This window comes from Drosophila takahashii, chromosome 2L (assembly GCF_030179915.1).
Source record: "Drosophila takahashii strain IR98-3 E-12201 chromosome 2L, DtakHiC1v2, whole genome shotgun sequence".
Classification (NCBI taxonomy): domain Eukaryota; kingdom Metazoa; phylum Arthropoda; class Insecta; order Diptera; family Drosophilidae; genus Drosophila; species Drosophila takahashii.
The window spans coordinates 11,909,871-12,033,630 of NC_091678.1; the positions used below are offsets into that span (position 1 = coordinate 11,909,871).

The window sequence follows — 123,760 nt, forward strand, 5'->3', positions numbered from 1 at the left end:
GGAAGGTAGCTTCTCCTGCAGCTCCTCGGTTCCACGACGACCAGGATGAAGAAGTCCGTCTGCCGGACACACACACATACACAAATATTTAAGCCATTCCTACATATAGGGCAGATAATCGCTTTACAATCAGGCAGGAAACTATTGCAAGCATGATTGTTTCCGCGAAACGTGTTTGCACCCGAGCAGTTTCCACCAAATGCCAAGGAATAAGGAAAACAACTTTTATGAAAGCAAGTCGACTTTGCCTTTTTCTATGAGGACCTCAATAAATAATAATAAATGCATTTTCTCTGGGAAAAAACTTAACACAGCATCAGGTCGCAAACACCTTGATACTATTATTTATTTATTTATTATGTAGGTATAATAAACCTACAGCTCACCAACTTATATTTGTAAATAATACAGAAATGTATTAATTTAATTTGCTTTAATAATAATTTTATTATCATCCAGGTACTTTGAATTTCACGAAATGTAATATTTATTTAATTTAAAAACCAGTTATTACAGTTAACTTACCCTAAATGTTGAGTACGACCTTTTCCACCTGCGAAATAAACTATAATTACTGACTAACAAATCAGACCCACTGACCTAACCAACCGCAGAGACCGAAACTCAATTTCAAATGTCAGTCAAATAAGAAAAAGGGCCGCTGGTGAAAATTTCGCCTGACGAACGGACAGCCGACCGGGCCAAAACCGCAAATAAATTACTGGGCCACGTTAAAGATTTGTTAATAAAGATAAATTTACTTATCGTTTATCTTGATTATGCAAAAAGCCTAAGTGAAAACTCAAAGACCCCGGAATGGAGGTGGAGCACAAAAGCCAGAGAGACGCCTGTGGCAATTGAATGAGGAGTGGCGGAGTGGAGGAGGCCAAGAAAGCAGCAGCAGATGGGCCTAAAACTTTTTCATTTCCTTCGGGCCAGGCCCATAGAATGGCCAACAAGAGTGATGAGGATGAGAGGATGAGTTCGGCTGGCTACGCTTTATATGGGCCATGAATAAACATAATACATATTGCACTGTTTTATACTAAATTAAATAACTTGCCGCTCGATCTCGAAGAGCCTGAGCCTGAGCAGCTATTCTGGACTTAGCATATTTGCCCCGAGGCCAGGGAATCTTTTTTAAGAAGGCCAGACCTGGCTGTGTCAACAGCTCCTGATTAAGTTCTCAACGGGTCCTTGTGCCAAGGAGTTTTTCAAGGAAAGAATTCAGCTTTTGTGTACGCAAAATCTTGGTGAGCAGGCTCACAAAGAATGTTTGCACTTTGGCACGAAATTAATGGGGTGGACATATGATGCAGGAAATTGCTTATATATTATTTCTAAGCCTTTGCTGTTCGTATTGTCATTTTTTTGATATCAGTAAACTAAGGAAAGATTTTTACAAATACTTATATTTAATTTTTATCATTTTAATATTATGTTAAAATTGTATAAATTAACTCAAGGCGTTCTAAATCGCTTTGCTGCTATTTACTCTTGTAAAAAACTTATTTTGCTATTTTTCATTTGCAAAAATTCACAGATATCAAATAGTTTTCCACTCGAGAATACCAAGCTATACAACCAATCTATTTCACTTGTCTGAAGTGGATAAAATAAAACTTTCCAACATTCAAATCTCCAGCGCTGGCAGCCACAAATTTTAAAAATAATCCCTGGCCAGGAGCAGGAATTTGAGATACATTTATTATGCAATTTAATAGCCCAAACCAAGTGCAAATAGTTTGCTGACAGGGTGGTGGTAAGAAGGGGTGGAGACCCCACCCAAAGCCAACGGCTCAATCAAGAGGGAACTTGGCCGGAGCAGAGTTCAACAACTAACAATTTGTTTGCCCGAGTGTGGGTCATTTGGAGATGACCAGGCTCCTTGATTGGTGGGTCCTTTTGGTTACAGTTTGCTGAGCACCGAGACGGACACACTTTAAAATGTGTTGTGTTGTTTTGGGCTAGAGAAAACGCCAGGGCAAAGGTTTTTATTTATTGGCATATAAACCACAAATAGCAAACATGCCAAGATGGCAACGCACCCACAAAACTTTCGGGGAAACCCACAATACATAAATATTTCATGTCTTGACTTTCAATTTCAGTTTTTTTCTCATCTACTCCGGTTTTGTCCTTTCTCGTTTCTCACTGGTTTGTTTATTTGTTTCGTTTCGTTTCGTTTCGAATGCGAAGGGGATTTTCAAGGGGCAACCACTTGATTTCAAAATGTTTTATTTATGCGCACGATTATTATTTTGGGTTCTTCGAGAATATCCTTCGTGGATATTCCCCCCACTTTTGCATGCTGTGGTCACCTAAAGGCATTTTATCATAATCGAATAGAGAAGCCGGGTTTCGTGTGGTTCTGAGTTTTTTGGGTGGCGGAATGCAGTAACTGTGGTCATGGACTGCCTGATTGCTTCAATGGTTTCCTTTTCTTGATGCGGGTCCATTGTGCACATTCACATATACGTACCATATATATCCGCATATCTGCACGCATATATAAATATCCTTTTCCTTTCCCGGGGGAGCTTTTTGTGTTATAGTTGTGTTTTCCTCAAAAACACACATTTTATTATCGTATTTATTGACCATCATATTTACGACCATTTTATGGCATGTTAAATCGCTTAAAAAGCTTGCCAAATTTTCAATTCCTTTATTTTATTGATCCTTCCCACATCAGTTTGTGATTGTCCGTAAATGGGGCACAATTAAAGTTGGAATATTTCCATTTGATATTTCGGCTTTGGTTAATTAAATGTTTCCAACTGAGCTGATGCTGAGCTTAAAGTATGAACTAATCAATTACATTACAAAAGTACCCACATTCCTGGTTATCAAATTAAGTGAACTGCCTTTTGAACTTGCATAAATTCCATTATAAATATTTACAAATTCTCAACGTCATTTGGAGTGGATTAAGTCCGCTTAGATTGAGATTCATCACTAATTGGTCACCGAATAATTGACCTTACGTCGAGCTTTACGCGCTTGAATAAGGGATAATTTGGTTTTATTAAAATGCAGCGTTGATTTTAATAAATATTATGCATTTTCGCTTAATCCGTTAATTCTGAAATGAGTTGTCAAACGAATTATTCTAATAATTTTAATAAATTATTGGCTAGCTTACATATAAGTCAATCCAATGTCTTAATAAAATATTTGACAAAAAATTATATTTACGCTTTAATAGTTTTAAATAGTTTGACAAACAAATTGAAATTTGATAAAAGTAACAAAACCCATTTTCAAATCCTTTAAGTGTCAGATAAAATTATTTAAATACTGTTCAGACGACAATAGCAGTTCGTGTGAAGCAAAAAACAATTTCAAAGCCATCAAAATTAGGTCAATTGATTTTTACAGCACAATGGACGGAAAACAAATGGCCACCCAAGCTATACAAATTTAAAAGCAATTTAAATTAAAATATATACTAATAGATAACCGAATGCCGTTTTTCACGTGAATATGGCAAGTGTCTGGCTCGATTGTTCAACAGTTGGATAAACGTTCCAAGAACTCAATTTTTTTCGCTTGACAGTCTCATTAAAACTAATAACTCTTTTATGACTTTTTGGACTGAACGTGGAATGTGTGAAGTTTTGTTGGCCAACGGCCGACATATGGCCAAGTTTGGTAGGGGGTTAAAGGAGTGGGTAGATAAGACCCAGGATTACCGACCAGCACATGCCCGAAGGCCATTAAACCTAATGACTTTGGCTAGACAAACTTAATGGGTTGACTTTAGCCCATCATGCGACAATCACTTTTTCCCTCAGTGCAATTTTTATATGTTTTAACAAATAAATAAATATAAAATTTTTTTTTGAGTAATCAAGAGATTTTATTGCAAAGTTTCAATTAAAAAGTTTTGGCAAACATTTCAGTTTTGGCTTTTTATTTTATCAGATTTTAGTTTGCATAATTCTCTGCTAACAAACATCAGGCGCTTATTTGCTAAAATTGTATTTGATTTTCCTCGTTTCCCTTCTGATGTAATCTGTGCAATGCTGGATTATTTATGAATTTACTGAGCAACAGCCATGCATTTAAGTTTAATTATGCAAATTGAATTCCATTCATGCATAAATAGAATGAGCGACTCGTGCCCTGACAGTTTGACTTTGTTCTTTCTGACTGCCACTCACGGTTTTGCATTTACTTTTGAATTTTTATTAGGGAATTATGCCCTTATGTTAATTTTTTCAAACATTATGTTTGCTGTTTGGCAAGCCAATGAGAGATGAATATTAAAAAAGATAAAGTTTTGCAGCGTCAAGTCCACAAGAAAATGTGTGAAACGCATCAAAGCATTTCCACATGAATAAGAAATTTTTAAATTACTCATAGGGAATAAGGTTCTATACATATAAATATTTTCTCAAGTTTTAATTTCCTGTAAATTGTTGAAGGAATGTCTCGATTTTTTCAGTTAATTACTTTGAGGTCAGAAATAAAGAGACGGAGAAATAATTTTGTAAGTCCATTTAAATAATGGAAAACAATTATGTTGACTTTGTCAACGTGAAAATTTTACTGCTTTCCAATTAGGAATTTTCTGCCAGATTTTAATAATTATTAAATTGCTCGAAATGTAATGATGCATTTAAATGCATTATCCCGACTCGAATGGCGTGCAGAAAATTCGTTAATTAAAGCCGAGCAATTTTTGGCTTGTTTATTTACTGGCATTACAGGTATTTATATTCATTCGTGTGTTTATTTCGTTATCGATTTTATCATAGCCCATTGACCAAATTAACATTGCGCGAGTGTTTAAGTGCACTTGTGGGTATTCGTTTTATTTTTTTGGTTTAGTTAGAAATTTAGTGCGTCTAATTCAATGGAATAATCAGAGAGCCTATGCTCCTTGATTAATGATGCAGATTAAATGACTCGCTTAGCACTAGATGTTGTTTTCATTTTTGTATTGTTTAGTTTGCTTATTTGGAATTTCGTTTATCGCTTTTTATATTAGCTTAATTGCCATTGGGCTTTCCATTGACTAAGCATAATTTGCATGAATTAATAATGAATTGGCCATAACTCTGGCTTGAATTATGGTAAACTCGTGAAATATTGAGGGATGCAAGCGTATAAATGAATTCAACTACCTATCATTATAAATAAATTATATTTCTTAATTTTTTAAATTTTTTATTGAATTAAAAATAGTTAAAAAAATGTAAGGGTATGTAATTTTATGTAAAAATAATCTTTTGCTAGTTTAACATTTTCTTATACTTCTTTGATATTTTTCAGCACATTCCTTCACATTTTGTCAAAACATTTAGGCATTCTTTCATCCACATTTCAGGCAAATGTCTAGCTGTCAACACAAAAGACGCCAGGACACCTCTTATCAGGAAAAATGGTGTCACAGCTGCTGGTTAAATCCAGCCTAAATGGAAACGAAAGCAAGTCAGGCTTTAATTTATTTAGCTCGCCAATAAGTTGCTAAAATACAACACTCTCGGCCAGCAACCTATTTGGCTTAACTTTTGATCAAATTAGTCTGGCCAATTCAATTCATCCACTAAATTTCTTGGGTTAAACTTAGCCAAATGCAATTAGTCTTTGTGCTAAGAGGTGGTTGGTGCGAGGGGTGGGTGGTGGGTGGTTTTAGGCTGATTCGGTTTCGGCTTTTCGGTGCGGCCGTGCATAAATCATGAAACCAAAAACAGAAATTTACAAACGGACAGCGGAGACGTGGCAGTAGTGGTGCATATATAATGGCTTAGAAATTGCTTGACACAGCGCACAAAACGCTCATTGTGTGTGCGCCTGGTGAAACTGCAACGCATAAATCTCGGAGATTTGAAATCTCATTGACAATTGGAAATGTGACCAAAATCATGCATTTCCGTCGCCATCTCTTGACCAAAATTCTACCCCATTCCCGTCTGCCGGCTGCCTCTGTTGGCCTGGCCTGCCTCTGGGCCAATTGAAAATACATTTTACACAATTACAAATTGCAATGAAATTGATTTATCACGCACAACTGCACGAAGGTCACGCAATCCTCATAAATTTTGACACACCAGAAGAGAAGTAGAGATGGAGGATGGTCTGGTCTGGTTTGGTTTGGTTTTAGCCCTGCCGGCAATTTGCCACAGTTTTTGGCCCTCGCCGTCCACAATTTACATACATATTAGGCTTATTACTGGACGGCCATATCAGTCCCCGATTTTCCCCCCTTGCTCCCTGGCATTCTATTTAACGCTTTTAAGTACATGAATTATGCGCATTGCACTTTGGCACAAACATCACTCCCCGTCTGAGTCCCTCCGCCGGGTGCACATTTTATTATCAGCGGCATTAAATTTTATAAAATATGTATGTGTTGTGCAGAAAGTTTTCATCGTCCGTAGACTACTGGTTGATGCCCATAAAGTATGTGGAGTAATTGAGAAGCGCCCCAGCCTACGTGATGCTCCAACGAAAATCGCCCAAAAGTAAAGGGAAAATGGGGAAAACTGTGTGAGCTGACCACTGAAGAATTCGAATTTAAATTCTTGCCTCGCATGGTTGACATACAAATTACATTTTTAAACATTTTAGGTAAAGCTCTCCGTTATTTTCTATTGGCAAGCGAAATTGTAATACTCATAAGAAAATAATACACCAATACACAATTTTAATATTTAATTTGCTGTTTAAAGCACCATTATAAATTAGAGTTCTTAAGTATATACAAATGCACTTCAAAAAATTTATTCATATTTGAATGATAAGTGATCTTAAAAATAAGATTCTTTTATCATGTAGTAATCTTAAATAATCACACATGATAATTAATAATCAAAAATCAACAAAAAAAAACTTTAAAATACTTTACTAACCTTTTTCGTAAAGAAACCCCATTTAATGACTTCCCTCCTAATTTAATGAAATTAAGTTCTTCTCCCACTCAAACCCTCAAGTTGAGTTTGCCCAGCTGCCATTTTCCGGATTTCTTGCCAAGTCGCTCACATCAGGGGAAAACACGAGCGAATGACCAGCAGCAGTGAGTGAGTGTTGTTGTGAATAAATGATAATACCGGTATTTGTCCGCTCCCATAAATCGCATGCATTCAGGGACTCAGACTGACTTTCTGTCAGTTTCCCGACTCTGGCTGCTGAACTACTTTGGCGAATCCGAGAATGGTTGGACCAGCACTGGTAATGTCCTTTGACCTCCTCCTCTGTTTCCCCATCCTCCATTTTATTTTTACTACGTGTTGCTGCATACTTGCAGAAATATGCTATTTATTATTGTAAAATATTTTGTAGGGCTTGCCCAGGAATTTATGATGAATATGAATGGAAATTCTTCAGCGCTGATGACAATGTTGGCTAAGGGCTGAATTATGCGCCATATTTAAAACAGATTTCTTTTAATTACGGACAACTAGTTTTACATTATAAATATATAATCTGAGAGCATTAATAGCTATTAAAATTATTTTTAAATGTTTATTTCTAAATTATCTTTTAAGAAATGGGGCCTGTTTAAAAATTTGTCTTGCAAATCTTTTTGTTTGAAGTTTTAGGCGTAAATGAAAATAGTGTCCTTTTATTTTGCGGCAGAACTTATAAAATTCAATTTAATTACGCATGCCAGAATTGCATTTATATCAATGATGCTGCTTTAATGGAAAATAATTGAATATTTGTCATGCATTTCACCTGCAAACACATGGCCTTCAACACATGCATCGTGCACTTACACACACGCATCGCTGGACTTCCTGAAAACAATCAAATTGAGGTCATTTTTGTAAATTGTTGTTCCTGCAAGTGATTGTGTTGTTTTTGGATCTGCTAGCGCTTTTGTGTTGCTGTTTTTGCTTAAATATGCTCGATTGGTTTTCATTAAGCATTCCATGGTGATAATAACTTTAATTTGTGCTTTTTAATTGTAATTAATCGAATTAGTTAAAGCCGTATTCGGCAGTTGATTATCGAAAACGTTTCTGAAATCAATACATTCTTTTGTTCGTCGATCTCATTGAAATTGTTTTCACAACTTCTGTCTCATCCTATCCATACCTCCTTTTTTCCTCTTTTTCTGAAATTTAAAAAAAGTGCAATATTTTTTTAGCTTTTGAATTAAGAGCCAAATTTTTCTCGTCCTTGGGATGTATTTCTATGAACTATCGCTCCCTCTAGCGTTTTTTGGCAGGACTAAATTTACTGTAAGTAAGAACTTTCATTAAGCCTTTAGATCACTTATTTTTGTTCTAAGGATTGAGTGAAAGTTTTTGAGCTTTTATCCTGGACTCCTTAATAAGAGCTTTTAATAAAAAGTGTGACCATCTGGTGGGTTATTTTAGCGAGGAGATTTGAAATATTGGGCGGAAAATTGTAAAATATTTATTTTTTCAAAAAGGTCCTTATATTTTTAAATTATTTGTAAATAATTAAAAAAAAATGTTATCTGTATAATTCGTTTAAATTATTGTTTTTAAAAAGTAAGGGCAATAAAATAAATGTATGGTTTAAATTACACCACCATGATTAAAAGAACCCTGTGATTAAAGGCAACAGTGCGTATGGGTAATCAACTAAAACCACTAAAAAACCTTAAAACGCGTTAAAAAAATATTTTTGTACCTTATGGGTGAATGAGAGTTGGTCCTTAAAATTGTCTTTATGAAATGCTCACAAATATATTTATGTATTTTCTATCAATCTTTTAGTTTATTTGCATTTACATTTATAACCCCAAGAAATGCAATGCAATTCATTGTTTACTCTTTCCTTCTTACGAAGGAAAACCTTTTACGGTACTTTCTTTTTATTGCCCATTTCAATATTCAACTATGCCTGGGACCGATTCAACGCAGGCACCCACTCTTTTACACCAGAGGCTCACTTTCAGTGCCATTTCGAAATTGCAATGCCAACTTTTTTTCCATTTATTTCAGTGCTAGTTAAGCTCGTCAAAGCCAGCATCATTTTCATTGTTGTCACTGCTGCCATTGAGATGACGATGATGACGATGCCTGCGATTGCATAATGCATGAGTGACGAGATTCCGACTAGCACATTGGCCTATGAATATTCAGAGCGGAATTCGCATACCGACAGGGCAAACTGTTTGGTCAAGTGTTGACAATGGTGCCAATCTTCTCCACAAAAGCGGATGTCTTTATGAGCACTTAGTTCCCATGCGGATTGCCTGTCGATATGGATAAGATAAGGAAAGTACACAAAACAAAAAGTTTGAGTAGACAGACAATCGATATTTGAAGTATTAAAGCTCAAGGTTTTTTTAAATATTGCATTTTTACTTTAACAATTAAAATAGCTGCAAGGGAAAGTTCTCAAAAATTCTGTAGGTAGTAAAAAATCGGTTATTAAAAAATGATCAAACTTATAATATTTTTCTGGTTACATTTCTCTGGCAATAGATAAAAAAATATTTTTCACCGACAACAAAAATCAATTTCTAAACATTTTAATAAGTAATCTTAGTAATCCACCATTTATTCCTGTGTATGTTTGTACGGCAATCCAGGCCGAGTTCTGACCGCAAATGTAATTGGACTCAACGGAGCAGAGCTGGTGAAAGGATCCCCCGCCATGCAATGTCACTTGCAACTAAAGGATGCATGTCCTTTGCCCACCTCGACTGCATCCCTTCATTGTTTGCTCTTTAATTAGGCGCACAATGACGAAGGAATCTTGACACTTGTCAACTCTCTGCCTTCCCATGCCTTTTTCGTCCTTATCGGAATGTTGTGCAAATTTCAAGTGTCGTATTTCTATCGGCTTTTCTTGTTCGTTATTAGTGTACCCAGATAATGTTGGGTAACAATGGAAAAACTTTGGCTAACCTTGGTTATTTTATTTTATATTCTTTGCTTTTAGGCTAAATATATCTTAAACTTTAACATAATAATTTAAAGCATCCTTTTTGACTAGGCCCACATACCTTTCCATTTATTCTAATCCAACCTTAACCAAATGTTCCCGGCTTTAGGGAAACCCAACAGACCTGATCAAACATTCCATCAATATCCGCTAGTGTTTTCAGCATGGCAAAGATAGTTTTGAGGACATTGGTGACCCAAATACGGTAAAAAAGGGTCCCATTTTTCTCATCGTTTATAAGCCAACTGCAGTTAACGTTTTTCCGATGTCAACGAAAAAATTGGTAGAAAAAAAGAAACAGAATGGATTCTTCGCATGTCGTGTTGGCAACGAAGCCCATAAATCATACTCCGCCCATCATCAGTCAGCGGGACAATGGACGTGAGTCCTCCCGAAAACGTGGCCAAGTGTTAGTGATACGCACACCCCCCGAATGTGAGGGTAGAGGGGGGTGTGGACGTAGAGGGGTCCTTTCTCCGAGCCTGTCCATCAACGTTACGAGCAACAAGGTTAAACGATGCTCGGAATTCCTCCAGGAGATGTCAACTTCGCTCGTCCCATGGATGCCGGCTGTTGTGTCACAGAGAATTAATTAAAGATATTGCGAAATCGGCTGACAATGATGAAGCTTTGTGTCAGTCCCCACACAGCAAAAAAAAGAATATTAAGATCAATTTGATATTCACAATTAGTTAATGCGAGAAAAAAATTTTTAAACTAAAACTGTGGAAATATATTTGTTTTGATTTTTTAACATATTTAAATGATATTATTAAAAATTCAAATTTAATACGTAAGTTTATCAAAAGTAGTGTACTTAATTTAATTTTCTGTGCATTTGGTCCCCAAAGCAACATTTTAAGATCGAGCTCAACATAGATTTGTGGGACTAATGTGCGGTTCATTGAATTTAATTTTCCCGTAATTGAGCTTGTGAATCTCGGGTTTAACCAAAGCAATTATCGATTTGCTTTGAAAGGCGCATCTATTCATAGTCCCGAGGCGTTGAAGCGGTTTGCCATAAAGTTCCTGAAACATGAAGCCGAAAACAATTTCTCATTAATCGTGAGATGTTCAAGGGGTCGGTGTTTTTGGGGTCATGAGCTTTCTCATTTTCAGCTTCTTTGTTTCTTGAAAATGGGTCAAATTAATTGAACATGGCCGAGCCAAGGGGTCCCATTGAAAAGATAAATTAGGCAAAGTGCTTGGCCGATGGGCTTAAAAGAAAATCTGGCCGAAAGCTCTTTCGCCTAATTAAAACGGAAGTGCAGAAAAAATTCGCCTAGAGTACGGACCATTTCCAGCAAAACAAATCAGACAAAGTAAGCTTAAGCTGCGACATAAACAATGTCACAAACAACTTTTCGTGCTTATCTGCTCAAATCCAATTAACGCTGCTTGGGTAAGCTTTTGTTGATAAGAATTTTGTCAATTTTTTCACACTTCCGATTGAGACATTAAAAGTGACCTGAATATAGTTCAAATTTTAATTTTATTGTACAATATGACATTGACATAACATGTTTTTTTGCCCCCTAACTTTTTATATAAAAATCAAAAAATAATTGTTATTTTGTAATTTTTATTTTAAACTTACGATCCCTGCCTGAAACACCTAAAATAAAAATAAACCAATAAAACTTCAAAATATAAATTAGTCATTAAAAACGTGTGCTTTTACTTAAAAATCAATTTAAATTTATTCCACAAAGGATTTAAGCAAGTTACAAATGCTGAATCAATTTCAATGTTAAACATTTATAATTAAAAGTTTATTACATATTTTTAAATGGGTTTTCAACATTATATTACATAATAATAAACGGAATTCTACCCTTAAACTCGCAAATGAATCGAGCCAGAGATGAGCAGGTCCAGTCAATCATAAGACCATTAATCAGCCTTACGCAATCAAGATGCGCTCCTAAGAGAAAATTGGATTGTCCTGGATGCCATTTTAAAACCTTTGCCGGTTGTCCAGAAGCTACAGAAAGAAATTGTCCTTCCACCTGTAGATCATTGATTCCCAGCCAGTAATGTTCTCCTTTTTCGAGCGACGATGCGACTTTATCGAATTCCTCTTCGGTATCGAACGCTGCCAAATGGCCGCCGTGGTAACGACAGAATTCTTCAGCATCAGTCCAATTCATTCTTGAAAAGGTTTCAACGTAAAAATCTCGTCTCCCGACGGTTACAACGTAAGGGTGAACCTCATATGCACCATCTGAATATGAATCCTCCTGGGATTCAGCTGCGCCATACAGACTAATTGCCACAAAGGCAAACAAGGAAAAAAAGTTTAATCTTAGCATACTGAGAGCTTGTAACCGCAAAAGTCGAATGATTCCAAAAGACTGATCTTAGATTTATTCGCAGAAACTAAGTTGGGTTGATAAGAGCAATTGTTTTCTATTTTTGGTTGCCGAGGGCTATGTGATAACCCACATAACCTACAAGGTCTGGAAAAAAATAAAATCCAAGCTTTTAAGTGAAATTTAATAAGCATACATACCTACAACTAACCTTATAGGAATAGATTTCATAATTATTTAGCATAATGGCTGAAAACAAAAGATTATTCTGTAGATATTTGTATCATTTTATTTCAATTACAATAAATAGATAGACGTAATTTTATAAAAAAAAGGTTTAAAGGTTTTGAGGGTTCCTAATTTGTAATCAATTTTATACGTACAAAGATAGGTAGTATGAGTAAATCGTGATTTTCCCCAAAAAAAATAATCACACCAGTATGATATATGTAACCAAAAAATGTAGACAAATTCTAGAGTACAAAATAAATGTACAGTATATTTCAACATGTATAGACGCAATCAAAATTCACCTCATTGCGAAATCATGCAACTAATTAGCGGTTTTAATATTGCAAAGCCAACCGCAGAATCGACACAATTCGACAATACCAAAAGCCAACAATTTGGCATGGCTATTTCATTCGATGGCATATAATAGCGGCAATTACTAATTAGCAGAGTTGGCTCCCATATAAATTAATTCAATTCCGACAGCAGGCTAATAAGAGCCATTTTGCTTTTGAAACATTATGGATGCTGACATTAAAGCGACAAATGGGGGAAAAGGAAAAACAAGCAAATGTGTCAGTGTCATTGTCAGTTGCAGAGAAAATACACAAGGACACAAGAGGACACGTACGGGGCCATAATTTACCGGAAAACAAGAGCCCATGAAATGGGCGCCAGTCCACACCCAGAAAAAAATATGGACTTAAAACCCAAAAAATGGACTTAAACTAAGGTAATATGGACTAATTTTGGACCTAAGGAATCTTAGACTTGTTTTAAGTCCTAACACACTGACTTGTTTTAAGGCCATGATGGTCTTAAAAAAAGCCCATATTACCCAAAAATTTAAGCATTTAGATATTCATCTAAACTTACAAAAGCAGTTAGCCACTCGAAAATTTAATAAGGGCGTAGCCCAGAGGAAACTATGCCAGTTCCCGGTTATTTTGAACCGGGTTCGAGTCCAGTACAAGACATGTTTTATTTTTTTTTTTACATTTATTTTTTAATTTTATTGTTGTATTTATTTTTTATTGTTATTAGTAAATGAATTTTACAACTGAAAAAAACTTTCAACTCATTTGCACCAGTGGGATTCGAACCGGGGTCCTCTCGCTTCAGGGGCAGACACCTTACCAGTCACACCATCAGACACTGTTAAGTACATGTGTCTAAGCGACACATAAAGTCATTTTTAAAATTTTTTATTAGATAAAAATTATTAAAATATTATGTGTACGCCGCACTCTCTTACTAAGCTAACATCTCATATGGATAAGATAAACATTGTTAATTTAACAGCATAGCTAACATATTTATGACTATTTTTTATATACAGTTGTGATAGATGAAAATATACTGATATATACTGTTGAGAATACTCTTACAAAAATTCAGAACGATCGGAGCATTAGAACCGAAGTTGTAGCTATTTATAGCGCACTACCACTACCTGCACATCGGCCGTTACAAACTTGAAACTTTAAACGCGATTATCTCAGAATCTTGTTTTTTCGAAATTACCTTTGCGGTGGACACGATTACTATAAAACTATTAATCCGATCGACACAAAATTGACCACTTATTTATTATAACAATAGCTAGTCCTTGAACGAAGGATTTAGAGCGTCTTTAATTGCATATTATTTTCCTTTTAGGGATACTTTTCCTAAAAATACATTGAAGCCAAATCATCAAACTTGTGGCTGTCCATACATTAAGTAATTAGCAAATGATTACTGTATGGCAAAAAAAAACTAAATGTATAGTTTTATACGTTTTCGCTATATAAAAAATCAACACAATAAAATTAATTAAACATTTTCTTGAAAATATAAAAACAAATACATTAATTATTGTTTATAGACTATTTTTTTTAAATATACTCATATATGGGTAAAATTTTGATAAGTACCAAGATCGTAATTTCCTTCCGAATAATAAAAAATTATTTGTTTTTATTTTTCGTTAAAAAAAAAGTTTTTTTGTGTTGTTTATGGGCATGTGCTATTTTTTAGGTAGTGGACTATATTTCACGATTTTAATTCCTTAAAATCTATGGCCTAAAATTGAACATTTATGGCCATTTTTACTATTTTTAAGTCCACAATGGCCTTAAATCACCATTTTAGGCAATGTAGTCCATGTTTCCTTAAATCTAGGAATTTTTTTTTTCTGAGTGCATAAATTATGGCACTTCCCCGGCCAAAATGGCTCTGACACTCGATTCCCAGTTAACTGCTGGCCTTTAGGCTTTGGCCAGATCTGACATAATTAATGAGCAGACTTGTTTATCTTTATTTTCCGCTTTGGCATTTGAACACGATCTGCGAAATTGATATGCAATTAGAGACAAATGCAAAGCTAAAACTCTAATTAAATCACAGCCGAAAATCCAATAAGCCCTGAAGAAACTGTCAACAATTTGTTAGGAAATAAAAAATAAATATATTAAATCTAAAAGCAGTGACAAAGACATGCACATTTTAGATTATTCGAAACATGTTAACTTGTTCAAACTTTTTGCACGCTCTGGGTTATTCACGTTATTCAAGCTCACTGGGCAACAGGACACAGGATGAAAATTTCGGGCAAAGGGCTTGTAGACAAAATGAAATGAAGCCGATGTGCTGCTGGACCATAAAACGTAGCTAGCCAACTGTGAAAAACAAGGAAGCGCCGGCAGATGAACTCATCGAATGAAAAACACTTTAAGCCAGACGCTGCTTTTTTTAAAGCATTTAATTTATAAAAGTCATTATAAACATACTTTTGATGGCAAGATAACAAATTAAAATTAACAATTACTGTTTTTAATCTGTGTTAACATTCAAAAATCGTCCTGAATTTTAAAAATTTAAAGACCAAGGCAGTTTGCCTCAAAGTTTAAAAATAATATTTCTTAAAAAACAGAAACAAATGTCATAAATTCAGGCTAATTTTGTTTGGATGTGAGTGGGAATTTTTAATTTGGCTAAGAACATTTTATCAAATAAAAACACCTCTTAACGAGGTAAAAAACTAGTGACGACCGCACCTTCAACATACAAAAGTTCTGATATCAACATTTGTGACGAAAAATTATTACACTCGTCATTAAATAGACTTTCTAATATTTTCTCATTCGGCCCGCCCTAGCAAACTATTCCAGCCTTTTTCTCTTTACAGGCATTTTCTATTGCAGCGTGACGAATGAGAAAAGATTAGAAAGTCTATTTAATGACGAGTGTAATAATTTTTCGTCACAAATGTTGATATCAGAACTTTTGTATGTTGAAGGTGCGGTCGTCACTAGTTTTTTACCTCGTTAAGAGGTGTTTTTATTTGATATCAGAAGTTTTTGTTTGTTTACATTTGCTCTCATAGGAGCTAATATATACATTTAAATTTAAATTGGTCAATCATAATTTTTAAACAATTGTATTTTAACAAATTAAGTTAAAAAGGCGTTGAAGTATTTCAAAATACCTTTTAAACGAGGTATAGCACATGTCTGTACCTTTAGTAGTGTAGAACTTACAAACTAACGAAATTTAGCTATTTTTAGCTTTTTCCCGCTAAAGTAGCGGCTTTTTCCAAAAGTCGTAGAACAAAAGATTCCTATATGGAACTCTTAAGTGCAAATTTACTGATTCCATGACCCTAAAATACAGTTCGGATACCCTCCCACAAAATTCAATATTTAGGAAGCTTTAGTTGTTCGAGCTGGCAAAAGTGGCTATTTTCGTATAAAAATAACTTTTAAACGTGACTTTTTACAGTAATGTGTTATATACCAAAATTTAAGGAATCTCAAGGGCTATACAGTTTAAGGTTTTAAAGAAAATCGTTAGAGCCGTTTTTGAGAAAAATAAAAAAAAGCTAAAAAAAAAGTTTTAAAAAATTGTTTTTTGTTCATATTTTTTTAATTATTACATTTACACAAATTGCATATAGAAGGCGTTTATAGCATTTAAAAATACCTTTCAAACGAGATGCAGCACAAGTCTGTAGCTTTAGTAGTATATAAGTTACGGATTTCCGAATTTTAGCTATTTATAGCTGTTTTCCCGCTAAACTAGCGAGTTTTTCCAAAAGTGGTAGAACAAAAGTTTTTCATATCGATGTGATGAACGTCATATCAAATTTTCAAAACTTAAAAAACATGTTTTGGACAAACTGACAAACTGACAAACTGACAAACAGAATTAAATTTTCATTTTGGGAAGACGAAGGAAATCTTATTTTGGCTATAACTTTTGAACGGAGCGTCGGATTTTGACAAATGACCCCTTATTCGACGGGTATTTTCAAAAGGAATACAACTAAAACATTTCGAGGGGGCATTTATCCCCACCGGCCCCAACAGCTCCAAATTTCGAAATTTTCACTTTTTCACTTTCACCGCTCTCTCTCCCAAGCCAATTAATTTTCTTAGAGTCTTGGTATGCAATCCTGTTAGTTTTCGCAATACCTTTCGATAGGTGTATCATTCATTATGATCGGACCATCACAGTAGATTTTCATTTCTTCGTGTATATATAGTAGTCGCCTTCGCACACTCTCCTGGTGCGCTTCGTCACTACATGGACTGCCGTCCATAGTGATGTGATTATATCTTGTTTTTAGGTCTTGTTTCAAAGTATGTTTAAAAAAGTTTAACCAAAAAAAATTCATAAACTATAAACTAAACTAAAACTTCAAAGTTAATACTTATGTCAATTTTATTTTCGAACTCCCTGTACAGTAAACAATGCCATAAACATATAAAAGATTCACGAGGACGCTGCCAAAAATTGTGTGCGCAAAATTGACATAAAGGATAAAACTAAACGACCGAGGGGAAAATGTTCGCGCAATTGGCACCAATCCAAAAAGTAAAATGGAAATGGCAACTGACACTCGATGTCAACCTATTTTTTCCGTATTTATTTTTTTCTTCTTCCTTGTCTTTGTTGGTGTTGCAATGGTGACCGTAGTCAACAGCAGCGGGAGGTGAAAGGTCGAACTCAAATAGGTTTTCCTCTTAGGAAATTTATGGTCACAGGGTTCTGTCAAAACCAATTATGTATATCGTCTGTATTTTTTATTAAAATTTAAATATATGTTTTTGAGAATATATGTAAATTAATTATATGCGTTTTGTAGCTGCAAAAAATGTTAAAGAATTTTAAGAAAATTATTAAAAACAGAAATTGTACTTAAAGTTTTTAAAGTAATGTTTTTGCAAACCAAAGTCCTAAAATAATTGTTTTTTTTTAATTATTTAATTGTACTACATATAACGTTTCACCTGAGTACCCTGTATTGACCGAATGGAAAAGAAAACAAAAGTTGATGTTGCGAAATATGGCCGAAGGAATTGCCCTCAGGGGTCTTTGGATGGCAGAAAAGTTTCGAATTGCCAAAAGTTGATTATATGCTTCAAGGCGTTCGACTCGATTGGAATTTTTTCTGGTCTATCTGTCTGTAATTGTGTTCTCATGAGTTATCTGAAGTTTGTTTGGCAGACTCTTCCACGTGCTTATCGAAGAAGAGTCGGCAGCGGAAAATATGCCACAATTTTGGGCTGCTCATAATTTCATGCAAATGAAATGCGCGCAGCCAACATTTTGCGGTTTTTCTCGGCCTCACTTTCCGCCCACTTGAGTCGTACTAAAAGAGGAGGGGCCGTGAAACGTGACGGAATAGACTTTACACGGCTGAAAAAGCATAACTAAATTGTTAGAACATTATTTTAGAAATTTGAATTTGCCAAAATGTTTTAAAAAATGCAGCGCCAAAAAAACATCTTCTAAAATCTATAAATGTGAATTCCCCATCCCAAGATAACTATCGATTTTTATGGGAAACCATTTTGTGTCTTTTTTTCAGTGCACGACTAACCACACACGAGTTTCCCTGCTTCTCATCCGGCAGATACGTGTTCTACAGCTGCCACAATTACGAGAACATTATCATGGAGGTTGCGGAGGATGGGTGCCCTCGAAAGTATGCTCATAATTTAGCCAACTTGCAGTGGCTAGAGCCCGGGAAAGATACCTGAAATGCCACTACTGAACAATTTTTCCTTTCGTTTTTTTTCATTCCTCCCTTTGTCAGTGCAAACTGCAGGCAACTGCACTCCAAAAGGGCCCTCCATCATACGCTTCTCTAGTTGTTGTTTTTACACCTGCTGTTTTTAATGGTAAGCGGGTATATTACTATGTAAACACGTATGTAAAGTTGGGTTTTTTGCAGAGTAGAAGCCAAAGATATTTTAATTTTTGGTTTCCACATAATTTTAGTTGAGTTTGTGCATAGTTTTGAATTACGTTGCCAAGTACAAGTTTAACTTTACAAATTATAAGCTTATTTCTATTCCATTTTAATGGGAATTTTGGATTTCAGTTTTTAAATCCTTATTAGAAATATGTGGGTGCATGTCATAACGCCCGGTGTCATAACGCCCGTGGGCGTTATGACACACTCAAAAGTGTCATAGGGCCCGTGGGCCTTATGACACACTTCAAAGTGTCATAACGCCCGCAGGCGCTATGTCACTTTTTTTGAGGGCCTTATGACACACAGGAAAGTGTCATAACGCCCTCAGGAAAAAAATATATTTAACTAATACTTTAGTAATTAATGTGATTTTTTTTAGATTTTTATGTCCGTTTTGGGTGAAATTTTCTGCTGACCGTTTTTTAGAGTTCCAATTTTATATTAGTTTAGATTATTTATATAAGTAAAAAAGTCGTATTCAGGCTGAGCGCGCGCAGTAAACAATAATGCGGCTTGCACTTTTATTCAAACAAATTTTTGTCTGCGCCCTTTATAACATTTTATTGAAATTCTTGTAAGTGCGAGTAACATAGAGGCAATGTAGTAATCAGTTGTGTTTAATAATTCAGCGATGAGTAATGTGGTAGAAGTCAAGTATTTGTAGTGAGGAAAAGCGCCGCAGGCAAAATTTTTTTTTCAAAAAAATCGCGCGATTTTTTAGAAAAAAAATTTTTGTCTGCGGTCTATTTAACAATTTATTGAAATACTTGTAAATGATTTTCAACTATCTGGCTGCAGTTCGGGCAGAGCATTAGAGAGTTTTTTGAACGCTGTTCCAGATTTTTGAAGCACTCAAAGCATATTTTGAAGTGCCAACATGGAAGGAAAACTACGTCCTGCGGCCTATCAATGCAAATAATACATTTTAGCACGTCAGCCATTTGGCTGAACTGCAAAGTATTTTCCACATCTTCTGAATCAGAACCGGAACATAACTCCTGAAATGTTTAACTGACTAAAATATGAAAAAGCATGAAAGGTATCATAACAAACGGTACTCTCTTCTCGGTAATCTCATTGATTCGAATGGGCTTTACAACAAAAAGTAATTCTCTTATCGGTATTCTCATTAACTCAAAATGCATTTTAGAATTTTTTAGAAGTTGCGGGCGTTATGACACTTTTTAAAGTGTCATAACGCCCGGGGGCACCATGACATTTTTTGAAAGGGCGTTATGACACTCGTAAAAGTGTCATAAGGCCCACGGGTCTTATGACACTTTTTAGTGTGTCATAGCGCCCGCGGGCGCTATGACACCGGGCGTTATGACACGCACCCTAGAAATATGTGTTGAACTTGTAAATATAATTTTATAAAAGCATCATTTAAAATGTACATATTTAAAAAAAACATACCAATTTTACATCAAAATTTTTACTCAATTGAAGAAGCTGTTTCTGATTATTAGGCATTTTTGTTTTACTACCGGGTATCTTTAAGTCTATAAACCAAAACTCCGCGTTGCTACTGGCGTTCTGTGTAAAAGTAAAACGCTGTTGAGTTCATTAAAAATTTGACTAAGTGCGTTGTCATCGTCATCATGGCAACCTCTGACCCCTGTCTCTCCATGTCTGTGCACTGGTGCTTGGCATCCTGCACGTCCTTGTCAGAAGTCCTGTATGCGAATACATGTATACGGATATTTCGGTGAGGGTTCGCTGCTGATGTGCGGTAGGCGCCCCTTAACTTTCTCGTTTCTCATGTGTGTCTGTGCTTTTTCGGTTTTTGCGCTAACCGAAATTGGATTTGGTTGCTAAACGCAGGCAGAATGGTTGATCCGGAATTATGGCACGATGATGGTCCCCCAAAGTCTTATTTGAGGCTCATGAAATATGCAGGCGGCATATGATTGTGACTCAACAATTAATACCACCACAGGACTCCAGCGACAGGAGATAGGACTAACGTGGGAATTTTAATGAAGCCAGGAGTCATTTTAATTTATTATACAAGTTCAGATACAAAAGTAGAACACTTGAAAACTTTATTAACATTATATAATATTATTTATATATATTATTTACTTCTCAGCTTTTGATTTTGGATAATAAGTTAAGTCGATGCAATTTAACGATTTTGGAAAGCTGTAAAGCTCACACTGAAATTATAATAAAATCATAAATTTTTTACGACAGGATCCTAAAATATTTATCATCTCGTTCACCAAGAATAGCTATCATATAACAATTGAATTTCCAACATCTTGCCTAAAAACTCTTAATAAACCTCTATAAATAAACGGTTCCCAAACAAAAACCGAATCTCTTGAGTCAACAAAGCTATGAATAATATCCACGGACATCGAAAATCATTTCAAAAACTCTTGTAGTGTGAGAATCTCGAAAATTCTCTTCTCGAGAACTCTTAGAAAATTGCAGAAACGGAAATCCCGCCTCTCTGTTGTGAATATGCGGCATAAAGGAGAGGCGCGTGGGAAAATTCAACGGATTCCCTCGTGACAAAATCAATAGATAAAGGAAAACCGCCGAGAACAGCTGTTTGCGACATTCAAAATGTAAACAACGAGAGAGACTCCAAAAATAGGACTCTCTCTTTGAAGAGCGAGCACAGCAGCGAAGAGAAATAGAAAGCATTTTGAGGTTGCCAGAAATCCGATTAAGTTTTCCCCATTTTTCAGTTGTTCGCAGCTCTTCGACGTCGGCGGCTCGTGGCACGGAAAATAGGAAAACCCGCGGAAAATTCTACATCGCCCCGTCCACATACACATACACAGTGAGGAACGACAGTGTGTTCCATATGTGTAATCAAATCGTTCGGAGCCCCGCCGTTTATATATAGAAAATTTCAACGCACGCAGCTCTGAGGGAAAACTTAAATACGAAAATAAATTACGAAAATCGTGGCAACTTTTCTAGAGGCAAACCGAAAATGAATAGAATCGCATTTTCCACGGGCTCGCTTTAATCGCAGTTATTATCGTTATTATTATTCGCATTACGCATACGCCCCGTGTGCGGTTCGTTGTGTTTGTGTGTGTGTGGTGAAGAGCGAAAAGAAAATCTCTGCTTGCGTCGCAGTCAACGTTGCGACTCCACCCTAAATTGTATATCAATTTTGAAGGGGTTTTTCGGGTTTTTTGACCAGAAACCAGAAACGGGGCCAAATGCCGCAATATAGTCCTTACAAGCGATACCCGTGAGAATCGAATCGAATCGACAACAAAAACCAAGCAAAAAAACACAAGGAAAATGCGAGAAAAATGTTTGGTTTATGCGAAAAGTTGATGACACATTTCGCTGTCATTTTGACCGCATTTTTCCTCTCCCAGCCGCTGTTGTTGTTGCTGATTTGTGGTCCGCATGGCGGCACCTTCCCCTCGACCTCCACCCACTGGGCGGCGGAGGCCTCGGCGGCGGACGAAAAGTAAGTCTAGCAGCCCCTTTCTACTTTCTACTTGCAGGTGAAAATTGGTCAGCAACGATATTTACATTTAATGGGCACGCAAGGATCCCGAAATGGGTGGGCCTTTTTTTTTGAAAACCAGTCAATTAGGGGGCTTGCCCACCGCCTTCATCTCGTTGTCAACGTCGCTCGTTAATTTTTCGTACATTTTATGCTAATTTCGTTGGCAGCTTTTTTCTTCTACACAATATTCCCCGTGGGCATTAGATGGGCTTATTCGGCTGCGTGCTTTGAATAAGCTTATATTAACGTAGCGTGTTTAGGTGTTTATATTATAAATATTTAAAAAAATTGCATTTAACCAACGATAAAATATCAGCGCATAACAATAACCATTAAGAAAGTCAAAACAAATATATTTATAAATTTTTGTAGCCTTACAGTTTTTAATGGTACAATGAGCCATTATTTAGCCTCCGAAGTTAAACGTTTTTTTTATCCTTATTTTAATAACTAATGAGAGCCATTTCAGTTATGCTCACTTGTTTTGATTTATAATTCAATTTCAAGTTGGAATCATCTCCTATCATTTCGAATCTCTAATTGTATTTTTGACCGAACATGAGATTCAAGTCGGTTCATTTCCTGGCTTTCATCCTAACCATTCTGTTTACTAATGAGAGTCAGATTACCATGCTATTGAACTAAGCATGTGCATATAATATTTCACATCTACATGTGCATATTTTGATTTGGGGGGAAAATGTTAAAGCCAAATAAAGCCAAAGGCACTTAATTAATCTTCCGCAATCAAAATCTCTTAGGAATTTGCATATATAAATTTAATCTGGGTAAATCAACAGAATTCATTACATTCCAAGCAGAGGTTTTATGTTAAGATAGAAATTTATTGCATAGAAGTACGTGATTTTGCTTAATTGAAAAGGAAGTTTGCAATTAAAATAGATTGGCACTAAAAAGTAATTTATGAGGCAACCCAACGATCATAAGTATTTACATTTTATGGTTTTTTAAATAAAGAATATATATTTTTATTTTGAGGTATTCTAAAGGTCGTAACCCTATTTTTCCTGCAATTTTCCATTGCGTGTTTAAGCGTCTTGTCTTTTGTTTCGAACATTTTTATTCCACTTTGTGCGTCAGCATTTTTACCCGCAGTTACTCATTCCGCTCCTCTAGATTTTTCTCTCCCTGATATTTTTCCCTTGCTCGAGGGTCGCCGCGCTTGGCAATTTTTGTTTTGTGCCCCAAGTTCTCATAAAGTCACATCAAAATTATTTGTCTGACATGCTGACTTTGGGAATGACGCGAACAGGTAGAGCCGGTAGAAACTCAGACGCCTATTTACGCTAAATGAATATTTTATGGGACATTTTGTTTGGGCCTGCCAAACATAATGCCAAAAGTTGTACAATTAATTAAATAAATAGGAGAGCTGAGGAGCCAAATTAAGTTCTTGTTTGCTTTGTAAACGTGTTGGTAAATAATAGCGACCTAAATGAGTAATTACATAAAATTAAGGAAATTAAATATCGGGTTTCTTGTTTGTCAAGATTGTTTTAAATACCTAAGTATTTTCCAGAAATATGTTTCTTATTTTAATTTTATTTTGAAAAACATAGAAAGATTATAAATAAATTCATCGATAATTTTTTATACACAATCCCTATGGGAAATACGCCTTATTCAATAGCATCCCCAGCGGAGCAAACAAATCTAAATGACTCATAAAAAGTTTAGCAAGGCCACATAAATTATAATAAAGTAAATGTCCAATTAGCCAACTACATCATGGGATGATAAATAATCAAATATTAACGACCAAAAACCCCCATAATAAAATATCCCAAACCAAATTAGCGCTACTAAATAGCCACAAAATTGTGGCCTGGAAAAGAGCAGAGACCGAAAATAGTTTAATGTCCATTCGCATTACAAAGAATATTAAATGGGGAACTGTGTCTTTTGGCGCATTGCAGCATGGCATTAATAGAATATGGCTATTTAAGTCTGAGGGAGCCGTAATAAAAATACAATCTTAAATTTAAAACACTTTTGAAATTAAGTTTGGCAAGAATCCTGAAAAATTTGGCCTATTACTTTTCGACATGCAACAAACAGATATAGTTATAAAAAAAATATATTATAAACCTTAAATTAATATAAATAATAAATAAGTATGTTAAAAAAATATAGTTTTTTCGTTAGTAATACTAACTTAGTATACAAATTTTTAAATAAATCTAATTTTATGTATAGAAAAAATATTCTTGATTTTCTTTCGAATTAAAAATGAGACGGAAGAAAAATTAATTAGTTCTGCGTCGAAATCAAGTGTTAAGTGTTTTGTCAAAGTTTCTGTGGTACCGAGATTTCCTTTTGGGATGGTAGAGAACTCTGTGACCCCCGTAAATATTACATTTCCCCCGAGTGCTTGTGGCTTTCCCATTTTCCGTGGTCGGGGCTAACAAGGGCCATCTAAAACAATGACGGACGAGATACGACAAAGCAATGTGGCCAAATTAATAGAACAACTCCAGAACGTAATAAAAGCCAGAGAGAGGCATCATTCATTTCCAACTACCAACCAGCAGAAGAAAACAATTTTACCGAGCGCCGACCGGGCCAAAACCACTTGAGGGTGTCTATGGGGGCATGGCGGGGTATATGGGGGGAACACACATCGGGGGTATTTCGGGCTGCTTCGGGGCTAGCGGAATAACTGTGTCAAAGGCAACGTCGGCGACAGAAGTGAAATGAAAATGGCCGAAACAGCGCCGCCGGCAGCGTCGGCGACATCAAAAGCCACGTCAAGAGATTCCCGCACTGAAAACAAGAGCCAAAGAGCACGATGAAATAGTGCGGTCATGCGCAGGCATATAATGCCTTTAAATGTTTATAGTAAATGCCAAACTCTCACGCGACCGATTGTCAGGCCAGTGCATTTGGCTAGGCGCTACTAACTAAATTATTAATGGGTTTTCTAAAATACACTGAGGCGATACCCTTGAATTCCTTGTGGAAAGCGTTAAATCATTACTAAAAATACTAATGATGCTCAATTATATGTTTTGCCTAACAATAGAATGGAAATATTGCTGAGTAAAAACATTTCCTCGTTCCTATTTATATTTATCAATTTCCAAATAAGATCAGTAATGATACTTAATGATTTAAAGATTTTTATACCTTTACCTCATAATAATAATTTCGAATATCAAGAACAACCTGTTTAGAAACTACTTATTAGAGCTGCACAGCATTCAATTCTAAAATTGTAATAGTTTTTGCATGCTAGTATTCTATATTTTCAATCTGTCCCCGGACATTAGTTAGTATTTCGACAATTTAGCTTGATTTAATGAAAATAGGTTGTAGCTTTAAATATAGTTTAGAAATATTCCTCTTTTTTATTTACCTAATACTTATATTTTGTACATGTACCGAAAGAAAAAAATTTTACTTATTTCCATTTCTGCTTACTTTTAAAAGAGTGTAGAATAATTATTCTAAGATGGCCGTCCTTAAAATTGAATCAAACATTTTTAATTAATTTCCCTGTGTGATGCAAAAGTATTTTGGGAACTCAACCCTTGAACTTTTACAATCCATCGTTTGACATGCTGGTCGCATGCATTAACTAATGGAATCGTCCCGAAAACATGCTATATTTTTAAGAGAAGTTGATTTTGTAAGAGAAAGTATTTCTTGAAGAGAAAGTTTTTAAAGAGAGACATAAAAGAAAGAGAATGAAGCGGCGCGCGCAGGCACTTGTTGATTTCTCAACCTCGAACAGCTGTTCGTGGTGAAACGCCGACTGCGCTGCCAGGAATACGGCGATGTCACCTCTTCGTGGTCGGGTGTAAGGCGTAAGGAGGTGCGAAAACCACCCGTCAACCACCCAACCTCCCCAGAACGCCCGTTACACGCCACTGGCAAACATGTGCGCTAATTGAATTAGTGGAACTCGGACAGGTGGTTGACATCTCGCTGGCGCAATTTTGACGTCGACAAAGTTTTGTTTACTGTTTTCCCCTTTTTATGGTTGGATACTTTACAAGAGAAGATTTTAATTGGACTGTGTTTTTTGTTGACAATAAAGAACAAAGTTATTAAAAACGAACTAAAACGATCCTTTATATTAATCTTTTAAAAAATTACGAAAATTCACTTTATATGAGTATTTTTACCTTAAATGACGTTCTATATTTATAAATGCAGTTTTTCGGGTGATACATAGAATTAAATATTGGTGAATAAGGGTTGTCATACCTTGTTAAGTTCGTAATGAAACTTTTTGGTACTTTTTTGAAAAAAAAATAAAAATTTAGCTAAAAAATTATTTTATTATTTATATTTATTTATTTAAAAAAAATTTGAAGAGCAATTATAAATTATTAACCAAGGACTCTCCGCTTTCTTGCAGCGTCGGCAAGTGGGCCACCCAATTTGGCGACGAGCTGTTCGCGCTGGCGCAGAAGATCACCAAGTCGCAGGAGATCAAGGAGAAGTACAAGGAGTACAATGCCCGCGTGGAGCTGAAGAACGGCACCGAGCTGATCAAGTCGATAACGAAAAATGTGGGCAGGATGCTGGCCAGAAAGATGGATGCGGTGCGGTGCATCCAGGAGCGGGCCGAATACGTTTACGAGAACTTTGAGTTCAATCGCACCTACGCGCTGCAGAACTTCACCTATATGTCGAGCAAGTATTCGAAGTACAATGGCAACAGTTCCGAGGAACTGGAGCCGAACGAGAAGGAGTTCGAGTGGATGTACCAGGACATGGAGCTAAATCCGGACACACACTTCTACAATACGCCAGTGGACACGGAGCACAGTTCGGTGCATGTGCCCTCGAATATTTGGGATCGTGCGGATCGGGTGCTGAAGACCATAATGTGGTCCGAGCAGCTGGACGAGGTCTTCAGGCAGAACTACCAATCCGATCCGGCCCTATCGTGGCAGTACTTTGGCTCCGACACGGGTATCCTACGGCACTATCCGGCTGGCCAATGGACGGATGCCCGAGCGAATCGCGATGATGCCGATACCTACGATTGCCGGAAGAGATCCTGGTACATTGAGACGGCCACCTGCTCCAAGGACATTGTCATCCTGTTGGATCATTCTGGTTCAATGACGGGTTTCCGGCATCACGTAGCCAAGTTCACCATCCGCAGTATCCTGGAGACCTTTTCCAACAATGATTTCTTTACCATTTTACGGTACTCGAATGAGGTTACGGACATCATACCCTGTTTCAATGGAGCCCTCGTCCAGGCGACACCCGAAAATATCGAGGTCTTTAATCAGGCCATCGAGGAGCTGGAAGAAGATCCCGAGGGCTATGCCAATCTCACGTTGGCATACGACACGGCCTTCCAGCTGTTGCGAAAGTACTACGACAGTCGCCACTGTAGCACCAACTCCACCTGCAACCAGGCCATAATGCTGGTAACCGACGGAGTGGCGGGCAATACCACCGAAGTTTTTCAGAAGTACAACCACGGCAATGGCGAGAACGGCACTTCGCGGATGAACACTCGGATATTCACCTATCTGCTGGGCAAGGAGGTCACCAAGGTGCGCGAAATCCAGTGGATGGCCTGTCTGAATCGGGGATACTACTCGCATGTCCAGACATTGGATGAGGTCCAAGAGGAGGTGCTCAAGTACGTGGACGTTATTGCCACGCCCCTGGTGCTGCAGAATGAACAACACCCGCCCACCTGGACGCACGCCTTTACGGACAAGACGGTTAGTGGTTACTTTAGGAAAATACTCACTCTAATAAACTCAAAAGAATTTATTTAAAATTGAATTCATTTTTTATCCCAACTCAAAAAAAACTTATTTAAAATTAAATTAATTTTTTATCCTAAATTGTTTTGGAGTAGTCAACTATTTTTAAATTTTCGATTGATATGAATCTTGCTATGTGAATTAAAATTTGAAAAGTAAAGATTTTCTCTTCAGATTATAAATCGCTGCCTTTTAAACTGTGACTGATCTTTCGTAATTGGTTAAGTACAATAAACTGTATTATTTTGTCTTTCCTCAAACAGTACGATCCAAAAACCTCAAATGAGCGACGACCTCGACTGATGATATCTGTGGGAGTTCCAGCCTTCGATCGATCCTATCGTCACGTTAACAGCACCAATCCGAGGGCACGTTTGTTGGGAGTCGCTGGAACAGACGTGCCCGTGGAAGATATAGACAAGCTGACACTGCCCTACAAGGTGGGTAAAGAGAATTAAACACTAAACTCTGGGTATTCATGGTATATTTTTCTTTAGCTGGGTGTTAACGGCTACTCTTTTGTGGTGTCCAATAATGGTTATGTTCTGCTGCATCCCGATCTGCGGCCCATTGGGGTAAGTTTATGCCATGTTTATATAATAATTTAATTTTTTTAATATTTATTTTATAATTTCCTCCATCCCAGACCAATGGCAAAATGAATCCGAACTACAACAGCATAGACTTCACCGAGGTAGAGCATCTTTTCGAGGACCAAAGTCCTCGGGAGCCGGGCGAATCGATTCTGAATATTCGCAATGCAATGGTGCGACACGAAAGCAATGAGTTTAAGAGCATATCCGTGAAGTTCCACTACGACAAGATGCGCCGCGTTTCTGAGGAGAAACAGGACTACTTCTTTGCCCCCCTGCCCAATACTCCGTTCACCTTGGGCATTGTTATGCCCACCGAATATGGCAAGACTTGGATTAAGGTCGGCGAGGAGGTGGACAAGAACAAGCACATGAAGATAAATATATCGGATTTCTTTATCGGCGACAACTGGAAGGTCCATCCCGATTGGTGCGTTAAGGGACATCTCTCATAGATATTGCAAATATACTTAACTGTCGTAATTTCATAGGGTTTACTGCAAGTATCACTATCTGGAGGGTCATGAGTTCAAAACACCCGAGGATGAGTTGCGCGAATTCCTGGGCAAAATGATGAAAAACGATTGGAAGTGGCCAGAGCAATATGCCGAGGATGAATCCGATTGGGATGACAAAGATGATTGTAAGTATTGGAACTCAAATCAAAATCCAAACATTAGAAATTAGAGAATGAAAAAATCGATATTTTCGATAATTTAACAATATTGTTTCGATAATATCGATTATTTCTAAAATTTCCTAATTTTCCAGTGAACTGCGGCCGCAAAACGCTGGGTGATGATGCCTACTATTGCAACAAGGAGCTGGTTCACCTGCTCATCTTCGATGCCAAGGTGACAAACTCCAGTTATGGCGTTTGGCGGTTCGAGAGCGAGGAGGAGTTACAGTTGATTAAGCTTTTCGGTGCCGATCTTCGATTTGTGGCCACCATGAGCGGCCTGACCCGCTGGCAGTTCATCTTCGGGGAGGTTGAGGTTGATACGGATCGGGAGTTCGGGGACTACCACACCACGGCCATCGACGAGACCTGGTACAAGAGTGCCATCCTGCAGCACCACGAGGACCGATCGGAGAGTTTCGTGTACTCGGTGAAGTACTACGACGATCCCATGGAAAACAACGAGGTCAAGGTCACCGCCTCGCACGCCATCTTCCCAAGGGACGGCGGCAAGGAGGCGCCCGCCTGTGTGGTGGGCTTCCAGTTTAACCACTCTAATATGCTTGAACGCTTCCTCAGCATCACCGCAGTGGATCATGTGAGTTGAAGTATATTTTAAGATATTATTATAGATAGTATCAATTCTGATACATTATCTTGCATAAAATATTCATTAGTAGTACAAAATATGATAATTTCTTATTCCATTTGTAGTGCAATAATTGCATGCCCACCTGCTTGGCCGACGATGTGGATTGTGTGGTGATTGACAATAACGCGTACATAGTGATTGGCCAGAATGTCAACACCACTGGCAAGTTCTTCGGCGAGTTCCACGGCGACGTGATGGCCGCGATGGTGGAAAAGGGGATCTTTCTGAGCATTGAGGTCTACGATTACCAGGAACAGTGCAAGGAAGAGCCGAAGGCGGGCAGCGATGGCCACGGCCTGTTGCATGTAAGCTATGTGCTATATCTATATCCAAAGTTTAACTAAATTATATCCCATTACCCATTCAAGCCCCTGCGACTATTGAGTTTTGGCTGGAAGTGGCTGGTGGGCCGGCTCTTCTTTCAGTACCAGAGGATTCAGTGGTGGGCTGATGGAGCACCATGTAAGTATAAGTTACATTAAATTAAATAGTTTTGAATTAAAATATTTTATATTAATATTTTACATGACTATGTGACCCTTTCAGTTATGGAATATACTGACGAGATCGAGGACGAGTACGTGGCCGTGGGCGATGGAGGAAAGGCCTCGGCTTCCAAGCCAAAAGACGATAGCGACGACGAGAACGCCATGTTCGACGAACCCGAGCCAGATCCCATCTATAAGGCCTGTGACATGCGATCCACTCTCTACGCCCTGCAGCCCGCTGCCCTGACGGGCATCAATGATGTCGTGGAGGTGCCTTCAACAAGACCCTTTTGGATCAAGAAGATCCCCAACTCCAATCTGGTCCTGGTGGTGGTCAATGTCCTGTATGCGTCGCGCAGCGTTCGCCTGACCACCGAACCGCAACGGATGGAATACGATAAGGAGTTTCCCTGCTATAAGCTCAACATGAGCTTCTACGAACGGCGACGCATCGAAGAGTGCTTCACAGAGCACGAGGATGTGAGTATTGGGGTAAAATTTAGTAAAATAATATAGTTTTATAATTATATTTTTTATCTCCTTTTTTAGGAGGAACTCTACACCTATTGCGGCAATGCCTCGCGGCTGGGTCTAACGCTTCAGCTGCTGCCGCTGACCATAATTTTAATGTTTTACCTGACGCACAGCTTTATGCGTTAGGAATTATGTACACACAACTATATATTATACAGAACAGATATATTATGTACTATACGCGACTACGATCGGTTTGTTGTTTATACATAAGTATATATATTTTTGTTTTCTATAGATTGTAAACTATGCCGTAGTCCAATACTTGTCGAATGTTTAACAACAGCGCAAACCAAACCAAAACTGGCACAATCTTCGGTACTAAAAACCACTAAGCAAGAACAATTTCAACTCTTAGACTTACAAACTGCGCCAAAAGTTATGAAACTGGTCTTACTTTATTTTATAAATGTAGTGAATCGACGAAGGCTGCTGCTAAAAAGGAGAAGGCAACTTAAAGACCAACCATTTAAAGTTGAAACCCCTTTTCACACGATGAGTTTCATTGTCCCCCAAGCTGCTCCTTCAAGTTTCCTAGAATATTAAAAAAAGCAACGTTTTTTTATAAACATACCGCCTATAGACAAAAAAAAAACAAACGTTTCACTGACTATTTTGATAGATTAATATGGTGCAACCAATGCCAAATATTAAATGAATACCTTAGTAAAAATTAGTAAGTGCGAACAAAAATAATTCGAATGACAATTATTTTTGTAATTTTATAAAACTTAGTTGATTTTTTACAACAATGAAAACGTATAATTACGAAAATACGATAAAACGATGAAAGAACAAAAACAAGACACAAATCACTTATTTTTATTAGGAATATTTTTTCCCAGCCGAAAATGAAGAATATGGTTTTTTTTTAACACAACGCAAAACGGTTTACAACAGATAATATTTATTGTTAATATGGCAACATTTTGTTAATGTTTCCTTCCTGTTTTGTAAAATGTATTTTATTAAATATAGTGTTTTTAAAACGGCAAAGTTAACGCACAGATTTATAAAAACCAATTATAGGACCACCTGTAAAGTATGCAATACTTGTTAAATGCTGAGTTTGAAAACCCATCTATAATTTCCTGCTCTCTTCAGGCCTTACACTTAGTCGAAAAACTTTAGCAAGATTTACACAGAAGATGGAACGGAAAACCAAACCTAATATGAATAACAAAACCTAATTGCCTTTGTATCGTATTTCGAATGTGGAAACAATTTATGAACTTTATGAATTTATGCATAGAAACCAAAAACAAAAAAAAATTAATATTATAATAAAGACAAGTTAAATTAAGATTATTTTCAAGGAAATGAAATCAAAATGAAGACGGCGTTTTTAAAGCTGAGCTAAGATGCTAGGATGAATGGAAAAATGGAATGAAACCAGTTAACTATTAAATGTAATTTTTTAAACAAACTGAATTACTAATACAACATTTATTTTTTGGAGTGTTTAAACGTTGTAAAATGTATAAAAAATATTACATAACTAAATCTAGTCATAATGGTATACGTGGATTTGCAAGTTCATCATCCATTTAATGTTCATCTCTATGAGTTTACGACTCTTTTTAATCACATTTTATTAAATTTCGACACGTATACACAATGTATATGACATGTCCACTGAAACCAAAAAGAAACGATAAACATTTTAAATTTCCTTAGCAGAATAAATGAACTAATCGTCGACAAATATTAAAAAGGATTTTTAATTTTATTTCGGTTTCTAGTTACGGTAAGTGTGATCAGAAACAGTCTGTTGAAGGAGGGCAACGTATAAATAATTTCTCCATTCGAAATTATTTATTTTCACTGCTCTAATCCATTATCACCGGAAGTAGTACATTGCCGGTTTTTAGATTTGGACAAGACTCAAGCATATTGTGTATAATCACGAATTTCTGATGAATTATAGCCAGTGAAGCAAGGCCAAAATATTGCTGTAAGTAAGATACATTACTCAAGTTTAAGAACTGATAATAAATATAATCATAATGACTTACTGTATGATAAAAGTCTACAAAAAAAAGGCAAATTAGTTCAATTATGTTCTAGTGATATATATTTTCAAAACCAACCTTTTAAATCCTTTGAGCTAAAAATAGGCAAAACAAATTTTTTTATTCTTTTTTTATAATTTAGCTTTTTTACAGACCTATTAGGACATAATTGCCTTCGAGCGTATAGCGTTTGATGTTCCTTTTCAAGTTTCGGCAGAAGATCAGTGATTGCAGCATAAATTATTGAAATAGGCTTTGACTTTAAGAAGAGCTGGGTCAAGAATACGTTTAGTAAATGGATTTGGAGACGATCTTACATTTTTCTCTATGCAGTGGCTTCGTGGCACCAAGAAAATAAAAAAAAGGACAAACTTCCATTTCGACATTTCGTGTGTTTTTCTTAGCTATAATGAACGGACTAACTCAACGGACAACAATAACTTTATGGGAATTGCAATAGTAAATAATAAATAGTAATTTACCAACTCTCATTGGAACGAATGAATTATCAGTTGCTCTTTTATTTTCCACAGTTCGCTTCAATTCTCAGTTGCTAGTGAGAAAATAATGCAATACGAGAATTTTAAAATATTTCCATTCAATAAAAACGTAAGTAATAAATGACATTGTTTAATTTTAATATAGATCATTTTTATTTCCTTGTAATGACTAACATTTTAAAAAATTACAATTCAATATTTTGGATAAATTATTTTGTAAGCATTATATTTGTTTTTATTTTCGGCTTGTGTTTTTTCTTCGTGCTTTTTTATCGCCTCCTTCTCACACACTATAATTTGTTAATTTGTTGTTTACAATAAGGTTTAATTTTTTTTCATGTTCATTTTCTCAATTTTTATTTTATTTTTTTTTTGCTGCTGCTGGTTTGAAGTTTTCCTTTTATTTGCTCGTTTACTGCATGCAATTTTTGAGTTTAAATGTATGTAGTCTTTAATGTAAAACTTTGTAGTTCTATAATACATATATATATTTAATTATATATATAGATATATATATCTTTGAGTCACACACACATGCGTAAGAACTTATGCATATATGTGCGAGGCTGATTGGTATTGTATTGTTCAAATAAGCAATGTGTTTAGCATATAAAAAGAAGGCTCTAATATAAACAAATGTGTTTTTAAAATGTAAGTTAAAAACAAATATCTAAATAGATTATGCCTTGCTTTGTTGATAGCTAAATTATGTGCACAGTGCAAAAAAAGTAAACAGTAAAACATACATAAAGCAAATTTTCGGGGGGTAAGCTCCAAACTAATATGCGATTAAGTACATTTTCCCGTTTTTAGAATATGACTGTTAAGTAGATATTTTTTCTTCACCATACACCTTTCCTCTAGTTCGCTATTTGACATTTTTGTTTAATAATTTCCTTTGCTGCTTTTACATTTAGATTTTGTGTTTATTCCAGAATAGTTTAATCCAGAAAAACAGGTTCAAACTACTTTGACGAGCCTTCTACAACCATTTAATGGGGTATACGGGCTATTCATAATTAACATATGCGTATAAGTCTGTTTATATATGCTGAGGGCGTAAAATTAAACTCTTTTTTTTAGCTTGGTGTGGGATGGCTGAATCGAATCGTAAAATAACAATAAATTACATTAATTAATACATACAAATTACACAATTGTTGCCAATACATTTCAATTTGAGATTTGAGGTTTAATAATTACTGGGGCTGTGGTTCAATTTTCCGTCTATTCTTTTGGGTTCACTGTGGTACTTGATTATTTCCATTTCTCGCTTTGTTGCCTATCAATTTATATTTCTTCACTTGCTTTTCTATCCGCTTGCTTTTTTTTGTTTTTGAAAAAATGAACACTTTTTATCTGGTGGGAATATACATATGGTTTTGGAAATCTATTGCACACAACATGAATTCTTATGGCCATTTTTGTGCTTTAGTCGCGCCTTTGGCTTGTATTTCTCCAAAAAGGATAGCTGCTTGGCATTGATGGCCCCACGTCGTTTACTGGGAAATGTAATGTAATTATTAAATAATGTCTACTCCGTTTGTATAAAGTGCTACTCACTCTCTAATCATTTCCACAGCTGCCTCGTATTTTAAGCCCAATTCAATCAGTGCCAAGGCAACCAGAACGGGAGCTCGTCCCAGACCAGCCACACAATGAACAGCGACGCAAGCCTCCGGATTCTGTTGATATCTGAAAGTTGCAAAAGAGCATTTAATATTTCATCGTAAAATAAAAACCTGATCTTACTTTTATTGTTATGAACTAAAATTGCTTTAGGCTAGGCCTATAGATCTACGCTTACCGACAAGTTTCATTATCAACAAATGCAGTATTATTATAAATTGCTGAGGCTGCCTCGCCAGTATCATTGAGATTATCATTGGCTGTTAGGGGAATTGTATCTGTGGCCCGACCTGTGGCTGCGGATAGACTGGCTCTGGTTGCTGAAGTTCTTATTGCAGTTGCAGTTGCTGTTGTTGGTGGAACTGTTTTTGGTATGTGTCTGAGCGAGAATCGCTTATGTTTGTAGTAGGATAGTGTGGCGCTTGTGGACTTTCTAAAACTAGGGCACAGCAGCAGCGGTATCATAAAATAGCACACGAAACGAATCATATAGGAAGGTAAGGTAAGTTCTCGTTGATCAAGTTTGATAGCTTACAGGTAATACAAGTTGTTTATGGTGAGTGGAATTCGAAATTTTTACAAACCGAAAACATTGAGAGAGTATGAGAGAAGGAATGTGCAGAAGTTTTGATTTAACTAAATTCTGTACAGCAACTTATAACTGATGAGCATTGGAAATTATACAAAGTTAGCAGCTAAGGCGATAGCGGGGTCTACAAGCGGGGTTCTATACATCTTCTGAATGTGGTTCTCTTTAGATGTGTGGATCACTTTTTGTAACAGCTCATTGGATATGTGGCTAGCGCAGCATATTGATTTTCGTTGGCTTTTATTTTGAGTTGAATGTAGTAATATTTTGTTATCATTCGATTGAGTGGCATAAAGCAATAAATAATACTGAATAAATTGATCAAAATCACTTGAGGTTACTTTTTGTATATTCGCGTATACTTCGAATATGGTTAATGATAACTTGGAAATTATATTTTAAATAAAATAATACAATATATTTTTATATGGCTAAACTATGATTAGTAATGTAACTATTAGGACTGGAGCTGTGATTTCATTAAACTAGTTTGTTAAAAAATAAAGTTGATTAGTTAAATTTAAAATAACTCAAAGATGCTTCTTAATTAATATTACTAATTTAAGTAATGACCAATTCTACACACAGCTCCAGTTTTATTGTGAAATCTAGACCAATGTCTTACGCTTAATGTAAGAAATGAGATTCAAAAGATAGAATTAAGTAAATAATAATAATCTACTCGAATACAAGAGCGTTATCATTTTACTTACTTATCCTTTAAGACCTCAAACCACTCGTCAACGACCTGTTGAGGCGGGAAGGTGCCGTCCTCAAAGGCCAGGTCCTTGACAGAAATGCCTTGTGTCTCGAGCTCGTCGGTATTATAGCTGGGCTCGCATACGCGCACCACAGTGTTGACATTGTTCTTTTTCAGCTCCTACATATGAACGATATAAAAAATGAGTGGGGTTTTTGTATGAAAATTATAATTGCTTTAGCTTACCGTAATGTAATGGTTAATTGTTATGTCTGATGGTCGATCGGTGATTAGGAACTTCATGCCCTTGTACTCAATTAGAGCGGGGGCTGGGCGCAGATCTTTTTGACGCATGGTGATGCTCATAAACAATTACAAAAGCAGTTCTGAAGGAGTTTCTCGGACTCGTGTGTGCACTTATGTTAAGTCTCTTACTTTCTTACAATCTTGAGGTGTGGTTTTTGTTTGGTTTTCACAAAGATTTGATTGGTTTGTTAACGGAAGTAGTTTGATTTCTAGATTAAAAATTCAGCGTGTTAGAGGCTTACAATTGAATTTCGTTTAGGGTTGAGTTATGTATAAAAAATAAATATAAATATAATTAACTCTGATTTCGTATCGTACGCTTAAATGTTTTACACCGAAACACAAACCTAAATTATCGTTTAAGTAAAAACTTGTTATTTCTTTTCTTTAAATAAGTACAATTTTGGATTTTTCTTCTATCACAAAGAAAATCAATCAATTTTCTGTGACCGAAAAATGATTCCCTGTTAAGTGTCACACGTATTTTAAGCTAACAAAAATGATTTGGGCTCAGTTTTAGTTTTGTTTTCTTGCAAATATTACAACTTTTTCTCAGTTTCGTTGTTAAAAATTAAAATATCTCCTTGCTGTGATATGATCTGCGATCACCGCGATGCTAAAAATTTAGTTTTTTGCTTTCTCTCCCATAGATTGACAGACTTTGTCTAATTGGGGCCGCTGCTGCCGCTACATCAGCTGATCCCTTGACGGTATTTAGCTGATCTGCTCCACACCACTTATCGACGTCGACTTCCGAAGAGGTGACCGTGTTCACTCAGGCTATCACCGCCTTGTTTGAGGATTGCTTACCTGCAAGGAATAAGACTTGAATTAGTTGAGTTCCCGACAAATCTGGCGTCAGTCGGTTTGAGCTTCTTTGTTGGATTTCTCTTTGTTCATTCAATTGAAAACAATTCGTGGGAAACTAAAAAACAATTTAGCTCAATTACACGCAATGAAATAATTGAGACTTTCGCCATTTTCGTCTCACACTGTGCTCGCTTTTTCACTAAGTTCTTGGTTCTTAAGGGCGGGCCAAGGAGGCAATTGTCCAGAAAGGTCACAGTACGTCAAGTGACCTTTCCATCGCTACCCACTCGCCCGCCCGCACAACTTGAGCCAATTAATTAAACAAAAAGTCCAGATCCGCGGCGAAAATAACCCATACTCACTTTTTATTTGTGCTGTGCCTGGCAGTATTCTGCACTGTCTAGATGAAACTCCATAGATGTGGGAACAGGTCTAACCAACTGTAAGTACAAACAAAATAATATTTATAAATTATAATTGAAGCTTCAATATATTGGAAAAAATCAGCTTAAAGCTTAAAGTTTACAAAGAAATTCGGATTGTAAAAAAAAAGCAAAGAGGCACTCCCAAAAGTCACATGCAAATAGAAACCATGGAACAGAAGAGAAACGGCAAAAAAAAGGCCATTCAAATGCCGTAAGGGCTAAGGTCCATAAGCGAAATGAGTAAACTATGTATATTATTGATATCCGTATATTACAAAGCCGTAAGGGAAAATGCTATCAAAGAAAAATCGACTAAAAATATTGCTCTAATGTATTGATTTAAGAAATATAGTCATTTCCTAAAAAGTAATAAATCTCAAAAATAGACAAAAACTTTCATCAACTATTGTAAAGAAAAGAAAACAAAAAATATAGGAAATCTTTCAAGTGGATATTTTAAAATCTTGTAGACACATTTGAAGTGTGTCGGTCGTCTGCTCTCTGAACGAAAACATTAAATTTTGTTCCCCAAAAGCGATCCAAGATAATTTCTGCTCATTTCCAAGAACATTTACATTATTTATATTCCGTTGTTGATCGTGAAAAACATATGTATAAAATGAGTTCTCAAATAAAGACAGAACCAGAACAATGATTGTATAATATGTATTCCGCATATAAGTATACAACGTGCATATCTACACAAATGCGATAACTCTTTAAGCAAATATTCCATTTTTTATGGGCACAGTGCGACCTGTGTTTATTTTTGCATTTTTGGCCTAAAGTAGGCGAGCAGTTCTATTGAAACTTTGCCCAACGATTGTTACCAGGAAAAGGCATTCGGATCGTAGGGGAATCCATAATGGAATACCGTATGATATAGAAACGCGTGGAACTAATTAAGAAGCGGGTGCAAAAAAAAAAAAAGAGAAGCAAATTTTTGTTGATAGAAGTGAGAACTTTCACTTGTTGTTTGTATGCACCTAGTACATACTAGTACATACTAGATTGGCCTGTCTGTGTGTTTACCTCATGACATGTTAAGCAACAACACTTTTTGTTGATGCTATTTCCCAGTCGGTTTTTACTTGTGACTTATGCAATATATTTTTTGTGTTTTGCGTCTTGGCGAAATTCAACAGTCACACAGGCGAATATATAAATATATTAGTGCCAATATATATATTTCAACGTTGTAATCAAAGAGCAATGATTATTTGCTGATTACGATAGGCTTGTAATGCGGCTATATGAAATCACGATTAGATATCGACCGGTGTGTCGTTGCCAAGACACTAATCGCTTTTATGAGCGGATCGGAAAGCACTATCTTCTCTCAGTTTTTGGGGACTACTGAGAATGGTCCTTCTCATCTGGCAAGCGGATAAATTCAAATTACCTATCGTTAATCGCCTGTGATGCGGCGGGATAGGATCTCGATTAAATATCGACAAGTGTCGATTCTGAGACGTTGATCGATTACGATTACCACACTAAGCAGACGCGTATTGCTGCGCGATGAGCACTCTCTCATGTTTTGCAATCGACTGGCGATTGTCAACTCATCGCCGCCCATTTGTATGGGGGCCACGGCCCCCTCTCCGGCAGTAAGTCTCCATTGCCGGAGAGAGCTGAGAGAGTCCCATGACGCACATCTCTCCAATCGCTCATGCGAAGAGATTGCTCTCTGCCCCCTCACCGCCCCCACTTCGCCACCCAGAAAAAATATTCTACAGTCTGCTGCATATTTAAAGCGCTTTAAAAGGTTTGCTGTGCAAATACTATGAGGGAATAATTACTAGTACTTTTAGTTAAATATTTGTAATTAAAAAAAAATTCCTTTTAATTTAGCTTAGTTTATAACATCTTAACCGAAATTTGATTTGTTTTGTATTCTTTCCAGCCTTTAAAAAAAAGTGTATCACTATGTCAACACTATTATTTTAAACATTGCTGTATTTTAGAGTGCAATAAAACAAAACCAAAACAAAAATGGTGTTGACATCGCATAACAAACACTTGAATTTATGGCCAATACAAACCATAAATTCATGTAATTGTTCAATAATTTAAAGAGCTATAAATGGACAAAGTCATAAAAGCATTGGATGTGGAATGGCATGGGAATATTATATTTTAACTGGGTGAAAAACTATAATTCGAAACAACCCAAATAAATAATGCCTTGAAAAAATCTAAAAGCTTTGGGGACGCAAAATAAAAAGTTTGTGTCAACATTTGTAATATATTTATTTAAGATAACCAATTAAACAACTTTTTAAGTGCACTGGCTCAGTTAAAGAAAGTTTTGCGGGCAGATACAACTTTTGCGGGATCCCAAGGTCAGTCGTTATTTAAGGGCAATAAACAAAGCTAAATGCGGTTTATTATATGCACAGTTAATGAAGGCTAAGTCGCACGAAAACATGTAACTTAATATGAAAATAGTCGCACATTTAAACCAGTTGAATCCAATCAAGATGTAGGCAAATGGCATAGCGGGAGACTAATTCACAATTGTGGCTATATAGTTACTTAACATATGTATGTATACTAAGTACATAGTTGTCACACTTGGCTGCCCATCGATACACACACATTTTCACAACATTGAATTTTACACATTTTTTTAATGACATTTGGAAATACCTTTTTTTAAGAATTCCTATAAATACCCCTTTTTTTAGATTTAAGCTTCGATAAATAGTTTATAATAGTTCATTTATACTTTGCGATTAAGGCAAAACCAATGTTGTAAATGTGCCTTAATGCAATTTTTCTTTTTTTAATGCTTTTCAGGTAGCAGATGTGCTCTGTCTGAAAGCCAAGTTGATTGGACTTTTCCGAGACCAGGACCAGACAACATAGACAGCGTGGCAGACAATGGAGAAACAAAGAAGGGCTCAAGTTGGATCCGAAGAAATCTAGAGGTAAAAAAAACCAAATGGGATAAATAAAAAAGTCATTGAATGCCGGTGTGTCTGCGTTTGGATTTGGGGTTCAAAGTACTTCAATTCAATTCCCTTTTTTTTTCTTTGGCAGCTTTCAGGTTTTGTTTAGACTTTAACTTCAATCCTGAAAAGGCAGACAGCCATATTTTCGCGACCAATCGTTTTTTCACAAACGATGTAAACAAATTGAAAATGAGTAGCAAGAAATGTGATGAGGGTAACTGCCATTCAAGCCTCAGCTTACTAAACTAATATCTGTCTACAGGTAGGTGTCAACAAAACCCAGACGGCAAAGCCAGACATAATGCAGACCACACTATACACCAAAATCAAACTGATTGGGCACTTTTTCACACACTTTTTATTATTAACAACTCACAGCAATTCAACTCAGCAGGAACTCGGTAGACTAAACAATGTTTTAATAACTTACGAAAGCATAAACAATTCTGGGGGAATACTTGATTTATGAATAATTAATTCGGAAATGATATACTCGACACGACACACTCGATTTGGGCATTCAATAATTTATAGAGCACTGAAATAAAATTCAGAGCCAACTTTAATTTTAACTGATTTTATAATAGAGCTGAAAAATTATCGATAATATCGATGTTTTCAAAGGAAAAAATATTTCGAAATCATGGTATATTTTCAAGCTCTATTGTAAAATTCGTTAGCTTTAAAGAAACTCTCGGAACTTTTATTTACTAACGCAATATATCTCTTAATATTCCGAGAACCCATCAATTAGGCTTGGTTAACATTAGTTCACCTTAGTTAATCAAACATGAGGCACGCACATTCCCAGATTTGCAAAGTATAGGTATTAGGAACCCAGGAAGGACGAATAATTCGCTTCGTGCACCGCAAGCTACTCAAACTGGGACTGAGTCCAAGTTACGAGTTATTGATTTTGCGACTACTAATGGAGGATGGGGCATGTGACCATGCCCAGTCCCCACCACAACCTCCTGCCATCCTTAATTTCGTTATTTCGCCATAATGGAAATTTTGAATTTGCCCAGAAGCTTTTCTGTGTGCATCCTGGCCAACGAAGAGGAGATGAGCAGGAAATGGAAGCTATGGGGGAACTAAAAGTCCAACCGTCTTTCAGTTGCCAAGTGGTCGACGATGTTTTTTTTCGTGACGCACCACAGGCGTCTTCTTATGCGTCATCGTCTTTTTATCGTGAAACAGCTGTTGTTGTTTGGTTCTGATAAAATGAATAAACAATAACAATAAATAATAATGAACAATCTTGTCTTGTTATTGCAATTATCAAATGCATGTCGCTGCCACAAATTGCATGTCCTTCAAGGTTGATTTAGAGACAGGGAGTAGAGTACAGAGTACTGGGTACTGGGTACACTAGCAAAATGTCGTTTTAGTTGTTAGTTTTGGGTATTTTGCCTTAACCAAGGGCAGGGCAAAACTATTGAGGACAAACCGCGCTCTATATATAGAATAATGGGCATGGTGGTCGTCGGTGGGCGGTGGGTGGTGGCATTTCCCCCAATGTCCCCCTATCTACCACCCTTCATCGCCCACTGACGTTTGTAAATCGTATTGCATGCTTTGTTGTTTGTTTTTTTGTTCTATTTTCGGATATGACATGTATTGGTGAAATTCTGCACACAAGCTGCCAAAACGTGACAGCAGTAAAAATACAGCCCGATGATATATAACCAGGAAAAGTTGTTTGAAAGTTCCCAACAACTCTCATTCCATTTCGCAAGTTCTAATTAGCGAGTGCTTACAACAAATGTAAGAGCGTATCTAATTAGTTCGCAGTTGAATTTCAGCATGGAGTAGTAGTTAAGAAGCTTACTTCAAGATGCTCAGAGAACCAATAAATTTCACTAAATCAAAATGACCTCAAACTAATTGGTGGCAACAGTTTAATGATCATAAATTCTTCCATATATTTCGAAGAACTCAATTGATATTTGTATGTGTAGGAATATAGAACATTTAAGAACTGGTGGAAAGCAGATAAACGCAGAAAACAGACAACAAAATGCAAACGGCTGGAATCAAATAAAAAAGAAGAAACTGTATACACAGGCGTATACGTAATCTCTATCATTCGGGCCACTCAGGAATATTTTTGATAAGAAAATCGAATTTAATAAAATGTTAGATACGACTATTTCCGACTATTTACTTAAAAACGTGATTTTAAAGGGTTCTAATGACTTCTAATACTCTTCTATGAATAACAATTCATAGTGAGGAGAAAATAGTCTTGATGGACGCGACTTAATTATCGGGAATTAGTAAGTAATGTGTTAACTGATCTTTTATATTTTACAAATTCGTTGGGAAAGTTTTTTGATAAAACCAAACCGGATTTTAAAATGATTCTCCCTGTTTGAAACGCTTATCTTTTCGCTCTTGTTTTTTATCACGAATAAACAATAAAAGAAAATCAACACACAACTGAATGAGATTTTTGTTTGTACATATGGACGGGGTAATATCATTGAACTTGTTCAAGGACAAGAGACCCCAAACGGAAATAAAGCGGAGAGAAGAAGAAATCTGACAAGAGAATTGATTTAAAAAATGGATCTCTGTGTGATTTTCAACCACCAGTTGGGAAATAAATGAACTCCTGTGGCTATATGCCATTAAGTATTTGTTGCCGGGTTGTTTTTTTTACCGCTCGTTCAATTCCAATTGACGCAATTTACTGATATCGATTAGCAAACACTGCGATCGAGATAAACACAGTCGCAAAAATGCGACAACTGGAGATAACAGCAAATCAAAGCCAAACCTTGTTGAATAACTGATTGTGAAAATTAAAAAGTTATGGCCGAATGAGGAAATCTTTCCACTAGAATTTTTCTACGTCCACATTTGCTCAGTATAAAGTGCCAACTGATTTGCGTATTTCGCTCAAAAGACGAATCTCTTGGCCGTGTCTTTTGTTTACTGTTTGCTCTCGCTTTGATATGATAAATCTGCTTAAAATGTCTTCGTAGATTAGATATTAGATATCGCTCAGTGTATGTACATACACTGCAAATGACGTATGAAGGCAAAGAAAACCTGCCAAAAAAGCTGTGTTTTATGTTCCTGGCCTGTCCTAGTTCCATTCGGATGATAAACTGGGTCAACTGACATTTACTTTCAACTGGCGACAGCAGTTAACCAGGTAACTGGGTCGAATGAAAGTAAAATGCGTGAATTTACCTATTAAAGTTGGTGATTGCTATGCACTTTTTTAATATTTGATGTAAACAGAAAAAAGGCATGGACCTTTAATTTCTCTTTATTAAGTTTAATGTCATTAAAGGTAAAAAAAAGTTGGTTTTATTCGGTTCATAAATAAATAAATTTTTTAAATTATAAAATTATATTTGATATTTTTATTTTTATTTATACATTAAATATTTTAGAGTACTAAAGAATATTTATAGGATTTGGTAAAAAGAATAGTGTTTGGATCGGATGCAATTTTAGGTAAAAGGCAACATAAGGTATTGCAGATTTTCAAGACTTAATAAATATGAAAAAAATAATTAAAAAGATAATAAAAACCCATTACTCCATTTATAGCCCAAAATTCTTAGAGACTTCAAACAGATAAAATGTTGGTAATAGGGGGAAAAAAAAGAAGAATGTAAACGCACACAAACACACCCTTTTCGTGGCTTTCAGTGTGTGGGTGCTCATTGTCGTTTGGCACAATTTTGAACAATGAAAATGTATTATTTGAAAATACTTGGTTTTAACGGATCCCCGCCCACACTTACCACAATTGCCATACACATTTGAGTATAACTTTTGAAGCTTTTTTGTTGCTTTTCGTGCACGAGAAAATTGAATTCACGTCCACACGCACACACAGACGCACCGCTCGACTCTCACAGACACAAAATCCACGAATGCAATTTCCTTGTGTGTGTGTCTTTGTACGACCACAACTATTGCTCTTTTTTGACAATTGTAATTGACTGTCTCTTCAGTTGAACTGTTTTATAAGTGTTTTATATTGAGAATAATAGAAAATAGTTGGTTTTTGGGCGACATTAACGCGAAATCCGTCTGCTGCCTAACCTCAAATTTCTTTGTCGCACAGTCTCTCTCGCACACACGCAAACACACACAGTCAGCGCGGGGCGGAACCAATGGGTTAAAATCAATAAGCTTCACTTTGTTTTCTGGGGAAAAGGATCTGTGTAGTTTGTAGCACAAGATTGCACAATTTTCCACTGATTTCCAGGTGTATTTTACTTGCAATCGAAGTAGACGTTGCTCTCGAAAAAATTTGTGATTTCTAATAGGACCATGTGTGGATCGGGTGGAAATACCTAGGCAAAAAAATACCAAAATGACTGCTAGTAGATATGGTCTCACCAAAATGTACGCAGGGTACGGTTCGTGTCTCGGCTAAGCGAATACGGTCACACTAAGAGTGACGCGGCGGAATGGTTTGCGTCTCGGCTGGGCGAATGCGGTCACACTAGAAGTGACGTGGCTAAATGGTTCGTGTCTCGGCTAGCCCGGCGTACATTTTAGTGAGACCATATTTTACTGCCAATAAAGAGTTACCCTACTATTTACACACCGATATATTTACACCTCCAAAAGCAAGCGTTGATCATACGAATTAGTCATCTTGCCGACAACAGTGACAATATTTCCCAACAATTCTAAATACATTACTGCGTAGAGCTATAAATCGCCGAATAATCCTTAGGGGCATGTCCAAGCGAAAGGCCGAGGAGACACAGACCGACAAAATGGCAACGGCGGAAAAAGTTCCACAGGTAAGTGAAACCCAAACAAACTATTTGCATATAAACAAAACTATTATCTCTGCAGAACGATTACACTATTGGTCTAGAGGATCCTGTAAAGGATTACCAGAAGCTCATCGAGACCCGTGTGCAGGTGGACGAAATCGTGGACGATGATGTCACCAAGGAGAATTTCGATCGGACGGCTGCATCGGCGCGTGACGTCATCTGGCGGCTCTTGTTCGACTCGGAAGCCGCTACCACCACCCAGCCATCGAATGTGGAGAAGGCCACCCAGCTGCTGGAGGAATACCGTGGCGATGCCTGCTTCTACGACCCAACGCCCTACAACGAATGGATTGTCAAGCTGCGGGACGAGGTCCTCAGGAAGGAGCTCCTCGACTTTTGGCGCGAAGTGCTGGTGAAGAAGCAATTGGGACCCTGCTGGTCACGTGACTGTGATCTCTTCGATAGCGACGACACGCCACCCTTGGAGTTCTACGCCCATGCCGGTTGTACGGCCCCGTTTGCCGCCAGCCTGAAAGTGCGGGCTGAACAGGATGCACAAAGTGAGGTGCCCGAAGTGCCCACCACGCCGGGCGAACTGAGTGCCGATGATACCGCCGCGCTGTCCGGTGATTTTGAGGCAGTACTTACCAAGGAAAAGCCGCTCGAAGAGTATCGTTCGCTAATGAAGCGCTTCGTCCTGACCAAAATCATTGTTCCCGACAACGTTCACCAGGCCAGCGTGAAGAAAATGGCCGCCGCCGCCAGGGAGATCATCTGGAAGCTGCTCTTCGACGGCACTCCCTCGCCGGAGGATCAGGACAAGGCCGCCGAGCTGCTGCAGGAGTACAAGGGTGATGCGGGCTTCTATGGGCCAGATGACTTCAACGAGTGGATTGTCAAGCTGAGGGACGAGGTTTTGCAGCGGGAGCTGCTCGACTTTTGGCGCGATAAGATGGTGAAAATGGAACTGGGACCCAGTTGTGCACGTGACTCTGACTATTACGATAACGAGGATCCGCTGCCGTTGGAGTTTTACGAGAGGGCTGGCTGCAAGGCTCCCTTCGAAGCCACCACCGAAGATGATTAGATGATTATCATCCTGGATGCAAGATGGCAGCTTATCTGAGATATCAGTGGGCGAAGAAAAATTGTATACGGAGCCGCACTTGAAAATTATATAAGTTTGGTAAACCCTTAATTTATTTGTAAGGTCTCCATCCAAATGACCAAGTTACTTTGTTAAAAAGAGTGTTTCCTTACTTTTCAAAATTGTTGTTCAGAACAGAATCTCTCGAATTACAAATTGTAAAGCATTTGACATTATTTTGTAGATCAACATGTCAGATTTGTTAAAAACAAGATTGAATAAAATTTTAAGCTTTGTATTAATTTTGGATTTTGGTGTTTCGTAGATTGATTGGCAGGTTACTCGATGAATGCACTTAGGTGAACATATAAATCAATCGTGGGGATCCTGTTTTTAGTTTTTTCCTTTTATTAAAAAAAAGTTGGTTAGAAATGGATTACAAATTTTAGGCGTTTTTTAAGGATGACCTAATATTTTTAAAATTATTATTCATGTGATTCTGTATATTCAAATTATATGCAAATTCTCGCAAACTTTAACCTCGAAATATTATTTATACTTTTTTTTTTACTTTTCGTAGCACAAAAATGAAATTAGAGTAACTTATAGAACATTCTACTTAAGAGATCCATTAATTATTTTTCTTTGGGTTTTTTAAATATAAAAATATATAATGGCAATTTCTATTTTATCGTATCACAAATTTTTCGTTTTAAAAATACGTTTCTCTTCGGGTTTTCCTTAAACCTTATTCACAAAAAAATCCGTTTTTTGGCTTAGAGTTCTAAAACAATCTTTTTGTACTTTAATATAAATAATGACTGATATAATCGAATTAAAATAAATAATTTCAGCACAGTTTTCCTTTTCGAGTTCATATACTTACAGCTAAATATTAATTTATGATGCTTAAATATTGGAGACCTTTTCGTTACATATTCAAATCAATTTGGTTTATTTAAATTATAACTAAACACGAAATTCCTTGTAAACTTTAAACTATTAAATACCGAACACAAAAAGTAAACTAAAATCAATTTCGAAACTTTCACTGACTAGAGAACATTTATCCATTGTTCCTGTTCTTGTTCCCGTTTTCACACAAACGCTTAACTAAAAGCCATAATCCATAATCCGGAATTCGAATAGGAATTGGAAATGGCAATAAACATGTACAAATAACTCTAAAGGGCTTTCACAACATTGGGACAACGCAACGAGAAATAAACCTAAAAATTTGCGAACGAAAAGAAATCATGGTTTTCGGGCTTGAGATCTTGGCAGATCAGTTTGGAATTCATATTTTGAGCCTCCCTCCTTTGTTACTCGGCGTAGAGCAGGCGGGATCGTGACTTCCGGAGGCCTCGAGAGCCTCCTCCTCCGCCGATGCCACTGTCGCCACCCTCGCCGCACTGCCAGGATTTAGTTTTGGCCCGAAAGTATCGGAACTCATCGTTGTGCGCCGGCGCCAGCATGGGCACATATTGGCTGGGATCGCACAGCTGGGCATACAGGCCGTAAAACTCCTTGTACCCGTTGTGCAGGATGTACAGCTCCGGATAGTCCAGTGCCGGGTAGTTGTGGGCATGCTGGCTTCTGTCGTTGCTGCGCAGGAAGCGCAGCAGTTTGGGACCGCGTTCCGAGGAGAACTCGCAGTGGAACACGAAGATGCGACGATCCTCCTGGTTTTCTGTGAGGCAGGGAAATGCCTCCTGTATCTGGCCGCGTGTGTACAGATTGCGGGCTCCCTGTATGTGCCCGCCCAGGAACTCGTAGGGATATCGACAGTCGATGATCTCGTAGCCACCGTGGCCGCCCAATTGCTCTGCAAACTCCCCGCGAATCAGCCTGGCCAGCGTTTCGCTGGAGATGGTCTTCAAATCACGATGTCTGATGCCTGTAACCAAACAGGGCAGCGCGCAGGGCTTGCTGAGATCGCCTATCAGCTCGGGTTCATCGCCCAGGGCGCTCATGATTTCGGCATCGTTCATGGAGAGCGTCCTTGTCTGCAGCTTTTTGGTGGACAAGTTGTTGTTGACTTGACCCGACTGATTGTCATCCTCTTCCTGCTGATTACTGGGAAACAAACTCATGCAGCGGCGTAGGCTCCGTGGTTTTCCAGAGGATTCCTTCTCGGGATGCCCTTCCGATTTAAGCTGCCCGCTGAGGAGAACTTCCAGGTCATCGGGTAGCTCTAAATGTTGATCCTCCGCCGAATCCAGCTCAAACATGGCCATGTACTCATCGTCCAGGGAGTTTCCCGAATCGTAGCTGGAGCAGGAACTGCTGAAGCTGCTCAGCGTGCGCGAGGAGAGGCTATTGAAGGAGTTCAGGGTCCTGGCGCCCGCCTGGCTCCTCTGCGTGGACTTGGGAGTGCCCTCCAGTCGCGCTCCACGCATATTTTGCGACAATTCGGTGATGGGCGAAAGGATGCCGCCGGCGGGAATGTGCCGCTTGAGCATCCTTTGCAGCGGAGTCTCCTGCTTGCGCTTTTTGGCCTGGCTCACTATATCCACATCCTGGGGATCTTGGTTCTCCTGGCCACATGCCCCCGCCCCCGCCCCGTCACCCTCCTCCTCCTCCACATCGAGCATCAGCCGCTTGCTGGCCATCTGGGAAAATAATCAAAAAAGAGACAACAAAGTTTGGAAGTCAGCTGTAAGCGCGGCAAAATCAGCTGGAAATCGCTTATCCCGAATCTTACCTTGATCTGTTTGCAGCTTGATTGATTGCAGCTACCTATTAAGTCCAATTATTGGTTTGCAGGCATGCGTAGTGTTTTTTTGCCAAACTTCTTGGCGTTTCTCTTGCTTCTTTTGCCGGTCAACTTTATTGGCGCCTTTGGCAACTCCCCATTCTACGGCTTCGATGAATTCACCACACCACCAAACTTACCACGGCGGCATATGTAAACTGGCGCGCTCTCAATGTTTGAATTTCGATTTGTTTATTTTGTTTTTTATTTGTGTGGTCGTTTAAATATTTCATGTCAAGGATCAGTTAAGTTTTGTTCAGTTCTAAAATTTTAAATTCCCAGCAATCTACATGATTTCGAATATTCCTGATCAGTTGGTTTCGCTTTCTCTATGCCATATTTATATTTCGATGCTTATAAAAAATTAAAAATTTAAGATGATCTACAAAATAGATGAACAACGTGAATTTACGTTTATTTTCAGTCCCTTTATATGGGGAATACAAAATATTTAAAAAACATCGATAATACCCCGCCAAATATCGATGTTACCGATGTTTTGAAACATAGTTGCTTTATCATCTCTAACCGCTATTTTGTTTACCTTTTTTTTTTTTGAAGAATTTATATTGCTAATATTTATGAAATAAAATATGCCCGAATTCGAAAACTTTAATGTTAAAACAACAATAGACTGCAAGCAAGGAGCAGTTCGCGCTGTGCGCTATAATGGTGAGTCCTTCTATATTTAATTAAAACAATATTTAACCCAAAATGATTTATTATTAGTTGATGGAACCTATTGCTTGAGCTGTGGATCTGACAAGAAGATAAAACTGTGGAATCCTAATTCCGGACTGCTCCTCAAGACTTATGGAGGTCATGCAGACGAAGTGACGGATGCGGCTGTAATACATATATTTATAAAATATTTATGTTTTTAAACTGAAATATTATTATTATACAGGGAAGCTGTGAAAGCAGCTATATTGTCTCCGCCAGCTTGGACAAGAGCATTATCTACTGGGATGTGTCAACTGGTGATGTCTAGACACCTGACTTCTTAAATTATAATATTAATAAAAATCTATACTTAATTCTAGGAGCTCCTGTGAGACGTCTGCGTGGTCACGCCGGTGGAGTTCGGTGCGTTTGCTTCAACGAGGACTCCTCCGTGGCCATTTCCGGGGGCCGGGACAATGCGGTGATGTGCTGGGACATTCGAACGCGTCGCCTGGATCCCGTCCAGGTGATGAAGGAGGCCCGCGACTGCATCACCACGGTGGCAACGAACGAGAATCGGATCTACGCCTCCTCCCTGGACGGATGTGTGCGGACCTACGATATTCGGGTCGGTGAGCTGACCTGTGATAAGGTGGGCGAACCCATCACCTATCTGGCGCAGACCCGGGATGAGCAATGTCTGGTGGCCGGCTGCCAGGATAGTGTGGTGCGACTCCTGGACTGCGAGACCGGAGGTCTGCTCTCCGAATACAAAGGACACCGCGGAGATGACTACCACATCGAGTGCGGAATACTGGCGAACGATGCTCATATAGTCACGGGATCTAGTGATGGAGATGCCTTTGTCTACGACCTCCTCGAAACGAAAGTTCTACAGCGCATTCGCATAAGTAAGCAGTTAAATTTGTATATTAACTTGGCATTAACATAGTTGTATTTTTGGTAATTTTCCTCAGGTGATAATGGCGGAGTAGTCCACTCCCTAGCCACTCATCCCAAGCGACATGAAATGCTTTTCGCCAGACGCCGGGATATGTACGTTTTCTCCACGGATTTGCAAATCGAGGAAGAGCAATTATAGTTTCTAGTTGTAGTTATTTTAAGTGTATTAGAAATAACTTACCTCAATAATATAAAATATATTTTTTAGGAACCCGCCCAAAACCCAATTAAAAAGTTGTTTATATTTTTGTTGAGGGAAAAAGGAAAAACCATTTATTTGACATAATTTGTTGTATTTTTTTGTTTTCATAGAGCATGAATGTATGTAGTAATATGTGGTTGTTGTTTTTGTATGATCTGGCTTATATATTCTTCACGATTTCGATTTCTTTAACTATGAACGGCCTGCATAATGATTGTTTAATCAAATATATTTCGAATGCGGACAAGTGGGCGAGGAGCTGCCTTCTTGCATTTGCTGTATCCTTCTTCATCATTCTCATAGTCTCTCTCCTTGATGGGAAAATGCGGGACGCCAAGCCGCGGCAACGCTGTGCGAACAAGTAATTCTTCAATTCGAATGGGTGATGTCTCAAGAGTGGCGCCCGAGCAGGGACACTTGGTGTCGTAGCTGGGCGAAAATGAGACGTTTTCAAGAAATCATAGGAAAGTAAAAAAAAATTAATAAACGCACAGCGTCGGCGCGGCTTGGCGAAGGGAGGGAGACAGCTGCAAGGACCTCTCGCTCACACGTGCGCATTCTTTTCATTTTTAAGGGGGGGAGAAGGGGGGATTTTTGTGTGGGGATCGAGGGGTCGAGGGATTCTTGGTTAAACTCTCTGAACTTGTCGTACTTATGTTACTAAAGCATATTAAATATGTATGCAAAGTATTTGTTTATTGTAGTTTAGTAGTAATATTATGTAATGTTCCGTTACTTATGCTCGTATGTACTCTGCATGTATTATTTATATATGTTGTGGTAGGTATGCGTAATTTGTATATAATTTATATTTATATATATATTTATATAATAGTTTATATAATAAACGTTTTCACTTGCTTTTAGTTCTGTTTTTCGTTTTGCATTTTTTTCTTTTTCTTCTCCTTTAGATTGTTTTAATTTTTTTGTTTTCGTTTTTTTTTTTTTTTTGTTTAATGTTTACCACCCACGCTCTGCACTCGCTTACATAATTAGACTTAAATTTTTTTACAGAAATATATCAACAAAAACTCAATAAGTTCCATTCAAAGTATATAATGTACGCCTATAAACGTAAAAATTAAAGATAAGAAAAAATAATTTAAAAAAAGGTAAAAATTAATGCGATGGTGTTTATAGAGTTCAAGGAATCATCAATTAAACGCGCTTAAACAATTTCGGCATCTCTCAACTTTCGTTTTTTTTTCGCACTCTTTCACTGCATGCAATCCAAACGAAGTAACCAAACAAAAATTCATTAATTTTATGTCTATTTTCTTTTTTTTCTCTTTTGTACTCTGTTTTGTTGTTTCGGTTTCGTTTCTTGTCGTTATGCTGTGTTGTCTGCTGCTCTATTATGTTGTTCAAAATCAATTGCTTAGATGCATTTCTGTTGCTTCTGTTAATTCTAGTTTCTTAACCAATAAATGAACAAATGTTATGTGTATTTTCTTTTTCTTTGCATTTAATTACAGTGGCTATAATGTGTGTGTTGTGTTGTGGTTTTGTTGGCGTTTGAAGCTTGGAAAGAGAGGTCTGGTTGAGTTTGAAATTAAATCATAAATATCCCAAAAATACAAAAATTGATTTAGGTCTGCTTGGTATTTTCTTTTTTTGTTTCTTTTTGCTCTGTTTGCTGTTAAACTCTTACTAATTTACATTCTTTTGCCTCTGCCTCTGTTTGGTAACAGTCTCTTTAACATTTCTGTGGCTACCGCTGCTGATGATGCTATTTTTACTGCTTACAATAAGGTTAAAGTTACTGCTACTATTGTTACTGTTACTTTTACTGTTACTGTTACGTTGCCGGGAGGCAGCAAAAGGATTTTGCTTAGTAAATTGTTGAGTGGTTGCTGTTGTTGTTTTTGTTGTTGTTTTCGTCGGTGTGGTGGTTGTGGTGGTTGTTGTGTCCTGGCGAGCGCCTTTAATACTAGCTCGTGCCCCAGTCACAGCTGATGCCCCACGTTGGGCGCCACATCTTCCTGCTGCTGCTGCATTACTTCCCGAACTCGAACCCGAACCCGCTCCCATCTTGGGGCCATTGAATCAGGACGACGGCAGCTGCTTGGCCACTATCACGCCCGGCCGGCATTGTTTCAAGGCTGTGGTGATGGTCAGCTGCTGGGCGCTGCCGCTGCCATTGCTCCCGGTGATTATGGTGCCCGCCGTTGAGCCCGCATGCAAATGACTGCCGCCGCCGCCGCTGCTCCCATGGCCGCCCGTCGTTTGCACCTTGAAGATCGCCGTTGGCGTCACCGTGGTACTGCTGCTGCTCGCGGAGACCAAACCGGCGGCATCCTTGGCCGTCTTGGCCGTAATGATCACCTGCTTGTTGCCGCCGCTCTTGAGCTGAAGGAAGGGTCGCAGCTCCGCCAGCGCTGCATGCTGCTTGCCCGTGGTGGTGAGCGCCAGTGGGGCATCCTGCGCCAGCCGATGGTGATGCAGCTGCTGGTGCTGATGATGCACTCCAGTCATTTGGTGGTGATGCTGCTGCTGCTGCTGGAGATTCTGCTGACCAAACTTCTCTTGGCCGCCACTGCCGTCGGCAAAGAGATGATCGCCCTCCAGATGCCTGATGGCCTGGACAATGGTCTCCAGATTCTGACGATGTGGATGCTGATAGTGGGTGGTCGTCTGGATCGAGGGCAGGTCGTGCTTCTCCGCCTTCACCTTGACAATCTTCTCGTGGATGCGCTCCACCTCCACCTTGGGCGTGGCCTTGATGGCCGCCTGCAGAATGGGCTGCAGCATCGCAGCACTCGACGTGCATCCTTCGGCATAGGCTTTGGCAATTGCGTTCACGTTTACCTCGTTCTCGGACTCCGTGGAGCTGTTCGACGACAGGATAACCTCCTCGTGCACCTGATCCTCGGTGATGATCTCCGCGGCGGCATCGGCCTCCAGTTCCTCGATGCTGGAGCACACGACCACCTGCTGTTGGCCGGTCATCTCGTCGATCTCCACGTAGGAAACGGTGCCGCCCAGCTCCTCCAAGTCCTCGCTGCGCACAAAGTTATCGGTGTGCTCGATGACCTCGCGTGGAATGTAGGCGCCACTGCTGCCCCCAGATGCGGCTGCCACCGCTGTGCCGGGCGGTGCCGTGGCCACACTGTACAGCTGCCGCTTGATCATCTGCAGCTCATCCTCGAGCAGTCGACGCAGGCTGCGCTCCTTCTCCAGCTGCTTCTTCGACTCGTGCAGCTCCTTGGCCGCCAGCAGGGTGGCGTTGCTCAGTTTGTTGGCCGCCGCTCCGCCAGCCGTGAGAAGGGTCATCGGTTCCGGGGACATGGAGCCCAGTCCCTCGTCGGAACTGTCGCTAATCGCCTGGATGTTGATCACGTTGTCCGTCAGCTTGCGCTTCTTGATGGCCACCGCCGTGGAGTTGCCCCCGCTGGCATTGTTGGAATCGTTGTAGTTGCCCCCGGAGTTGGCTCCACCCTCGCCGGCTCCTCCTCCGCCGCCGCCGGCCTCGTGCTCGCCCACCTGTCGCTTCAGCTCACTGTTCTGCGTCAGCAGCTGCGTCTTCTGGTTCTCCAGCTCCACGATGTATTGGAAGGTCTGTTGCAGGATGGCGGCCTGTAAAAAAAAAGGGAGAAATTGGTTAGCAAAAATATTTAAAGAACTTATGAGGAAATTTAAGGGGTAAAAGCCTCAAAGTTTACGATTTTAATGGTAACAATAAATTATTAAATTGCATTTCTACTTAGTTTAAAAAAACTAAAATTATATTTTCTAAAATTCCTTTCTTCATTTCATCTCCAATATATTTATGTTTGTACTATCAAAATATTTTAAGACCATAAATTAAAAATTAAGTGGTAAGTTCCTTAAATATTTGGGATTTAAATGTTAATAATAAATTATTAAATGGTATTTCTTCTTAGTTTCAAAAAAACTAAAATTAAATTTTCTAAAATTCCTTTCTTCATTTCATCTCCAATATATGTATTTTATTTGTATCATCACATATCATATCATATTAAGTTGGAAAATTATTAACCCTTTAATAACGCCCCACAATAAACGTCATTCAGAAGACACACACACATGGGGAATCTTCAGCTGAGCGTAGAAAAAGAAGGAGAAAAACGAGAAGGAGGGTGAGGACGAAGGCGAAGCATAATTGCCGAGAGCAGACTTAATTGCAACAACACACAACACATAAATGGCCTGGCTTGTTGCTTTTGCATTTTGCCTTGACTGTTTTTGTTTGCCTTTTTGCAATGTTTATAGTAAATAGTGTAGTAAGCCTGGAAAACAAGCTCGCTTGACGAAAAGGTTAAGGAACCCCTGTCCTTCAAAATGCGCGCGCTTCTCAATTCAGGCTTTGTGCAACACACTGTCAAGCAAAAAAGGCGTGGGAAGTTAAAGTGGAAAAGGCAGAAATGTGGATCGAGGAGGCAATAAGGCCATAAAGGTGAAAATCTGGCTTAGAAAGTCACGAAGACAGCATGCAAATCAACGTAGGCGGTCATGTTGACCACATATTCTGTAGAATTCAGAGTTATTTAAGGTTGTGTTAAAAAAGAGGAGTTTCAAATAAAGTTGGTCAAGCTTTTCTTTATGAAGACAAGCTAAAACTGCTTTTTAAATAATAAAAATAAAAAAAAAATAAAAAATTCATGTGCATAAAGTTAGCAATGCAACTTTTGAAAATGCAAATTTTTTTCTATCGACAATTTGCCGTTATTTATCCGTAAATTATTCGTGAAAGAAAAAAATTTGCCGCTCAATTATTTTTAAAATTATGAGATGTTCTGCTAAGTTGATATCAACTTAGCAGAACAACTATGTTTTTTAAAAAAAAAAATGTTAAAACAAGAGCAACTAAATTTTTTCTTTCACGAATAATTTACGGCAAAATAACGGCAAATTCCCATTAAAAAAGATTTTGGATATTTTGAACTTTAGTGGGGGTGTTCTGCTAAGTTGATATCAACTTAGCAGAACATCTCATAATTTTAAAAATAATTGAGCGGAAAATTTTTTTCTTTCACGAATAATTTACGGATAAATAACGGCAAATTGTCGATAGAAAAAAATTTGCATTTTCAAAAGTTGCATTGCTAACTTTATGCACATAAAAAATTCCTAATGAAAACCAACCCAATATTTTTAACCATCCTTGTTCGTTAAAAACACCTCTATATAAACATTAAAAATTATTCACTGGACCTAAAGCTCTTAACAACAGTAATAAGAATTTTCGGAATAATAACGTTGAGATACAATAAATAAATAAATATAAAAAAGCCACAACTATGAGTGACATTTTCATTAAAAAATCTCAGTCGGAGACCAAAATCCTGAATTTTTCTTCCCTTTTTTCCACAAACAAACACATAAATGGCTAAGGAATGCGTAAGCATTTTTTAGACTTTGATTAAAAAACCATAAATCTTATGCTGCTTTAATGCAGTTCTTTTTGTTGCTGCTGTTGTTGTTGTTAAAAACTTGTTTCGAATTTGGTTTGTTGTCGGAGGTCACTACTAAAAAGCAATAATAACAACTAAAAGATGGCCAGGCGAGACAACAACAACAACATTTGGTCTGCCGGCATCGCACAGCTGCTCTCGCTCTCTGCCTCTCTCTCTCTGACGGTAATTTTACCTCATCCGTGTACTTGTTGTTGTTCTTCCAACTCAAAGACAGAGAGCGAGAGAGAGAGAATGTTATTGTGTACAGTTTTCCTGGGGTTTATTATTGTTGGTTCCAGTAGTAGTAGTACTAGCCAAGCGATTTTCAATCCCAGACTCCCCACCCCGCCATATCTTTCTATATCTATTTCCATCGCAGACGGCGGCATTGCAATGTCGTGCGCATATCTTGTAAGAAATCGACAACAAAAACTGCAGAGCAACAAAGGCGAGAATAAATCACATAGCATATTTAAGTTTTCTAGCTCTGTGGTTGCTTTGTTGGTGTTGTTGTTGCTACACAGAAAGGTCGTTCATTGACTTGTCTATTGGAAATCGTCGCAGACATATGGGAACTATTGGAAAGATAAGAAGAAGGGGGCGCAAAGTGTTGCCGCTTTGTCTGATAAAAACTTTGATCCAAACAAAGGCATAAGGTTTTGTATTTGTATGTATATTTATCAGGAGACTAATGCGCACCAAGTAACAATAATTAGTTCGTATGGTAGAAAAGATAAACAAATTTTAAAGACATTTACTTCTGTTTTTTAAATAATAACGTACTTCAATCCTTTTTTAAAATATTTGACTATTGTATTTACATTTCTTTTAAGTGCAATCACTTCCCAAAAGGAATCTTATCAGATGAAATGCACTTGTTCTTTGGATGCATTGGAATAATCATATGCTCTTTTCTCTCATTCCCGCATCATATGGTACTCTCTTTCCCCGTCCCCCTCTCACTAAACAAGAAATCGCGTTCACTAGCCGGCAAGTTGAGGCCTTGGCTAATAAGAAAATGTCGTTGCCATCGCAATTATAGTTGTTTTTGTTGGGGGGCGAAAAATGCCGGCAAAAGAAAAATCAACCACCATTTTATATTAGTGTGTGTAAACAAAACGCAAAGGCAAAAGCAAAGGCATATAAACAAAGCAACGGAAAAAAAGACGATCAAACTGGCGGCTCGGTCCAACAAGAATCCAATTCAGAGCGAACACAAGCCAACCAACAGAGCAACAACACACAACAGACGGCCCCTTTTGCGGTGACTGTACTTTTTTCCAACAAGAAGCCAGCAACAGTTCCAATACGAAAAGTTTTTCAATATTCGCCGGCGTCGTCGTCACAAATGTTGCTAGAGAGAGCCGCTCTCCCAGCCCAGCATGTGCTCTCTTTCAGGTAGGGGTAATTGCATGACGTTAGAGCGAGACGGCCATGGGCTTCGTTGGGTTTTCGTACTCGTTTCGTTTTCGTTCGTTCCGCGAAACGGAAACCAGACGTAGCGAAAAACATGTGGGCCCAAGCTTTTTCGGCCTCTCCCACGTGCTCTCTCTTTGAAGCTTTCCAGTTTATTCCCGATTGGAAGTTGCGCGCCCTCTCTCTCTGTCTCTCTTTGACAGCTGACTTCTATAAATGGCGCGTCTGTTTCTGGCGCTCTTGTTGTTGTTGTAGCACCAACGCTTTCGCTGTTGTTGTTGTTGTTTCCTCACCCTACAACTTGCACTACAATTTCGTTGATTGAATAAAAGAAAATGCATAAAAATAGCAAATACGCCGCCGGCACGAGAGAGAATTCGTCATCAGCTGAGCTGGCACTCAAAAGCAGCCTACGCCTTTGTATTGGAGTATCTGTGTGCGAGGCATTGCGGTAAATAAACTATAAATGAAAAACATACTTTTTACAAACCATAAGATTTTAGACTTCTAGAGCTCCCAGAAAATCTCTATTCCATTGATTACGATCTTTGTGCGTATTGTTGCAAATGAATTTCAGAATAACCAAGAATTTGTATTATTTTTTTTTTTACATTTCTTACATATTTTATCTGGAAAATCACCAGCTGTGTAAAATCGTTGTATTTATTTATTTTTTCTTTGTTATTTGATGGCAAAGTGGGCGAGATTTCGAAGAGGAAGAGAAGGGAGACCACCCAAAGAAAAAACAGCCGGAAAACAAATCCAACCACCAAAAATGCATCAGCACCCCACTTTCCCTTCGTTCCTCCCCCTTTTGATTTTTTCTTTGTATTTTCCTTTGTTTTTTTTATTTTATTTTGGCCTACGTGCGTGCACGCATGTTTCTAAGCGTGGCGCTTTCCTCTAGGTGGAATGCGGTTAAAATGAAAACATCCATGGAAAATCAATTTATTTTTACTACATTGGTGGTTGGCTCGCCCCAAAAACAAACAAATAGGTAAAAGAAACCTCAGGTTTTTATCTTCTGGCCCAAATATTTATAAGCAATTAAACTAGATAGTTTTGATAACCGATAGGTAATTCACCGGAAACGGAAATTCTTGCTCAAAAACCAATAAACTTTTTTTTCAGATGAATCAAAATTTTATATTTTCGAAGTTTTCACTAAAATTTGCAAAAAAAAAACTTGGTCGTTTTAAAAATTAAATGAAACTCAATTGGGAACTTTTAAAATTCAGTCCTTTCCCCATTTTCAACTGATATTATTGTTTATTCTCATTATCTACCATCTGCCGGTTTGTTTTTTTTGTTTCTGTTTTATTGCGTCGCACGTCAGCGAAAAGAAGAAACAATTAACGCTACGTTCTGGCTTATCTTCTGGCTCTTCCTCTTCACCTGCAGATGATGATGACAGGTGTGTGCGAAGCGCCACGAAAAAGAGAAGAGAAACAAAACAAGTCAGCTGACATTAATTTTTTGCAAATTTCTGGCTTTGCCTTCGCTCTATGGCCACGCCAAAATTAAAGTTAGCAAAAATCGTATGTTTGATCTGCACGGCAAAAAAAAGAAAATGAGTATAAAAACTAAGATATTTTAAGAAGAAAACATTTCTTTAAAAAAGAATCCTAAATCATTAGTAAAAAAAAAATTATTTTCAAATTCAAAAATTTGAATTCAGTTTCATAGTTTTGGTCTAAGCATTTATTCACGATCTAATTTGTATTTCCTCTTATATCCTAGCGCATCCTTTTAATACAAAAATGTAAATTGATATTCTGGACATTTTATTGTTATTTTGATGAAGCATGAAGCCCGATTCCGTATTTATTAGTACCCCAGACCTGCTAAAATTAGCATCCAAACAATTTTGGTCATAACGGAACCCGAGACGAGTTGCACGAGCCATAATAAAATTAAAATCCGCTAGAGAATTGTTGTTCGATGTTGCAAAAAATGTGTGAGCGTGAAAATAGGCAAAAACAGCTGCGATTTCTACCGGCTTACTCGAAAACACACTACCACACATCTATAAGGTGGAGAGATATGGATATAGAATGAGAGATATCTACGTATAATACACACCCACAGATGGGGCTTTTCTTCGGTTCACTCGCACTCGCTCTTTCGCCCACTCTCCCGCTCTCGTTCTCTCCCGCTCCCACTCCCACTCAGCTGCTTTTGTTGGGCGCCAAACATGTGTTCCCACATGTACGTCAAAGAGTGTGAGTGTGTTTGTTGGGTCCCCAGGAGAGAATTTTGGGGTGACAACATCGCGCGTATTTTGCGGTCAAGCCAAATGCAACAAAACCGAGGATATTTTTAAACACTCATATGTATGTATTTTTATTTCCCCCCATCACTCCCACATTTACATGTGAAAACTGTGAAAATCATCTCCCATTTAGAGAGTGGGAAAGAACACGAGGAAATGCCGTCATCGAAAAATGGAAACAAATAAGAAGAATACTTTATAAGAGTGATACGACATTAAAATACCCGTTCTTTGATTACCAAAAAAAAATAATCAACAATTAATCGTTATTATTTTGACAATTGACAAATCATATAAAAGCAAAAAAAAAAGAGGTATCTCAAGGTTTAAGACTTTAAGAATTTTTTTTCTTAGTTTTTAAGGACAAGGGAAAAATGTTGATGTTGACCCAGGATGCCCTTTTACTTTACAGATAACGGGGTATACGTTCATTGTACATATATAATATGAGTATCTGTGGGAGTAAAAATAAAGATTTCCGGAGAGACTGGGACGAGGTCATACGTGGAGACAAAAAACAGCTGTGTACCAATTCAATCTATAAGCTCTCACCACATATATACATACATATATCATTCTGGTTTTCTCATGCTTGCAAATTTATTTCGCATTTTTAGCTAATTTTTTAACAAGTTGCGAGCGGCTGCTGACTCAATTTGAATATGTACGTACAAAAAATAAAAGCAATATTTGCTTTTTACGCTAACCTAATTAAATTCAAACACGTGCGGTAGATGAGCTCACTGCTATGTGCTTTGTATCTTTGTATTCATGTATTTATATTTGCCCCCAAGTTAATCCAAGGCAAAAGTCATAAAAAGCGGCAATTAAAGAAAGCCAAAGAGCGTGGCAATTGAAAAGGTAACGTTAGTAACGAGCCCAGGGATGCACTAAATAGTAAAGTTATTTTTGACGTCAATAAAAGGAAAGACATCCAAATAATTTAAGATCTTAAGAAGGCTAAACCTTTTAATATTTTTTAAATTATTAAATGTTTCTTTAAATAACTTTTCCTTAGAAATTGAAAGCTCTGTAATGCTGAATTTGATACAACACCCATTTCCATGGCTCTATGCAACTCGTGGGACTTCGTCATCATTCAGCAATGTAAATTTAATTATATATTTTCACTGACAGGCAGCAGCGCCTGCTGTTGTTGCTATTTGGGTTAATTAAAACAGCTGTCTTGGGTAAACAACAGCACAAGCGCACGTTGATAAAAATAAATACAATGCCGCGGGCGTCGTCGTTCGTTTGCCGCGTTTACTTTAATTTTATAGATGTGAAATTCGATCAGCTGATCTGTGTGTGAGGGTCAGCTGCCTTTCTTGGAATTAAACAACATTCTGCCTTCTGATCTCCCTTTCTCTTTCTACCGCCAGCTCACCATCTCTTTCGCTGCTTAAACTCAAATCGCTTTCAACACACTTTCAACCATTTTCGCGTGCTCGTGTGTCTAGCGTTTTTTTTATGTTAATTAAATGCTTTCATTGACCATGAGCTTTGTTTAGCCGGTGGCAACAAACAAAAACACTATGAACCTCATGGCATGTCGTGGCTTAACCCCATTGGCATTCTATGGGTTAAAGGTTTTATTGACCTTTGTCGCAATTCAAATTTTTCTGTCTGCAAAGTTTTTTGTACAGAGAACAAAAGTGCAAGTAAAATATGGCATTCAAATAAGTTTTAAGCTTTCATGTTTTACAAAAAATTTTTTTTTTTAAATTGCATGTATTTTTTTAGCTTGAATACGGATACGGGGCCCATAGATCAAATCACAGTAAAACAAATAATATAACGATTCTCAGATCATTTAAAATTTTTGTTTATTTGGGTTTATGTATATTTTTCTTGTGACACCAGCTTGCGACGCAATTGGGAAAGCTGAGCTCTTGGGAACCGAGCTTTTTTGCCGGTCACCGACGGAGCTCTAACCTTGTTTTCTCACTGTAGTTGTTGCTTTTGCTTGACCAGCTGAGTCTCGCTTACACGTCACTGCAATTGTGTGCGTGAAATTGCGCAGCAAAAATGCCGGTTGGCTTTTGTTTTTGTTTGGTTTTATTGTTGTATTTCGTACCTTATTTTTAATTTATTATTTTGCAATTTCTATAGAAATTTATCGAGTTTTGCCAAGATTTCACAGCTGTTTGCTGACTCATTGGGGTTGATATTTTTAACAAATGCAATTTGGTTTGGAATGAGTTTTTTTTTATAAAATTGTTATTTTTACAGCAAAAACCTTAAAATGATTTACTGCAACTGACAAGCTATAAATCAATACAAAACGGAACTAAAAGCACACACACACTGGCAGAAAAAGCGGCGGACACTGTAATAATGACGTTTAAAAGATAGGGGAGAAGCAGACAGCGATCTTGACTTGGTCATTGATGAAAAACACCGTTACGATGCAACAAAGTCATTAAATCCGGCGAGACGGCATTCCATATAATCAACAGAAAAAAAAGTAGCCAGACAGAGAGGGAAAGAGCTAGAGATAGATAGACCAACGACCGACCGACATTTTTGCAAACTCACACAAACAAACTCGACTATCACCATCCCGCTCTGTCTGCCCACAAAGTAATTGATCCATTGCACTTATACTTTTTTTTGCCTTGGCTCTTGGCTAGGTTGTTGCTTTTGTCACTGCTTTCTCTTTGCTGCTGCATTCTTCTGAGAAAGTCTTGAATGCCTACTACCGATAAGTTATCGTCCTGAATAACGGTTGAATTATATCTATCGATATTTGCTCCACCTCTAATGTGCTTTCAATGCATATTGGGTTTTTGTCTATTCCTTTAATGTTATTTGTATTTGGTACCAAAACTGGAAATATTTGTCAATTATGCATAAAACCCTGATTTAATTCCTCTAATTTAACAACCCTTTGAGCACAACTAAATTCCCAAAGTAATTAGGCAAAAGTGCGGTTTTTAATTAAATTTAGCCACTGAAGCATAAAAATAATTTAGATTACAAACAGCGTGGCTCCATTAATTGCATTTTGTGGCTGCCGCTACATGCGTGTACACTATACACCTGATTTTCCTTATGCATTTGTGTGTGCAGAGTAGTAGTGCAAACATTTTTACTACGAAATGCAATTGAAAGTACAGGCTACACACGATGCGCTGCTATGGGGGCCTTATAAAACTCGTTATATATAGCACTTATGTGCTCTATCTATATACATACTTGGTTTATGTAAACTTTTACCCCAAACTGGGTGTTGGCATGGCCCAGAAGTTTTGCGTCGCATCAAAATCTCCAGCTGCAATCCCGCTTTTTGCTCCCATCTGCAAAAGGTTGCGAGATGCCAATGGCCTAGTGCACTGCACCATCACCAAACCGAACCAAATGCCCAACGACCTCCACCCACCGCCCCCGCCCGGTGCCACGCCCCTGTGCCCAGAAAATACACGGGCTATCAGGGCAAAAGAAAAACGGATTTTGCCGGGCCAAGAATCGCAGTGCGCAGCTGCCAGGCTGAATGCCCATTTTCATATAGAGAGGGAGGGGTTCTACAACGGCGATTTTTTTGGGGGGGCTTTACCACCCATCGTTCCACTCGGAATCGTCATCGGCTGTGAAACAGCTGCCTACCAGGCGCCAGACAGACGCCAAAAACGCTGGAAATGAAATGGCAATGAAACACTCTCGGGAGCCATAAACCAGCTCCCGGAAAACTTGAACCACCCCCAATGCCACTCACACGCAGAACTTTCCACAGCTGAGCGAGTGGTGTGGGCTCCCATCAGCAGAAGGCGAACAAAATGTTGGCGCCATCCTATCCTGTATGGCAGGCATATCCCCACATTCCCGAACCAATCCATACCATACTTTAGTATCCCATCTTTTTTCGGGGGTAACTTTGCGTTTGGCGCGCGCTTTTCTTCGTTGGCCACTGGAAAGGAATCGATATTGTATTGTATATAGAAAATTTTCCAGTTTTCTCTCTGTTCGCTGTCTGGGCAAGGTGTGTACTGTGTACAGTGAACACCCCCCAACCACCGTAATGTAGGTTAGTTCAGCTGGGGCGCGCCTAAATCTTCACACGGAGCGAAATATTGCAAAAGAGGCTTCATTATCTTGAGAGAAATTCTTAAATGAATTCAAATTAACTGATATCTACTAAATATAAAGAAATATTGAAAACAATTTTTTGTTTTAACTATTGACTTAGGAGCATTTCAATATATCATTATTAGTTTGATTAAAGTATCTGTTAACGACTAGATGTGGTATAATTTGAGACGATTAACATATTTTTTGTTAAAAAGTTGGACTCTTTTTTCTACGTGCATTTCGAGCAATCACAAAAACAACAATGGGGGCAACTGTACGCAATTGCACATTTGCACTTTAGCGCCACCTAGCGAGCAAGTTCAATGACCCGCCAAACAGTGGGTGGGAAGAGTGCGGAGTGGCGAATGCAAAAGAGAGAGAGAGAGGGAAGGAGAGCAGCGAGTAAATCACAGACTTGCACTCACAATTCCATCCCTCCGCCGCCGCCCTCTGTATGCCACCCACCTTAGGGCGTGGCTGTATATGTGCGTTTGTGCTTTGCTGTGTCTCTGACATGCACCGTTATGTGCGTGTGCCTAACTGTGAATGGTTTCAGTCGTCGCAGCTTTCTGTCAGCCAGCCTCAGTCTGCTTTGCAATTTTATTTCGCACTTTTCTCAGTATGCACTTTTTCTATGTGTTAAATATGCCTGTATATTAAAGCATTTATGTATGTTTGTATAGTGGGTGTGCGTAAGAAATGCTTTCATAATGGGTGCCCTAGTCTTTCATTTTTAGCCAAACATTTTACTATCAATACCTTGTACATAAACATATTCCCTAAGGATCCGGTATAGTATAATTAACGAAAATCCTTTAAGCTTAGGACTCGGCAGTATCTGCCTCGTTTGAAATTGCAATATATCGCTTAGTTCGCTTAGTTTCCTCAGAATCTCTAGAGACCAATAAATCATATTCGTAATCTTAACTCAGTTCAATATAATGAATTCATTCATGAATTTTTTTTTAACCAAAAGTTTTGGGAAAACAATCCAGAGACTCTTGAATCTCTAGAGATTTCTAAGCAGCCATTCGCGGAATTCTCTAGAGATTTCAGTCGTATTTATGTAATACTGGTACTATGTTTAGCCTGCACTTAACTAAAACTGTAAAGGCTTAACCGTTTATATAGCGGGTGTAAACTTGGTCAAGCTGTCGGAGGTTCCTCTTTCGACAGTTGCTCTCTCCCACGCTTTCTCTCTCTCTTTCTGCAGCTTTAGCCCCTTCTCTGTCACACGTATTTACTACAATGTTTACTATGTGTGACAGGCGTGGTGGTATCGTTTGTAATCGTCGACGTTGACGAAGTGCATAGAACAAAAATCCATAAACTACTTGCACTTCTGTCCGCCCACCGCCCCCTTTTTATCCCCGTCCCTTTCTTCTTCACTCGCTCCTTCTCTGTCTACGCCCATTATGTCATTCATCAGGCACCGTCGTCGTCGTTGTTGTTGTTGCTTTATACCCTTTTCATTTTTGCATGTGGTAGTATTTTTAATATTTACGCGCTTTTCTTCCTGTTTGCATTTCTCTCTGTTTGCTGCCTTTTCTTGGCTTTCTTGTTTATGCTGCGTCTTATTACATTGTTTCTCTTTTGTTTGCCTGCCATCGCCTTTCTTTTTTTTTTGCTAAAGACTGATTTATAGGCTTTGGCAGTTTCAGTTGACACTTTTCAATTTGCAATAAATAAAGCGGCTATAAAGAAATCCTCGAAAAAAGGGAAACTACTAAGAAGTGCTAAAAAGTGATAATAAACTTGGGGAAGTTTAAGTGTTGTAAAGGTGAGGTGATATGGTCTGTAATTTGAGATTTCATTAAAATGGTTAAAGGAAAGATTTTATTAGGTTTTAATTTCTAAAAGTTTAATTCCTAGCAGTTTTAATTTGAACATTTCAATTTTCATTCGGCTAACTTTAGTCACTCTTGCATTTATATTTATAATTTCATCAGTCTTTTTTTTTTCTAACCGCAGACACATAATTTACAAAAGAAATAACTGTCTTGCTGTTTTCCTACTCCAGGCCATTTCAATGATTTACAAGCGTCTGCGAACTTAATCGGGCTTAAATGAGAGGTATGTGAAGGAATAAATCTGCAAAGTACTCATAATGTGGTCCTATACAAAGTGTTTTAAGACATGCCCAATATCCTCCCCCACTAACAAGGCCGTTCGTTCCACCGGCCCTTTACAACACACGCGTCACAACAAATCGATGTCGTCTCAAGGTGAAAATCCCATAAATATGAGAACATGTGTATGCTAAAAAAAAACACAAATGCTGAACAAAATATATAAGCGGCGTAAAAAGAAAAAGCGAAACGCCTCCAACAACAAACAATTGAGACGACGACGCCAACACGGTTGCCCTGACGACTAAATGTCGAAAAGGGACCTTCAAAGCTTTAGTCCCCACTTTATACGCCCCCCATAAACCCATTTCCATTCACGTTTTATTCCTCAGCTGGAAGCTTTTAGCAAGTGGCGTGTGTGCTTGTTTTTCTTCTGAGCCTTTTTTATTCTTTTGCAGTACCAGGAGTCGTCGGCAATTTGTCAACATGTGTTCCTGGCCCTGTAATTGAGGTCCAGACCGAAACGGTTCGGGTTCGGACTCTGGTTAAATGTAATTGGAGTTGCGTGCCACGGGTTAAAAGAAAAGAGGTAAACTTAAGCTGGAAGAAGGCCGAAGTATTTCCCAAAAATGGTGTTGATGTCTAGATGATGATTGCGGCCTTACAAGAAATCCAGCAAAACACGTCAACCGATCGAGAACTGACCATGGATAATAATTTCCAACATTTAACTTTCAGACACTTGCATTAAAATTGTTTTAATGGGATAGGAACTAATAATGCAGGAATAATAACCAATTTTTATTTGGTTTTCAAAACATTTTCTTGGTCCCTTAATCATTTTTTGATAATGATGATGATAGCATTATAACTTACAATTTTGTAAACGTTTTTGATATATGTATAACAGGGTTCCCTAAAATATATCGAGGATTTTATGCACTAAAAACAACAAAAAATCTAGACATAATATGAAAGAGTATATTATTAAGTCAAAAGTAAGTGATTAAAATCCGAAACTCTTTAAATTACGAAATCGGTACCACGATGGCTGTCAAACTTGAATGGATAGTAACTTACCTTGCTCAACTTTTCGCCCTCGTGTCTCGGGAGCAGCGATCGCAGACTCTGGAATCCGGCATTGATGCTCTGCATGCGTCTCCTCTCATTGCTGTTGGCGATTTCCCGGCGCATCCTCTTCTCGCTGTCCACAAGGGGTTTTCCCGAACCGTCTCCATCGCTGAGGGCCCCGTTCCCGCCTCCTCCTCCGCCCTTGGAGGTATTCGTACCGCTCATGCTGGACTGCCGACGCTGAGAGCCCTGATGGGCCGACTCGCTGGCGTACTCGATGTGATAATTCTCACCCCCTGAATCCTCTAGTTGTAATCTGCAAAATGATAAAATGGTTTGGCAATGAGTCACAGACTGGCAATAAATATTGGTCAGGAGTGATATCTTCTTTAAGAAAGTGATTGAATCACAATTATTTATTCTCTGCATTATTTTGTGATGATGCATTCACAGATATTTCTTAAGAGTATCTCAGATATTTAGGAGTCAACTGGCTCACCTTTTAGGATTTTTTAATAACCTACGTTTACATTCCCAAAATAGTATTGCTTAAAGATCATTTTTAATCACCTTATATATCTTATTTATGGCTTTGCCTTATCGCCTGCCGTCACATAAAACCAATTAACTTTTACATTTGTACAATCCACGAACACAAAACACTCACACAAAACCACATGCCCGCTCACCAAAGCGCTGAAAAATTCATTCATTCATAAATTTACAATTCCATTCAATTCAATTTTAGTTTAACCCGCCGACGCTGCACAGCAATCACAACAAAAACAGAGAGGCAACAAACACACTCACACAATCACTACTCTGTTGTTGTCACGTTACCATCAGCATCGGACTAAAGAAAAAGTTGGGTTACTACTGTGGTTCATAAATGCCCTAACCTATCCCAACACAATCTTAAGTGAACGTATTGTAAGTTTTTTTAAATATTCCAAAAATATTAATATTATTTTAATTATTCATTTTTAAATTATTCGATTTTAATTTAATTTTTTATCACAAATATTGGACTTTTCTAACTTAAAAAGGTAGCTGACGGATAAAAATATATATATATATTTTTTTAATTTTCTTTATAATGATCTATTAATATCAAACGCATCAAAACTTAACAATGATGGGTTCCGTAAAGAGATTTCTTAGTTTGATGAATATTTGACAAATGTATCAGTTTTAGATTTATTAGGAACCTACTATAACTATACTCCCTATATACTCTAGCGTAGGGTATCCGACTACTGCACTACACATGTAAAAGAGCGACAGAGAGGGAACTAGAGAAAGAGAGAGGTAGCTCAGCACAGCTGTCAATAGTATGGGCATTCCTCTTTTGTTATTGTAGCCACCATCGCCGGTTGTCGTGATTGTTGTTTTCTGTTTTGTCGGTTCGATTTGGTTCGTTTCGGATTGCTTTGGACCTCCGTTTCGTGTTATTTCGCAGTTCTTCTTTTACTTCTTCTTCTTCTTCCTCTTCTTCTTATCGGGGCTTTGAGCTATAGCTATGCTGCAGCATAGTCTCAAAGACGCGAGGTCCCAAGAATTCCGAACCGGTTTTACCCTACGAAAAAGAGCAAACACGTTTTCCACAAGCCTCAGAGTTTTGCTGTTGCTGCAGGCTAATGAAAACAATTTTCACAATGGTATGCTCACCGAGAAAGAACAACAAAAACACAGGTAGAGGAGCGGAGATGGGGGTGGGGGTTCGAGTGTAAAAGTTGCAACACCACATTCCGAGCGAGCAACAAGAACAACACTCTTTCAAGACGATGCTAGAAAATACAGTCTTCACTTCTGTAACTCGAACATTCCAAAAATGATTTTCGAAAATCTGCTTGTGGGAAAAACATTCTTTTATGAAATTTTGCATTCTGAGATTTTCAATTCTATAGTCTTGATTTTTAAAAACCAATGAAAAGTTTATATTTTGAAAAGAATGTGTAAACATTTTGGTGCAGAATTTTTTTTTGATTGCCACACACGTTGTTTGAACACTTTTGAAAACCGGATTGCAAAAAGCATTAGTTGCTAGTTATAGAAGTCAGACTGTATTAGAGACATCGTCTCGCTAGCTTGGTTTATTTTTAGCAACATCATCCAAAGGTCGTTCTTCTCCGGCAGCATTTCTGCGGAAAGTGGGCGAAAGAGACGGCAAGTGGGGAGCCTAAAGAGAGAGGGGAGATGCCTCCAAAGTTGGTCAACAGCAGCTAGCAGGCGGATGTGGATGTTGTGGCAGCCAGAAAAGCAGAAAGGCTGCAAAGACTGCAAAGCTGCTGCTGCAAAAGGCCAAAGGAATGTGGTTCGGATCTCGGATCTGGGCACTTGTGCCTGCTTTTTGGCATCTCGTTTGTTTTTGTTTGCACAATAAAAGCCGAAAAACACTGAATGAAAACCGCGCGGGGAATGTTGTTGCATGCTGCATGTGGTGGCAACATCTGTTGTTGTTTTTGATGCATACACATAAATTTGTCTACTTTATGAGGGCAGCCTAATTATTCCAGCAATGCAATTACACGATGTGTGAGAAAAAAGTGTGGAAAATTTGTTTCAAAATATCAGATTTTCATTACCATATAAACTCAAATATTTCCTCAATTTTAGTGATAATAAAACATTTTTAAGCATTCTCCACTCTTTGTTATATCATCCATTGTAGATGAATTCTGGTAACTTCCTATAGTGAAAATATCTAGATAAATTTAGAAATTCTAGTTCCCTACATGCTTAAAGCGGATCTTGTATAGAATTCTTCTTTGCTTTTTTTATCATTAGAGGCTTCGCAACAGCTGCTTATGTCCCAAATACTTTTTAATTTAAGACGCAACAATCATATGCTTAAACAAAATTAGTTTTAGGGGCATTGGCTGTAGTTTTAATAAATATACGAAGAAATATAATAATAGTAACAACATATGACTGTGGACAGCTGACGACGCTGCTGCGGCGCTGCTTTTTAGCCAGGGTTCAATGTAGTTCATTGGCCACTTTTCGCCAGCAAGTACATAGAGAGAAAAACACAGAGATACGAACGATAAACAGACAGAGAGACAAAAGCCGAAGTCACGAGTGCTGCCACCTCAAAACACCCACCGCCACCCACACCGTCCCCTCCTCCACCTCCACCCTACTCTTCACTTGCTGTTGTTGCACTTTGCACATAAATTGTACATACGTTTATTGGGTCACTGCTTACGTCATCATTTCACTGGAATTTCGTTGTATTGCTGCAGCAGCACCAGGTGAAGATAAGGGATAAAGGGGAGTTGGCGAAAGGGTTGACAGGGCCGAAGAAAGTTGGAGAGCAAGGGAAACTCCCATTCAATCCATAGAGATAAACATGCAATTATATAATACACAAGTAATGTAAACAAGAGACACCGCCTTCAAATGATTTTCAACATTATTGGTTTTTACTTAGCCAAAAATCTGAAGAATACTCGAGAAAGAACAAGGAAGCTTTCAGTGAAGTGTGGGTTTAAGGGACCTACATATATATAAAACTAACTTTTATTAGTTAAAAAAGATTTTTAAGTAATAATACTCTCATAAAAAAATCTCTATACCCTAAATATATAGCAAGGATCTTGCACTGAGTTAAAATAAATCACGTACACCACATTAATAAAAGCTGGGAATTCCCCCTTACAAGCTTATCGTTTGGGAAAAACAGAGGCAAACTTACGACACAGACTGTGAATGCGAGGAAAAATGAAATGCAACGCAATAAGGTTTGTGCCACTTGCGTAATTTGTGCAACAAAGTAGAGGCGCATAAACTAATGAAGAAATTAGAATTCGCATTTCCCCCCGCGCATCATTCTTTTTTTTCACAGTTTTGCCCGCCAGTTGGCGCCACATTTGCCATAAAAATATAAACAAAGGAACGTAAAAAAGCAAATAGAAATTATATAAACCAGATAAATACGGGGAATCAAAAGGTTTAAGGCGAAAAAGAAATTCTATCCCAGTTTCCAGTATCCCTGTTTTCTTTATAATGAAATCTATAGAACTTCTGGCGACATAAACAAATGTTGTATACTTGGATTGCAATTTGAGAGGTTTGTTAAAGGGAATTATCAGAAAAAAATTGTAAAACAGGGGATAAACAGAATTGTATAAAATAATATCGTATTGCCCTTAAAAAATGTAATGTATGTAATTCTATGATAAATATTATACATTTTTAAAATCAGCGACAAAAGCTGTATTCTTTTCCTATAATTATAAAATTCTTTGAAACTTTAAGCAATATTCTCAATTTATTTGTCGGGTTACGGATTTTTGCATAGTATGGTAGTAGTTTTGGCTCTTCATCTTCCTCTTCCTCTCTTTTGCCCTGCCCCAAAAACTGATGTACACAAAAATCATGTGTTTTTCATAAACAAGCCGTAGCAGTCTGTCTCTCTCTGTCACCCCGTTGCGCCCTCTCTTTCGCTCGCAGGTTGCCAATAAATGCCGCATGCAAAAGAAATAAAAAAGCGCCGTGGAAACGAAACGAAAACAAAATGAAACGTTTTGGCATACGAAACGAAACACACAGAGCCATCGCCCAAAAATTTGCGCAGCAGATTTGAAGCCATGTGTTGGTATTAGTTTCCATTTCACTTTTTTCGCAAATTTGCAGCGGGTTTTCAGCTTTAGCTTTTGTGTATGTTTTTTCAATGAAACGTGTGTGGTAGTAAAAAATGTGTGTGGCGGCATCTGTACTTTTGTGCTCTCCCTCTTTGTCGCTCGGCAAGCTTTTGCGTTTGAGTGCAACTCAAAGGGGGCTCTCTCTCTGTCTCTCCTGCTTATGTACTTGGATTAAATGGGGAGCGGCTCTTATAAAACTGCAGCGAGAGCGAGACGGAGAAAGAAAGAGTTGTGTACACTCGCTCTCTCTGTCTTGGGATTGCTCCTCTTTTCCAGTCGAGTGGGGTAAAAACGGAAATGACGCCACACAACAACAACAACAAAAACGACAGCCGCAACACATGGCTTTCGTAGTATTCGCAAATGTGCAACGGATGGAAATGGAGAGAGGAGAGCAGAGTGGAGACTTTTAGCCAAGGCACGCTCTTTTATTTTAGCACCAACAACAAGCGGACAGCAGCTGCTAAAACGCAGTTGTTATACCGCCCACACTGGTGGCCAAAATAACGGTTCAACCTACGCTTTTAACAGTTATCTATGGACTCAAGGAAATTAAATATGACTTAAACTTAAAGCTATTTTCAGCTGCCACGGCTTCTCATCTAGTTTCTTGATTATAATTGATTTACGTATACTTGTCGATAACCTTTAAAATAAAACTAAATATATTTTACGGTATATAAGAAATAAAAGCCTTGAAAAGCTAGCTAAAATGGACTAGTGTTCGTGGGCATTCGTATACATTTCCAATTGTCTTTGTGGTTGTGCAAAAACATATGCTCGAGCGATAAGAAAAGGCGCCGCTTATGACGTGTGAAAAAGCGAAAAGCGCAACCATATGATTCTGATAAGCCGGCGAAGGAAAATACAACTTTCGCTGCGAAATCACGACAAATATTCGCAAAACGAAACCGATCGAAAGAAAGGCAAGGAAGAAAATAAGAAACTAAAACTGTACATTTCTCAGGCCACTTGTTTTCCACATTTCTTGGCACTTGTTTGGTGTGTATCTCAGGTACACGTGAAAAAATGATCGCAGGATAAACAGGATACAGTTTTTAGTTTAAGATAGTTGGCCAGAATACATGTTCAAATCTTCAAATTGATCCATTTTCTGCCTGTGTAAAAAGGGAGAAATAGCTCCGTGTAAATAAAGCAAAGCAAAACCATCTGATGATACGATTATACCGGTACCGGTACAGCTGATTTCATTTCAACTATGAACACGAAGAAGAAATAGAAATGTTGATTAGGCAACGCAGGGCAAGATAAGCGGGTAGAAGAGTGTGGTGGCGCAGCTGTTTTTTTTACCTCGGTTAATTCAAGCATGTGAGCTAGCGCAAATTGGCAGCTGAGCGCGAGAGCCGGAGAATGGGAAAGAGGCAGAGGAGAGGAGAGGAGCGAAGAGAGCAACGGCGATCGACAGGCACAAATAGCAAAAGCAGCTGTAACAATTAGACCAAATATTTGTGGAAAGGAAATGGCGAAAATAAAAACACACAAGGCAGTAAAACAATTTTAAGGGGATCATTAAAAAACCTTTTTGATATAAACTAATTACTTGCTAAATAGAAGCCGTTTTTAAGAGAACTTTCCTAGAATATATTGTTAGTCATACATAGATCTTTTTCTAAGTGTCAAAAGGGTACAGTTCATAATATAAACTTTTAAAGTTTTTCTAAATATCGTATATCTTTTATCATCTGGGATCTAAATAAACAGTTCTTATTTTAATGAAATTTATTATCACTTTTCTAAAAATCCTGCATTGCCCAAGCAGCTGTGCCCCATGACTAATATTTGTGCCAGCACTGTTTCCCGTCTGCCGACGCTGCTGACAAATTGACAAAACAGCCGTTTTACAATATGGACGACGAAAGGCAGAGCGTGAAAACACCAACAACACAAACACGAGACGAGAGCGGCAGGAAAAGAGAGCGCGGAAGGGGCACAGACACGAAAGATGGGAGAAAAAAGAAGCGTCACATTTATTCCAGCAACAAGAAAACGGCATGGAAGTGGAAATGGAATGGAATGCGACGTGCGCTGGTGTGCGTGTGTGAGAGTGCTGCCTTCGTGGTGGTGGTGTTTTTGTGCCGTATTTGTTTTGTCGGCAAAACGGCGGTAAAAAGCAAACGAGAGAAAGAGAGAGGGCGAGCGTAGAGCGAAGAGAGCGCACTAGCAGAGTAGTAAAAATAATCAATAATTTGCGTGATAAAAATGCAAGCCAAGCTGTTGATGTTGACTGGCGCTCCGCTCTGCGACACATGAAATAGAAACTTACTGCAATTCCTCATCCAATTCCTCGGCGCTGTTGTATTCGGCGTGCTCTAGAATAACTTCCTCCGTTTTGATGGCAACCGGTACGGCGGACATGTTTAATCGTGTTTGTGTGTTTGCTTACTATCGTGGCCAAAATGTCTGCGCCACGTGCGTTTTGTTGTTGCTGCCGCTGCTGTACGGCTACATAAACATTTGCAATTTATTTATAGCCTTTAATATAGCTTTTTGCTTTTTGCCTTTATTGTATTTCGCACACACACATGTGTCAGCTGGTCTCAGCTGCTTTTTGTATTTAGCGGCAAATTGTTTGCCCGTCTCACTCACACTCGCACACACTAGCACTACGCGCACAGACACACACCAGGAGAGAGACAGAGAGAGGGAGAGCGACTTTAGCGCGTCCAGAAGTTTTCTTTTCACTCGGCACTTTGATTTTTGGCCCTCGGCGAGCTTGAGATTTGTGTATTTTATTCCGCAGCTGTTTTTTCTTGCCACCGCACTGGCCGCGCGACTGATGAATATGTGTACACGAATTGGCTGTACGCTTTATTCCGATCGAAAATGCGACTTTCCGTGCGTCCGTTACGTGCGTTCGATTCGGCGAAAAACAGCAGAGTGACCATGGAGTGCGTGGGGGAAAAACGTCGTCGGGCATTTTTAGGGTTTTTATGAGTTCTGTCGTTTTTCAACTCTGTTTCTGTCCCGAATCACCCTGTGGGCACCCCTAACAGGGCTCTGTTAAGTTTCATCGTCTATTAACACGCCATCTATAACTAAGCTGTTAAGTGCCAAGACTAAAGAAAGGAGGGAAATTTTAAAATCAAAGGCACTTTTCTTATATTGAATACCTACTGATTTTTATTGTTCATTACGGGGATTCCCTAAACTGTCTCGAGTTGCTGGCTTTTCAGCAATTCAACAAAATTTTCAACAGCCCCGAGGCTGTTGAATTGCTGAAAGTTGATTTGTATGGAACAGCTAATTACCAGCTGACCAAAATTCAACAATTCAGCAATTCAACAGTTTAGGGAATCCCCCAATTATTTTGTAGAAGGCAAACTTCTACATAGTGTGTTTAATATCTTGGTTTTTGATATGTTAAATAATTGGTATATTTTTGTACTCGGGGGGAACAGTAATTAGTTAGCAGACACTGTTAACTTAAAATAATGTAGCAAAGTAGGAGAAAGCGAAGGAGATGAAGGAGAAAGAAGAGGACATTTCTAAGCAACAGTATAAAGAAAAAAAGCAGCGCGGGAGCTCCAAGCTGAAGTACGGGATCAGTTCGAGCAGCCTCTACCGGCTCAAAAGAAAACAATATGAGGAGCTGAGGCAGTGCGACCTTTGTAGCTTTAGCACAGGGTGCAAAAGAATATTGAATTCGAACGTCCGGGAGCACATCCGACCACCCAATAACTACGCGCGAGTAGCTGTAGAGCAGCTGCGAAAGAAAAGTAAGTATGCAGCTTAAAAATATGCCTTACAACATGATAAAGTTACATTTTCTTTTCAGATACTAAATTGTTTGATCTCTTTAACAAAGGAACTGTCGCTGTAGGGCAGCGCAAATATACAGCTTAAAAATATGCTTACAACAAGATAAAGTTACATTTTCTTTTCAGATACTAAATTGATGGATCTTTTTTAAGACTGATACTCTTACCTAAATGAAATGGAAATTAATAGTAAACAAATTATATTGTATATTATATCATTCTCATCTTCTCTGAGATATAGCTTTTCTTTTTTTTTTTTTTAATTATTAAGTTACTTCCGTTAAGAAGGAAGACTCTTCTTTAACATTTCAGTGCTTATCGGGTTATCGGTTTATAAGTGTGACCTAATTTTACAACCGTGCGTGTTTCATCTGAAAACACGCCAAATCGGGGTCGCTTGTCATAGAATAATAAACTGTATTATGTTTTTTCGGTGCAACTCTAAATTCTTTCTCTTGACTGTGGAAAATGGAACGTAGTAAACCGTAGTAAATCGTAGTAAACCGTAGTAAGGCGTAGTAAATTGTAGTAAACCGTAGTAAATTGTAGTAAATCGTAGTAAACCATAGTAATAGCACAGTATGTTAATTTATGTTTATTTAAGTATACTATGACCATAGTTAAATTAACTAAAATTTATATTTAAGTTTTAGCAGAGCTTGCCATATTTCACTTTAATTAACTATATTCCCACATTTATTAAGTCTTCCCACAGAACTCCTTCCACCATCCGTTGAACGGATGGTCCGTAAGGTTTTGCCATTCCGAAAATTTCCCAGTTAGTCCGCCATCCAATTTTGATGGACTTTGAAGGGCTCTTTTATGCGATAGTTACTCGATGTTTTTTCGGTGCAACTCTGAATTCCTCTTGACTGTGGAAAATGGAACGTAGTAAACCGTAGTAAATCGTAGTAAACCGTAGTAAATTGTAGTAAATCGTAGCAAACCGAAGTAAATCGTAGTAAATCGTAGTAAATCGTGGTAAACCGTAGTAAATCGTGGTAAACCGTAGTAAACCGTAGTAAATCGTAGTAATTCGTAGTAAATCGTAGCAAACCATAGTAATAGCACAGTATGTTAATTTATGTTTATTTAAGTATACTATGACCACAGTTAAATTAAATTAAAATTAATATTTAAGTGTTAGTAAATTTAAATCAAAATATGGCCATATTTAACTTTAATAAACTATTTATTCCAACATTTATTGGGTCTTCCCACAGAACTTCCACCATCCGTTGAACGGATGGTCCGCAAGGTTTTGCCCTTCCGAAAATTTCCCAGTTAGTCCGGCATCCAATTTTGACGGACTTTGACGGGCTCTTTTATTCGATAGTTAGACGATGGTTTTTCGGTGCAACTCTGAATTCCTCTTGACTGTGGAAAATGGAACGTAGTAAACCGTAGTAAATCGTAGTAAACCGTAGTAAATTGTAGTAAATCGTAGCAAAGCGAAGTAAATCGTAGTAAACCGTAGTAAATCGTAGTAAACCGTAGTAAATCGTAGTAAATCGTAGTAAACCGAAGTAAATTGTAGTAAATTGTAGTAAATCGGAGTTAATCGTAGTAAATCGTAGTAAATTGTAGTTAATCGTAGTAAGCCGTAGTAATAGCACAGTATGTTAATTTATGTTTATTTAAGTATACTGTGACCATAGTTAAATTAACTAAAATGAATATTTAAGTTTTAGTAAATTTAATTAATCAAAATATGGCCATATTTAACTTTAATTAACTATTTATTCCAACATTTATTGGGTCTTCCCACAGAACTTCCACCATCCGTTGAACGGATGGTCCGCAAGGTTTTGCCCTTCCGAAAATTTCCCAGATAGTCCGGCATCCAATTTTGACGGACTTTGACGGGCTCTTTTATTCGATAGTTAGACGATGGTTTTTCGGTGCAACTCTGAATTCCTCTTGACTGTGGAAAATGGAACGTAGTAAACCGTAGTAAATCGTAGTAAACCGTAGTAAACCGTAGCAAACCGTAGTAAACCGTAGTAAATCGTAGTAAATCGTGGTAAACCGTAGTAAATCGTGGTAAACCGTAGTAAACCGTAGTAAATCGTAGTAATCCGTAGTAAATCGTAGCAAACCATAGTAATAGCACAGTATGTTAATTTATGTTTATTTAAGTATACTATGACCATAGTTAAATTAACTAAAATTTATATTTAAGTTTTAGCAGAGCTTGCCATATTTCACTTTAATTAACTATATTCCCACATTTATTGGGTCTTCCCACAGAACTCCTTCCACCATCCGTTGAACGGATGGTCCGTAAGGTTTTGCCGTTCCGAAAATTACACAGTTAGTCCGGCATCCAATTTTGACGTACCTTGACTTTGTTTTTCGGGCGCAACTCTGAATTCTTCCTCTTGACTGTGGAAAATGGAACGATGACTGCGAGAACAAATCAAATCGATGGCGGCAAAAAATTAAATAATGCTTTAGCTCATTATTTTCTTTCGGTTTTTTTCCATTTTTTGTAGTTTATTATAGGCGGAAAAGCATTCGCAAACAGGTTGCTATGAGTGGGCCAAAATTTTAGCTGTTCTGCGTACGCAAACATCAATGTTTGCAGCGAAGTCTCAGAATATGTTCTGCACTTCGTAAATAATATTTAATACTAATTAAAAGTGTACTATGTATGTACTCCTAAAAAGTTCCAAGGTTGTTATAAATTACCAAAACAGCAAAAATTAGGTTTTGTTTACAAATTTGCCATATTAATATTGGTTAGTGTGAGAGAGAGCGGAGTGTGGGGTACGGGAGGTTAGCCTCTCCCCCAGTCAGCAATATGCACATACATACATATGCATACTCGTTATAGGATATGTTAAAAATGTTCAGATATGTTTTTTAACTATTACCTTAATCTATTTATTGTATTACTTTACAAAGGATTAGGAGAACGAAATTTTACGACAGTTTTCCCGAGATGAAATCCCCCTTCGTTAATGTTGAGCTGAGCAACTGCTCTTCAGTCAGCTGTTATTGGATGGTGGATGGAGCTCAGTGGGAACACGAGTTTCGCATTTGCCAAACATCCCAACCGCTTCACACGGGTGGACTCTATGGGAAGAGTCTATTTGTAATCCTCGCAGTTTCGATTCAAAAAAATCTGAAGCGTGATCAAGCTTGTGAAATGCATTAGGTGGCAACGCGGCCAAAGATCCGTCATTTCTAAACAGTGATCAACATCGAGTTCAAGTGTGCTGATCTGACCAAGAAGCTTGACAAAAAAAAGGTAAAGTAACCTGACGAAACATGGAGCCGGCTGAGGAGGAAGAGGACGTCCTCGAAGACGTTTCTGAAGTCGTGAGACGCTTTCTCCAAAAAAAGAAGGCTCAAAGGGAGTTTCGCAACTTCAAGGAATGCGAAGAGCGAGGTACAGTATTTAATTACAGTTAAAAAAAAAGAATTTTAAATTTACTTAATACTTTCCTAAATATTTACAGCAAATGTCCCAATATTTGCGAGGATGCTATATAATAAACCTGTGGCCCCAGAGAAACACTCCTACTCTGCCGGGAGGGTGGACCAGGTCCCGGCAGTTTCTCGGAACCAGCGGGTTCCCTGTACGGACATGCAGAATATTCCCTTATCACAACGTAAGTATAAAATAAATTCAGCTTAAAAGCTGTTCATAATGCATTATTTCATTAGACCTAAAGGACATTGTAATCGAGGATGAAAAGCGTTTACCATTTCTCAGCCCAAATCATCAATACTGGCAGGGACTGGACGAACCGGAAAGGTATTCCATTTCGTTTTTTACCTAATATTATATTTCAAAACGGCTGTAATTTACTTTCCAGAACTCGCAGATCAGTTCCGCAGTCGTCCACCGGAACGGCAAACTGCGGATGTCCGAAGCACATTTAATTTATTTTATTTAATTTTTTACTTTTATTATTTTTTGGTTTTCGGAACATTTTACTTTTTGTTGTATTCTAGCCAAAGTGGCTAGTCTAGTTACTCATCTCTGTGATGCGGTGCCATCACTAGTTTTAGCCGCATCACTGACATCGCATCCCATCCCATCCCTGACATATTGATAATATTTACCGTCGCCTCCGCATCGCATTAAATAAATTCGTTAATTCCTGCAGTAAATCGGAGAAATAAGGCACAAGCAACGCTTCCCGAAGTCAGCGAAAGCCGGAGAATGTAAAGATGTTAAATTACATCAAGAGGCAAGCCAGTGAGTGTCCGAATCTCAACGTTTTTCGCTGCTGTTTTCACCCAACTCCCCCGCCCACCTGCTTTTCCTCATCTTCGCCCTTCTGTTGACACCAATTATTTTGTTTTCTTTTATTTAGGCCGTCGTCGCAGCAGCCAAGATATTGCCACGGATGCCAATTGTGGCCAAACATCAGATGATGTGGACACCACCGACGGAGCTGTGGCCCACAAGCGCCACTCTCTGCGCTCGACAACCAGTTTCTGCGACGAGGTGTTCCTAGAGGCGGAGGAGGAGGGCGTGGGATCCGGAGGAGGAGGAGTAGGAGGAGGTGCCCTCTCCGATGGTATCAGTCTCTCCAGCAACGATGGTAATTACCTCACCGCCTCATTATTCAATTGCTCATCGCGTTCTCACCTTTAAGTCGCAACTGATCAGGGTGGGAATCTTGCCGAGATTGGCAAATCGATGGATAAACATATATAAAGGGGCTTCTAAAAGATACAAGTCAGAACTGTTCTAAAATTCAAAAGATATCCTAATAATATACTTATCAAATCTGATCTGGTACATCTAAAATTCCACTGATTTTATAAATATTTTTTTAATAATGATTAATCAAACAACTTAAAAGACACCAAATATCTTAGATATTTGCAAAGCTAAATTTGTTAATATTCCCGAATACATATTCGATAATATTCTCCATACATTTTATAAGAATTGCACATCCTATCTCTATTCTTAAAATTGAAAAACAACTCATGATTCACGACTTTTATTATTTTTGCGAAAACTCAATTATATCGAAAAAATCATATTACAAAGAACTGACTAGAACTCTTTTTTCCCTAGATATTTTTACCTACAACTCGCGACTCTCCATGAACCTGGCTTCCATTGTCAACGATCCCAACTGCCTGAGCTACTTCGTGCAGTATCTGGATACCCGACAGGCCCTGCCTCTGATCAAATTCTACCTGGACATTGAGAACTTTAAGCGGGCGGCGCTCTCGCAGGAGAAAAAGGACGCAGAGGAGCCGCCTAGCAAAGCGGAACCATCTTCTCCGCACAAAGATGACAAAGATGTACCTGAACTAAAGACGCTGTGCGATCTGTCCATGCGGAAACCCCTCACGGACGACGAGAAGAGCCGCATTTATGCGGAAACCAACAAGCAGATCAATAGGCAAAAGTCCGGCACGGAATGCTTCACAAACTCTGAACTTTCGCGGGCCAGCATCAGCGATGCGATTGCCATTTACCAAAAGTATCTAATTGTGAATGCCAGCCTGCAAGTGGATCTTCCCATCGTCATTCTGGCGCACATATCTCTGCTCCTCTGCGGAAGGGATAAGTCCGAGTGCAGCAAGCCAATCCCGGCCAGTTGCTTCGATGAAGCCAGAGATTTTGTGCTGGAGCAGTTGGAGCGCGATCATGTGCAGGGATTTCTGCAGAGCGGCTACTACTCAACCTACTGTTTGGAGTTGATCGAAGGCGGTTCCATTAACATCTATGATGTCTTGAACAGCGAACTGGCCTTATTCTACTTCACCGAGTACCTGGAACAGCAGCAAGAGCGCGAGTGTCTGGAGTTCTGGATAACAGGCATAAACTTTCGCAAGAGCTTTGCCATCGGCGAGGAGAAGGAGGAGGATTGCAAGGCGGCCCAGAGCGATGCCATGATCATATACGACAAATACTTCTCCCTGCAATCCGAATGTCGTCTCTGGATGTCCCAGAAGCTGCGCTCTCGGGTGGAACAGGCCATCTGCGCTCCAGGCGAGCAGTGGCAAGCCTTCGATTTGGCCCTCTTCGTGACGGCCAAGTATCTGGAGCAAAAGTACTTTGCCGACTTTCTAAAGTCGCACATTTTCGATAACTATGTGAATGAACTGAAAGTCAAAAGAGGTTTGTTTTGGCACTTAATATTGTGTTTGAATTCTGTGTTAACTTGAGTTCTTCTTTTACAGACAACTCCACTCCACAAGCGAATCTTCAACAAAAGCTAAGCCTGCGCAGAGCTGGCAAAACAACGAATTCCCAGCAGCGTCATCGCAAGACCCTTTCCATGTCAGACTGCACCCACATTTCGCAGCACAACACACTGCTGGCTTCCATGGATCAGATGCCATCGAAAGCGTCGATCAATCATCAGAGTGGAAATCTCAATATTGACGCCAGACAATTGACGAACCCTCAACTTCTGTGGCAGCGTCCTGTGGGAGCACTGAAATTCGGCTTTGTTAACTCCCTGGGACGTTATGAGCGGGATTTTGAAGCCGTGGACGCAGTGGCTCTCAAATCGCAGCCATGGTCATTGAGTGTCAGCGGCAACAAAATCAAAAATGCCATGCGCAAGCTGGTGAATCTGCCGGAGGATAAAGTCCAGGAGGAGATCGCCTGGCAGGTGGCCGAGATGATTGTCAAGGATGTTACGAGTGTCACTCTCAGTGGCCAGACTCCTCCTCCTCCTCCGCTGGCATAGTGTGCTTCACTGCTACTGAATTTATTTTGTCATCTTATTCCCATTCTTAAGTTAACACTTTTATGCTCAAATCAACGCGAGAATCTCCCCGCAGCGTGCACAAAACGCAACAAGTCGCAACAGAAGCTCTCTACTACTACTACTCTATCTTATGTACAAATTATGTTGAACAAATCAGACATTTTTATTTAACTTATTTTCGTTAATGCTGTGGGCTTTGAAAGCTTATAATGTTAACCAAACTATCGCTCGCTCATTTGTTATTTAAAGCAACCAAACCCAAATCTCAAATATACAGAAGAAGCTCTTTACTTCATTCCGTTTTAATATGATTAATCATTTGTAATATATAATGTATATGAATATTTTTGCATACTGATGGTAACTACAAAGGAAAATTTATTGTTATTAATAAACTTTTTCTATAACCAAGTTGAACTTGTTCAATGAAAGGAGAATCAAATCAAATCCTCTTTTCAAACTACTCTAACAAACAAAAAATGTCGGATCAAATCTTTTTTCTCGTGGGAGAAATTGAGAAGCAGGAGGAGGAGCTTGTGCGTTTGGAGCAGCAGGTGGATTCGAATGGCAGTTTGGAGGAGCAGGTCCGCAAGCTGCGGGAGTGCAATACGCAGATGAGGGATCTCATGATTCATCGCCGTCGACTCCTTGACCAGTTGCGGAGCTTGATGATGCAGCACGCGACCGAAGAGCGACCCTTAATCGTGGGTGAGCACCTGATCATCAGAGAACTGCGCACAATTAGTAGTCGGCTGGACAGGCTTGCCGAGGACACCACCTGTTCGATTTGCCTGGAGCCCTTGAGGGGGGACGGTGCCCATTTTCTGGTCTCGCTGCGATGCGGTCACCTATTCGGCAGCAACTGCATCCACACGGCCATTAGAAGATACCATCGCTGCCCCATCTGCAGGCGACGTGCTCGCCATTCCGATGTGCGAAGGATCTACGGTCGAACTTCGTCGACACCTTAATTGAAAATTTGTATTGTCCTGTTTAATGCTTTTTCTTGAATGTTTAATCATTTTTGTATAAGTTTATTTTAATTTAAATTTCAAGTAAACATACATAAAACACTTTGAATATCCAACTGGTTATTGGAATTTAGAGAGGTTAAAGAATATGTCACACATTTGTGATATAATCATTTTTCTTATCTAATTTGTCCTTAATTTACCAACAAATTGTATAAAATCACTTTTATTTTCTAACTTACTTAAAAATTTAAAATTAAATAATTAACATTTAAAATAAAGTAATTAACTTCCATATTTTTGAAAAATCGAAAAAGGAAATACGGAAAATGTTAACTTTAAACGCACTTCACACCTTTTACCAAAAAGTAAACTCACTTTTTCACTTCCTCATTTCACTCTCCCTCACTCCTTAAAGTTTATTGCAGCCAAAATCATACAACTAAGCCACTTCCTCCACGGGAACTTCCCCCGTTTCACTAAACCACCGCAGGATGCGCAACATCGTTTTGGCGGAATAGAGGCAAAAGGGATATTCGCTGAAGCAGAGCTCCGGGGAACCCCGCAATGCCAGTCCTCGACTGAAGGCCCGGCCTATCTTGACCGGAGCCATCTCCAGCGATGATTCCAGATAATCCATGAGCAGCTCAGCCTCCGGAACCTTCGATTCAGCGCCGGACATGAGTTGACAAATCAGGGACTGAAGACACTCGAAGGGATCTCTGGACAGGATCTTCTTCCAATCGATGGCTGGTGGCGGTCTGGGCACCACTCCTCCTGAAGCTCTAACTTTTCCATTTCCACTTGCACTCCCTCCTCCCGAGTCCTGTGTTCTTCGCACCCAACCAAGTTCATGATTTAAGTTCGCATCTCTTCTGCTTCGAAATAAATTCAGAGCTCCGCTGGCTTGTTGGATGGGCGCAATTGCGCCTCCAATAGCCTGTTGAACCTGTTGAAAAGGCTGAGCGGCCATTCCGGCTAGTTGGGTTATTCCCCGGATGGGTCGTATCTTGACCCAATCCTGGGCCAGAAGATGCATCATGTACATGGCTCCCAGACCGGTGGCAGCTAAGAGTACGATTCTAGAAAGAGGTTTATGTAATACAAATTCAGAAATTTAGAAATTTTTCATAAAATAAAAAAAAAATTTTAAATATTTAAGAAATTTAGATCCGTTTTCAGATCCATCAGTTAGGTTTAAAGTTTGAACTTTTAAATCGTATAAAAAAAAGAGTTTAAAGAAAGGAAAACGGCCTTGAAATCGTATTGGAAATCAGAGTTTAAACTTTAAAGCTTCCTTTAAATTTAACAGACGGACGAGAAAACGGCCCTAAAGCTAATAAATACCTACTAAATAAATCGTATTCTTATTATGCACTCACTGCAATTGTTATTTTAAAATTCAAATTTTAAAACTTAATTATCCGTTTTTTGGGTGGAGCTCCTTGTCAGTTTATCGCCATGTTCATGCTCACCTGAAACCCATCCTTTGGACTAAAGAGCCGTCCTGTCACGTCTGTGCAGCTCGAGCGGCAGCCTTCAAATGGGCAATCCGCGAGTGGTGGCCCCATGTTAAAGCCCCCAATTGGATGCCAAAAATCAATGGCAGCTCCACTTTGATCGCGTGAAACGGCAAAATCCCAAACCGAAAAACCGGAACCCGCGGAGTTATCATCAAAACAAAGTCCATCCCACCGCTTTCCGCAATGGCGCTGCCGATGACATAATAGCCTCCTCATCCAGACGAGTTGTCCGGCCAGCTCCTCCTCCTGCTTTTCCTCCTCCTTATCCCAACATCTCCATTTGTTTTCCCTTTCATTTGGAGCAAACGGGTTTTTTCTATTTGCGTTTTCACGGTTTTCTTAACGCAACAAGTTTTCCTTGACTTTGGCGGTGATCCAGTGGTTGGTGGCGTTGTCCATGACCATTAAAGTCGTTGGTTAGCGGCGATTAATCGCCGAGGAAAATGCAGTTGAACTATCCACAAGGCAGTGGGTCAGACGGGTGAAGATTTGGGTCTTGGAGGCTGAAGGGAAGTGGTTCAAGCGAGGGATGTTGTATAATAATGTTTTTTCGTTTTTCCAAACAAATAAATTTAAATGTACATATCTTCTTTAAGACTTTTTGTAGATGGAAACCAAGAAAACTTACATCTTTAATTAAATCAGCTTTTTAAGTGAATATCAAGAATTTGTTTCAATGTAATACTGGAAAAGCCTAACACCTTCTTAAAAACTAATCCTATTTAATTGACATTTAAATAATTAGTAAATATTTAATTAATTTTAAATAAATTTACAATATTTAATACTGATGTAAAAACACTTGAATAATAAATTTTAGAAAGAATTAGGAAAATATTACATTAGAATTATGAAATTCAAGATTTTATCAGTAGAACCTTCCCCGATTTCAACTCCATTACTTTTCGCCTGCAATTTTTGCAAACCCCCAACTCTTGTGTAAACTTTAATGGCCAAAAGAAAACTCAAACAAGAGGAAAAGCTTTTCGCGTCGATGTCTATAAAAGCCAGGCCCAACTAACCGAGCGGATTCAGTCGATTTGGGTGAACGTCAGGTGCGGGATCAGACTCTGGACTGGATCACCAGGAAGCTGAGGATAACTAAGCAACTGCAAAAGCCAGCTAATAATATTGCGTAACTGGGAAAAGTGAAAGCAACGACAGAGAAACATGTTTTATGCGGTCATCTGGATTTTCTGCGCCACCTTGTTGGCAATCTTGTTTGGAGGAGTGCGAAAACCGCGCAGATTTCCGCCAGGACCTCGTTGGTATCCGATAGTAGGAAGTGCCCTCCAGGTTTCCCAGCTGCGATGTCGCCTGGGGATGTTTTGCAAGGTGATCGATGTGTTTGCCAAGCAATATGTGAATCCCTATGGCTTCTTTGGCCTGAAGATTGGCAAGGATAAGGTGGTTATAGCCTATACGAACGAGGCGATTAGTGAAATGATGACGAACGAGGATATTGACGGGCGACCAGATGGTATATTCTATCGCCTCAGGACCTTCAATTCCCGATTGGGGGTCCTCCTAACCGACGGAGAAATGTGGGTGGAGCAGCGTCGGTTTATCCTGCGGCACTTGAAGAACTTCGGCTTTGCCAGAAGCGGCATGATGGATATCGTCCACAACGAGGCCACCTGTTTGCTGCAGGACCTCAAGGCTCAAGTGGTGAAGTCTGGCGGAAAGCAGGCGCGGATTGAGATGCACGATCTAACGAGTGTCTACGTTTTGAACACCCTCTGGTGCATGCTGAGCGGTAGGCGGTATGAACCTGGTTCCCCGGAGATCACTGAACTACTGGAGACCTTCTTTGAGCTCTTCAAGAACATCGATATGGTGGGTGCTCTGTTCAGTCACTTTCCCCTACTTCGATTCATAGCTCCTGACTACTCGGGCTACAATGGTTTCGTGGAAAGTCATAGATCACTATACTCCTTTATGAGCAAGGAGATCGAACTGCATCGTTTGACTTACAAGAACTACGATGAGCCCAGAGATCTGATGGATTCGTATCTGCGCGCCCAGGAGGAGGGAAACGATGAGAAGGGAATGTTCAGCGATGAGAGCCTGCTGGCCATTTGCTTGGACATGTTTTTGGCCGGATCGGAGACGACCAACAAGAGTCTGGGCTTCTGTTTCATGCACCTGGTGCTGCAGCCGGAGATCCAGGAGCGTGCCTTCCAGGAAATCAAGGAGGTTGTGGGCCTGGAGCGCATACCCGAGTGGTCCAAAGATCGCTCCAAGTTACCCTACTGCGAGGCCATCACCTTGGAAGCGGTCCGAATGTTTATGCTGCACACTTTTGGCATTCCACATCGAGCTGTCTGCGATACTCGCTTGTCGGGATATGAAATACCCAAGGACACAATGGTAATAGCTTGCTTCAGGGGAATGCTCATCAACCCAGTGGACTTTCCCGATCCGGAGGCATTCGATCCCGAGCGGTTCCTCTTCGATGGTCACTTGAAACTACCGGAAGCCTTCAATCCCTTTGGATTCGGACGTCATCGCTGCATGGGAGATTTGTTGGGCAGGCAGAATCTGTTTATGTTCACGACCACAGTGCTGCAGAACTTTAAAATGGTCGCCATTCCTGGTCAGGTGCCGGAGGAGATTCCCCTCGAAGGAGCCACCGCTGCCGTGAAGCCATACGACATCATGTTGGTAGCTAGAGAGCAACAATCGAGTTAGGAAGGGTTCTATTAATGTTGAATTAAAGTCATGGATTATGGTGTACCTAAACTTATTTTTGCAGTAAAATCAAATATACAAGTTTCTTCAAAGCATATTTCCACTTCTTTCATTCGTAATGAAACCCCCACTTCCACTTTCTTCACATTCAATAAATTATACATCAGTTATATTACACAATTCAAGTTTACATTCTCTAATTAAACATTTAATTATCAATATCATTATAATTATTATTGTTCATTTTGTTGTTGATTTGTAGTCTACAAAGTTTTCACTTAGTTCAATTCAACTCGGCCGTTGAGCGATTCCAACAGAAGCATTTCTCTATGCGTTGTACAAAAGAATGAATGAATATACAAAAAACTAGCGTACAAATAAATATTGCCACAAATGTTCAGCTACACAATGAATTATAATGCGAATGGGTTTTGGCTTTCTCCTCCTCTGTTTGTTATTTAAAGCTATTTGTTTATATGCATACGCTATTGTTAATGGAAAACAATGTTTGCTCCTTCGCCTCGACATCTACGTTTATAGTTATTTAAAAATGTAACTTTTGTTCTCTTGTCGTTTTACATAGGTTTTTCTTGATTTCTCTTTGATATTCTCACTCTGAGCCTGCCGCTAGACACTGGGCTTACATGATCTAGATGTGTATATAAATATATGCTCGTGTTCGTGTATATAATATATGTAAAAACTCTAACATTCGTTACACAAAAAGCAAGCCAGCCAATTGCCAAAAAACATTCAACTTAGCTGCACTTTCAAGCACTTCTATTCGTAAAGTAAATCTGCATTTTGATTCGCGAAACTTAAGTATCTGCACCAGTATGAATGTGGTGATATATATATTTTAGAATATAAAATTGGGTATGCATCTGCATTAGCATTACTGGTTACTGTTGCACATAACTTTCTTGGTCCGTAATTCCCAACGCGCGAGAGGAAGAGTATGATTATTAATTACATTGAGTCGTAATTGATTGGTTAGGATTTAAGATTGTGACGATGTGAAATAAATAAAAACGAGTGGGATAGCTTGGGGTCGATATTGTAGGTAGTGAACAAATCTTTGGAGATTTTATAAAATTTTTGATACAGAAACTAAAGGTCTAATATCATACTTTTAGTTAAATGAGCTCAGAAATAAAGGAATAAAGGTTATTAATTTATTTTTAAAAGACTGGATAAATCGGCTAATCTGGAAAAAGGCCAGGCCATTTATGTTTGAATATTATTCTTGGTTTATCGCTGGATTTGATATAGTAAACTGTTAAGCTGATATTAGGCCTGTAATATCTATTGCAAAATGTCATATATTTATCTCTAGATTTTCCGTCAAATGAATCGACCCATTAGGGCTAGGATATGTTCAGTTCAAAAGTTTAAACTCTAACGGGCGACTAGCAGGCATTCAAAATTTGCGCAACATCAAAACCGCGGGGAAACTGACACAGCTTCGTTCTGCCTCCTCGCTACACACACATTGACTAAAACCTAATGAAATTCCCTAAAAAAACATTGCACCAGTTTCTCTCTGATTCTGTTTTTCTGCCTGATCCGTATATCAATCATCTCCGTCTATCAATTTTTCCGGAATCCAAAGGTGGGCAACTGGCTGGCACAGCAGCAGGCCACGATGTACAAGATGCCGAAGAAGAAGTTCAGCTTGGCCGTTTGTCGTGGCACCAAGTGCATCGTCTGTTCGTTGCGGAAGCGCTTCTCTATCTGGAAGGCTTGCGGCAGGGTCACCAGTGGCAGCAGAAACCACAGGGAGTACTTCAGGCCGAAGATAAAGAACAGCGAGTAGGGTGCGAAGAGCAGCATGGCGTACAGAACATGCGAGGCAGTGCGTCCAATTAAAATGGCCAGTGTCACGATTCCAGCGCGCCGATCGTTGTCCGCATCTCTGGTATTATTGCTGTGCAGGATGGCCTCCGTGTTGAGGGCCAGGGGAATCGCATAGCCCATGGTGGTCCAGTCCACGTGACCCGTTTGTGACATGAAGGCGAAAAGCACCGAGATGGGTCCGAAGAGTATCAGTATCACCAGATCCCCCAGGGCGATGTATTTGAAACCAATGCCTCCTGTGTACAGGAAACTCGAGGACAGTCCGCCGAAGTAGATAAGCGCCAGGTGTTCCATTTTCGCCGGGCTAAGCACCGCCAGCAAAACGAAACCACCGCAGCCAGCCATGTACAGAATGGCACCCAGCGAAACCACCTGAAAATTAACAAAAACGTATTATTAATAAATGTGTTAATCGAATTTGTAAGTAATTGAATTGTCAGTCACTTGACTCCTGAATGCCCGGAGTATATTTGTATTCAAAATAATTTTATAATGTCCTTATATATTTTGTTTTTAATTTTTCTTGTTATTTGTTTTTAAACAAACTTCCTACTTAAATGTATGCCCTTGACTTAAATTAGTACATTGCTAATTGCCATAAGAATTTGATATTTAAAATCTCCTCGGTTCATAAAATGGTTTATGATTGCAACACGATTTTTACTCAACGCAAATCAAAAGAATTTATTTTCTGGTGAAATTCATTCACTCCAGAAAGTGTTTATATTTTTTGAGTGAATAATCTCAAATCCTCAAAAAGAAAACAATTTATAAATTACTTAACTTATGCACCATCATGTCAATATTCTAACTCTCTACAACTGAAAATCACGTTTTGCATTTAATGATGCAGAATTATTCGCAATAACTATTTCATAGTTAATAGCTTTTAGCCTTCCCGCATGCGAAGTGATTAAGTGAATAGTTTTCTCAGTAAGGTATATTCCAATTGAGAATTTTTAAAAGTGTGATCAGGCAAATCCAAAATGTATGCAAATTATGGAAATTTATTTATATATTGTAAGTGATTATACGAAATATTTTAAGTAGTGTGCGCAATTTTTGAATATAAAAATAATTGGAAATCCATAAATGTTCTATATTACTGGAAATTCCATTCAGAAATTTTCAAATACTTTCATCTTGAAATACTTATAAATTGTACAAATAAAAATAAACATTCGGAACATTTCAGGAATTTGGTATTAATAATTGGCGGCCCTGGAAATTGTAGGGTTAATTGATCGATCCCATCGATTACTCACCTCATCCTTGGTGAGTATGTGGTCCACCAGCGTGCGGTCGTCGGCCTTCTGCTTGTCGATTCCCTTGATGAAGTCGAAGTAGGTGTTCACCACGTTGCCGGCGCAGTGGACGGTGACCACGGTGAAGGCGGTGAGGAAGAAGGTGGCCAGCGAGAACTCCGCCGCCCACTGGGAGCGGTGGGCCAGCGCCGAGCCGAGAAGCGTGGGCACCAGACTGGCGGAGAGTGACCAGGGACGCAGAGCTAGGAGATAGGTTTTCAGTTTCATAAAGGTGCCGGATGTGGATGAGGATGGGTGTCCTGTTAGTCCCGTTAGTGTAGCCTTTCCAGCACCTGCACTAGTTCCAGTTCCAGTTCCAGATCCCGAGCCCACTTCCACCTCCTCCTCATCCTCCTTCTTGGTCTTGCCATTCCTGGACAGACTGCCGTTGGGCAACAGCTGGCTGGTTGTGGACATTGCAAGCTGCACGGGATTACTGGCACTTTGGGGCGAAGCGAAACGAAACCTATTCACCAGGTATTCGTATTCGTATTCGTCGGCTTGCTCGACCTTGGTCTCCTGCTCTCCGCAATTTGTTTACAAAAGCTTAAATATTAAATAGTGTTTTTCGGATGCCGGCACATGCGCTGCCTGCTTTCGATAATCGCTAATATTGTATACACAGCATCTTGCCAGTGGGGAATGGGTTATATTGTGGGGGAGCTGGGGGCTCAGGGGGTCCCGAAACCACGAAATTTCACCCGTGCAGCTCTCGCTCTGGCTCTCTCTCCTCTCCTGTTCCGCTCCGCCGATCGATCTTGCTGCGTTCTATTCTGCTCTTTTGGGGACTGCGTCTTCTTTTCCGGCTACCGATTTCAGTATCAATTGATTCCGCCGCAAATCAATTTATCTGTGACTTTTCTCTTATTTATTTTAATCAAACAAATCAACTGTCACGTCACGTCAGCGCAAAAACGAAAGAAGGTCACACCTTTTCGCGGTGTCTGGCAGCACTGCTGTATTTTTGCAGCCCTGGTTGTGCCAACCATTTTTAATTTTATAAATTAAAGTAGTAATATATAAATGCAACTTAAATAGTGATATAAGCTTTTAATTCATATGTGTACAATTATGTTGAATTAATAAGCTTTCGTTTTGAAATCTTTTAACATCTATCGATATAACCAATCTCTGGACAGGGCACATTAGCTATGATGAACAATACAGATAACGAGTTCCTCAAAAAGCCGATTTAGGAAAATAAGCTCATTTAATTTTGAGGCATGTAAATAATAAATACAAATAAAATAAAAACATATTCTATAATAGTTTAACACATTTGAGTGTTGACTGTACCCTTGCAGCCCTGGTCTTAATCAGCTGTTGAGAGAAAAACTCGACCAGCAGTTATTTGTTGATTTCTTTAAAATTGTTAAATTAAAATTAAAAGATGGATTATAATATACACAAAATATGTCGTGTTTGTTTGGAGGAGCTGCATCCTGTGACCTCGATTTATAGCACAGACTTTGCCATGATGCCCTCGGTGATGTTGATGCAATGTGCCAAAATTAGAGTGAGTTCAAAAAGCCAAACAAAAGAATAATAAACAAATAAATAAAATATTTTAGGTGTTCAAAACCGACGGTTTGCCCTCGGTGATCTGCAACAACTGCATTTATCGGCTGGGAGTCGCCTTCCATTTCAAGCAGGAATGCGAGAACAGCGACCTTCGGCTACGCCAATATCTTGGTATCCTCGAGTCCTGGCGCCAAGATGCGGCCACCAACACGGATTTTGTGGAGAAGCCCTCGCTTCCTCAGCGCGACAGCGACGAGGAGGAGCCGGTGGACACCAAAGTGGGCAAGAGGCGATCGCGCTATCAACGGAAGCCGCCGGAGGAGCACAAGAAACGGGGGCCCAAACCGGTGCCAAAGATGCCCCACACCTGCTACGAGTGCCACAAGAGCTTTAAGTGCATCGCCCAACTCACGCAGCACATTAGAACTCATACAGGCGAGAAACCCTATCAATGCAGCTTTTGCATCCAGAGATTTGCCCAAAAGTACAACCTCAAAGTCCACGAACGGACGCACACGGGCGACAAGCCATTTCAATGCGAAATATGCTCCAAACAGTTCTCGGCGCTGGGCAATTTCCAGGCGCATCAGAAGATTCATGTCGGGGTGCGGGACCAGATATGCTCGCTGTGCCAGAAGGGCTTCTACACAGCCGGTGATCTGTCCAAGCACATGATTACCCATACTGGTATTAAAAACCATCACTGCGATGTTTGCGGCAAGGCTTTCAGCAGGCGGAGGGACATGCGATCTCATAAGCTGAAACTCCATCCTCTGGAGTCCAGTACGAATCATGATATAGTCGACGACGATGATGACGAGCCCATTGACACGGATCCCGTGGGTCTGGACACCCTGGATCACGCCCACTTCAAGTGCCCGGATTGTGACAAGGCTTTCGATACGGCGGACAGTCTTAGCTTGCATTTCCGCACACATGCGGCCAACAATAATCTGCTAAACTTGCCGCTACCACCTGCACCCCCCATGTCGCATCACTATCATCACGATGCCCTGCATCATTTGGGCCCTCCGAATCCGGCCACCCAAATGGGAATGGCTGCCATGGCTCATATGCTGGCTCCGCCGCCGCCTCCGCCGCCCACGCCCAGCGAAGGGCGCTACACGATGTTGCACCACACGGCGGCTCAGAGATTGCATTACTAAAGTATTACAATAACATAATTTTAAGATAGTGTATAGAACTACTAATTTATATCCCATAACTAGTTTAGTTTCAAAATAGTTAGGGTACCTTGTAGTGGGGTATAATATATATTTAAAATAAATAATAAATATCTCCTATCCCGTCTTCGGTTTATAATATTGAACACGTTTATTTATTTTGTCTATATAAAATGGAATATTCTTGTCATGTTTGCTTTTACATCTTTACAATAAATACATGTATGTAGAAATTTGGCAAGCACAGCTTCTATAAAGATTATTACTTAAATGCAAGAACTAAAATCACTAAATCACGCATAATTGTCGCATGCGCTCGTCTATATAAAATTGTCATTACGTTGTAAAAAACTTAGCTTGATTTGTGTTTTCTGTAGGTAAAAATTGTCGTATCTCAATATTGGTTTGTTTGGTATTGGTATGCATCGTTGGTATCGGCTTGATCCAGTTTTGAATATGTCTATAAAAAGCTCCAAAATCAATCGAAGAACTATCATAAAATATTGCTTTTGACAACGGCCCGGAATGATTACATCCAGAGGAGATTGTAGCCTCTCTACTTGAGCTTGGCTCTCAGCCAATCCTCGGTGAGTTCGTCCAGTTCGCGGATTTCGTAAACGCGAGTGAGATTCACTTCGCGCTGTAGAGCGCCCTTCGTGCAGGCGTACATCATCTGCAGTTCGATCTGAAATCGAGGAAATCAAATTAGTTTTTTTTAATATTTATGGCTCACTATAAGCTCACCTGACTATCCCTTGGAGTGTAGAAGATAAAGCACATCGGGTAGGAAACGCGCTGATCGTCGTGCACCATCTTGTAAGTATAGATCACATATCGGGGATGGTGTCCTGGCAATTGTTCCCTCAGATCGTCAACTGAAATATCGTCGATGAACTCATCCAGCACCACCGATTGCTTCTCTCGGTCAACTTTCACTGGAATGGATAAATACGGGGCTATAGAACTAGAACCCTTGTTACCATGGCAATAAATCCTTACATATCAAAGCCGCATTAGTTTTGCTCTTGCTGAACCGAAACTTCTTCAATTCCTCCAGAACTTCGTTGCTAATGTCGCATATTTTGTTATCACCCTGCAAAAAACCGATTTGAATGATTAATGAACTGGAATCACCAATGTTATCTGGGAACAGCAGTCGCCGATCGAAAAACACAAACAAAAACACGCCCACTCTCCTATATTAGTCATGTTTTCATTTTGGTAATTGATTTACGAAGCGTCCTCTTAAACCTCTTACCATAGCTTTAGTTCTCAAGTTTTGGGGGGAATCTGGGGATAGCGGATTCTTTGGCAGTTGTCGTCGGGTATTAGTTATCACTTTTCCTTTAGTAAATATTTAAATTTATCTGTCTGTTCTTTCCTTTATTTGGTTTTTTTGTTGTCTTTCCTGCAGTAAGACCGTTCTCTGAACGTCGAAACTTCTCACGAATTTACCGAAAAATATCGTAGATTCGTGAAACGATGTTCCTTAAAAAAATCGCATAGGCAAATTTAAAAAATAAGGTTTATGTCTTCGACATATATTTCGTTACATTAAAAATTTTAAATTTGAAATGTTGTTTTTGTAAACAAGATAATCTTCAAAACTAATAATTAGGATTCAAAATAGTTTTTACCTATTCGCCTATTTCCTATAAAATACAATTTAATATTAATTAATTTTTATTTAACTTTAACGACCTTACATTTTGATGTTCCCCAAACAGTTTTATCAATTGAATTTAAAACTTGTGCCTAACTTATTTAATATCGATATGATATTTTGATCATGTCTGTCACCTCTAGTGTCTTCAGGGCTGCGAAAAAAAATTTACCGTTGGCTGCACGGACTTTGTTTCGGGCGCCATTTTTCCAAAAGTTTAACTTTTTTGGAAATAACTTTGTAAATACCCAATCGGGGTATGATTTAAGTACTTAATGTAGTAGTTAGGATGGCGATACCTAAGCTGGACTTGGATTTGTTTGAGGGAAACATCCTCGATTCGTGCTGGAGAGTCGGAGGCCGAGCCCGCAAGTCCCACTCTGCCTTTGCAATCGATCGGAACGAGATCGAAGGGGTCGATATAGTGGCTTGTTGGTAAGTAAATACAATAACTATGTATTTATCCGAGTTCCCACACTAATTGATCTCCTTTTTAGCAATCAAATCATTGATTTAATAGAGGAACCTTGTTTGGAAGCCGGGAACAAGCGAAATGTCAGTTTTAAGGACATTTCGCGTTTGGCCTACGGAGCCACCGATATTTATAGATGCCAGGTGGACATACTTTTGGGTAGGAATTTTATTGAGTATTCGAATATGTTATGTTGATTAACATCCTTTTAGGGGACACCAAACTTTTGATGGAGCAAATGAAACGTACCAACTTGGATTTCGTTCTCACTACCACAAAATCTGTAGTCGTCAAGGAGTCGGAGAATCGAGTCCAACGCAAACGGAAGCGTGTGATCACCAAGAAATCCAAGATCACCGTCTCCAAACGTCCAAGATTGGAGGAGCCGGAACTTCTAAACCAATCTGCTCATAAGTATTTTAGAAAAATACTTTTTGAATGTCAGATGTGGCAATCGGAGTGCACACAACAGGTGCAGGTGGTCAAGGACTTAGACGAGGTGGGCCATTAAAGAAAACTGTTAAGCCCCTTCTTCTTTATATATTTATTTTTAATATCAACAGTCGGTTGAACCACTCAGAAGTTGTACGCAATCGAACTCATATCAAGCATTTACCTTTACCGAAGAGATTCAAATTCACCAAGATCAGAGCAATATTATACCAACTGATGGTTTTGGCGATGGCGATAATTTGGACCTAACCATTTTTCACGAACTTTTCCCCAAAGACGCCGAAAGGGAGTCCTGTAAGAAATTATCAATTTCAAAATTTCATTCAACTAATTGCTTTTTATCAACAGTAAAGCGTCGCTCTGTAACCCAGGATCCAGCTGACATTTTACCCGATAAAATGCCGAGACTGGACGAATTGGACATTTTCCAGGCTGACAATGCTATTATGACCCAAATCTTTCCAAATAACATTGAGCCAGCTGAAATAACTCAAATATGCTGTGAACCTTTAATTTCATCATTGGTTGAGCCTATTTCAGAAATAACTTTTAGTCGGCCAAAAAATTCTCGTAAGAGAAAGCTGATAGTAGACAAGCGCATTGAATACACTCAAGAGGAACTTATAAAGCATAGGCGCAAATATATGGATGATCATGTCTCGAAAGTGGTTCTAGTAAGAAAACCATCCGAACTACGAAAAACCCCAAATGAACTTCTATGTAAACTGAATAACAAGTAAGAAACAAATTATTGTTTGTAGCATTCAATTTTTGAGTTTTTGTTTTCAGTGTAATTTTTCCAGATTTTAAAAATTACACCGTCGTTAAATCAAGTGAAGAAGAAATGCAATTCGAGGCTGAAAATACCTTGAGAACCATTTTTGGAAGCGAATTTACGGACACCCTCTCAAAGGAGATTTTTGTTAAGCCAGCTAAAAAGAGAAATTCAAGAAATAAAGAGGAATATCTTAATCAGCCAGTTCCCCTTGAAATGGAAGACATTTTAACACCGCCAGTGCCTCCCATCGATGTAAATGAACCAATCAATAATAACAATTTGTACGCACAAAGTATACACTTTGAAAATAATAATATTAATCAGCCCGTTCCCCTTGAAATGGAAGACATTTTAACACCTCCAGTGCCTTCCATCGATGTACATGAACCAATCAATAATAACAATTTGTACGGACAAAGTATAAACTTTGAAAATAATAATTTTGGTGAGATGAACTCAGTCACAAAGCATGACAATCTAATTAAAATTTCAATTATTGACAGATACCCACAGCGTAATGATGGATCTCTTAAACATCTGGCGTAATAATCCAGAAATCACGGGAATCAACGCCAATGCTTTCATTAAATCCTTTCCAGATCGCATCAAGGCTTCTCTAGCCTTTCTTCATTTGTTGTGTAAGTTAAAAATAAAATAGGCAATAGGAAATACCAAGGAAATATTTAATTCCAGATCTAGTTCGGGACAACTTTATAGACATCTCAAAGCTAGACAACTCCATTGAAATGGACGAAATTACTCTAGGAAAAGAATCGGCTAAGCTCATAGAAAATCTTCTGCAAAACGAGTATTACTAAATATTTTTAAACAAGTCTATGGGACTATAAACTATTGTTTTCTCGGTAATCACCACAAATTTGGTATTTGTTAATTCTGTAAATGTTAATTCTTTATCATTTACTATTACGTTATCGTAGTCAAAAGTCAGCAATTCTCCTACTTTAAATATTTTGTACCATTTTCATCAACATCTCGTAGCTAAGCTAAGCAATTTTCTAAGCAATACTCGTTATCATAACTTCATTTTCATCTTTACGTTGTTATTGTTAAACTGGGCATAGATAACCAATATGTTATTATTTTTCCTAGTCTAGAAAAAAGTTAAAATATGTTGTACCATTGTCATTACCGTCTCTACTTTGAGATTGTTAAATTTGAGCCCAATAAAAATCGTTTAAACTTTGTTACTATTACGTTAGCATAGCTATAATTCATTAACATTTTGGGTAATTCTCTAAACCGTAATTGTTGTCTTCGTTACAAAATCTCATACTCTCTGTGACAACACCAAAAAATAAACAAATTACAAAACAAAAAGAATACAAAGTGTTTGGCACAATCAATTAAATGCCGATCTGCTGGGCCAGACCCGAATAGATGTGGAGCGTGCAGAATCCAATAACGGCGGCAACCAGCGCTTTCACAGCCACCGTCAGCCAGGGTCCAATGGTCAGGATGTGGAGCATGCCCTCCAGCCAAACGCCCTTGAAAACAGTCACCGCCAGCAGCAGACTAACCAGCGGTTTCAGCGCCTTGTTCAGATCGTGACGGGTGAACAGCCAGATGAGGGTGGCCGTGGTAATGTGCTGCACCAGGAGCACATTCGACTCCAGACACTTGAGTATGTAGATCCAGCTGAACTCGGTCCCTCGGGCTCCCACCCACAGCATAATGCCTCGGGAAAGGATCACCTCGGCAGTGGCCCCTGGAAAAGATAATATTATTAGTTATGATGAGGGAAATGGTTTAAATTCCATTATTCATTAGTTTTTCAAAGGTTAAAACTTATTAGCATGGATTTAATAGGTTTTTAAAGAAGTATATAATCTATGTATGCCTCAGCTACTCAATGGAATACAAACATTAGACTTCCGGTCTTCTAAATCTACCCTCACTATCGGCTTAATTAAGTTACTTGGTTCAACCTACAGCCAAGTCCAGCGGTAATAAGTTTGGAGTGTCCCTTGCCGGGAATGCGACTCAGGATGAGGGCGAATCCCAGCAGATCTGCGATGTCCACGCTGCACCTGAAGATCTCCTAAAATCAGAGAGCACACACAACTTAACCTTAATAATTTAAGTAAATAAAGATAAGCACACGCACCGCAAAGAAGTTAAACTCGCCGCTGGAGGAAGGTGCGTCCGAGTAGAAGAATGTGGCCAGTACGAGCATCTTGACGAGCTGTGTGAATATGTAAATGCCGCCCGCTTGCACGCACTTCCAGAAGGCTCCATATTCTGAGCTGTGAATAATAAAAAAGAACCGGGACAATTCATAAATATTTTCATTGACCTGGCGGAGCTGCGGACTTGGCAGTTTGCAAAGGCAATTCAGCGGGAAACTCACAGGCCGGAGTATTTGTAGGTGAAGTAGTACGGCGTCAGCAGGGCCACGCAATTTCCAAAGTGATACAGTGTCATTTTCTTTTATAAACTATGGCTATTTTATTTGGCTTAATTAAGAGAAGAATTAAAAGTTGAAAAGAAAAAAACTAGCGTTGCTCGCCGTTGGTTATCGATATGTGCATGTCAGTGCTGCCGGGGCTTATGGAGGGAAAATAGCTAGGGCTAGAATTTTACAAGCCAATATTGCTATAAAATAAAGCAATTATTTCTCAAACAAAAAACTTCAGTTTTTAATTGCTTTTAAGCTTAATCTTAGCTAAATAAATGTTATCCCATAAATGCAACATTTTTTAATAGCAACTTATTCTTAGCTGAGCTTAATATAGCTAGTTTTGACGGGAAAACAGAATGGCCGCTAGCTCTGGCGCCTATCGATAGTTGCTTAGATATCAACACGTCATCTGTCATCTGTGAGGTGTGTTCGTGTGTGTGTGTGATGAGTGTGTGCGGGTGCGTGTGAGTGAGTTTTCTGCAATCTTTAACAATTATTATGAATTTTCGACAAAACCCAAGGAAAATGCCTAAACAAAATCCAAATTATACTTTGTCTAGGACACACAGGACTGCCAACTAAGTGCGGAGCGGAAAAACGAACGCAAAACCAGTGCTTTACGAGAGAAAAACAAAGGGGAAAATTTCGCCAACCGTGGGAAAGTCCAACAGTTCAGATCGTTTCAGTGTGCATATGAGAAAACGGCAACGTCAACTCCCCGGGACAAGCTGCAATCTGAAATGAGATGCAAACCCGAAGACGCCTCCATCAAACGGACCAGCAGGATTACAGCAGCAGTACCTATACCATTCAAGAGGATCAGCAGGGAGGAGCAGGCGCAGGATCTGGGGCCACGGGAGCAGCTGGCGGATCAGTGGGACTATTAGCGCAGTCCCTGGTTCAACCACCGACTGCCCACGAGGCGGCCATCCACATTGGAGACACCAGCCAGTCGGGCCAGTCCCTTGCAGCGGCCGACTACTCCGACGACAAGTACGGCAAGGCGGCTCGCCAGTGGAACCTGCGAGCCTTCTCTGGCCAGGCACTGCGCACCTTGACTGCCGCCGCCGCCGTCGTGACCGGAAATCAACCGGGCGCCAACAGTTATAGCCAAAGTAACTACAACAGCTACAATCCCGCTTCCATTCCGACCAGTTCGCAGTTTTACCAGCAATCGCAGCAGGAGCTTGAGGAACCGGAACCCGAGCCAGAGATCTTCGTCATGGCCGCCCGCGATCGCACGGGCGAGTTCGCCAACGCGATTCGATCCCTGCAGGCACGCAACATCACGCGGGCCGTCAATATTCGCGATCCCCGCAAGGCCAAGCAGGTGCAGAGCTACTCGGAGTTCATGATGGTGGCCAGGTTCATCGGCAAGAACATAGCCAGCACCTACTCCAAGCTAGAGAAGCTCACCATGTGTACGTAATTAATTGAAATTAAGTTATTACCTTTATAATACCATACCATCCATTTCAGTGGCCAAAAAGAAGAGTCTATTCGACGACAGACCGCAGGAGATCCAGGAGCTGACGTACATCATCAAGGGCGACCTCAATGCGTTGAATCAACAGATCGCCCGACTGCAGGAGATTTCCAAGGACCAGCGGCGTCACACGAACGGCAAACACCTGGTGTCACATTCCTCCAACATGGTTTTGGCCCTGCAGTCCAAGCTGGCCAGCATGAGCACGGACTTCAAGCAGATTTTGGAAGTGCGCACAGAGAACCTCAAGCAGCAGAAGACGCGACGTGATCAGTTCAGCCAGGGACCAGGTCCGTTGGCCGCTCACACCGTCTCGCCGTCGACGGCCAAGCAGGGTTCGCTGCTCCTCAGCGAGGAGAACCAAGCGGTGAGCATAGACATGGGAAGCAGCGACACCACACCGCTCCTGTCGACCCAAACGCAGATGGCCGTCTACGATGACTCGGATAACTACGTCCAGCAGCGGGCGGAAACCATGCAAAATATAGAATCTACCATCGTCGAGTTGGGTGGCATTTTCCAGCAGCTGGCGCATATGGTAAAGGAACAGGAGGAGATCGTGGAGCGCATCGACACAAATGTGGCGGATGCGGAATTGAATATTGAGGCGGCTCATGGCGAGATCCTGAAGTATTTTCAGTCTGTCTCCAAGAACCGCTGGCTGATGATCAAGATATTCGGCGTTCTCATATTCTTCTTCCTGTTCTTCGTTGTTTTTATGTCGTAATCAAACGCCAGTTGCCCATTAAACGCCCCATGTACCTACCCTTGTATACAGCATTTTAAGTTAATCAAGATTCAATCACAATATTGTTTATTCCAAGCTGTGGCCTCCCGGAACGATTGTAAAATAAAGTTATAAATACGTACTAAAGGAAAGCGCATTTATCTGGAAAACTAGGGGGTGATTTTCAATGATGCATAAAAGTATGAACATTAATTTATTTTTTTAAATATATATTAAATTATTAATTCATTCCAAAATCATACCGCTTCTTATCTTTTAAATGTTTATACTTATGTTTCATATAAATATATTTTTATTTTTGCTCAATGTAGATAGTGTAAGAAATTTAAATATTGCTTAACAAATTACATGAAAAATGCTTGCTAATCATTATTGCCCAACTTGGTCAATATCTATGTTGGCCCTGCTGATAACGTTAAGTACCTTTCACAATCTTTATTATCTAAAGTGCTGGTTGCTCCATGTTCCTCGTGTTCAGTCAAAGACTCCGCTATCCCTCAAGCTAAACAGAAAAATAAAAAATTGGTTACTTCGATTTGACTTTTATTTACGCTTAAAATCCAACTACACACCAAGGATGCGAAATGCAAAATAATCAAAATAAAAACACATTACAATCTCTTACTGCAGACAATAGATTAAAAATTATAAAAAAAAAACAAAGCTGCAAGATGTTTTTATGGATTTACACTAGAATTTACAAGTGAAGTATTGTTCGCTGTTGATGGAGATTCCCCCCCAAAAAGGGAGTCTCTGCCCGAGTTATGACAACTAATACACGATGCGGATGCGCTGGCGCCAACAATGAGATCCCCAGGCAGCTGCCTCAATGCCCTCTATGTCGAGATGAGCGAATAAACCATGCTAAAATTAGCGAGAAACGTTAGACAAATGCAAGGAACCCGGCCACCCAGGAAATCAATTATAATTACCCGTATATGTAGTAGAAGAAGCTGATCAAGTAGACGGCCAGCTTAATCCAACCCTCGCGCATATTCCGCGATAAAGTGTCGGTTTTCAGGACCGTGGTGGGATCGTAGAGTCCGGGTCCAGACATCACAGGGCGGTTTTTGTAGCTAAAAGTTGCAGAACCATTAGTATATTGGTTACTTTTGCCTGGTATAATGAGTCACTTACCGCCAAATATGATAGGCTATGAGTGGTATGTTGATGCATAGTGAAAACCATTCACCGCAGAACAGGAAAAGTAAATTCAGGAAAATGTGCAGCAAGTACTCCGGTAAAACCAGCTGAAATACAATAATCTCAATTAAGTGACTAACTTCGAGGGTAAACACCAGGTTTACTGACCGGATTGAGGCTGTTGCACTGATCAATTGGGTTTTTGTAGTCGGTTTTCAACTCGTCGAACGCAATGACATGAAAAATTGCGAAAAATATTAAAAACGCATCGCCGATCAGCGCCACAATGTACGTAAAGGCGGTGAAGTTGAAGGCCATCTTGTAATGTCGCTGGAGCACGTCTTTCAGGTGCTAAACAAACTGACTTGCTAATTATTTACGTAAAATTCGGCTTTCAATTGTGGGAGACTCACTTGTTTTTTTACAAGGGCGGCGATGATGACAGCTGTGCGCCAGGGATGCATTAAATTCGAGGGACGTGCTGCGATAAATGGTCATACTAAAAAGGCGGTTAAAAAATAACAACTAATTTTTAAACAATTCTATATTTTAATTATTTTTTGAAATAAGCATTCTACGTATTTTAGGTATACGTATATTTAATTTTTTTTAAATATTTTTTATAATAGTTAATTTTTTGGTATTTTTATCCAGTTATTAAAAATACTATTCACAGCTATTCGCCTGCGGTCATACTGCTTTTCCAAATCGAACCGCCATTTATGCTGCATTCCGAAAACCAAGAAATAAAATTGTGATCTGAGTGATCTATGAAATTCAAACGCCTCTCGTGCAAGTCCCAGACAATTGTGTAATAAATACAGAAACTACCTGACACCTTAAAGCAGCGGAAAACCATGTCGCAGTTCAACTTTGTGAGCGATTTGCAAAATGCCTTGATCATGGACGGGGAGACGCGCGGTCCTGCGCCCCGGTGGAAGAAGAAGCTGGAGGCGTCCCTGAATGGAAGTGCCAGTACCACCCGATCGGTCCTGTCCGTCTCCTATAACACCAGCTTCTCGGGGGTCCAGGCGCCCACAAAGACCCCGGGAAAGAGCAGCGAGGGCAAGGCCAAGAAGTCCACAACCACGCCGACCAAGACTCCTGGAGGCGGTGATCGCTTCATCCCGAATCGAGCGGCCACCAACTTTGAGTTGGCGCACTTTCTGGTAAGAATGGAAGCCCACCATATAACTATATATGGTAATTTAAAATAAAATAATGTTGAAGTCGCGTTTTGGAGATCATTTTCGCCAAGTTAGATATCATACATACATGTCCTTCCAAGTCAAATTTTTTAGAACCTTTTCCTTGTATACCTAAGGTATCAGATCCCATTTTGAACTAATTTCATGAGAAATATCTTTCCAGTATTGATCTTTCTCGTATTATCAACTAATAATGTTTCATTTTGTAGTCATATAAATTCCTACACCAACTTTGAGTTGGCGCACTTTCTGGTAAGAAAAGAAAGCCACCATATAACTATAGATGGTAGTTTAAAGTAAACGCATGTTTAAGTCGCGATCTGAAGATCATTTTCGCCAAAATACATGTCCTTCAAAGTCTATCATAAACGCACATTCTTTTGGGACCTATTCCTCGTATACCTAAGGTATCAGATCCCATTTTGAACTAATTTTATGAGAAATATCTTTCCAGTTTTAAAGAATCTTAATCTTACTCGAATTACTTATTTCTCACGTACATAGCTTACTTCTCTAAAAAGGAAAATTTTTTATTTTGTTTTCATATAAATGCATACTAATACAATATGCTATCTAGGTAAACAAGGACTCCGGCGACAAGTCTGACGAGGAGAACGACAAGGCCACCACCAGCAACAGCAACGAGAGCAATATCCAGGCTTCGGCTCACAAGGGCGAGCGCCAGAAGCTCATTTCAGAGGTGGCCGAGGTCGGCGACGGGAAAGGTGGCCGCATTTTGTGCTACCAAAACAAGGCTCCAGCTGCTCCGGAATCGCACAACAATCCCCTGAAGGTTGTGTACTCCATAAAGACGCCCATATCAACGAAGAGTGGCTCACGCTATATACCCACCACTTCCGAGAGAATTCTGGATGCTCCTGATTTTATAAACGATTACTGTAGGTTGAAATTAGGTTTATTTATTTAATCCGTTTCTCAAAAATTAATAATCTTTTTCCAGATCTCAATCTGATGGATTGGAGTGCCGACAACATCGTGGCCGTCGCCTTGGGCAGCTGCGTCTATTTGTGGAACGCTCAGACTGGAAACATCGAACAGCTTACGGAATTCGAGGAGGGCGACTATGCTGGGTCCCTGTCGTGGATCCAAGAAGGCCAGATCCTGGCCATTGGCAACAGCACTGGTGCCGTAGAGCTGTGGGACTGCTCCAAGGTGAAGCGACTGCGGGTTATGGATGGACACAGTGCCCGAGTGGGATCCTTGGCCTGGAACTCGTTCCTGGTTTCCTCTGGCAGTCGGGATGGCACCATTGTCCACCACGATGTCCGTTCGCGGGAGCACAAGCTGTCCGCTTTGGCTGGACACACGCAGGAGGTTTGCGGCCTGAAGTGGTCCACGGACTACAAATATCTGGCCAGCGGTGGCAATGACAACCTGGTGAATGTGTGGTCTGCGGCCAGCAGTGGCGTGGGAACTGCCAGCGATCCCCTGCACAAATTCAACGATCACCAGGCAGCTGTGCGAGCCCTGGCCTGGTGTCCCTGGCAACCGAGCACTTTGGCCTCTGGCGGCGGCACCGCCGATCGCTGCATTAAGTTCTGGAATGTCAACAATGGCACTCTGATGAAATCGGTGGACTCCAAGTCACAGGTCTGCTCGCTGCTCTTCTCGCGGCACTACAAGGAACTGATCTCTGCCCACGGCTTTGCCAACAATCAACTGACCATTTGGAAGTACCCGACCATGGTGAAGCAAGCCGATTTAACTGGGCATACATCGCGTGTCCTGCAGATGGCCATGTCCCCCGATGGCAGCACCGTAATCAGCGCCGGAGCAGACGAAACCCTGCGCCTCTGGAACTGCTTTGCTCCCGATCCTTTGGCGGCCAAGAAATCCGTTTCGAGTAGCAAGGCCAAACAGAGCGTTTTCCGGCAGAGCATCCGTTAAATGGGATTAATCCGACTTTAGACCTGTTTTAAATGCCATGATTTACCCCCTATTTTTAGCTTAGGAGTTATGTTTAAGGAGCGGAATTGTTTTCTCCCTCTTTGCCAGACTAGACAATTATATATTTTGAATGATTTGCCTTTTTATTAGTTCCCTTTCCACGTTTCGTACTTTGTAATTATGGATAAATCCTTCAATGTGTTGTGCCCCCACCGACGATATATGGATAATTAAATTTTGTCAATTACTTTTATTTCTTAGAGTTAAGTTTTGTGTGCGTATAAATAAAATGCTTGACATTCTGCATCCTTGTATGCTTTATTTCGCTCTAAATACTATCGTTAACACAAGCAATTCAATTCGTTTCGGGGGCTTCCACTTGCTGGGATAGTAAGTACATTGGGTTCCATTTCCTGGATTTCCTGGTTTTTTGTGAACGTGTGTCAATGCGCATACATTTGTGGGCAGGAAGGGCGTGCTTTTGGGAACAGCAGTTAAACCAGGTCGGGAATTCGGGTTGTGTTAATCATAGGTGTGTGTATGTTTAGTCTAAGTCGTATGTACAGATTGGATGGGGCATTCAGGCAACTGTCATGGGATTGCCACCGTTGTAGCTAACAAAGTAGCTCGGATCACCAAAGCGATCGTACATCTGCAAGGACAAGAAGAGGATCGCAAATAAAGCGTGTTAAAATTAAATGGATTAAATTGTTAGGCAAAACTTTAACATTTAAACAGAAGCCACAACAAGCGAAAAAATAAGCAAACAACATAACAAGAACAAGTAAACAATGAAGTGGGAAATGTTTCAAATCTAAACAGAATTACAAACCTTTAAGATCCATACAACATAGACTTCAATTTCAATTATTAATTTTTTTTGCATTTTTTTTTTGTGGAGTAAAATTTTTTATTTTGCAACATCATTTCATTCAGTCAGAACATGAAAACATCAATTAGATTTAGCTATCTTAGTACTACGAATTATGATTCCATTTTTTGTAATAATAATAGATTAGTTGGTTGACTCACGCACGCACATACAAAATTACAAACATACAGACACAGGCATACAAATACATAGAAGTAGGTGGAGAGAAATAGCAACAAACATCGAGTTTTACAATAGACAGCTTAATTTAATATAAAGTGGTACAGTGCTTTTCCCTTACGAGTATAGAAAAATTTCTAAAACGCACCAAAGGTGGCCTGATATTATGTATTTGTCTATGGTTTGTAAAGCTAATTGTAAACGGTGCAGCGTTAGCATCCAAATATTTGCGGCTGCCTGCATCGTTTACAACCAGTATTATTGGTTCGATTTGTTTTTTTTAACGGGTCTACTAAAACATAGATCCCCTAATCAGTTTAGTGCGGATATTTTCTTTACTTGCTGCTCATCTGCTGTTTGCTTTCTTTTTCTTTTGTTTTTCCTTCATTTTTTTTGGTTAACAATACATAAGTGTTACAATGGTTCGTTCATTGATGAAGTGTAACAATTTCTTTTTCCAACTGAATACCAGTTCAGATGGGGACTTCTTTCTTATTTAGTTTTTGAACATTTTGGAAGCTGGTGGTGGCCCATTTCAAATTGTGTCTTACGGTCTACGATTTCGATCTCAACGATCTTTTCTTGGTACATTTTCTTAAGCAGTGACGCTCACCTTCGTATCGTCTAGATCTTCGATATCGCTACTGTCGTAGTCACTGTCTGGCGGCGTTACGGTCTCCGCTCCGCGTTTCTCCAGGATGTTTTGCATGCGCGATTTGTTCATGATGCACGCGAACTGGTAGGCCGTCAATCCGGCGAAGGTTGCCGTCTCCAGGTTGAGTTTCTCGCACTCGTCGAGCAGGAAGTTGGCCAGATCCTCGTTGCAGCCCTCGATCGCAATGTGAAGTGGTGTGCGGCCCGATTTGCCCTCCTGTTAAAATCATAATTTAAAAATTCGTATTTAGTATGGTTACTTGGGACTTATTATTTATCTTTTAACTTACCCTAGCGTTGATGTCAGCTCCATGGGATACCAAAATGCGTAAAATGTCAATGTGTCCCGCTTCGGCAGCCAAATGAACACAACGCTCTCCTAGAATAAAAATAAAGATAGATTTTGGTTAGCATTTAATTTTTATTTTATTTTTAAGTTATTTTAAAAGTTGTCTGTATATTAAATTGGTAATTATATTGTAGTTAAATTATATGCTCTTTATATTATAAATTTAATCAGGAAAATTAATTTTTAACCACAAAGAAATATAGAAAACATTCGTCACACTTATAACCAAGAATGGTGCCATAGTTAATCATTATTTAAAAGCTTAAACGTGTTTCAAATTATGAGAGCATCAATTAATACTTTAAGGTTGTATCCATTGCGGATCGAAAAAGCTTGATTTATGAATGAAACTCGATCCCTTCCCCGAAAGCTTTTCCTCGGTGAAAAAAGCTACTTTCCGTTGTAAAACAAGTAGCGTTTTATAATACGAACAAAAAAAGAGCTTTGATTACGACAATGACCAGTTGGGTGGCAAAGGAGGAGAGTTCAGGGGGGCTGGGTGCCAAGTGGAGGCTTTTGCCTTATAAGACAATATGACAACCCGTTGACTTCGCATGCGAGTATCTGTGTGCCCGATCGCCGGGTATTGGTGTGCGTTGAAAAACCCAAGAAATTCCCACAATAAAACAGCAGCAATAACACACCAGTAACCAACAACAACAAATGCGAGTGACGAGGTAAAGCGGGAAAAAATACAATAAAATAAAATAAAAATCAAACAGTTGGCGTTAAGTTAAGTTAAGAAACCAAATACAAAGTTGGCTTTTGGGTATCTGCTTCAGCAACAAGTTTGCTCAAGTTCAAATTGGTTTGAGCATATAGAAATCTGATATATGGACACACCAACACACCTGTTTTGAAAATAAAACTCATAAAAAATGTGCAATAATTTAATTGACATTTTTGGACAAAAGAATCTAGGAGAATTCTGATCATGTTTCAGTTTCTATCTTGTTTTCTTTGGAACATGTTTTAAGATTTCATTGCAATGGAAAATAAAAATGGATTTCTACCCGTATTTCTACTATAAAATCGTTCTCTTGTTAAATTAAAGTAAAGAAGATATTGCAATAAATAAACATATATGTATTAGAGTTTTATCTTTCTCATCTTGATATTTTTTCAATCTTTTTTCTACAGATTCTTCCTCAATTGATTCTCGTATTTTCAGATCGAGTCGTCGTTCGCATACAGATCGAATGGCTAAGAAAATATAAAAAAAAAAACTGAAAACAAAGGTGAATTGTTTAGTTTCTGTTTGTTTTTGTATTCCATGCCTTCGCCTTTATGGCTTTATGATTAGTTGACGTAGTGGTTGTTGCTGTTACTGCTTTTGCCATATTTTTGCCCGGTTTTTTGTAGTTTTTTTTTTCTTATTTGCGGCTGGGCTACACGTGCTGTTGATTGACTTTCACACACAAACAGTTGGCACATTTGCATAAATCGCACACATTTACATGGCCAGTCGGAGATTTCCGCTAAGAAACTGTTTAATCCGAGAACTATCGCAGTGGTAATACACTAAAAATTCCACCCGTGAGTCATTAAAGAGAAGAAAGATAACCTCAGGGGAACTCTGGAAAAACATTAAAAACCGTTTGAGGTTATCGTGCAAAGATTAAAAAACCTAAGTACTCGCGGGATTTTTAAAATCCCAATCTGTTTTTGCAAAAGAAAGCGGCCCAAGAAAGTCAGCAGTCCAGTTTTTGAGTTTTTTTTTTGTTGTATTTTTTGTTAATCTCGGACTTGACAGCTTACAAAAGCAACAATTGTGTCACAAGATAAAAATAACGATGACCACATGGAGATTTTTAAGCTCGACTAACTAAAAGAGAAGCCGATGAGCTAGTAAAAGACAATCCTCATTGTTGTTGCCTTTTCAGCACAGCAACGTGCCAATCGTTAGCATACGATTAAAGACCCGTGTATACACAACGATATTAGATATTAATAGACGAAAGGCCACTGCCAGTGCCAGTATAAAACGCGAAATATGAAACACAAAAGTTTGTTTCAAACTTTGTTTTGCTTTTGGGAATTCCCCCATCGCCGGACAGAGGGCTGCGTCACAAGATCCCCGCAGCTTTTATAATCCGTCGTCTTAGCCAGCGAGTCTGAGACAAAGACACGTCTCCAGAAAAGCAGTTAGACCAGAAACAAAAACGGTGATTGCTCAATAATTAGATATTACTGAATTTAGCATGTTTTGTACCGGTCGAAGAACGTATAAAATCTGAACGTTTTTGTTTTATAATTTACACAAGCAATTGCAATTTTAATGGGTTCAATTGTCACAAATATTTTTGGCTTTGGACTTTTATTAAGGCCATAAAGCGCAAGTAAACGACTGAGAATTTTACCAAAGTCTTATCTGCTTGGGAATATTTTTAGGTTTGATGTCACGCTTTTAAAAAGCCGAGCTCCAAAAATAATAAACAGCACGAGGTTGCGATAATAGAAACTAGAATAGGTTATAAGAATAAAAATATATTCTTCTCAAAAATATTATTTTGAATGTATTTTTTCTTGCAATCGGATTCGGGTTTTAGCAATTAATGACCGTTATGAAATCGTTTAGAACTGCGCACTATGGGGAATTTTATTTGCCCGACACTTGACAACCTAAACACTTTCACAAATGGCAACAACACCGCCACCCACTTGATCTGATCGCTCCTCCAACCTCCCCTTATAGCACCCCAACAGCCCAACAACCCACACCCATTAACCTGTACGATATGATGTTGTTACTATTTACACAGGCGGCAAAAAAAAATAAAAGCAGCCTGGCGATATCGACAACGACCTTATGAGAAAAACCCAACGGCGCAGTTAAGAGTACTCCACAAGTCACCCGAAGTCGCAAAGTTCATAAATTTATTGACAGCGCAAATATTAAACGCAACGCTGTCTTCGCTTAATTTTAATTAATTGTGTTTATTGTTGTGGCAGAGTTTTGGTATTTCTACAACGGGTTTTTCGCTTTTCGTTTCTCCTGCTTTTTTTTTTGTTATTATTTAAAATATTTATCTCTTGTATTCCCCGGTTTGCCAGCTTATTTGTCCTTCAGTTTCGGTCATTGATTCATAATTATACAATTACAGTAAGGCAGCGGCACACGAGTATTTGTAATATTCATTGGAGTGGTAATGGGAAATATCGGAAAGCTGTTTCCAGTTTTCTACACAAACGCGTGCCAGAAGAAGTTACCAGGCCATTAGGGGAATTACCTGGCCCAAAACCCACAAAGGCCCACAAGACATGGCCGATGAAATTGAAGCCAACTGTCCAAATACGACGTGCTGGCAAATAGCCCCAAAAAAATAATACAAACAGCCAAATGCCGGGAGAAAAGACAATATCAAATTAAAAATTGTTTACCCCAAAGACTTCTGGGCGCCGTTGTGTGTACATACCGACATATATTTATTTTCGAACTTTCCCAATGTGGAAATTAGCTAAAGTAAAGTGAAAAACCCAGACAGCGGGCTGCAGCCGGCCGCCAAATGAAGCGAGCACAAACAGTACAATTTAGCACAATTAAAGCCATGGATTTTCCATGCCATGACGACGACGACGACGACTGACTTGGCAATGAAAGTGTTTTGAAAGCAACTCGAGCTCAGCTCAGCTCAGTCCGTTCAGTCCCCCATGATCACCCTCCTGCCCAATCCCCTATATACATATATATCGCTCGATCGTTATGTCAGCGGATTCGCCTTGTTGACTTTCTTTCGAGCTATGAATGCGAAATGCAAATAACACCCGACTCAACCCAAAATTGGCCGGGGATCGTCAGCCACGTGTGAGACTGAACAAAAAACTACAAAAATTAAATAAAAGAAATAAGTAAAAAACGAAAACACAGCACACAATTTATGGAAACTCCCAAAGGGGTCAACATTGCTGGAAGGAGATCAACTGTAGGTTTTTCTGTTTGTCAACCAAGTTGCAGTTAGGATTTTCCTCCAACGTCAGGGTATTAATCATTGCGTTACTTGACTTCCGTCACTTTGTTTTTATTTTTGCAATTAGCATGAGCTCATTGTAAGCTTCAGGTATTATTCTTTCTGTGCTACTCACAGTTACTCAATGGGGATATATATATACCTAATTAAGAAGAGGAAGTATTATGTTAAATGAATTTAAATATTTAAATCTCTAATCGTTCAAGAGGAATATTCGAATACGGTTTTTTCAATTACTTCCAAGTCAATAAACTCTTTTTATAAGATCACTTTGATTATTTAAATCTGACAGTTGGCTATTGAAGAAATGATCATAACCAAAAAAGGGAAGTACATACTTCCGTTTTAAAAACGAATTCAACCTTGTCCGCTGTCCGTTTAAGTGAATGAACTCTAATGTCTTCAAAATTGTTAAGCTACGGTCACCAAACTCGGATTCTGGGACCTCCCAAATGTGATTCTTAAACTTATCAGTAAATTTTTTTTAAACCAACAAGAAGTATATATAAACTTTGGAATCTTAAAATGGATGCTAAGCGTATTAAGCTTATTTAAAAACATTAATAAGGAAATGAGACAACTATTTACGGGTAGTGAGTTATGAGATCTTTCTAGCGGGTTTATCATTACCCAAGCACCCGACTGGTACGAGACAGCTGCGAAAACGGGAGAGTCCAGATTTAACCTTGTGTCTCTGTAAAAAACTGTTCATGACTAATTTGTTGTTGTTTATGAGTACTATGTGCATCGATGTAAAACTCATTGATAGTCGACAGATTCCAGAATGTCGTAGATCTAAGATGTCAATAAATAACCAACACTCAATTAATACTAAGAACCGGTTTTCGATGGTGTAAGGCTGATAAAACTTGACCAATTTGGTAGGTCTCTATGGGTATTCTATATTACCAGTACCAGTTGCAGTCGAAAGTTCAAGTTATTTGTTTATAAAATCCCAGTGACGTTCATTGTGCACTTATTTCTTTCCCATTCATCATATAGCTGATTTTTTATGTGGCAATTTGAAAAGTACGCGAAATGGTTTTTAGGTTTTTTTAGAATTTCTGTAAAGTCATCGTTTAACAGCGGGTTTCTACGGTTCTGAGTTTTTCAGAACACGAGACCTTCGACACACATATGGTTAGGATCCCTAGTAAATAGCGTAATATTCGAGTGGTAAAACCTAAACACTGATAATATAGCCAGTTATCTTTTTTAATGCGAAAGGGGGGCGAAAGAGCGCAATTCGCTGAATGTGGAGGAGAGTGTCATATAATCGCACAGTAAACGACCACCTATGGGGTTTTCCTCGGTTCAGTGCTGATAACGCACGATTCCCAGTTACCAATGTCTGCTGACGATCGAACACCGCTGGACATATCTCATTTGCTTTTTTTTTTTTGCCAGCTTATCAGCCGGGGAAGTACGGGAATGACTGCTCCTAATTGTGATTTCAGTTGCCAGGCCTCAGATTTCGTGGGTTCTTCGTTTAAACAAAGATATGTATTAGTACCAAATGCTACACATGGTGGGCAAATGTGCGGTTCTGAAATTCCCTGGTTTGGTTTAACCGGCATTTGTTTATTGCTCACCAAAAAGGCCGATAAGACCAGAAGTTTTTCTGTCTTCCCCATGCCCGTGGGGAAATATCCCACATTATTTATTGGAATAAATCCAGATTCAACAGTAGAATTTCCGAGGAATTTGGCAAAAACCAGGCTTGATAGGGACCAACATTTTACTAATAATTTCTACGATGGAAATAGCCAATTTTTGGAGATAAGCGGAATCACAATCGTACTTATTATCAACTGTGGGAATTTCTGGCACTCTTGGTTTTCCAACGGGCAAAGCAAACAAAGTTGTCAAGCGAACCGAACTGGGCAAAGAAGTCCTATACTATTTATAGAGCCTGTCCTCGAGAGCCTTGCGTGCGTTTATTTATATAATAGCAGTCCATTTCCCAGTTGCGTGCCAGGCGCGTTAATGTGGCCCAAAAATGGATTACGGCCAAGTTACGGTCGGTCGGTCGGTTGGTTGGCCCCTAAGCATTTGTGTGGCCATAATTACTATAGTGGGGATTTCCAAAAAGTACAGAAATATTTTTTTGGAGGTGGCCCCTGTGCCTTTGATAACGAACCTTTCCCAATTTCCGTTTTTGTCTGCGCCTTCAATCGGCTTAATGTTATCATTATTTTATTGGTATTATTTGTTTTTCTTTTGCTAGCATTCTGTTAAAGTTCCCGTTTGCTTGGCTCTCGGCCAAAATGGAAGATGTGGCCTATTTTGGTCAGACATGCTAAAGTTTTCAGTAGCATTTAGTTTAATTTAGAAGGGAATGTCTAGTATTTTTAATTTGGGATTGGAATGCTTTTAAATTTAGGTAGCCAATACTTAAATTCCAAAGTTTTAAAAAAGAAGCACTTTTTTAGAAGTCCATATGTATTTCCTTTGGGATTTTGCTTATCAAATTATGCTACTATACTATTTTAAGGGTTCTGTTTTTCAGAGTTCTAAGAAAACAACAAATTGTTTTGTGGCAAAATAATTTCCAGGCCTTTATGTATTTCCCGAGGTGGATTGATTATAACACTTAAAAAGCAAAGGATGTTGCGGAACGGGAATAATCTTTAAAGATCGGAGGGTATGTTTACACCCCAGAGAATGAGATGATGACGTCAATGCTTGAGAAGATTGTATTTGGGCCATATATTCTGAGGGCCTTGTGTTTACATAGTAATCTGCCTTGTATAAACTGAAATGCTCCCAAAGTCCCGCCTCGAATAATTTAAATTGCTTTCGAACTTAATGCTGTGGCAGTGGGAAAACCCAGAGATTTCAAATAGGCGAAATGCTCAAAAGCGTCTGAACGTCTCGTTTCTTTTTGCTTTGTTGGTTTTTAATAGTTTTTGTCGGAAATGTCTGCGCTGTTGCTTTCGGCTAGCCGAGATACATTATGTGTCTTGTGTATGAGCAGGTTATATATAGCATCTATATATCCACAATATGCGGAGCAGCTGTTTTGTGAAGCTCCAAACCGGTTGGCGCTGCTTAAAGCTGGCTGACGGGTACGAAAAAAAATGTTTGTTCACCAAATGTTTGCCACTCACGAATTCGGATTTTATTTTTGGCAAGGTTATACATAGCAAAAAAAACCAGAGAGGCAAAAAGGCCAATAGAAATCGATTAAACAAACGAAAGGTTAAAAGCAAATAACTTTGATTTTGCAACACTTTCTGACAAGTTTATTAACCTTTTTAAAGAGTCCGAGGGGTAATTACAAAACTTTTACTTTCCATTGAATTAAAAACGAAATGCTGTTGCTTTGAGTTTCTTTGATTTTCTAAATCTTTTTCAAGATATTATTAAAACTGAAGATTATTTTATGAAAAAATGTATGGTATATTTCAGCTACAAATAATGGATTATTAATTCAAATTCTAATTTAGAACCCTTTTTAAAGTACTCCAACACATGTTATACAAATTTTGTGGGTGGCACCCCCACTTCCCAGCGCCTTTTAAATCGATAATTCGATTTGTGGTCCGCGAATACAGAGTAAAATCAAATAAGGAAACAAATGTTAATGATGGGACACGCCTGCCTTTACGCTTGGAAAATAAATTTAATTTAAAATTATTTCCTCGATACAGTGCATTCGAAATTAAGTCGAGAGAGTAAAACAAAACAAAGCAAATCAATGAATTTCCATTTCGAAAAGAGCTTATGTAAATGTTTTTCAGATTCTCCATCCAAACAGACAAATAAATATTTACCTATCCTTGTATAAAATCGTTTTTATTATACTTTGCTGACGTCTGAAACTTTGCAAATGTTGTTCTGTGCGTTTTTCGTTTATTTTGGTTAATCAATAACGGGGAATAATGGGAATGGGGCGGAGGGTTGGAGGGTTGGGTTGTTGCTTTAACCATTTGCCGAGCGAAAAATTCAAGCGAAATGTGTCGGGGAGGCCAATGTATTTTTGGCATCTGCTCAAAGGCCTCCATATAGCCTATAACCATATGTACGACGTCTATAACGTATATACATTCTATATGGCAGCAGACGACAATGTCTCGCACTGTGGCTAGCCGTTGGCGGGACACCAGATATATATAGCCCTATATAATGTGTACACTTTTGGCACAGATTCATAAAATATTCATGATAGATGGCGAAAAATGCTGGTCCAAAAATAATCAATTTACTAGAACGAAAAAATTCCTACATTTTTGGAAACGCATATAATTTGTGGCTACCATTTCTCTTGCTCAAAAAATAAATGTCTATACTAAGTTGATTTACAGAACTATATTAACTTCACTCACCATCATAGTTGCGAATCTCCAGATCGGCGGGCAGACGGGCGTAGCTCAGGGAGCTGACCGCCTTGTCGTTGGAACGATGTCCGTATTGTCGGTGGGCCTCGTGGATTTCCGTGGCTCCAAACTTTTCTGTCAAGGCGCGGACGCACTGTTTCTCACCGGCGATACAGGAAAGATGCAAGGCTGTATTTCCATGACGATCGCGCACCGTGGGCTGTTCAAATGAGTAATTATGTCGTGGGAATTTTATAATTTGTAGATTTATATAGTTGATAAAAATTAGGAGTACAATTTAAAGGAATTATGAATGAATTTCCGCATTTAAAAAACGTTAGTGATAAAATTCTAATGGGAAATATCAGCTTAATATATTTTTCCACAGAAAAAAATTATGTTTTTTTTTAAAGCATACAAATTGTAAAAATATAACAATAATTTTTGAACAGTTTTTTTTAAAGATTTTTTCTGATTATTACCTCAGCTCCGGCCAGCAGCAGTATCCTCATGATATTCGGCTGGGCTGTGAGGGCGGCCAGGTGAAGGGGAGTTTGGGCCACATCGTTCTGGATGTTCAGCAGGCACGGATGCGGAGCCATGCGAATTAGGGCGGCCACCACGTCCACGGACCCCGAAATACAGGCCAGGTGCAGAGGTCTGAAAGAAGAGACAGAGCAAAGATACGACATAAATTTGTGGGTTTATTTACCTGCCGATCGGCACCCGCACTTTCTTCCCTTCCTGTACACTTGTCGTCTGTCATGTGGCGGCGTAAAAACCCAAGTAAGTTAAGTTGAGGCAAAGGTAAGGTGAAGAAAGAAGAGGTGCCCCGAAAAACCTGTTCCCGTACCTGCCCACATACCAGGAAAACCCCGAAGCCTGACTAAAACACATGTGTCAGTCGCGTTTCTCGCCTCAGACAATGGGTCTTTGAGTGATTCACGAAACTCTCCCCTTAGCTCGCTTGGTGGTCAGTGCAATGCCGCGGTGTCTTTGTTATTTTGGGAAATTTTGAAATTCTCATCGGAAATACAGCACGTATAGGTTCAAAGAAACTCAGCAATGATTCAAAGATTGTGCTAACATCATTTGTACAATCGTCATCCATCACATTCTTCGGAAGTTTCATGTTTATAAAATCACGTGCATTTGTCCGAAATAAAATTGTTTCTTTAGTGTTATTTTCTTCAAGTCAGATTGTCATTAACAGATTAAATTTAGATCTTATCATTTGAAACTGAAAGTTATGACCAAAGTTATGAATATTCCCCAGCACTAATTAAGTAGCAATTCTTGTTTAATTAATTTTTTTCATATTGTGGGTTATTCAAAAATTATTTGCATTTTATTACTGCCTAAATATAGACGATTGGTTATTCCTGAGAACAAAAATAAACAACTTGACTAGAAATGATAATAAATATATTTTCAATTATTTTGTACGAATTATTATTATTTGTGGCATTGAGGATTTTGAGACCAAAAATAAAAAAAAGATAAGCTCTTAATAGGCTTTAAATCATTCTTGGGAAGTTCCCAAAATAACAAATCTCAGTAAATCCGCATTTGAAGTCATTTTGAGATTATGACTATGTGAACGAATTGGCACTATTTTTGTTTTTTATTTATAAAAAATATCATTTTTAAGTCCAGCGAGTGGCAGTGACCTTTGTACATCAGGCTTTAAATCATACTTGGGAAACTCCCCAAATTACAAGTCCCATGAAGCTATCTACAAGTCAGTTTATATGTGGAATAATCAACGGTTTTCGTGTTTTTTTTTTTGCAAAGAATATCATTTGAAAGTCTAGTGACCTCCTTACTATAAACAGATTTGTATTTTTTATTTAGATTGGTATACTAGTAGTAGCTATACTAAAAATAGTACAATACGCACGATTTTGTTAGATTGAATGGATATATATATTTTTTTAACTATTGAATCTAAAATCTGGGTGTTTATAGAAGATATTCTTAGTGGTTTTGTCAAATACCTATGACTGTTAACCTTTTCTGATTCAATACTTTCAAAAAATGGATTTCCAATAATGTTTACTTACGTGTCACCGTCGTCGTTTTGCTGATAGAACTGCTCCCAGGCGTTCATGATGTTGATGCTGCTGGGCGGAGCGGATGAGGTGGCTCCTGATCCCGAGGGATTGGGATTCGGACTCGCGGTGGTGCTGGCTGTGGAGGATTGGAGCTTGCTGCGACCGGAGATTTGGGCGCTGCTGCTGCTCTGGCCGAGATTGTTGAGCTGTTCGCCGCGATTGGCCAGGTTGCTGTCGACGGTCCATTGTGGGATGCCTGTGTCCGCGTTGTGTTTGAGTCGCATTGGAGCGGTGGCGCTGGTGTCCTGGTGCTCCTCCTCCGCCTCCTTGTCCTGTCCGAGCTCCTCCTGATCCTCCTCTTCGTCGATTATGCCGGAGTCGAGGACAACGGGTTGTACTTTTCGGGCGTCCTCCTGCTCCTGCTGGTCCTTCTGCTCCTCGGAGTCGGGGGTTATCTCCTCGCTGAAGATCTGCGAGGACTGGTAGCCGGAAATGAAGCCGGAATCGCTGGTCTCGTTTGGCACGCCAAATTCCTTTTCCTTGTTAATGGCGGCCGTTGTTTGATCTTGTGTTTTGCCGCCAAATTTACCGCTATGGGGTAGTGAGGGTGAGGGGTTAGCTGCGTTCGGGGGGGCGCGCTGCTCAACACTGGCAGCGCTGCAGCTGCAGTCACTTGTTGCTGTTGCCTTTGTTGCTGCCTCCGCTGCTTTTGTTGGGCTCGGCATTTTCGTGCTTTTCCGGACTCTCTCAGTTGGGCTGTAAGTATATATATGCGTTATATATACATACATATCATATATATTTGTCGGTTTGAACTTTGCTTTTGAGCTCAGTCTTGAGCGCTCTCTCGCTCTTTCTCTCCACCACACACACACACGCACGCACAGTAGGCGCGAGTGCGAGTGAAACAAACATATAGACTTCAGCGAACAAGTGAAAACGCAATAATTTTGTAGATTAAAGCAATTTATAATTTTATATACAAGTGTAGCCACAAGAAACATAAAAAATTACGGTTTCACTTTGGTAAGGTATTTCTGATTTTGCATATTGATCAACGTTTATTTGCCTCTTCACGTTTGTTTCACCCGCACACCACACACACACACAAACTCAAACAGGAGATTTTTTATCTCCCTTTTCACACAGCTTCCTTTTTCAATTCCTTTTTCGTTACAGGTTCTTTGTTTCAAATTAAAGCACTATTTTCTAAGTATTTCTCACTACCTTGCTGGTTAATTGTCTCGCAAAAGTTGCTTAACACGCGCAGTTATTTTGTATTTAACTCAAATATAATTGTAATCTGCAATTCGCATAGTACCCGTGCGCACGTCTGTTTTCTTTCACGTCTGTTTTCAGATTGGAGATTGCTAGCGGGGAGCGAGTTTTAATCTATATGGTCTTTATATATACGAATGTATATAGTATCAAAACAAAATGAGAGAGGCAAGAGAGTACCGTTGAGTTTGGGTTTTTTGGAGCTTTGTGGTGTGGGTGAAAATGTGTGTGGAGCCAACAAAGTTGCCGGATCGCCGGCAGAGCGCCAATTTCAAATTGCCCAGCGACAACAACAAGAAAAGCAGCAGCAACAACAAAAGCAACAGCAGAGAGTTGAGTTACTTATTTATACTTTTTACTTGCCGATCGATGTTTAGTGCTCTGAGGGTGAAATGCGTATGGCTCCGGAGCCGTCAAACATTGGGAAATCACCCGCGAAGTGACTGAGCGGAAACTGCTTTCGCTCTGCTGCAGGATGTTGGAGAGAATTCTACCTGGTTTTCACTGTCGGTTCTTCACAGCATCTCTCGTCTGAATTTCTGGGGATATTCTGTGCGATCGATTTGTCATGCATTGCGTCCTCGTTTTGGGTTTTTTAAACATTTTATTTAATCACACTTCTTTAGAAGTAAATAAGGATTTATAAATATTTGAAAATTTTTGGGTTTTTACTTTTTATACTGATATCATGATTTCGTGAATCTAATCAAAGTATGTACATATGTTTATACTCAAAGGCAGATTAAGATTAATAATAATTGTAGATTAATTAATATTTTCACTGATTACTTTTTTAATTCAATTACTATCAGTTCCACGGGTTTTCTGTGTTTCTCATCTTATTTTGGGGACAGCATGAATTAGATTTCTTTATAAATTTAGAATTCACCAATTGCGCAGCATATTTAGTGCTAAACTTAGAGGATACTTCCTTTTAGAAATCTTTCCAAATAAATAAGATGATGTAGAATTTTACATACATGTGTATGAATGTATAAAATTAGTTAAAATTCTACGTGTTTGTAATTTTCAGGGGTTTTCTGCGCTGGTCATTTCCTGTGGGTTTTTTTCGCATTTAATTTTTTTGAAGTATCCATTAGGTGAATTCTTTTGAATTTTTTGTTAGTGCTATGTGATGTGATAAACACACTAAAAAAGTATTCTTTCTGAATTTTAGCGTCAGGCACTTTTTCCAAATTTCAATTTTTTTCAAAAATGAAATTGTAAAGAGATGTTTGTTCAAAAACGGTTGTTTGGGGTGTCTTTTCCAACCAAAGACGGTTGGTTTTGTACATTGTTGTTCCGTACTATAACGGATGTCGGTTGGAAATAGTTTCTGAGAGTCCCCTGAGTAGGACTATGATTGGTAAAGATAAAGAGAGGTTATCTGGAATAATTGCGATATAATTTTTAAATGACACCAAAATATGTATATTATATTTATTGTGATGGGTTTTCTCAAAATTATTTTAATAAGCAAAACATTCATAATTGACATTCAAGACTTGGATTAAAAAAATTAATTATAAATTGAAAATAAAAAAGTAAAAGTATGGATTTTGGTTAGGCTAACTTACATTTTTGAATATAATTATCCGTTTATGTAATATAAAAAAACGATGAAAAGCTATTTTAGCGCCGGTTCAATTTAAATAGTGATTTTATTCGACCTATGTTTACAATTGAGTATATATTTTTTATTTATATTAATATAGAAAAATATAATGTTTAAAAATTGGCACCTTAGCTTTCAAAACTGCTTCCCTCATTTCTACATAGGCACCTAATGAAACCATTTTTAGAAAATTTGAGTTTTAACGGCTATACAAAAAAACGCTTTAACGGCAGGTCGTAGTACGTTACAGATGTTACGTTTACCAGTAACGTGTAACGTAAGAGCGACTGAAATTAAGTTGGCAGCACGCTAAGATATTTCTGCAAATGGAACTTTGCAGATGGAGCAAAACAGCTCCTCCGCCGAGTGGTCGTCTTCGAAATGCTGCATCACTTTCCCAATCTGGTGGAATATTGCCTTGCAATAATAGCATGCGTAAACTAAAACAAAATTGGTGTTATAAATATGTAATTTAATTTATTTTAATTATTTTACCTGATGGCTCATTGATCTCCGGAGATGCGAAACCCGGCGATGCGATGCAAGGGGGTGGGATCTCCGGGACCAGGTATAAAATCGATGGTAGAACCACGGACTTAGGCACCCGGAGACCCCTTAAATCGATTTTTTTAAATATTTTGGGCACCGGTACAATTATAGTTGGAACGTTTGGAGCTATAGTTTCCAACTGCGGAACGTCGACCGAACATGAACGCGGGTTCCAGCCCGGTGGTTCCGGAATCGCTTTATAAATTGTATAATTGTCCGGTGGTTGATAATCCATGTTTTGCGGTGGTCGTCTTCGAAATGCTGCATCACTTTCCCAATCTGGTGGAATATTGCCTTGCAATAATAGCATGCGTAAACTAAAACAAAATTTGTGTTATAAATATGTAATTTAATTCAATTTAATTATTTTACCTGATGGCTCATTGATCTCCGGAGATGCGAAACCCGGGGATGCGATCTCCGGAGATGCGGTGCAAGGGGGTGGGATCTCCGGGACCAGGTCCAAAATCGATGGTAGAACCACGGACTTAGGCACCCGGAGACCCCTTAAATCGATTTTTTTTTTAATATTTTGGGCACCGGTACAATTAGTTGGAACGTTTGGAGCTCTAGTTTGCAACTGCGGAACGTCGACCGAACATGAACGCGGGTTCCAGCCCGGTGGTTCCGGAATCGCTTTATAAATTGTTTTCCAGTCCGGTGGTTGATAATCCATGCTTGGCGGTGGTTGATCTTCCATGTGCGGAATGTTTTGCGGTTTTTACCAAAAATGTCGATAACGATAGGCAAAGAGGCCAGTGCTGTGAAATGTAAAAATATTTAACGATCGCACCGATCTGATTATATAACGATCGTCTAAAATAATCAAAGCCTATTTGAATGCGCAAAATGCGTATGGCGACGGAGCCGTCAAACATTGGGAAATCACACGCCAAGTGACTGAGCGGAAACTGCTTTCGCTCTGCTGCAGGATGTTGGAGAGAATTCTACCTGGTTTTCACTGTCGGTTCTTCACAGCATCTCTCGTCTAAATTTCTGGGGATATTCTGTGCGATCGATTTGTCATGCCTTGCGTCCTCATTTTGGGTTTTTTAAACATTTTATTTAATCGCACTTCTTTAGAAGTCAATAAGGAATTATAAATATTTGAAAATTTTAGGGTTTTTACACTTTTATACTGATAGCATGATTCCGAGAATCTAATCAAATTATGTATGTGTATACCCAAAGACAGATTAAGATTATTAATAATTAATTAATTTTCGCACTGATTATTTTTTTGATTCAATTACTATCACTTCCAGGGGTTTTCTGTGTTTGTCATCTTATTTTGGGGACAGCATGAATTAGATTTCTTTATAAATTTAGAATTCACCAATTGCGCAGCATTTTTAGTGCTAAACTATGAGGATACTTCCTTTTAGAAATCTTTCGAAATAAATAAGAGGAAGTAGAATTTTACATACATGTGTATAAATGTACAAAATTAGTTAAAATTCTACGTGTATGTACTTTTCAGGGGTTTTCTGCGCTGGTCATTTCCTGTGGGTTTTTTTCGCCTTAATTTTTTGAAGTATGCATTAGGTGAATTCTTCGAATTTTTTGTTAGTGCTATGTGATGTGATAAACACACTAAAAAAGTATTCCTTCTGAATTTTAGCGTCAGGCACTTTCTCCAAATTTCAATTTTTTTCAAAAATTAAATTGTAAAGATCTTTTTGTTCAAAAACGGTTGTTGGGGGTGTCTTTTCCAACCAAAGACGGTTGGTTTTGTACATTGATGTTCCGTACTATAACGGAAATAGTTTCTGAGAGACCCCTGAGTAGGACTATGATTGGTAAAGATAAAGGGAGGTTATCTGGAATAATTGCGATATAATTTTTAAATGACACCAAAATATGTATATTATATTTATTGTGATGGGTTTTCTCAAAATTATTTTAATAAGCAAAACATTCATAATTGACATTTAAGACTTGG

The 123,760-nt window shown here is 39.0% G+C and overlaps 21 protein-coding genes across 26 annotated transcripts; 11 read left to right on the forward strand and 10 right to left on the reverse strand.

Moving 5' to 3' along the window:
* The first annotated feature begins 21,375 nt into the window (after positions 1-21,375).
* Positions 21,376-32,807, forward strand: Ca-Ma2d (Ca[2+] channel Muscle-specific alpha2/delta subunit). Its single transcript, XM_017158471.3, has 11 exons — positions 21,376-22,108; positions 26,535-27,867; positions 28,176-28,352; positions 28,410-28,487; positions 28,559-28,935; positions 28,997-29,148; positions 29,277-29,782; positions 29,899-30,141; positions 30,205-30,298; positions 30,383-30,804; positions 30,874-32,807. The coding sequence occupies exons 1-11, from the start codon at positions 21,945-21,947 to the stop codon at positions 30,982-30,984; spliced, it is 3,657 nt and encodes a 1,218-aa protein (XP_017013960.2). The 5' UTR covers positions 21,376-21,944; the 3' UTR covers positions 30,985-32,807.
* Positions 32,564-45,085, reverse strand: PRL-1 (PRL-1 phosphatase). Of its 2 annotated transcripts, none has more exons than XM_044395042.2 (10): positions 44,551-45,085; positions 37,767-37,844; positions 36,535-36,803; positions 36,302-36,468; positions 34,934-35,065; positions 33,188-34,872; positions 33,026-33,129; positions 32,949-32,965; positions 32,874-32,887; positions 32,564-32,810 (listed from the first exon to the last, which is right to left on the reverse strand). In XM_044395042.2, exons 3-6 carry the CDS (start codon positions 36,652-36,654, stop codon positions 34,761-34,763), a joined length of 531 nt encoding a protein of 176 aa, XP_044250977.1. In that variant the 5' UTR covers positions 36,655-36,803; positions 37,767-37,844; positions 44,551-45,085; the 3' UTR covers positions 32,564-32,810; positions 32,874-32,887; positions 32,949-32,965; positions 33,026-33,129; positions 33,188-34,760. The 2 variants fall into 2 exon arrangements, with proteins under 2 accessions (XP_044250977.1, XP_070067707.1); XM_070211606.1 differs by lacking the exon at positions 44,551-45,085 and adding an exon at positions 41,217-41,267.
* On the reverse strand, positions 37,767-39,392 carry LOC123003222 (uncharacterized). The gene is made up of 2 exons (XM_044395043.2): positions 39,232-39,392; positions 37,767-37,844 (listed from the first exon to the last, which is right to left on the reverse strand). The coding sequence occupies exon 1, from the start codon at positions 39,364-39,366 to the stop codon at positions 39,238-39,240; it is 129 nt and encodes a 42-aa protein (XP_044250978.1). The 5' UTR covers positions 39,367-39,392; the 3' UTR covers positions 37,767-37,844; positions 39,232-39,237.
* Positions 45,086-45,386: 301 nt separating the features above from the next.
* EndoGI (Endonuclease G inhibitor) lies at positions 45,387-46,935 on the forward strand. The gene is made up of 2 exons (XM_017158446.3): positions 45,387-45,567; positions 45,623-46,935. The coding sequence occupies exons 1-2, from the start codon at positions 45,502-45,504 to the stop codon at positions 46,631-46,633; spliced, it is 1,077 nt and encodes a 358-aa protein (XP_017013935.2). The 5' UTR covers positions 45,387-45,501; the 3' UTR covers positions 46,634-46,935.
* Positions 46,936-47,154: 219 nt separating this feature from the next.
* Positions 47,155-49,655, reverse strand: twe (twine). Its single transcript, XM_017158445.3, has 2 exons — positions 49,338-49,655; positions 47,155-49,245 (listed from the first exon to the last, which is right to left on the reverse strand). Exon 2 carries the CDS (start codon positions 49,243-49,245, stop codon positions 47,956-47,958), a length of 1,290 nt encoding a protein of 429 aa, XP_017013934.2. The 5' UTR covers positions 49,338-49,655; the 3' UTR covers positions 47,155-47,955.
* A 294-nt stretch (positions 49,656-49,949) lies between these two features.
* LOC108068721 (WD repeat domain-containing protein 83) lies at positions 49,950-51,232 on the forward strand. The gene is made up of 5 exons (XM_017158447.3): positions 49,950-50,060; positions 50,118-50,236; positions 50,296-50,368; positions 50,432-50,962; positions 51,029-51,232. The coding sequence occupies exons 1-5, from the start codon at positions 49,982-49,984 to the stop codon at positions 51,151-51,153; spliced, it is 927 nt and encodes a 308-aa protein (XP_017013936.2). The 5' UTR covers positions 49,950-49,981; the 3' UTR covers positions 51,154-51,232.
* A 1,886-nt stretch (positions 51,233-53,118) lies between these two features.
* crp (transcription factor cropped) lies at positions 53,119-75,067 on the reverse strand. Its single transcript, XM_017158444.3, has 3 exons — positions 74,460-75,067; positions 67,539-67,845; positions 53,119-54,792 (listed from the first exon to the last, which is right to left on the reverse strand). Exons 1-3 carry the CDS (start codon positions 74,549-74,551, stop codon positions 53,263-53,265), a joined length of 1,929 nt encoding a protein of 642 aa, XP_017013933.2. The 5' UTR covers positions 74,552-75,067; the 3' UTR covers positions 53,119-53,262.
* A 4,155-nt stretch (positions 75,068-79,222) lies between these two features.
* On the forward strand, positions 79,223-79,911 carry LOC138913346 (uncharacterized). The gene is made up of 4 exons (XM_070216737.1): positions 79,223-79,348; positions 79,419-79,571; positions 79,627-79,717; positions 79,779-79,911. The coding sequence occupies exons 1-4, from the start codon at positions 79,228-79,230 to the stop codon at positions 79,843-79,845; spliced, it is 432 nt and encodes a 143-aa protein (XP_070072838.1). The 5' UTR covers positions 79,223-79,227; the 3' UTR covers positions 79,846-79,911.
* An 87-nt stretch (positions 79,912-79,998) lies between these two features.
* pkaap (A-kinase anchoring protein pkaap) lies at positions 79,999-82,942 on the forward strand. Its single transcript, XM_017158486.3, has 4 exons — positions 79,999-80,164; positions 80,283-80,513; positions 80,999-82,054; positions 82,117-82,942. The coding sequence occupies exons 1-4, from the start codon at positions 80,137-80,139 to the stop codon at positions 82,629-82,631; spliced, it is 1,830 nt and encodes a 609-aa protein (XP_017013975.2). The 5' UTR covers positions 79,999-80,136; the 3' UTR covers positions 82,632-82,942.
* Positions 82,943-83,070: 128 nt separating this feature from the next.
* On the forward strand, positions 83,071-83,995 carry LOC108068741 (E3 ubiquitin-protein ligase rnf8-B). Its single transcript, XM_017158487.3, has one exon. The coding sequence runs from the start codon at positions 83,078-83,080 to the stop codon at positions 83,621-83,623; it is 546 nt and encodes a 181-aa protein (XP_017013976.2). The 5' UTR covers positions 83,071-83,077; the 3' UTR covers positions 83,624-83,995.
* A 70-nt stretch (positions 83,996-84,065) lies between these two features.
* Positions 84,066-85,109, reverse strand: LOC108068739 (uncharacterized). Its single transcript, XM_017158485.3, has 2 exons — positions 85,099-85,109; positions 84,066-84,705 (listed from the first exon to the last, which is right to left on the reverse strand). Exons 1-2 carry the CDS (start codon positions 85,107-85,109, stop codon positions 84,066-84,068), a joined length of 651 nt encoding a protein of 216 aa, XP_017013974.2.
* Positions 85,110-86,198: 1,089 nt separating this feature from the next.
* Cyp303a1 (Probable cytochrome P450 303a1) lies at positions 86,199-87,891 on the forward strand. Its single transcript, XM_017158428.3, has one exon. It carries the CDS (start codon positions 86,317-86,319, stop codon positions 87,835-87,837), a length of 1,521 nt encoding a protein of 506 aa, XP_017013917.2. The 5' UTR covers positions 86,199-86,316; the 3' UTR covers positions 87,838-87,891.
* A 93-nt stretch (positions 87,892-87,984) lies between these two features.
* Positions 87,985-91,919, reverse strand: heix (UbiA prenyltransferase domain-containing heix). Its single transcript, XM_017158484.3, has 2 exons — positions 90,960-91,919; positions 87,985-90,066 (listed from the first exon to the last, which is right to left on the reverse strand). Exons 1-2 carry the CDS (start codon positions 91,413-91,415, stop codon positions 89,428-89,430), a joined length of 1,095 nt encoding a protein of 364 aa, XP_017013973.2. The 5' UTR covers positions 91,416-91,919; the 3' UTR covers positions 87,985-89,427.
* A 149-nt stretch (positions 91,920-92,068) lies between these two features.
* On the forward strand, positions 92,069-93,777 carry LOC108068747 (zinc finger protein OZF). The gene is made up of 2 exons (XM_017158494.3): positions 92,069-92,514; positions 92,570-93,777. Exons 1-2 carry the CDS (start codon positions 92,389-92,391, stop codon positions 93,683-93,685), a joined length of 1,242 nt encoding a protein of 413 aa, XP_017013983.1. The 5' UTR covers positions 92,069-92,388; the 3' UTR covers positions 93,686-93,777.
* Positions 93,778-93,830: 53 nt separating this feature from the next.
* GMF (Glia maturation factor) lies at positions 93,831-95,102 on the reverse strand. Its single transcript, XM_070211627.1, has 4 exons — positions 94,962-95,102; positions 94,703-94,796; positions 94,448-94,638; positions 93,831-94,388 (listed from the first exon to the last, which is right to left on the reverse strand). The coding sequence occupies exons 1-4, from the start codon at positions 94,962-94,964 to the stop codon at positions 94,260-94,262; spliced, it is 417 nt and encodes a 138-aa protein (XP_070067728.1). The 5' UTR covers positions 94,965-95,102; the 3' UTR covers positions 93,831-94,259.
* Positions 95,103-95,402: 300 nt separating this feature from the next.
* c(2)M (crossover suppressor on 2 of Manheim) lies at positions 95,403-98,191 on the forward strand. Of its 2 annotated transcripts, none has more exons than XR_011417584.1 (8): positions 95,403-95,801; positions 95,864-95,997; positions 96,051-96,337; positions 96,402-96,585; positions 96,640-97,027; positions 97,081-97,350; positions 97,416-97,514; positions 97,573-97,707. XR_011417584.1 is itself a non-coding variant. In XM_070211623.1 (8 exons), the coding sequence occupies exons 1-8, from the start codon at positions 95,656-95,658 to the stop codon at positions 97,885-97,887; spliced, it is 1,833 nt and encodes a 610-aa protein (XP_070067724.1). In that variant the 5' UTR covers positions 95,405-95,655; the 3' UTR covers positions 97,888-98,191. The 2 variants fall into 2 exon arrangements, 1 of the variants encoding a protein (XP_070067724.1); XM_070211623.1 differs by adding an exon at positions 97,763-98,191 and having other exon boundaries at positions 95,405-95,801; positions 97,081-97,514.
* Positions 98,192-98,270: 79 nt separating this feature from the next.
* Positions 98,271-99,618, reverse strand: LOC108068704 (BOS complex subunit TMEM147). Its single transcript, XM_017158431.3, has 4 exons — positions 99,438-99,618; positions 99,195-99,333; positions 99,020-99,128; positions 98,271-98,795 (listed from the first exon to the last, which is right to left on the reverse strand). Exons 1-4 carry the CDS (start codon positions 99,509-99,511, stop codon positions 98,434-98,436), a joined length of 684 nt encoding a protein of 227 aa, XP_017013920.1. The 5' UTR covers positions 99,512-99,618; the 3' UTR covers positions 98,271-98,433.
* A 290-nt stretch (positions 99,619-99,908) lies between these two features.
* Positions 99,909-101,853, forward strand: Syx5 (syntaxin 5). 2 transcript variants are annotated; one of them, XM_070211626.1, is made up of 3 exons: positions 99,909-99,952; positions 100,049-100,909; positions 100,968-101,853. In XM_070211626.1, exons 2-3 carry the CDS (start codon positions 100,234-100,236, stop codon positions 101,699-101,701), a joined length of 1,410 nt encoding a protein of 469 aa, XP_070067727.1. In that variant the 5' UTR covers positions 99,909-99,952; positions 100,049-100,233; the 3' UTR covers positions 101,702-101,853. The 2 variants fall into 2 exon arrangements, with proteins under 2 accessions (XP_070067727.1, XP_070067725.1); XM_070211624.1 differs by having other exon boundaries at positions 99,913-99,956.
* A 391-nt stretch (positions 101,854-102,244) lies between these two features.
* On the reverse strand, positions 102,245-103,386 carry cni (protein cornichon). 2 transcript variants are annotated; one of them, XM_017158482.3, is made up of 5 exons: positions 103,279-103,386; positions 103,034-103,225; positions 102,860-102,972; positions 102,655-102,798; positions 102,245-102,586 (listed from the first exon to the last, which is right to left on the reverse strand). In XM_017158482.3, the coding sequence occupies exons 2-5, from the start codon at positions 103,181-103,183 to the stop codon at positions 102,559-102,561; spliced, it is 435 nt and encodes a 144-aa protein (XP_017013971.1). In that variant the 5' UTR covers positions 103,184-103,225; positions 103,279-103,386; the 3' UTR covers positions 102,245-102,558. The 2 variants fall into 2 exon arrangements, with proteins under 2 accessions (XP_017013971.1, XP_017013969.1); XM_017158480.3 differs by having other exon boundaries at positions 103,034-103,306.
* A 171-nt stretch (positions 103,387-103,557) lies between these two features.
* Positions 103,558-106,285, forward strand: fzy (cell division cycle 20 protein fzy). Of its 2 annotated transcripts, none has more exons than XM_017158465.3 (3): positions 103,558-104,034; positions 104,651-104,972; positions 105,035-106,285. In XM_017158465.3, exons 1-3 carry the CDS (start codon positions 103,723-103,725, stop codon positions 105,979-105,981), a joined length of 1,581 nt encoding a protein of 526 aa, XP_017013954.1. In that variant the 5' UTR covers positions 103,558-103,722; the 3' UTR covers positions 105,982-106,285. The 2 variants fall into 2 exon arrangements, with proteins under 2 accessions (XP_017013954.1, XP_070068423.1); XM_070212322.1 differs by lacking the exon at positions 103,558-104,034 and adding an exon at positions 104,177-104,325.
* On the reverse strand, positions 106,281-119,759 carry cact (NF-kappa-B inhibitor cactus). The gene is made up of 7 exons (XM_017158466.3): positions 119,604-119,759; positions 118,386-119,132; positions 116,805-116,982; positions 116,332-116,542; positions 107,977-108,065; positions 107,646-107,903; positions 106,281-106,633 (listed from the first exon to the last, which is right to left on the reverse strand). The coding sequence occupies exons 2-7, from the start codon at positions 119,099-119,101 to the stop codon at positions 106,562-106,564; spliced, it is 1,524 nt and encodes a 507-aa protein (XP_017013955.2). The 5' UTR covers positions 119,102-119,132; positions 119,604-119,759; the 3' UTR covers positions 106,281-106,561.
* Positions 119,760-123,760: the final 4,001 nt, after the last annotated feature.

Coding starts and splice junctions, on each gene's coding strand:
- Ca-Ma2d (XM_017158471.3), top strand. CDS start 21,945: ATGTTTGGTTTATGCGAAAAGTTGATGACACATTTCGCTGTCATTTTG. Junction 28,488..28,558: donor CCGATCTGCGGCCCATTGGG/GTAAGTTTATGC, acceptor CCTCCATCCCAG/ACCAATGGCAAAATGAATCC. Junction 30,805..30,873: donor GCTTCACAGAGCACGAGGAT/GTGAGTATTGGG, acceptor CTCCTTTTTTAG/GAGGAACTCTACACCTATTG.
- PRL-1 (XM_044395042.2), bottom strand. CDS start 36,654: ATGAGCATCACCATGCGTCAAAAAGATCTGCGCCCAGCCCCCGCTCTA. Junction 36,469..36,534: donor CAATTAACCATTACATTACG/GTAAGCTAAAGC, acceptor GTTCATATGTAG/GAGCTGAAAAAGAACAATGT. Junction 35,066..36,301: donor TTTGAGGTCTTAAAGGATAA/GTAAGTAAAATG, acceptor TGCAACTTTCAG/ATATCAACAGAATCCGGAGG.
- LOC123003222 (XM_044395043.2), bottom strand. CDS start 39,366: ATGAGAGAGTGCTCATCGCGCAGCAATACGCGTCTGCTTAGTGTGGTA.
- EndoGI (XM_017158446.3), top strand. CDS start 45,502: ATGTCCAAGCGAAAGGCCGAGGAGACACAGACCGACAAAATGGCAACG. Junction 45,568..45,622: donor CGGCGGAAAAAGTTCCACAG/GTAAGTGAAACC, acceptor TTATCTCTGCAG/AACGATTACACTATTGGTCT.
- twe (XM_017158445.3), bottom strand. CDS start 49,245: ATGGCCAGCAAGCGGCTGATGCTCGATGTGGAGGAGGAGGAGGGTGAC.
- LOC108068721 (XM_017158447.3), top strand. CDS start 49,982: ATGCCCGAATTCGAAAACTTTAATGTTAAAACAACAATAGACTGCAAG. Junction 50,061..50,117: donor TCGCGCTGTGCGCTATAATG/GTGAGTCCTTCT, acceptor ATTTATTATTAG/TTGATGGAACCTATTGCTTG. Junction 50,963..51,028: donor TCTACAGCGCATTCGCATAA/GTAAGCAGTTAA, acceptor AATTTTCCTCAG/GTGATAATGGCGGAGTAGTC.
- crp (XM_017158444.3), bottom strand. CDS start 74,551: ATGTCCGCCGTACCGGTTGCCATCAAAACGGAGGAAGTTATTCTAGAG. Junction 67,846..74,459: donor GAATTGGATGAGGAATTGCA/GTAAGTTTCTAT, acceptor ATCATTTTGCAG/ATTACAACTAGAGGATTCAG. Junction 54,793..67,538: donor AGGGCGAAAAGTTGAGCAAG/GTAAGTTACTAT, acceptor TTTTTTTTACAG/GCCGCCATCCTGCAACAGAC.
- LOC138913346 (XM_070216737.1), top strand. CDS start 79,228: ATGGAGCCGGCTGAGGAGGAAGAGGACGTCCTCGAAGACGTTTCTGAA. Junction 79,349..79,418: donor CAAGGAATGCGAAGAGCGAG/GTACAGTATTTA, acceptor AAATATTTACAG/CAAATGTCCCAATATTTGCG. Junction 79,718..79,778: donor GGACTGGACGAACCGGAAAG/GTATTCCATTTC, acceptor TTTACTTTCCAG/AACTCGCAGATCAGTTCCGC.
- pkaap (XM_017158486.3), top strand. CDS start 80,137: ATGTTAAATTACATCAAGAGGCAAGCCA. Junction 80,165..80,282: donor TTACATCAAGAGGCAAGCCA/GTGAGTGTCCGA, acceptor TCTTTTATTTAG/GCCGTCGTCGCAGCAGCCAA. Junction 80,514..80,998: donor CAGTCTCTCCAGCAACGATG/GTAATTACCTCA, acceptor TTTTTTCCCTAG/ATATTTTTACCTACAACTCG.
- LOC108068741 (XM_017158487.3), top strand. CDS start 83,078: ATGAAAGGAGAATCAAATCAAATCCTCTTTTCAAACTACTCTAACAAA.
- Cyp303a1 (XM_017158428.3), top strand. CDS start 86,317: ATGTTTTATGCGGTCATCTGGATTTTCTGCGCCACCTTGTTGGCAATC.
- heix (XM_017158484.3), bottom strand. CDS start 91,415: ATGTCCACAACCAGCCAGCTGTTGCCCAACGGCAGTCTGTCCAGGAAT. Junction 90,067..90,959: donor ACATACTCACCAAGGATGAG/GTGAGTAATCGA, acceptor GTTAATTTTCAG/GTGGTTTCGCTGGGTGCCAT.
- LOC108068747 (XM_017158494.3), top strand. CDS start 92,389: ATGGATTATAATATACACAAAATATGTCGTGTTTGTTTGGAGGAGCTG. Junction 92,515..92,569: donor TGCAATGTGCCAAAATTAGA/GTGAGTTCAAAA, acceptor AAAATATTTTAG/GTGTTCAAAACCGACGGTTT.
- GMF (XM_070211627.1), bottom strand. Junction 94,639..94,702: donor AACTAATGCGGCTTTGATAT/GTAAGGATTTAT, acceptor TATCCATTCCAG/TGAAAGTTGACCGAGAGAAG. Junction 94,389..94,447: donor ACACTCCAAGGGATAGTCAG/GTGAGCTTATAG, acceptor CCTCGATTTCAG/ATCGAACTGCAGATGATGTA.
- LOC108068704 (XM_017158431.3), bottom strand. CDS start 99,511: ATGACACTGTATCACTTTGGAAATTGCGTGGCCCTGCTGACGCCGTAC. Junction 99,129..99,194: donor GCGAGTTTAACTTCTTTGCG/GTGCGTGTGCTT, acceptor CTCTGATTTTAG/GAGATCTTCAGGTGCAGCGT. Junction 98,796..99,019: donor TATTACCGCTGGACTTGGCT/GTAGGTTGAACC, acceptor TATCTTTTCCAG/GGGCCACTGCCGAGGTGATC.
- Syx5 (XM_070211626.1), top strand. CDS start 100,234: ATGCAAACCCGAAGACGCCTCCATCAAACGGACCAGCAGGATTACAGC. Junction 100,910..100,967: donor GCTAGAGAAGCTCACCATGT/GTACGTAATTAA, acceptor CATCCATTTCAG/TGGCCAAAAAGAAGAGTCTA.
- cni (XM_017158482.3), bottom strand. CDS start 103,183: ATGGCCTTCAACTTCACCGCCTTTACGTACATTGTGGCGCTGATCGGC. Junction 102,973..103,033: donor AGTGCAACAGCCTCAATCCG/GTCAGTAAACCT, acceptor ATTGTATTTCAG/CTGGTTTTACCGGAGTACTT. Junction 102,587..102,654: donor TTCTTCTACTACATATACGG/GTAATTATAATT, acceptor CGCTAATTTTAG/CATGGTTTATTCGCTCATCT.
- fzy (XM_017158465.3), top strand. CDS start 103,723: ATGTCGCAGTTCAACTTTGTGAGCGATTTGCAAAATGCCTTGATCATG. Junction 104,035..104,650: donor TTGAGTTGGCGCACTTTCTG/GTAAGAATGGAA, acceptor TATGCTATCTAG/GTAAACAAGGACTCCGGCGA. Junction 104,973..105,034: donor TGATTTTATAAACGATTACT/GTAGGTTGAAAT, acceptor ATCTTTTTCCAG/ATCTCAATCTGATGGATTGG.
- cact (XM_017158466.3), bottom strand. CDS start 119,101: ATGCCGAGCCCAACAAAAGCAGCGGAGGCAGCAACAAAGGCAACAGCA. Junction 116,543..116,804: donor TGCTGCTGGCCGGAGCTGAG/GTAATAATCAGA, acceptor TCATTTGAACAG/CCCACGGTGCGCGATCGTCA. Junction 107,904..107,976: donor GAGCTGACATCAACGCTAGG/GTAAGTTAAAAG, acceptor TGATTTTAACAG/GAGGGCAAATCGGGCCGCAC.